Source organism: Tachypleus tridentatus, chromosome 13 (genome assembly GCF_004210375.1).
Source record: "Tachypleus tridentatus isolate NWPU-2018 chromosome 13, ASM421037v1, whole genome shotgun sequence".
In the NCBI taxonomy this organism is placed as follows: domain Eukaryota; kingdom Metazoa; phylum Arthropoda; class Merostomata; order Xiphosura; family Limulidae; genus Tachypleus; species Tachypleus tridentatus.
Window position 1 is genome coordinate 231,977,161 of NC_134837.1, and position 110,943 is coordinate 232,088,103.

Consider the following 110,943-nt stretch of genomic DNA (forward strand, 5'->3'; position numbering starts at 1 on the left):
GGAATACTAATGGTTTGAGTGCTCAAGAGACGGAATACGGACCATTCCACTCCAATTGAAACTTTGGTGTTTGGTCCTTAGATGAATGAGAGAAAGCAAAATACGTTTATGGTAGTGACATCACCTGCATGACTGTATGTGCCAGACCATGCAGAAATAAAGGCAAAGGAAGCTGACAGTGTTGTAAGAGAAGCCCTCCTTTATCGAATCCAACCCCACTTTACAGGCAGTATATAAACATCTGCATTACTGAGGAGAAAGTAGCAACCGTGAAAGATTTTCTTCAACATTCAGAAAAACTGAAGATTCTGGAAAACAAACAAAAACTATATAGTGTAGTAGAGAAAAGCAAAATATGGGAATCACTAGAACGGTAAAAAGCCGGAAAGGCATTAGCAACATCTGTAAAGAAAATCTTCTACTTTCTGCGAGGTAAGGGCCTCCATATGAAGGACCAGAGGCTGTCATCGCAACTCATCGTTAGGTAGTATATTTTGTTTGTTTGTTTTGAATTATGCACAAAACTACTCGAGGGCTATCTGTGCTAACCGTCCCTAATTTAGTAGTGTAAGACTAAAGGGAAGGCAGCTAGTCATCACCACCCACTGCCAACTCTTGGGTTACTCTTTTACCAACTCTTTGACCGTCACGTTATAACGCCCCTACGGCTGAAAGGGCGAGCATGTTTGGTGCGACAGGGATGCGAACCCGCGACCCTCAGATTACGAGTCGTACGCCTTAACACGCTTAGCCATGCCACGCCCAGGCATATTTATGATATTAATATTTATCATTGAGTGGGACCCTCATATCTTCCTTTTTTAAGTTTTAAAAATGTACTCAAAACATAATACTTTTTCTTTGTGGCGGCATTACTAGATTTAAATAAATATGCTTATGAAAATATTTATATTTATATAACGCATATTAAAAAATCTAAATGTGCAACAAAACTAATAGGAAATAAAATAATAATAAGTAGTAACACCAAAGGTGATTCACTGGGAAAGTACTGAATATGTTTCCACCCTATGTTTTTGTGAAATTAAGATAAGAATTTCCTTTACTATGCTGAATAACAGCATATTTGGCCTTGAGATTCCGCTTAATTTCTAAACAAAGCAACAGATGCCGCTTCAAGCGAAGACTGGCAAATCCAGTTGGTTAAGGTGAGAGAAAAGACATATTTTGATTCCGTGTATACGAAATAACCAATAGTGCTCAAATTGTTGTTGACGAATAAGAATGCGTCCGATTGAATTCAAGCACTATAAATATCTATATGAACTCAGTATAATGATATGTTTCTACAATATGTTTAAAGACATTTAACTGTGTTTATTAAAAAGTGTCATAGTCTGTGTCTGAATTTTTGGCCCAACGGAACCAATAGCTACAGTAAGTGTTTCTGTGTGACTTTTGTATGTAGAGTAACTTTTGTAAAGTAAGCTCGTGCTCAATACAGCTTTAGTATATTCCGTAAGTAAAGGTATTTATTCACCAATGTAATCTATCAGTAACGAACGTACGTACGTCTTCGAGTTGCTGTATTTGTCATTATTGCATCACACTCTGAAAATATGTGCGTATTTGTACCTCGTACAAAGCAACACAATAAGCTATCCGTGCTCTGTCCACCACGAGTATCGAAAGCTGGATTTTAACTTTGTAAATCCACATACATACCGCTGTGCCATTGGTGGCAATAATTACGAAACTAAGCTTATTTTATAACATAAAATGTTTAATCAGTATTTTATTATGTATGTTTTTATTCGTTGTATGCATAACACTATTAATAAAATTTCAATATATTATTCAGATTACAACGGGCTAATTATTTTAAAGTAATCAATGATTACTTCTATCACTATATAACTGAAAAATGCACTACTACACACAAACACGTTGTTGCCTAAAGGGAAATAATAAAAGTCACTGATTAGAGAATTCTATTAAATAAATGAATAAAATTATTAAAGTTTGTTTGTTTAGGAATTTCGTACAAATCTACGCTAGGGCTAACTGCGCTAGCCGTCCCTAATTTAGCAGTGTAAAACTAGAGGGAAGGCAGCTAGCCATCACTACCCACCGTCAGCTCTTGGGCTACTCTTTTACCAACGAATAGTGGGATTGACCGTAACATTATAACGGCCCCACGGCTGAAAGGACGAGCATGTTTGGTGCAATATGGATAAACTCACCGTATATAGTTATTTAAAGTCAGTTTTCTAACTCTTCTGTCTTTGATAACTTACCTGCCACCCATTTTTAAATTACAAAGTTTAATATATATTCATAATACTGTACTATGGATAGTCTCACAAGAAGCATAATTTTCCCAGGCTTGAATTTCTTTGTATTTGAACTATCAATCAGAAAGTGAGATGTGCATGTCACACACATTTCTAGCATACTCTGTTTCATAATTAGTCAGTCCATAACTTTGATGTTTTATCTTAATTAATTGATGTCCAATAGAAAGACAATGTTTTAATCTATGAGTTCAATGTATTCACGTTTGTTTTTCGTTATGACGTGAAAGACATAGTTGTTGAGATAGAGTATCTAATGTTATTTTTTAAAATACTTGTGCGATAATTGTAGGATATTGTTGGCCTGTTGCTTGTTATTGTTCTATTTTCATAGACTTACTTTTAAATAAATAAAAAATATTTAGTGTACTAGGAGAATGATTTTAAAAAATTAGAGCTTAAATATTGCCGAAAACTGACAATGAACGCATGCGAGTCCGCGAATTATGTAATGAAATACGTTGGGTTGGGCTAAAAACTCGCCGAATGTTTTATTTATATTCGGTTCAAAAGGGTTTGGTTTGATCGGAATATCACACAAAGCTACACGAGGGCTCTTTGATTTAGCTGTTCGTAATTTAGCCAAATTGTGGGCTAATCTTTTACCAAAATACGGTGGGATTGACGTTTCCACGGCTGAAAAAGCAAGCATGTTTAGTGAGATGTGTTTTCGAACCCACAAATCTCAGATTGCGAGTAAAGTTTCCTAAACACTGGACCAAGCTGGCCCTTTCAAAAGGACAATAGAACAATAAAATCAAGAAGAAAAAAATATATAAGATGTTATAAGTTCTAAACTCTTCAAAATAAATGCAGTTTTGCTCCACCCCCAGTGGCACAGCGGTTATATCAGAGGGCTCACACCGTTAGAAACCGGATTTCGATACCTGTGGAGGGCAGATCACATATAACCAATTGTGTAGCTATGTGCTTAATTCTCAACAAACAAAAACAAACAAAAAATGTAGTTTTGAGTTAGAATTTGCAGTCATTCTAGAAAGAAAAAAGGTAGTTTATTGTTATTTTGAACTTTTCATGATGGTTACAAGGTCGGTCAAATCTTAAAAGAACATTTTATGAGAAAGTCAAGTCACGTAAAACTCGAAAAAAAGTAATCCTATGCCTCTCTCACGACTTTTACAATGGCATAAATTGTAAGCTGGACAACTGTCACACTTATTTTGTAATATAATAATATATCATAATCTATTTCAATATAGATCAAAAGCAAGTTTGTATAGCTAGGAAAGTACGATGATGTGGGCTGAACTACTTTACTTGAAGCCGGAAAGGACAGAAGATATTGTGACCACCATATTAGAGGGTTATTCAAATATAAAACTAAACTAATCCTTTACTAGGTTACACAAAATAAATTATCGAAAGTGTAATAGAAAATCTCACAGTTTGGGGATACAATATCAAAATTCATCATGGTCAATTTTTGATAATTACACACGTAACTAATAAGTATTTCTTCGAGCTTGAGCGAGGTGGTATATTGGGTTAATTAAATGACATTAACTGGTTATAGTGTAGTGTGGTAGCCATTGTATTTTCTCATACCCTACACCTTTGTTTTTTGCTGATGCCGGTTATGATAGTGCATATTGTAACTGTCGGCAGCGAGTGATAATCTTTATATAATATATTTATTTATTACACATATTGTATCTGGTATTAATCAATTACTTTATTTTTATTTTTTCTTTTAAATTCCAAATATTCATACACATTCTCGGTGGGCCTGATTATTTGTCAGATTGAAGGGTGATATATTTGATCACCTTCTATAAGGTGGTCTTAGGAACAACAAAACTTCCTAGCGTAAGAACAAGTCTTACAATAATGTAGTTCATATACAGAGATTAACTTTTAATAACTTACTAAATCTATTCACAAGTAATATTTCTTTGACAATGTATCCAGACACATTATGGTTGCGAGACGAAACCTATTTTGTATTGTATTCTTTCAGCACCAGTACGACAAAACCATTTGATAACTGAATAAATTGTTTATAGCTTGTTACCATGGCTGATGAAGAATCATATTAGAATTCCTAAACAATCAGAAACAGCTTATGTGATTAGTTCTAGTTAGTTTAAATGCTCATGGAATAGGTTTAAGTATTAGTACGTTGTAAAAGCTATTCGGTTTATAAATTCTTATAACTCCTTATTGTGGCGGTTCGTGCTGACTTTCTTCCAACTGATGAATAGTTAAAAAATAAGGGAAAGCTGTACTCAAATCATAACGGTTATCTGACTTGGCTGTTTAGCCATACGCGCAATAGATGTTGTTCAGATTAAAATCCTAAATCAAAATCACGACAAGCCTAATGCCAGAAAATACATGTAGGACTGTTGGACGAATTAAATTTAAATCCATATAACCATGACGTAGGATCATCCTTTGTTGTGATTACTCACATCCTATTTTCCTCTATGTGAGTTCAAAAGAGAAAATGCTTTCGGTTTGTAATGATCACCAACGTACACAGGAAGCACAAAGTGAACACATGGCAAGATTTTCGAGGAACCTCAAACCGAAAATGGAGAAGGCGTTATCAGCACTAAAGATGTTTTTCACTACAATTTCTAAATACTTTGGTAAAGATTCTTTATACATTAACCATTTAGCTTATTTTGTTGTATTGCCTTCATATATACACCTGTTCATGAGTAGTGGGCTTGCTTCCATTTTTCTACAATAACCTTTTATTTATTTACTTATATTAAAAATTCCTTTCGGAACTGAAGATAGGCAGACTCATTGACCCATAAAGCAATGGAAATAATAGTCAAGATGATTTCCCGTTGTTTTCGTCAATGGATACATTTCGTTTTTCTAGACACCCAGCTTAACAAATAAAGCAATAGGACGTGTTCCACAATCCATTAGATTCACAGTTCAGTACGCTAAACAATAGACCACACACTATAATAATCCAGTATTTACTAACACATGTCAAACTAGGGAATATCTTCGTAAGACCCAATTTCATTTTTTAATTCGAGAGTGGCTATCTTGTTTAAATCTGTGACTCAGAGAATATCAAGTTTAGTTTTTTTTACTCCGGAAACACCAACCATTATATTTTTCACTTTTACAGCTTGCCCTTTGAGTACCAACTTCAATAGATCATTCTATATCTTTGAATACCAGCTTCAATAGATCATTCTATATCTTTGAATACCAGCTTCAATGGATCATTCTATATCTTTTTCTTCCATTCCACACATTACCTTTTCATGTCGTTTATATTTATATTTTTGAATAAGATATTTTATAAACTTTCTTCAGTTTAGTATAACTATAAGAACTATTAATTTGCTTCAGACCAATAAGACCAATAGAAAACGCCTAAACAGATATATTAATCCTTTTTAGACTAATAGTATTGATAACACTGGGGAACACTCATTTTGTTGCATTTAAAAAAAAGACCTTTCTATAGTCAATTTGAGTGTGTTGATTTCAAATCTGAAGTCGGTTTTTGTCTGCAAGCTACAGATTTTATGCAATTTGACATTTTTATTTGAAAGACCTAAATCCCGCACTAAATCATTCAGTTCAGCTTGGGGACGGGGAAAGGATCAGTGTCTGAAGAACAGTTCTCCGATTGTGTACACTTTTCTGACAATTCACTGTCACAATAGTCTTGTTCGCTTGTATCATGTCCAATGTCTTTATCGTCCAATGAAGGCAAGCCTTTGAAAACTGGAACAGGAACTTCTTCAGAGTGCGGAGCAGGCCGAATAGCTGAGGGAATGTTCGGATACGTAATCTTATGTCGGTTTTTCTTCCCAACACCCGTTGTGTTTACCATGCAGAAATAACAGTCAGTTACATGGTTGGTGGGTTCGCGCCAAATCATTGGAACACCAAAAGGCAGACCATTGCGTTTTCCTTTGGTCCAGTCTCGAAGCATTTCCTCACAATTGTGGCACACAACATGAGGAGCTCATTGCTTGTCTTGATCACCAAGAAGAACTTCAAAATATGCCTTGTAGGCACGCTTGACGAACGAGGATATGTTACGTCTCTGACGATTGAGTGTGTAGCATCCACATATGTAGCAGAAGGCATCAGGCTTGTTTCTGCAATGATATTTATTTTTGGAAGCCATGTTTGATCTGAAACAAAAGAAGAATGATCAAAATATTAGAAGCTATCTATATATATGGACGTGAAAATGCTTATACATGGTTTACGCAAGTTCACAGTTGTACAATTTCATTAACAACCTCAAATTGCATACAAACTAGAGCTTGTAGAGAAAAACTAATTTCAGATTTGAAATCAGCGCCTAAAACTCCTTCAGAATCAGTTAAAATATCCAATGCAACTCAAAGTTACTGAAAAAGTGTTCCCCAGTGTAATTGTAAGAATTACTCCTGACTAGTATGAATTACCCTGCATTCATTAGCTTCTGATGTATTCACATTTTGATTTTGGTATTGATTGTTTGTTTTGGTTTTTGAATTTCGCACAAAGCTACTCGAGGGCTATCTGTGCTAGCCGTCCCTAATTTAGCAGTGCAAGACTAGACTCACTAGAGGGAAGGCAGCTAGTCATCACCACCCACCGCCAACTCTTGGACTACTCTTTCACCAACGAATAGTGGAATTGACCGTCACATTATAACGCCTCCACGGCTGAAAGGGCGAGCATGTTTCGTGCGACCGGGATTCGAACCCGCAACCCTCAGATTACGAGTCAAACGTTTTAACCCACTTGGCCATGCCGGGCCGTATTTTGGTAATGATCAATAGTTGTAATTTAAGTAGTTTCAACCATTTAAATTTTGAAAAAGTGGGTGATTATACTGAAAACAAAATTGCTGATTTTGCTAGTTTGTCAACATGATATGGGAATGAACAACCCTGAGAAACAATACACACAAAAATTTACAGTAATTGTAAGGCATAAATTTTAATTTTATTTATTTGTTTTTTGTAAGGCTTGCTTGACTTACAGATGATGATCAAGTAACAAGAGTCATATTTGAGGTCTGAAAGATCATTTAAAGCTTTTCACTAGAAAATGAATTATTTCAAATAATTCACTATTTATTATATAGCTGAAATACCAATGTACATAGAAAAAGCATATTTTCTGTAATAAATATTCAATTTAATGAATGAATTTAATAATAATGTAAGAATCGCACCACAGAATGGTTCAGACAATAAGATAATCACAGAAAGCAACAATGTAGGAAATGGTGAAATTCTTCTTGTGAAATGTGGGACATTGTGACGTTGTTTATCGATTTTTTTTGTTCTTCATCTTGTGTTATGTAGTTTGCAAAGTCTATGATGAACTTCACCATTTTTTCAGAAAGATTATTTAATATTCTGGCACAGTGAACAAACCTGGCAACTTCATGAAAATCACCATCAGCGGCCCGCTGTGTTAATGCGAAATGTAACAAGTCAGTATCAATATCTAGAGAGTTTATTGGGAGCCACGACTTTCTGCTAATTAAAGACACCAATTTTGTTGATAAAGGTAACTGTGGAACAATTGGAACTCTTTTTCTTCCAGTGTATTTTTATCTTTCATTGTTAAGTTAACGAGTGATTTGCTTCTTCTCAGATTCGGAACACATTTGGAGAAGAGTGCAGTTTCTTTCATAAAGTACCATAGGTAGCTGTTGAGTGCAGTGACGGTTGTTTCTGCCTGTGAGTGGTTTGGCATGGCCACGCGGTGCGAGTGCTCGACTCGAAATATGAGGGTCGTGGATTCGAAACCATGCACACCAGAATGCTTGCTCTTTCAGCCGTAGAAGCGTTATAATGTTACAATCAATCCCACTATTCGTTGGCAAAAGAGTAGCCCAAGAGTTGGCGGTGGGTGGTGATGACTAGCTGCCTTCCCTCTAGTCTTACACTACTAAATTAGGGACGGCTAGCACAGATAGCCCTCGAGTAACTTTGTGCGAAATTCCAAAACAAACAAACAAAGCTAAATTAGGAACAGCTAGCGCATCTAGCCCTCTGTAACTTTGAGCGAAATTAAAAACAAACAAACAAACAAACAAATTCTGCTAGTGTTGGTCAGTTCTGCTGTATATATTCAGATCATTCCATAGCTGAAGATCACTGAAAGGTGCAGATGCAGCAAAAGCTGTGGATAACTAAGTTTTTATTTAGAAGGAAACATTAAACAAGCTGATTCAGTGTAACGTGTCCATTTTGACTGGTTATAACTCAGATGATCACGAAATGTATACATCTTAAAAATGTAATTCACAGTTGCAATCTAATGGTCATGGTAATATGCACCAGGCTGTAGCCAATGCAGTCCACAAGTTAGGGTTTCTCCTAAGAGAATAAATTCGGCACATTTTCGATAATCGTTGTCAGGCAGAAAGTCTTTTGAACCACCTTCAGATAAGATCAATCTTTCATGAAGAAAACTGGTAATCATTTCTCGCTTATCTGAGATATACAGCATTTTAAAAGTTGAACGTTTTTCAAGAGTTCCCCAGGAGTTTTCAAATTCTTTGACTTCATAATTGTCTGGACTGAATGTTGCACAAACCAACTCTTCTCAAACTGCACGCAGAATTCTTTCAAAGCAAAGTAATAAAAATGTAAACAAAAATGTTCTCTTTAATCAAAGCTTCTAATTACACACAAGCACCAATTTTGCTCCAAGAGTATGAAACGGTAGTATCGAACAGAAGAGTTTTCTACTTTGCACTGAAGTGCGAAAACACAACTTGCACTTGTCTGGATTGTAACAGTTTCATATAAAGTCATTGGAACAATAAGCAACTTTTCTTCTTTGTGGTCTGAAATTTCTGCTATGAGAACTTCTAGCTTTTCGTCATCGACTGGAACAATTTTTCTACCCCAGTGCAATGTTGCATACTTTGGTAGAATAAATGAGATTTTTCACAGTAATGGCATCCTTCATTAGATGTTTTGCTGCATACATTTTACTCGATTTAGAAAGAATCACAAAGGGAGCATGCCCTTGAGTATTTTTTTTTGTAATTGTTTTATGAACTCCCTCCTAGCTACATACGTCGTTTTATCAATGACCAAACTAACAACATCGGGTTATCTGGTGAAACGTCGTCCATACGTGGACACAAACGAACTGGGTATTGTATCCTTTTATTTTTCAAACATTAACAGTCAGACATACCAAGACAGGCTCGGCATGGCCAGGTGGTTAAGGCACTCGTCTCGTAATCCGAGGGTCGCGGGCTCGAATCCTCGTCACCCCACACATGCTCACCTTTTCAGTCGGAGGGGCGTTATAATGTGACCGTCAATCCCACTATTCGTTGGCAAAAAAGTAGCCCAAGAATTGGCGGTGGGTGGTGATGACTAGCTGCCTTCCATCTAGTCTTACACTGTTAAATTAGGGACGGCTAGCGCAGATAGCCTTTGTGTAGCTTTGCGCGAAATTCAAACACAAACTACACAAAAATTGACAGGTAATAAATAACTTCTATCTTGTTTCGCTGTTAGATAACTGAAATGCTTAGGTTCAATTAAGCATTGCTTTCCTGTATTCACCGGGTTACACAAACATGAGACTCAGTGTACGACCTTTTTTTCCCTCTTTAATAATTTTAGGCCCGGCATGGCCAAGCATGTTAAGGCGTGCGACTCGTAATCTGAGGGTCGCGGGTTCGAATCCCCGTTGCACCAAACATGCTCGCCCTTTTAGTCGTGGGGCGTTATAATGTTACGGTCAATCCCACTATTCGTTGGTAAATGAGTAGCCCAAGAGTTGGCGGTGGGTGGTGATAACTAGCTGCCTTCCCTCTAGTCTTACACTGCTAAATTAGGGATGGCTAGTGTAGATAACCCTAGTGTAACTTTGCGCGAAATTTAAAAACAAACAAAGAAACAAAACTTCTAATTCCAAACTTTTGGAAATTTTAAGCAATTCACTTTTCTTATAACTTTCGATTTGTTTAAGGAAGGGTGATTGAAGAAAATCTTTATAATCATACATTGATCAAATTTTGTTGGCACTGATAAATATAAATTGAATTTAGATTTGAATTTTAATTGAGAAAGAATTTTGTGTGTAATTCATATACCGGACAATTTATTATATTACACTTTATAATTTATCTCGGATGCGTCTCCAATTTATTATGTAATGTAATTCGGTATTACGATTTCAAATATACAGAAATTTTAATTTTAATTTAGAAGTTAGCTGAATGTCTATATGTATCAAATGTATGATATTTGCCAACAAGATTGATACACACAATTTTCTTTCTTAACGCAAATATATTTTAATATATCTACAAAAATATACGATTTATAACAACAGTTATTATAAATAATGGTTCATATACAAGAGTTTTACAAACTTAGGAACAACACTGAGCCTTCTATCTGGTGGGGAACTGAATCTTTTATTGACGGTTCACAGAAAGCGAATTAATTATATATTGATACAGAAGTACACTCGTCTTGACGGAAAAGCTAGCTAGCTCTATTCTTAGCTCGTTTCACACGGTTTACAAGCTCAATTTTAACCAAGGAAGATGTCTAACGTCCTCGCAAAAATACTTACGTCGAAGTTAATTCTCCGAAGCTGAATTGCAACTCAGAGAAAATCGCAATATTCAAATTAAATCACATCTGTGCCCTTGTATAAGTGGGGCTTAGTTTTCTACACAAATGAAATGAGGTATAAAAGAACTTTAATCCATGTAATTCTGACTGTATAGCACACTCTGGAACACCAAAAAGCATCAATGATTAGAAGCCATTTCTCTTCAATGAAGAAATGCAGATTCTATCTTGAGTATGCCGACAGGTGTACTATGGTCTGCAGGCAAGGTGGTAAATTCTTGCCACAGAATTTTGCGGAACGCAATACATATGGATCATATGTCATGGAGAACTCCACAAGACTAAATAACATCATATCAACAGATTATCGAAAACTAAATTCAATCTCAGTATTCGTAATAATGCTACGTATAACTACGACACAATTAGTTATGTTGGTGCTATCGAGTTAAAAGAAAAGATATATTACCTAACCTGTTGGATCGCATTGCTATTTTTTTAACACTCATAGTAACTGTAACTTCTGCAGTGAGGAGCTGTTCAAAGTTGATAAAAACATTTTCCCTCATCTGTGAATCAGGATAATTTGTATGGATTGACATACAGAAGTTTCAACCAAGAATTAGGCAGATAAGTGTCATACACTGACGAGATTGATAACTCCGTATCATAAAGTGTTGGAGACAATCTTTAAGTGTAAGTCTATGTCATTTATTATCATTTACTTCCTACATACTGATCTTATTTTACGATGATCCGTTTTAAAAAGCGAATTAGTATATGCTGTGTTGCTGTATTTTTGATTTTTCGAAAGAATGCAATTAGTATTTGTTTATAAAGGAAGAGGGCAACAGTACTTATGCTTAGGGTTCCCACTGAATTAGCATTACCATTCTTGAAGAACCAATGTTCAACACCTAGTATTACAGCACTTGAAGAACCAATGCTCAACACGTACTCTAAAAACCCTCGAAGAACCATTGTTCAACACATACTATTACAATACTTGAAGAAGCAATACTCAATACCTGCTATTATAATTCTTGAAGAACCAATTCAACACCTAGTATTACAACTCTTGAAGAACCATTACTCAACACCTACTGTTACAACTCTGGAAGAACAATGTTTAGCATATACTATTACAATCCTTAAAGTACTTCAAGACATAGTATTAAAAACCTTAACAAATCAGTCCAGTGATAGATAGTAATTAAAACCGCAAAGAATCAGCGTAGTAAGTCTAGTATTACAAATATCGGAAAAAATCTGATTAACACCTAGTACCACAAACCTTGGAAAATCAATGTAGTAACATCTAGAAATACGAATCTCGAAGAACATTGAACTGTTTGCTAAGTAACACCTAGCTGTTACAAACCATGAACAACTTTGTAAAGTGAGTTAATAACATAGAAGTACTACAAGTCTCTAAAAGTCAATTTAGTAACACCTAGTGTTATAAACCTAGAAGAACCTTGTAAAGCTAACTTAGTAACAAATAATACTGACGTCTAAAAGAAGCAGCTTGTCTAGTATTACTAAAAGAAGCAGCTTGTCTAGTATTACTAAAAGAAGCAGCTATTCTAGTATTACTAAAAGAAGCAGCTTCTCTAGTATTACTAAAAGAAGCAGCTTGTCTAGTATTACTAAAAAAGAAGCAGCTTGTCTAGTATTACTAAAAGAAGCAGCTTCTCTAGTATTACTAAAAGAAGCAGCTTGTCTAGTATTACTAAAAAAGCAGCTTGTCTAGTATTACGAAAACAAGCAGCTTGTCTAGTATTACTAAAAGTATTACTAAAAGAAGCTTGTCTAGTATTACTAAAAGAAGCAGCTTCTCTAGTATTACTAAAAGAAGCAGCTTGTCTAGTATTACTAAAGAAGCAGCTTGTCTGGTATTACTAAAGAAGCAGCTTTCTAGTATTACTAAAGAAGCAGCTTCTCTAGTATTACTAAAAAAGAAGCAGCTTGTCTAGTATTACTAAAAGAAGCAGCTTGTCTAGTATTACTAAAAGAAGCAGCTTGTCTAGTATTACTAAAAGAAGCAGCTTCTCTAGTATTACTAAAAGAAGCAACTATTCTAGTATTACTAAAAGAAGCAGCTTGTCTAGTATTACTAAAGAAGCAGCTTGTCTAGTATTACTAAAAGAAGCAGCTTGTCTAGTATTACTAAAAAAGAAGCAGCTTGTCTAGGTGTTACTAAAAGAAGCAGCTTGTCTAGTATTACTAAAAGAAGAAGCAGCTTGTCTGGTATTTAGTATTACTAAAAGAAGCAACTTGTCTGGTAGTATTACTAAAAAAAGCAACTTGTCTGGTATTACTATTAAAAGAAGCAACTTGTCTAGTATTACTAAAAGAAGCAGCTTCTCTAGTATTACTAAAAAAGCAAAGAAGCAGCTCTAGTATTACTAAAAGAAGCAACTATTCTGGTATTACTAAAAAGAAGCATTCTAGTATTCTAGTCTGGTATTACTAAAAGAAGCAGCTTGTCTAGTATTACTAAAAGAAGCAGCTTGTCTAGTATTACTAAAAGAAGCAGCTTGTCTAGTATTACTAAAAGAAGCAGCTTGTCTAGTATTACTAAAAGAAGCAGCTTGTCTAGTATTACTAAAAGAAGCAGCTTGTCTAGTATTACTAAAAGAAGCAACTATTCTAGTATTACTAAAAGAAGCAACTATTCTAGTATTACTAAAAGAAGCAGCTTGTCTAGTATTACTAAAAGAAGCAGCTTCTCTAGTATTACTAAAAGAAGCAGCTTGTCTAGTATTACTAAAAGAAGCAGCTTCTCTAGTATTACTAAAGAAGCAGCTTGTCTAGTATTACTAAAAAAAGCAGCTTCTCTAGTATTACTAAAAGAAGCAACTTGTCTAGTATTACTAAAAAAAAGAAGCAAGCTTGTCTAGTATTACTAAAGAAGAAGCTTGTCTAGTATTACTAAAAGAAAAAGAAGCAGCTTGTCTAGTATTACTAAAAGAAGCAGCTTCTCTAGTATTACTAAAAGAAGCAGCTTGTCTAGTATTACTAAAAGAAGCAGCTTCTCTAGTATTACTAAAAGAAGCAGCTTGTCTAGTATTACTAAAAGAAGCAGCTTGTCTAGTATTACTAAAAGAAGCAGCCTTTCTCTAGCAGCTGTCTAGTATTACTAAAAGAAAAGAAGCAGCTTGTCTAGTATTACTAAAAGAAGCAACTTGTCTAGTATTACTAAAAGAAGCAGCTTGTCTAGTATTACTAAAAGAAGCAGCTTCTCTAGTATTACTAAAAGAAGCAACTTGTCTAGTATTACTAAAAGAAGCAGCTTGTCTAGTATTACTAAAAGAAGCAGCTTGTCTAGTATTACTAAAAGAAGCAACTTGTCTAGTATTACTAAAAGAAGCAGCTTGTCTAGTATTACTAAAAGAAGCAGCTTGTCTGGTATTACTAAAAAAGAAGCAGCTTGTCTAGTATTACTAAAAGAAGCAGCTTGTCTAGTATTACTAAAAGAAGCAGCTTGTCTAGTATTACTAAAAGAAGCAGCTTGTCTAGTATTACTACAGAAACAATTTCGTTTCTTCCAAAATTTACTCCACACCAGTTAATTAATTTTGTTTCCTTGTAATCATATTTAATTAATTTTGTTTCCTTGTAATCGTATTTAATTAATTTTGTTTCCTTGTAATCGTATTTTGTGGTTAATTAATTTGATAAAAATGACTATATACAATGAAATGAATGATCATTGTAAGATTTGATAAAAATGGTGTAAACCAACGTCACACCAGATAAGCAAGTAATTTTTATTCATGAAACAATGTTGTTAAAGTTGTATAGCTATTGAATATTCGTTTCTCAAGTATAAGTATTAGAGTATTTGATTATATTTATAATTATCAGACTCATAAACATTTTATATTCTTTATCTGAATACCAACATGATTTGACGCATGGAATTCTGTTCCCTTTCTGTAGTGCACACGACAAGAAAGTTTGTTATCTGGTAATCACCAATTATTTTTATTTATTTTTAGAGAAAAGATAACTCGATAGGTTGTGAATTAAGTTTTTGTTTTCTTGTCCGCGAACCAAGATAATATGGTAGCGTGTAGTGCAGCTAAAACAACCTACAGGACACGCTGTGTGTAAGTAACAGCAGTGACAGTTTAGCAATACTCCATTTTCTCTACCTCGGACTGTGTTAATCCAGATTAACATATATTTTTCAGTCTTATAATGGACTTTTACTTTAGATACCAAAATTCAACGATATCCTTTACGAAATACACGAGATATAAAATTTCCAGTTTTGATTCAAATTTTTCTTATTTTCTTTTTCTTGTCAAAAGTTTTTTTTTTTTTTGAATTTCGCACAAAGCTACTCGAGGACTAGCCGTCCCTAATTTAGCAGTGTAAGACTAGAGGGAAGGCAACTAGTCATGACCACCCACCGCCAACTTTTGGACTACTCTTTTACCAACGAATAGTGGGATTGACCGTCACATTATAACGCCTCCACGGCTGAAAGGGCGAGCATGTGTTGTGCGATGGCGATTCAAACCCGCGATCCTCAGATTACGAGACGCACGCCTTAACCCACCTGGCCATGCCCGGTTTTGAATGTGAAACATGCCTCCTGTAGGAGTATTGTAGCTTTGGGCAGTAAGTAATGCCCCCTTTTGGGATTTTGCCTATTATCGTGTTCAAGTATGTCTTCTGCTGGACTTTGCCCTGGAGTGGAGCAGCGGTATTTATTCTTACTTACAACGCTAGAAACCGGATCTTGATTCCCATGATGGGCAGAGCACAGAAAGTCCATTGTGTAGCTTTTTGCTTAATTGCAAACAAACAAACTGCCGAACTTCACGTGATTTAGTATAACGGATCCTCCTGATGTGATTGCAAATGTTTTAACGTTTTGTGAGAAAGTTCAGCAAGGTTTTATATAGTTAAATGGTATAAAGACACGTTATAGATACAGCTGGCATGGGTAGTGTAAAAAATATTACATTTTGATCTGTTTAGGTCATCATTAGGTTAGGAAGGATATTTGAAAAACTGAATACTAAATCAATTACAAACTGGTAATAAGATTATACCAGTGAAATATTGTGTAATTTGGTAGTAAGTGTTTTTCTTAATGAAAGGTTAGACTATTTGTGAGTAAATTGCATTTCTCGATGGCGCTTTAAGAATTTTGAAAGAATGGGCTGACTCTTAGTACGGCATTTTATACTTTGACAGTGAAAGTTCAAATGCTTTGATTGTCAGGGTGTTTCCTAGTTGAACTTCATAAACTTTAATAATAAGGCAAACTTACTATTACTTGTTATTAATGCTTAAAGCCTCAAAGTTAATATGTCTTTTTGGTTTCTAAGTAAAAATGTGCACGCTTTTTACATAAAGGGTAATATTAGATGTGCTTTTCATGACAAATAAGCTTGTATGAGTTATTGGTTGTACATATTGATGGTAGGGAATATTTCCTATTCTGAACATGCTGTGATTTGGTGGTAATGTATGTATGTTATATATATATTACGAACTTCAAAATAAGTGTTATCTCGCAATGAAACTTTCAATACATTGTCAGTAAAGAGGAAATAGAAACTTTATAATCTTTACGCTTGCGAAAGGTGGACATTTTTTCTTCAGAGGCAAACTGGGCGTCAGTAAAGAGAAACTCTTGCTTCTTGGAGAAACTACCTACTAAATAAAGTAGAAACATTCTGTTGATCAAAAGTGTCTCCCAGTTGAATAGTCTGGAAAGGTCGCCTGGAATGGTCATCTGCTTTAACCGCTTGCACCATATACGGTAGTGTATTATCTGTCAATCAGCCAGTAGACACTAAAATGACGTCACATAAGGACGTCTAACGTTGCAGTTTGTGCTTTCATGATGTCAGTAAAACGAGCACATTCTGTGTCACAAGAAAAATTACGAACTCTGCACGCTATAACACAGCATGATATATCAATTTGAAAATAAAAATATATGTTACTATTAATTTTGGTTTTACTTACTTTTGAAACCAAACTCTGGGTACTTCGGATACTCTGAGCAAGTGCATCTAGTACATTTTTTACAGTAAACGGTGGACTCTTAATGGAATTTTAGACACTTTGACGGAAAATTGTGTTTCTAACTTAAACTTTGTAAACTTCGATGAGAAGTTGTTCTTTCAAAGGTATATGTGTAAATATAGATAATAAGAGACATCTTTTAGTAGAACGTTATAAATTGAAGGTAAGAGCAGAAACGAAGTGAAACATTTGTAAAAAACTGAAGGTAAGGATGATAAGACGTCAAAATATGTAGAGTGTATGAGACTATACCTTCCCAGTCTAGCAGTATTTTATTTTATCTTCATATAGTAAAACTATTAATTAAAATAATTTTATTGTAATTTGAACTGTGGACAGACAGTCTTATTATATTGTACTTTGAACTGGAGATATTGTTATTTTATTGTACTTTTAACTGGGAACAGTCTTATTTTTTGTCGTTGGTTGTGGGCTCTTAAACGTTGACTGCGTAATGTAAAATGCGTTTGAATTATTAAGCGTTAAAGTTGACGAAGCGTGAACCATTAGCTTGTACTAGAAGTGGATATGGTAGTACAGTAGGGTTAATAAAAAAATTAAACATTTCTTTTTATCTATCAGTATCTTCCTACAAAAGTATACGTTGTTCATCATGCGTTTATAGTGTTCACCATTAAAATGGACAATGTCCGTTTGATGCCTTCGTTGTCTACCTACAGCAACCTAATATGTTTCTTAATATCGTTATCAATTAAAATCAACGATGTCATTTGGAATGCATGTCTTTTTACAACATCCTATGACGTCTGTCACGAAAACATAATATGGTCATAATTAAAATGGACAATGTCCATTGAAGCCTTCTATGTACCAAAGTCTGCTACGAAAAGTTATTCACTATTAGAAGTCGATAATGTGTTTTGATGTATACGCTTTGACCCACAGCAGTCTAAATCGTTCACCTGGAAATGTTGACACACTTTGTCTGTAAATATGATTCACACATTCATTGTTTTGTGTCTTTGACAAATAAAATTGCTCCAGGAAACTATCTTCTTAAAGTATAGATTGAGTAAATGAAAGTTTATATTAACTTTAGTCAAACTGAGTCAATATATCATACTTCTTCACTATTTTATTTTGTATAGTATACCTGGCAATGCTCCATTTAAAAGGTAGTGTTTTAAAAGAGGGCGTTGGCTGCTCTCTTCTACTATTTCTAGTCTTAACACACAAGGCCCGGCATGGCCTAGCGCGTAAGGCGTGCGACTCGTAATTCGAGGGTCGCGGGTTCGTGCCCGCGTCGCGCTAAACATGCTCGCCCTCCCAGCCGTGGGGGTGTATAATGTGACAGTCAATCCCACTATTCGTTGGTAAAATAGTAGCCCAAGAGTTGGCGGTGGGTGGTGATGACTAGCTGCCTTCCCTCTAGTCTTACACTGCTAAATTAGGGACGGCTAGCACAGATAGCCCTGGAGTAGCTTTGTGAGAAATTCCCAAACAAACAAAACAAAAAACTTAACACACAAAACGTTCGTCTATTGAAATGTTATCTGTGCTATACAAGTTATTAAAAGTGACTTTTTTTTGGCTTCATGTATTTTGCTACCGATATTTTCGCTTATTTGAGCCTTTACTCAAAGCATTTAGGCGGTACTATCGAAATGCAAGTCAAAGTAGAACTAAGTCCGATTATCCATCCATTAAAACTCAATCCTTGGCAGATAATTTTGAGGTTTCTATTAAATTTTACGAAATTTGGTTTAGCCAGTTACTGATAACAACTTGTGACACACAGAAGGAAAATTCTGCTTCATATATGAATAGGTTACCCTAGTCTGCATCTGGAAACGTTTTTCCTGCTGATTTAGTTTTAGGACCTGATTATAGTTAATTCGATGGCCCTGAATTCGAAAATGGCCTCCTTTTTTTCTCTATCAGTTCTGAGTATTTCACAAATTACATTTAAAAAATTCACCAATATGGTAAATTTCCATCATACCAAAATGCATGATGACTGATTACCAGTTAGAATATATGATTAAAAGATGAAGAAATAAAGGTACATATTTGTAAATGAAACAATGTACAAAGAAAGATATCGACAGTATATACTATACTATATGACTATACCTGCACTTTCTACGATCCATTACATCCCTATACTTATTGTAGTTAACTTTCAAAATTCAATCTGAAAACAAACTAAAACAAACTAGTTATTACTAAAAGAATAATTAATATTAAAAATATAATTAATATATTGAAAGTATGAATATAGTATACGTAATTATAAAAAAGTAAATGAAATTTTTAATTTCGTTTTCCGGCTTTTGTGGGAAAACCTGACTTGACACTAGAAAACTAGAGTCATTTTCGGATTCAACGTACTTCTTTCCTATATAGACAACTGTTACTTTCAAGTTGGCAAAAACTATGCAGGGCAACGTTTATATTTGTAGAGTAAACAGTAAGTAGCAACAAACTCTACTATTGCATTGTTTTATTTTCGTGCATTTACATTAATTTGAAAATGATAAATCACCAGGAAAACTTAGAAACAAAATTATGAGGTATAGTTTTGTTACTTAAATTATAATGCATTATATACTTTAAGAAAGAGCTTCAGTCGGTTGGTTGTTGTTTGTCTGTTTAATTTCGAGGACTATCTGTACTATTCTTCCCTAATTTAGCAGTGTAAGACTAGAGGAAAGACAGCTAGTTATCATCATCAACCGCCAATTCTTGCTACTCTTTTATCAACGAATAGTGTGATTGACGTTAACTTTATAACGCCCTCGCAGCTGATAAGGCGAGCATGTCTATTGTTAGGGGGAATTCGATTCCGTGATCCTTAGGCTGTGAGTCGAGCCACCTAACCACCAATTTCATGAGGACAATAATGGTTGTACATTTAGTTTAAAGATCTCGTTATACTATACATGTTTTACTCCATTGTTTTAACAGGTTTGGTCGTAATGTTGGAAACTCAATAAACTTCAGCTCTTAAGTTAAAGTATTTTTTCATAAAAACTTCAACTCCCTTTTTATGTTATTTCCAAATTTATTTATTCATATGGTCCCAAAAATGTTATATGTTTCTGCTCGAATTAGAAAAAAAAATGTTTGAAATAAATTGCATTTTTGAACAAAATATTACTCTTTGTAGAAATGAGTAAATGTTTGTACATTTAGGTTACAACCTATACTGATGGATGACCATCTGATAAGTAATACAGAGCAACTATGCTTAGTCGATGAACCATGATTAGTTTCCGGATGACTGTAGTTCATACACAGATTTTCCCTCCCAAATGACTGACATTTTGTTACTTCTTATCATTTACTATTTTTATTCTTTCAATTTTTAGTTTTCTATGAAAGTAAGTTCATTTGTAACGGTTCATTGGGTGGGGTCCTCAGTCAGTGTTCCTAAAGCCAGGTAGGTCTTTGAGTAAAGAAAGTTTTAGAATTTCTGCCCAGGTAAAATACATAAATAATAACAATACTACTAGTAATTGTATCGATATTGTAAATTAACTATTAATAATTGTTTAAACTACAACAACTAAAGTTAAAGATGGAAGTTTAAAAGTAAAATGATGTTTTGTAAAAAACAAAAAAATGTATTCACGTAACTTGAAGATTAGTTCATATATGCAAAACGGGTGAAGGATTTTGTTTTTATATAACACAAATATAAAATCAACAAACTAAATTGGTTGTTGAATGTAAAGAGAACATAACTTTAAAAATATATTTGAGGAAAATGTGGAAAAAATTATAGGAAAACATTCATATCTCAACGTTTTGAATCATTTGTTGTTCCACTTATATCCTTGGCGTTGTTGACAAATGATGGCAACTTCCTGTAATGGAAATAAGTTGTACACATTGTTAATTTCAATCTAATATCAAATCAAAATAAAAACGCCTAAACTTTTTTTTTTCTATATAAAAGCAGCTGTATAAAACGTACAGATTGTATTATTACGTTAACATCTAATCTAACAATGCTGTAAACAGTAATCCATATACAAATATCATTTTTTATTTTAAAATCTATACGTTTTCTGCTCGGTCGGTGGTAAGTTTACGGACTTAAAAAGCTAAAATATGGGTTTGATCCTTTGCGGTAGACTGAACATAAATAGTTCACTTTTTAGCTTTGCGCTAAACAACTGCGAACACTCTTCTTCTGTTTACGACATTAATCCCATTCTAGTGTGAACTTGGCTGCTCGGGTCTTCCCTCACCATAGATTACTGTCCTTTGCACCACTTATACGGTGTTTGGGTTTCCATTTTCCATAAATTACTCCCATATGTATCACGTATATAGCTCTCGAGTTTATTTAGTGTTAACTTATAATGAATACTTGAAGAACCAATAATTACACTATGTAACACAAATTTTGTTCCTGGATAGTATTGTGTTATTTCTTAATTGCTGATGTTGTAAAAGTAGAGAAAATGACCATTATTCCCTTCAAACTTTGCTTCTGTGACCTGGATAACGAAATTTAGAAACTAACCTATTTTTTATGAAAAAGCGGGCAAATTTGCACATGTTCATTTACATAAGGTCTGAACAAAACAACATATGAATCAAGATTTACAAGTATTTATACTAAAGTTATACAAAAATGAACAAAATTGTTTAGAAATGAGTTTGTCGAGATTTGCGATTGTAATGTAAATCACTTTCCCGTATCAGCCCTGAAATATAGGCTCTCATCATTTGTTCGTTATACGCTCCTTGGTAGCGGCGTTCAAAGTCCAATATATTTTGGTAGAAGCACTCGTCTTGCTCCTCTGAGTATGCTCTCATGTTCTCCTTGAATTTATCAAGATGAGCGTCAAGGATATGGACTTTCAGGGGCGTCCTACAGCCCATTTTTTCGTAGTTCTTCATCAAAGCCTCAACCAGTTCCACGTAATGTTCGGCCTTGTGATTGCCCAAGAAGCCCCGAACCACTGTGGTAAGCTTTTTTCCCCTTTCTACTGAGCTTCTTGGGGAATTCTGTGCACTCCAGAATCTTCTTTATTTGTGATCCAACGAAGACACTAGCTTTGACCTTTGCCTGAGACAGCTTAGGGAAGAAATCTCGAAGATACTTGAAGGCTGCAGACTCCTTATTAAGAGCTGTGACAAATTGTTTCATAAAACCCAATTTTATGTGCAATGGTAGGAACAATACTTTCTGGAGGGCCACTAGTGATTCACTTTTGACATTATGCCTACCTACAGAGAACTCAATCCGCCGTGGCCAGTGCTTCCTGTTGTAATGCGCTGCAGTGTCCCTGTTTTCCCAAAGGCAAAGATGACAGGGAAACTTGGTAAAGCTCCCTTGGAGACCCAAATGCCACCATTTTTAAGTCTCCAATAACCTAGAGGCCATACTCATCATACTTCAAGGCTTCTAGCAAGGTCTTAATGATGTTGTATTCCTCGTTGAGGTGCACCGTAAGATATTTAAATTTTAAAAGGTCTAAAATTTGTATAGTATAAAATCTTACTATTCAAGCAAGCAAGCAAAGATTGTCCATCTTACCTTCCAGAGGTTTTTTGCGATGCTCGCAGGTGAAATGCCGAAATATGCCTTATAGACTTCACACATTTAAGCAGATGCCATCACAGAGTACTTTTAATTTATTGTCTTAATAAATTCGCCACATACATAGCAGAATGCGTCTGGAGAATGCTTGCAGCTTCTTGATGTCATCTCTGATAAAATGAGATAGGTCTATGTGTTCACTTAGGAGTTAGAATTAAACTCAAGTGGTGAGCCCCTTTATATATATTACTATGGAAAGTTCTAGAAAATTCTAAAAGATTTTTGAAAATTCTCGTAAGTTTTACAACATTCTATAAAGTTCCTGAAAATTCTTATCAGTTCAAGAGAATACTCTATCAGCTACTCAGCTGAATCTACCTGGAATGTTCCTTCATTATTAAGAAAAACAGTGCATAAAAGATTGCTCTTTAAATTCCAATCCTGTTTTTTTGCAAAACGTATGTTGTTGACACGTCTGTCATCTTGAACGAACGAATTTTATTAATGAACTTTAATAACAAGTGTACCAGATTTACTGGCTTCTATTTCCGATCTGATACTTTCAATCTACATTTGCTTAAAGTACATTTAATTAAGATATTATCTCATAGTAAGTATGCAGTTACTAACATGAATGAAGATTTTCATAGAGTTTGAATACATTACTAGAAGAGGCCCGGCATGGTAAGGTGGGTTAAAGCGTTCGATTCTCAACCTAAGGGGCGGGGGTTCGAATCCCCATCGCGCCAAACATGCTCGCCCTTTCAGGCGTAGGGATGTTATAATGTGACGGTTAATCCAACTATTTCTTGGTAAAAGCGTAGCCCAAGAGGTGGTGATATTTGTTTATTTTTTGAATTTCGCGCAAAGCTATTCGAGCGCTATCTGTGCTAGCCGTCCTTAATTTAGCAGTGTAAGACTAGAGGGAAGACAGCAAGTAATCACCCCCCACCCACACTCTTAGTTAATCCATATTGGTCATTTTTAAAATTTCTTAACAAGCTATTATGGCAAGATTTTAACTTAGTTAATCCACATTGTCCATTTTTATGATAGCATATTCCAGTGACTTGCTTTATAAACTTTCTTTCATCAGACTTTCTAGAATTTTTCACAGTGCGAAAACGAAATTAATTCGCTTTTAATTTTTAGGACAACTCTTATTATTCCCACTCAAAACAGCACTATTATTAGCAGCATTTTTTTCATTGTCTACTCACCTATGAAAAATCTAATAGAGAAGTTCGCATACATATAATATTTGCCCTCCTCTACAACTCGCCCTCTAGTGGCACAACGCTAGAAACCGGGTTTCGATACTCATGGTGAACAAAGCACAGATAGCCAATTATGTAGCTATTTGTACTTAATTAAAAAGACACCTTTACAAAATTTGGTTTGTCGAGTCTTGAGATTTTATCTAATTTTATTCTTTCATTATTTTGTTTACCACTAAGTGATTAATGGAAAACAGTCACAATAATCATTATAGAATGTTTAATAATAAAATCCAAAATAAATATTTAACAACTCAATTATCTCACAGCCTACAACAGAATATTACCTTCAGCATTTGTAAGTGTCCATTCCTCGATTTAACATTTTTGCTTTACTTTAATGTCAGTAAAGCAGTCTTGTGTCATTTTTACCGTTATTAACTCGCTGAATTCTTGTGTTATTTTTATCATTTATTAGTCAGCTTCATTATTGTGTCATTTTTACCAGTACTAGCCAGCCAGCTGTTTCTCATAGGCCCTTTTAGATTTCCTAATTTCTTTCCCAACGAGATACCCAGCTTTCTCGTTATTCTGCAGACTTCCCATTTCACTGTTAATTTATCTGATTAAACCTATAAGCTAATTAGGCCTTTTATCCTCTATTATCCTTTTTCTCTTTATGAGAACATGCCTATCTTGAAATAATAGTACCCATTTTAATTTATTATCTCAATTGAATAATAAAACATCTTGTCTCTTGTTTTCCAAATTGGTTTTTAATAAATGTAATCTGTTTTTTATTTATTTCAATACGCATAAAAACATCAAACCCAGCTATGCAACGATCATACTCGTTTGAAATGAAACAAAGACCAGTAATACTTAATATGGTAGAGAGAGATGTAGCAATGCTTACCTTAGTGTAGTATGGGATTACCATGGTCGTGGTATTCTTCACTGTGGTAAATTGTGGAAGGAAAGCATGATACATTTTGCTAGATATTTTATTGTCGCCCCTAATTTTAAATTGTTAGCCAGAAAAAAAGTACTACTCATCAGCACCCTAAAATCCACAATTCACGATAATGGGGCTTAAAGTGCAGAGAATATACTTTGGTAATGTGTAGATTCGAACTCGACTCGCTAGTTGTGAAATCAAGAAATATACCACAAGACCACTCCACGCTTTTACATTTCGCAGAAAGAGTGTGTGTGTGTGTGTGTTTTTTTTTTTTATAGTAGAACCACATTGGCTATTGAACCCTTGATTTTAATGTTGTAAATCCGAAGAAGAAAGATAACTGAAAATGAATTTCGTTTGTTTGCCCTGAAATATTTATTTTTTAATGGAAAATTACTTCTATGTTAGGTCTTTAAAACTAGTAGAACCTTTTCTGCTGGCATAAATTCCATGATTTACAACTTAAAACTTTATGTTACGTATTTGTACAACCTAGAGCAACGTTTCTACCGCCATCACTTCGATGATTTACGATTTAGGTTATTTAAGTCATAATAGGTATCAGAGATTAAGAATATGGCTTTTACTGACACAGTTTCTGTCATTTATTGTTTGACATGGCAAGGCTTGCTGCGTAATATATATTAATAACTGACAGCTAAAAGACTTCAAATGATTATTGCCAAACACTATTGTTCAGTCTTCAAAACCTTATTGCATTGAAAAATCACAGAAAAATTTGAAATCTCACTTACTTTCCAAAATTTTCTCCTTCTTCTAGTGTGTCAAGTATATGCATCCTATTAGTTTCTGGCAACAATAGAACAAGAAGCCCAGAAATTACAGATAATGATCCAAATATTATTTGAGGAACACGACGATTGGTAGCTTCACCCTGTAAACGAAATTAAAAATAATCTACATAATTTATTCAATATTGTTTCCTTTTACATATGTATATATATATATATATATATATATATATATATATAGTTTTGACTACATTCAAAGAAATATTAATAAACATTTGAAAAAGTACCTACTAAACATTATCTTAATTTTGCAAAAAATAATAAAATATATAAGATATACCATACAATAACGTGTTCTCCTGTGACATTACTCTAAAGAACCTGAAGAAGTTAAAACAAACGTCTGAGTGAATTTAAAAAAGAGTGTATATTAATATACCAAATACAGTCATACACCAAAGCTGTGATATTCAAGATGGACAAGGTCATACGTCTAACGCCAGGGATCTTCAGGTCAGCAAGGATAAAAAAGACATAGCAATGGTTGAAATCTTATTTATATTAGAAAAATGCTTGACAACAACTGTTATTATATGAATTGGATTAAATTTGTTAAATTTCATCACTTTTATTTATGCCACAACGCACGAGAATTATCAGACATGTACAACCGAATTAAGTCCTCATTCAGTTACATCTTCACATTACAGGCTGATTATATAGAAGGTTTGGTGGCCCATTGCGCCATATCTTACAAACGGTATGACATGAGAAAATGAAATTGTATAATGATACCAAGGGCATCATGCAAATGCAAATAACAAATGTTGCCACTTAATGACTAATCAATTATAGCAGTTGTTCAAAATGTGTTCCCAAAGAGTCCAAAATGTATTGCATTTGTATGATAACAAATATTACAACAACAATGCTCATTTTATTTGGCCTGTTTTCTAATAGTTCCACTCTTGAGGTATGGAACATTGTAAGACTTCTCACAGTACGCACATGGATTCAGGTTTCTCACCAACCAGAAAATAGCTGATGTTAGGTCTGGTGAATGACGTGGCTATTCACTAGAAAAAACGACGTACAATGATTTTGTTCCGAAAGTGTACCTGCAAGACGTGTTTCGCCTTGTTACCAATACCTGCAAGGATCATTCCATTTCATTGCTTTAACATAGAAATCACAACAATTTTGAGCATTGTATGGTACTGTGAGGCATTGAATATGTACATTTCCGGTCCATGTGCTTATGGTTCTTCAAAAAAGAACGGCCCAATAGCAAATCCAACTGCGAAAACACACTGCCACCTCAGCATCATGGAGGGGTGGAAGAAATATTGCAACTAGGTTGTAATCAAATAATGCGGTTGCATGTCTTGACACTTTCAGAAAGGATAAAATGTGTTCCGTCACTCCTTAGGATATTGCCAGGCCATTGGTCATCGTCTTACAGTCTTGTCCAGAATTTTAACTCAAAACCAAAGCATCGGATTAAATCATTTATTTCAATGTTTGTACATGATGTAGCTGCTACAGAAACGTTCACAAAGTTGATTCAAGAGTCTTGCGAACATTTGAAATTAGCAAATTGAGACTCCTGTCTGCATAATGTACACTGCTGCCCCCATGTGCACTTATACAGTAGTTGCTCAGCAACAAGACTGAACTAAGCGACAATTTCAGTTGGCGTCAAAAGTTTACCTACATGTGGCTTCTCACACGTGCAACCTGTCTCCTCATATACGTTTATGAGATTGTGCATATCCACACTAAAATGAGGCCATCTGAAAGCTATCTCTGTTTTCTGTTGGTTAAACGATCTGCACCGCGATTAAAAGGTGCAATTATATCCATACCATGAGAAAAAAACCACAATGGCGCCCTGATGGCAACATGTTGCAACTAAGGCATTTTCATCTGCATTATACCCTTAAAATTCATGTAAAATTTATTTCATTTATCTATGCCATACCGCTTATGAAAAATGTTTCGCTGAACAACGAACTTGCTTTATAATCATCCTGTACATCTGAAAAAATTATAATTATTTTCATTTTCTGTTACGATTACATTGCAATGTACCATTCTCCTAAAATCAAACTTTTCCTTCCCTTTCATTTGTCCTTCCACTAAGATTGAGCTCTCTTTTCACTAATTCTTCCTTCCAATATGATCGAACAATATTTTCCCTTGATATGAATACTTATGAAGTTCGAGTCACATCTAAGCTTTTTATATGGACATTTTTTGTTTCAGAAGTTTTTGGATTTTTCGTACAAAACGTCACACATCTGCGCATACGTCGTCACTTTTTTGTAATCAAGAGGAAATTCAGTTAGCCAATAGCTCCTACTGTTAATTGTTCTAATCTGATAGAATTTGATCGTCATGCTTAAAGTGTAACCACTGCCCAAAAGTCAAGGGCAAGATATTCTTTTTTTTTTTTAACAATGAGATACAGTTAATCCTTGGGCCATGTCCAACTTCTCATTCACAGTTTGTCCTGGATGAGAAAAAACGTTTTTGTTTTGAAACTATATGTTTTCATAACATAATGAAATTTATTTTGTTGTGGCTTCTGACGAGTTGTTTACTATTTGTTTTGTGTCTAAAAGTTATTTTCTTTTTGGACAAAAGGAACCAAACGAAGATAAATTATAATACGTAACAATACATATATTATTTTAAATAAATAATAATGATCAAAACTTGAAGTTTCAATTATATTTGAAAGTTTTTGAACAAATATCAATAGTAATAACAGATAAGTAAGGTTGTAACGTTACACTCCTAAAGCACGATAATAGATAATTTACTGGTGTCTGAAGAATGAAATAAATAATAAAAAAGATTGTTTGTTTGTCAAACCGAGCTATCTATATGTTCACCGTTGGAAATCGAGCTCTAAATTTTAGCATTGTAGGCTACATGCTTTACGTTGTTTCACCGAAGCTAAAAAAAAGTTCCTTCCAGTGGCTCAGCGGGAAGTCTGCGGACTTATAACGCTAAGAACCGGATTTCGATATCTGTGGTAGTAAAGCAGAGATAGCCCATTGTTTAGTTTTGTGCTTAACCTCAAACAAAGGAACGAAGGAATCGTTGAAGTGTGTATGTGTATATATATGCATATAAACTCCTTAAAGTTTTCTGACACCAAAATTCAAAATTATTCTGTCATTAACAGTCCTCGTTGTTATCCTAAAGTAATAGCAAAATATGTCTGTTGTCAAAGCAGCCAAACGCTTTGGGGATATTCCATCTATCAGACAAAATCTTGATGCTAAATTTTCCAACAACTAACTAGAATCAGTTAAGGATTGGAGTTGAATGCTTGTACTCACAAAGTCTTATCTTTAATATCTTTTACTGTCTGTAGCGAATTGTGGGAAGGTAGTTAATATTTAGAAATAACCTTAAAGTACTATTAAGCTGTCGTAAAACTCCCAACCTCACCTCTTTCATTTACTAACGTATTTGGATGCTGTGGCCACAAACATTATCCATTATGATTTAAGGATGATAATGAGGATTGGTATTGAAAGAATAATTTTAAATTTTGATCTCATTATAATCTTATTTTTATATATTAAGTTTATTATTGTTTCTAGTGCTTATTTTTAATTTCCTATGGACAATTAATGTATTTCATAGCAATACATGTATTGATTGATGTATTTGGTGGATAATTATGTTAAGGTGTTGATTTATCACACCTTTCTCCTTTTTCCTATTTAAGAATTATCTTATTCAGGAACCTTCTGTTACGTTGGTATACTAGTGCTTAACCTGGCTAGATATTTACCAGTAATTTAAATGCTACTTTAGTTTATGAAAAGGTTATTTGCAATAGTTCAAGAGTTTTATATCGGTGTTGGATACTGTCTGCTAGATGGAATATCCACAAGGTGTTGATGCTATGACAAAGATATGATCCGTTATAACGTGAGGATACAACGAGGACTGGTAATGGATGAATAATTTTGAATTTTTATCTCATTTTAATGTTGTTTTTGTTTTGTATATATATTTGTGGATATACAAGGAAAATATACATATGAGCTTATGCATAAGCTTGTATATATGTCCGCCTATTTTCATACGCACACTTACAAAGTTATAAAAAAAAAATATTTCATTTATTCCATTCGAGTGAATGATGCAAAGACAGCGTATAATCTCATTTTCGTCTTATTGTATCTTCCTCTTGACTGTAACTGAGTGATGAAGAACTAGGATTCCTCTTTGCGCGAAATTGAAAATAAACAATAAATTTTTCAAGAGTCTGAAATTTCAGTTGTAAACCAGTAAACAATGTATTAACTAAATATATTTTAGCTTATTCATTAACAAATTTTGTTCCTTTAAGAGTTTGCACTTTTTTTGAATTTCTGTCTTGGAAAACACTTTTGAATGACCTTGTTCTGGACATGGCATGACCTGATGGTTAAGGCACTCTACTCGCAAACTGAGGATAGCAGGTTCGAGTCATCGAAAATGCTCGCTCTTTGAGCCGTGAGGAAGTCATAATATGACGGCCAATCCCACTAGTAACCCCAAATTTCGAGGTGGACGGTTTAAACTTGCTATTTTTTATAAGCTTTGCGTGAAATTCATAACAAGCCAAACTGTTGTTTTTTTCTTCACCCACGATTATTTTGATTGAAAGAAGCCAGACAAATTAACTAAAAATATGTATATCTGTCTAAGTTATAACTGATAGTATAAGCTTCAAACTGATTCATATCATTTAAGTCTGCGTGCCATTCATTGCTAGTATGTGACATGATAACTTTTTTAAAATTTACATATAATTGGTTTGCGTTTCAAATACAATCATCTTGTTGATGTAAGAATTATGTTGTTTTTTAAATAATTGCTTTTTCTTTTTAATAATTACACACCTTAAAACATTTCTATCGCAAATAATATACGTCTTTCAATTTGTACCACAAACTTTACATATTCATTTGACTCCCCACGGCAGGTACAGCGATATAACGACGAAGTTACACGCTAGAAACCAGACTTCGATACCTGTGATGGTCAGAGAATAGAGACCTCATTTTAGCTTTGTGGTTAATTATAAACAGACAAACAAATACTTTTGGTTATAGGTCTTCCATTGTTTGGGGAAGCTTCTTTAGTATATTGTCTGTTTCAGCTTTTATTTTATACGTTAAAGTGAAAAATGAATGAAATGGCGAGGCCTAGTTTTAATAACTGGTTTAAGGCCCGGCATGGCCTAGCGCGTTAAGGCGTGAGTTCGTAATCTGAGGGTCGCGGGTTGTCGCGCCAAACATGCTCGTCCTCCCAGCCGTGGGGCGTTATAATGTTCAATCCCACTATTCGTTGGTAAAGTGAATGACTAGCTGCCTTCCCTCTAGTCTTACACTGCTAAATTAGGGACGGCTAGCACAGATAGCCCTCGAGTAGCTTTGTGCGAAATTCCAAAAACAAACAAACAAACAATAACTGGTTTTACAAGTTATCTGGAAATTCGTTAACTTAAAATTGAGCCTTGAAAGCCATTCGTATTTTGAACTGCAATATGTCAATCATCTTAGCTTTTGATTTACTATAAGCAATATCATGTTTCCTATATGCTTTCTCCATTAACACCATGATTACCTCTAGTTAGACGTTTTTGAAGTTGGTAAAGAGCCCACAATACTGAAATCCAGATAAACATATTTCGGAGGATTAAATTTATCTCATATCCAAGCAACAAGATAACCTTATCTTCTTATACGTATCTATTTAATTTTGTATGCTTAATGTATTTCTCTCTTGGAAAGTATGCAAATAATTATATGAAAACTTTCACTTTCAGTAATATTTTGACAATTAAATAAACTTAGCTCTTATTTCTAAATGTTATAAGAACGTTTCTATTATTCTTTTTTAATAAATATGTTAGATATTTATTAGTTATTTCAATGACATTGGCTAAATTCTCAATGCTGCTAAGAAGGCAATAACAATCAGAAACATGGAATAAAGTTTAAAACATGTAATAACTATAGTAACATTAGAATAGGACTTATAACCTCTCCGATATACAAATATATTTTTGAAAACATTACTTCATCATTTACAATGAACGTAAAATTCTTTTATATCTCATTTTAGAATATTTAAGATATACTAAAAGAATATTCTCCTTTAAAGTTTGTTTAAATATTTGCCCCCCGCTAGTACAGCGGTATGTCTCTGGATTTATAACGCTAAAATCAGAGGTTCGATTCCCTCGGTGAGCTGAGCAGATAGCCCTTTGTGGCTTTGCTATAAGAAAACTCACACAAACTCACTGTTTAAATATTTAATTAAATTATTTAACATTCTTAGATTTATCACTTTCTCTAACGATCTGTTTGCTCCTCCGTCTTGGAGTTTAAGAAAAAGGTGCAGTTATTACGTTTTGATACTAATTGGAGTAAAGTACTAATACTATGATAAATAAAGTATTAATACATTTTCTTTCTTCCTCTGATAAACAAGTCAATTTTTCTATTTTATTCCTTTTCAGTTATGTAATTATCAAAAACGACAATTTAACCTGGGCTGTCGACATATATTATATACGTTGTAAGTTAGTAGAGAATAATATTCATTTTCAGTTATGCAATAACAAAAAACAACGACATTTTTGTTCACTGAATACAAGCCATCAAAACCTTTTATGTATGCTCGACTAACCTCCTCCTCAATCCCAACTAACTTGGAATCAGTCGTTAGTTTTATAAGTCAAGAATTTTTAGCGGAGTAGCTTGCCCAGTCGGCAACCATATACGAGATGTTTGTCGTCAGGTTGTAGCAGAATCCCCGAATTAGCAGGACAAGTCAGACCAGTATATGTTTTAAGTTATTAGGGAAGAATGATTCTCTCTTGAATTTCTTATGTAATTCTATAAGTTTCTTTTCCTTATTTTTTTTCTGATATATTTTCAGATTTCCTGTAATTTTTAATATTTAGGATCCCCTAATTCTTTTGCATGTAAATAAGGCTTTCATATTTTAAGTCATCATAGTTTAGATTTAACAACAAATTTGCTTTTCCACGACCAGATGTGTCAACAGTTAAAGGTGTGAGTAGATGTCTACGTAATAAAATAATTTGATTAAGACATTCAAACGCTTCTTGTTCTATATAACCTTTAATTTCTGTCATTTATTTAAGTTAGATACCATTAAGTATAAATTCAACGTAAATAAATGAGCAGTGAAGAAGATAAAGCAACTATAAAAATTAAACAAAGAAGTAAGAATGAAGCATAATCATTAGTTGAAGCAAGATATGAAGACTTAATAACAAAGTGTTATAAACCAGTAATTTAAAAGTTACAATCTTAAGTCATTCTTCTAGTAAAAAAATTTAAAAACTTAGAAGAGATTCATAACATTACAATACCAAAATTCGAACCTCTGTTGGAATAAATATCTATCAAAGAATCTGAACATATAGTGTTGATTTAGATGAAGGATTAGATGTTTCGTTTTTCGAAAAAGAAAAATTTGTATTACTATCCGAATTAATTAATAAACCTGATTTAATTGATGAAATTATTAAAAAAACAGGAATAGTAAATAAAACATTGGGTGGTAAAACAGGTAAAATAAGTATTACAAGTAAACATTAAAATATCCGGAAAGAAGAGAATCATTCATTGTAGATATTAGAAGAAGATTAAAAAGTAAAATAAACTGACAATAAGTCATATAAAATTAAACTGCTAAAAGAATTAAAGGAACAAGTACGTTTTCTTATATAATTTATCTCAGTGTTCCAAATGTGACAATATTTTTATTTTTTAGGTAACGTGCCTCATTTCAGTTCCATCTGTATCCATTTTTTAATGTGTGATGAATGGTAAAAAATGGAGAAATAAATTTTTTAAAATGACCAATATTACCAAAACTGATATCCCATATGAAACATTACTTTAAACATGTCACTACATGCGTTTATTCAAGAAATATTTAAAACATTCAATATCTAGTGTGGCCTCAACGGGCTGTGACACACTCCTGACATTGAATTGGCACACTTCGAATCAGTCTATCGATGTTATCTTTGGATACGGCAGTGCACTCGTCTACCAGGGCTCGTTGGAGTTCCTATAAATTCTGAGGAGGGTGCTGGCATTCACTAACAATCCCAACAATTTTCAATCAGATTTAAATCTGAAGATCTGGCGAGCCACTCAAAAGTTTCTATTCTTTCCCTCGTCAAGGAAGTCCATACACAGTCTAGTGACACGGGCTAGTGCGTTAACTTGCATGAAAATGAACCCATCGCCGACACTGCCGGCAGAAGGCCTCACAATGGGTTCCAAAATTTCGTCTCTTTATCGTGTGTTCAGAGCACGCCTGTTGAGTATGAGTAAGTCTGAGCGGCCACCCAAGTATATGCCTGCCCAGACCATTACAGAACCTCTTCCATAAGCGTCGACTTGCACAATGTTACAAGCGGAAAATCACTCTCCTCGGCGTTTCCACACTCTCGCACGTCCATCATCACGAGACTCAGTGAACCTGCTCTCGTCTGTCTACAGCACTGTGGCCCATTAACGAAGTTTTCAGTCCAAGTGCTGATGAGCAAACTCCAGCCTGGCTGTATGGTGTTGCGCTATCAGAATAACGCATCTTGCCAGTCGTCTGATCCTAAGGCGTCCTTCATGCAGACTACTGCGAACTGTTTGGGTCGACACACGGGTTCCAGTGGAATGCTGAAGGTCATTTATTAGTGACCGAGCCGTAGCTAACTTGTCCCGCAGAGCGGTAGTCACGAGATAGCGGCCCTCTTTGGCTGTTGTGCAGCAATGATGGCCTTGACCTGGTCTCCTGCCATAAGAGTTCGTCTTCTGGTAGTGTCGCCAAAGACGATTGATGACGCTTGGTGACATGTCGACGCGCTGCGCCACCCTCATTTAGGTCTGGCCATCCCTCAGCATCTGGACCACCCTGGCCACCTCGTTCTCTGTCAGATGGCGCCTGACTGCTTGGATACACAAAATGAAGGTATACACTGACAAAACAAGCCACAAAAGATCCATGTTGGTGTTTGTTTCGAGAATTAATGAGGAATGCATAGTTTCACGTAACAGCATTATATAGGGTACCTTGAGTTGCATTCTCCTTGAGTGAAGTCAGTTTCGTTTGAGTTGCTTCAAACTTCACTCTTAAGCTTAAAAAATACATTTGCAAACGAGCGGATATAGTTTTCATACACAAATTTAGTTATGAGAAATATAAACTGAAATACTACTTGTTCCTTTAATTTTTTTGAGCAGTATGTATATCATAAAGTAAAAGTCTTGAGACGTATGTCTAAAGTTACAAAAATAAGTGGTGTTAAATTAGAGAAACTCATTGATAAGGTATACCTTATCAGAACAGATAGCTTTTTGTGTAGCATGTTGATTAATAAAAAACAAACAAAAGACTTATTTCCCTAGTGGAGCAGCGATATCTTTGCAAACTTATAGCTCTAAACACTGGGTTTTAGAATTCGTGGTGGTCAAACAACAGATAGTCTTTGTGTAGTTTTATGTTTAACTACAAACAAACAAAAAAATTAAAGGGAAAATTCTTGATTAAGGAAAGGTATACATTTACAGCTAAGAACAATTTTTTAAGAACTTGAAGAGGAAGAAAAATTTTAAAGAAGCTCTGGTTAAAACAGTTATTCCACTAAAATCAAGACAAAAGAAACAGAAATGGAGAACAGAGAAAGTCCTTGAGGCCATGGAAGATAGAAAGAGGATGAAAACCCTTAATACAAAAGAGTATAAGAAACTTAAAAGATAATTCGATCAGTGTGAAATGAAGAAAAGAAAATATAGTTTAATTTAAAACGTACAGAAGCAGAAAAACAACAGGATAAAGATGTTACATCAATGTACAAGAATATCAAATATGTCAGAGGTTAAGGAGGGCGTACTACTAGTAGATGTATAAAATCTAAGAATGGTGATGTGATTATGGAACGAGAACAAATATTGAAAATATGGACAGAGTACATTGAAGAGTTATTTCACGACATTCATGAAGAAAACCCAACTGTTTAAAAGAACGTGTATGGATTGGAAATTCTTAAGTCAGAAGTACGAACAGCTATCAATAGAATAAAATCGAATAAAATTAATGGACCAGAAGAAATTGAAGTAGAACAAAAATTCTTGGAAGAATTTGGTATATAAAAACTAAAAACTATTATCAATGAGATTTATGAAAGTTGTAAAATATCCAAGAATCTTAGTTAATCTATTTTTATTATGCTCTCCAAGAAAGACCAGGAGCCATTGAATGTGAACAGTATCGAACCATGAGCCATTTGTAAAAGATCCTATTGAAAGTGTTGATAAAGAGAGCTAGAAGTAGAAAAGGATCAGATGTTGTAAAAGGTTAATGTAGTTTTATTAAAGATAATGGTATTTTCATGGTATGAATGCTTTCAGAGAGGGCAAGAAAAATGAAGAAGGGCTTTTTCTTATGTAATATTGATTATACCTAAACTTTTGATAGATTCAAGCATGTGGAGTTAATGAACATGCTGAAAGAGCTTGAACTTGTAAAGAAACCTTTATGGGGACTAAATTATAGCAGTGAAGATAGGAAAAGAGGCGTTAGGCAAGGCTGTGAACTTGATTCATTTAATTTGTACAGCAAGAAAATTCTAGTGGAGGTTGAAAATTTATTAGGGTTCGTAAGTAACGAACCGATTTTCATGATATTGATGATATATTCAGTAGCTGATTCAGATGAGAATATGCAAAATTATTAGATAAAGAAGTTAGTGAAAATGAGAAAAATGATTTAAGTATTAACTGTAAGAAAACAGAATGAATTGTAATTACAAGGAAGAAGTTAAGGAAAGCTAAAAAATTCTTCTATTTGGAAAACTGGATAACATCAGTAATAAAAGTGATCAAGAAATAAAATAGAGAATATGGATGACAAAAAAGAAGCATCTCTTACAGTAAAAAATATTTAAAATATTAAAATTTCTATGGGGTTGAAGTTAAGTGTCTTGTATTGGCGTATTATACCAATTCTCATTTATGCATCAGAATGTTGGACAGTATCACCAAGTATGGAAAGAGAACGGAAGAAATCGATTTGTGGCTCTTAAGGCGGGTCTTAAAGGTATATTGGATAGTTACATTTCAAATGAAGATATTTCATCATGAGCAGGTTGCAGGAAGAAGTTGCTATCTAACATAAGGAAGAAACAGGTGGAGTTTCTAGAAAATGTTATGAGGAAAGAAGAAATTGAAAGTATAGTGGTAACTGAAAAGATTGAAGAAAGGAGAGATCATGGAAGACAGAGCTTGGCTTGGGTTAGGAGCCTATCTAAATGGATTAATATATTGACATTGGAAATTCATTGTGGCTCAAGGAGAAGAAATCACGATCACCAATGTCCTATTTGAATATAGAACGTAGAGAGAGAGAGAAGATCAGTGGAAGACCATGGTCACCAATGTTCTATTTGACTATGGTATAGAGAGAGGGAGAGAGAGAGTGATCCTATTGAATATTACAATATTTAGTTCAAAGATGGATAGTTAAATTATTTCAAATATTAATGACATTTTTAACAGCTAGGTTTAGTAAATTTAGTGGACTATGCTAATAATCACGAAAGATTATATCAAATAATTTATTTTGACGTTTCGAAGAATGGATTGTATAATAATGTGACGAATTTGGAGATTCAGATCTTTTTCATCTAAAACAAACTCCCACAAAACTATATAGACTTTATTTCTTATTAGATGAAAATAATAAAGAAGTAACGAATGTTTATAATAAAAGTTTTGAAACTATGACAACTCTTTAAGGATGGCAAATTAGCTATTATTTTCCCTATCGTAATCCCTATAAGGAAAACTTCAGGATCCTGTAGACCCGCTTGGAAACGATTTTAGATTACCCAATAATAGTAATAATTATATTGAAAATAAGGGATTAAAAGGTTAAAGAGGCAACTAATAACAATAATGCTATTGATATATCGTTAGTGGAAGCCTAATATTAACAACTGAAACCAAAATTGATGACAAATTTCTCATAAATAATCTTAATAGAAATAATAACGGCTGATGCACACCGTCATCACCCCTTCCAGTAGTACTGCGGTATGTCTGTGGACTTATACTACTAGAAAGCGAGTTTCAATACCTGTGGTTGGCACAGCACAGATAGCCTTTATGAAGCTTTATACTTTTTAACAAACAATAACAATATATAAAAAGTTTGTTATTAGTCAATGATATTTTGATGATGATTAAAAATTTATATAAAAATGTAAAGAACCGATAGAAACACTCGTGCAGTCAATAAATATTATCTTTCCCTCTAGTTTTTCATTGCTAAATTAGGGACGACTAGTGCAGATAGCCTGCGTATAGCTTTGCGCGAAATTAAAACAAACAAACAAAACAAAACATTTAATATGTAACTGCGAAAGAAATAGCATATTTGAAAAGTAATTCATTATATATTTCGATGATCTTTCTAGAGAAAACAATGACACCATTAAACCTTACGTGGGTACTGCAACTAGAAACTTTGCATTATACGATATTGCACATTTTGTGAATGCTGTTAGTACTAGTGAATACACGTTTAAACACAACAATACCATAAATGACAAACACCTTGAAATAGTTTAAATATAGACATGGCATCGTCATTAAACCTGCTGTAACAGAGTTAATATTATTTCAATATCTTTGTTTGTTTCAGTTTAATATATATTTAGGAATTATGTAACTTATTATTGTTAAATGTGTACTGCTCACGTTCAGCCTGTTCTCTAAATTTGTAGAAGATTCTCGAGTGTAAGAATCAATAATATATGCTTTACATTGTTGCCTACTGAACTTTAGAGAACTTCACCTGAAGCTTGTTAGTTTGCTGTAGTTCATATACTATAAACCTCGGAAGCTATAATTATGATAAACACTTATTAATCAGAAAACTACAGACATTTGACCAGGAACGTTTATAGACTTTGAACATTACAAACCGTTTAACTTCGGTAATTTAGTTTCGGACGTTAATATTTCTACGAGGATATTAAATATCTTCGTTGATAAAAAGTCAGCTTATAAGCGGCGTGAGGCCAGTCATGCTAACTAGCATAACCGAAGTGAATCAATATCAACTCAGAATTAATTGGCTTGTCGTGGACCTGAACCGTCTATAAAATATTTAGTTCTATACCTAATAGAAAACTGAACAATGTTTATGAGTTTGTAAAATTTTTTATATAAATAATTATTTGTAATAACCGTTATTATAAACTGTATTGTTGTTTGTGTATTAAAATATATTTGTGTTAAGAAAGAAAATTATGTGTATCAATCTTGTTACAAATATAATAAATTTAATACATATCGACATTTAATTAACTTCTAAATTCAAACTAAAATTTCTGGCTATTTGAAACCGTAATATGTAATGTCTATAACAAAAGATCGGAGGATCGTCAAAGATAAATTATAATACGTAATACTAGGGATAACGGTAGTAGCATAGTCGCATGGTGTAATAATTTGTATGTAGTTGAGATAACATAAGAACTCCCCGGGCATAACTACTACATTGAACTCCAAACTTCCATAAATTAGATTGTAAATAGATTAGTGGATGCAGATGAACTCCCAATATATGTGTGAGACTTACTCGAAGAACCGAGAATACCTTGTTTTACATCATATTTAAGATTCACTAGCCTGAAAACCCCAAGAGACCTATAGTTTCAACGTGTAATTGACCTACAGAACTAATTTCTAACTTGAAGAACACTTTCATCTTCTACGAATACTTGAAAATGAAATAAAAATGGCACTAAAACTTTTCAAGTGTTTAATAACACTTTTCTAACCCCTTCTTATCCACTACAATTTACGATTAATATCAAGTCCTCATATACTGACATATCACACAGTGAGAGTCTTGAAGCTTTGAGCTTCTAAATTAACTAACAACAAGTGCAAGAACCATCTTGACTGTCGATGAGTGTTTATAAGTTTTCAGTGTTGACTGAAAGCTGAAAACCATTTTCAAGGAGGATTTGTTTGTTTTTGAATTTCGCTCAAAGCTACACGAGGGCTGTCTGCGCTAGCCGTCTCTAACTTAGCAGTGTAAGACTAGAGGGAAGGCAACTAGTCATTACCACCCACCGCCAACTCTTGGGCTACTCTTTTACCAACGAATAGTAGGATTGACCGTCACATTTTAACGCCCCCATGGCTGAAAGGACGAGTATGTTTGGTGTGACGGGGATTCGAACTCGCGACCCTCGGATTACAAGTTGAGCGCCTTGATCACCTGGCCATGCTGAGCCTCCGACAGTTAAGTGGAACAGACAGAAAAACGATATGGAATCTATTTATCGGCTTAGCACAGTTCTCTCAAAGAGAATAAATGAAAGATATTTTCCCATAACTTTGTGTATGCGTGCGTGCATGCATATGAGAATATGTGGAGATATACAAATACTTATGAACAATGCCACTTGTATCATTTACTCATGTATGCACCCCCGATCACCTCTCATACATATATACATTTCTCAATAATTTGTAAACCATAAGCTATTTTTCGAAGCTAAGAACGTGAAATTGTTGTAAGCTAACAATGCACGACGTGCCCCTCAGCTGTTATTATTATTGAGATATTTTTTTAGTGTGATTGAAACTTTAATTTTTTTTTATTTTTGGTTTTATTTATAATGATATATGTACGTATGTAATTAATAACATTTTTCTTTTAAAGTATTATTTATTTGCTTGTGATTAGATCATTTGTATGATAATGGAATCGAACGTTCCTTGTTTGCTAATCCTTATGGTATCAAACCTTTTGTTTCATTAAAGGTTGTCCCTTTGGTGATACAGCAGTAAATCTATGGACTTGCAGCATTAAAATCCGGGATTCTGTTACCAGCGGTGGACACGGTAAATAGCTCAGTGTATTTTTGCTCTTTAAACAATTAAAGTTTAAAATGAACAAACAAGGGGCGTCCCGACCCACAACTTGGGGACATTAAAACCATAATTTAGTTCTTGTGGGATAACGTTGCCCTTCTTTTGTTTTTGATTTCATCCTACATTAGCGGTATTTGTTAAATTTTTTTAACCTACCCATTCTTAGAAACTTAGCTAATCTACTAACATATTTCCTGAAAAAGATCTACCTCATGTTCGCAGCTTTTATCATTGTAAGCGGTAGTAATAAAACAAATCACGTGGTAGTAATAAAGCTGTGCGCGCAGTAGTAGTACAACAATATACACTACAGTAATAAAACATTGTACACGATAGTCATAAAAGTATGTGAGCGGTAGTAATGTTCACGATAGGAATAAAATAACGCACACGGTAATAGTAAAACAGTGTACACGACTGTCATAAAAGAATGTGCGGGATACATAAAGAATGCACATGGTACTAATAAAACTATGTACAGTACAGTAATAAAATAATGTACACAGTAGTAGTAGAACAACGTATACAACAATAATAAAACAATGTGCACTATGACTATATGAATAACCTGTACAACTTATTTCTAATGTTAAAAAGCTATAGGGAAGAAATTGGAAACATTTTAGTTGTTTCAACATGATACAAAAGGTATATTTAAGCCAGCTCGCGTGAAAAGTGTTAGACACATACTGAAGAATATAAGGTCACAAGTTTTGTTGGTAAATTGCACAGACGAACGAAGCGTTAACAAAATATAAGTGCTAAATATATATGTAAAAACGGCTCGTTTGGGTTGAGAAAATTTTTTACGTAGTTTCTCAACCCAAACGAGCCGTTTTTACATGTATATTTTATCTACAAGTGGGTTTTCTCGACATCACTGATAAGTGTTAAATATATATATTCGGTTTTTCTCCAAGTTTTCTGAACTCTAAACTATGAATTCAAATTGCAAGGTATATAACGGTTTCATGAAATAACTGATGACTTACCAGTTCTTTAACAAAAGGAGCCACCATCGATCCAACACGGGCAAACATTGAGCTCGACCCAACCCCAACGTTTCGCACAACAGTTGGGAAGAGTTCAGCAGAGTATACATATATAATACTAAACGAAGCGGAGACGCAAAATTTTCCAAACATGGTCAGAACTATCAACAACCAGTGGAGATCTGTTAATGAAAAAGGAAAATAACTTAAAAGTTGCAATTACTTGTGTACTTAAGCACACTGTTCTAACATAATAGTGAATCGACAAAAGATGATTTACAAACATAAACGTATTTCGACAGAACCTTTTTTTTTATGTTATAGCAACCCTAAAATAAAACATAAAATAAAATAGACTGTTTACAAACAATAACTCATCAAATTAAAAGGTCTTTCACTAAATCGTTGGTTGTTTTGAATTTTGCTCAAAGCTACACTAGGACTGTCTGTGCTAGCCGTCCCTAATTTAGCACTGTAAAACTAGAGGGAAGGCAACTAGTCATCACCACCCACCGCCAACTCTTGCCCTACTCTTTTATCAACAAATAGCGGGATTTACTATCACATTATAACGCCTCCATAGCTGAAAAAGCAAACATGTTTAGTGTGACACTAAATCGTAACAATGGTTCTAACAATATCAGTGAAATGTGGCTGAATTTATTCACTTAACTTTCACTAACACTCTTGACCAGTTTTGACCTTTAGCTATTATCTTTTCACTAGATGGCAGCATCGTTAACATTAAGTCCTTGCATCTTTTGCCTTTGCATTTGGATATAAACGTTTTATTCACGAAGACAACGAACTCCCTTGAAATAAACACATAAATACAATAGAGTTGGCTGCTATGGACATTAGAAACCTTTATTTAAAAGCACAAAACAAGTAACAACGTTTTGACTTCATTAGTTTTTCATCAGATTAAGCCATCTCTACTGTACATACATAAACCATTTACGTTTAGGTTTAGATCATACCTTATGATGACATAACATTTTTTGTCGAAACATGTAGTATATTCTCCCAAAAATAAAACACTTTCTTATGCTTATAAATCGTTGTTTATCAAATTACTATTAGCTTGTAGTTAGTTTTTTTTGCAATATTTAGCAAAAGTAGAAAAATGCAACGTGAGCATAAATATACCGATTATTTAATGAAACTATTTTATTGAAAATTCGTTATAATTTTAGCCCAATAAAGAAATTTTAATCCATTTTTAACAACAAGTCTTTGCCTCTCTGGCACGCGCATATATATCTTTAAAAGTTATGAATTTTTTTCTCCTTCACGATTGTGTTTGTCTCTTGAATGTGTCAAAACGTTTCGCTAAACTCAACGAAACTTTAAAATCCCGTTAATGTAATACGATAAAAAATTAGTTTTTAGAGGTATGAAAAAAACACTTAATTCTTTCAAAATCTGATTTACAAGTACTAAGGAAGAAAAAATACACTTAATCATTCCAAAATTTGACTTACAAGTACACAGGAAGAAACATACACTTAATCATTTCAAGATTTGACTTACAAGTACACAGGAAGAAACATACATTTAATCATTTCAAGATTTGACTTACAAGTACACAGGAAGAAACATACACTTAATCATTCCAGGATTTGACTTTAAAGTACACAAGAAGAAAAAATCACTTAATCCTTCCAAGAGTTTATTTCAGGGCGATAAAGATTATCTAGTGCTAAAAAACGATGACTTGTGTATATTTAGTTTATAGGTTAATGGCCCGGCATGGCCAGATAGTTAAAGCGCTTGGCTCGTAATCTGTTCGCTCTTTCAGCAGTAGGGGCGTTATTTTGTGACGGCCAGTTTCACTATACGTTGGTAAAAAAGTAGCCTCAAGAGTTGGCTGTGAGTGATGATAATTAGCTGCCTTCTCTTTAGTCTTACACTGCTACATTAGGAATGGTTAGCGCAGATAGCCTTCGTGAAGCTTTGCCAGAAATGAAAAAAACAACATCAAACAAATCATAAGGTGACAACACAATGTAATCCTTAGAAGATCTGTCTTATTATTACTTAGGGTGACAGAGAACATTTAATCCTTCAAACTACTGGCCTACCAATATATAAGGTGACAAACAATACTTAAACCTTAAATTAAAGACCTTCAGAACAGTCCAATGTTTAAAAACATCGACAAAACGTGACTAAGAACAAGAAGATTTTGAAATTTCTGATTAATATACAAGATGGCAAGGAACATGTAATTCTTCATAGCACTGATTTAGTAGTTCACAGGATAACAGAAAGCAAACGCCTAATATTTAAAAGCGTTAACTTATCAGTACAGGCGTTGGGAAAACTGCCCATTTCCTATCAAAATCTCTTTGATAAAATATTGTTTATAATTATTATTTATTGTAAAAATAATTGAACAGCGTGGTATAATTTTGATTGAAAACTCGATTAACTAAAGTTATTAAATGCATTAAGTGTTTCCTGTGTTTATATATGCTTAACAAGATTAAAACATTTGAACAAAAAATAAGTAAAATATATACCCTTTCTAATCTTTGAACGAAAACGTACATATTGATATTTAAACAAAAACGTAGCAAAACATAAAATAGGTAGAAAATATGTAACTTACAAGCTGGAACTAGAATTGTTAACACACAGGCAAGTCCACCAGAGACCATCAGGACCATTAAAGGTTTACGACGACCAAGGTGCTTGATTGAAAACATTGCTGTAATGGCAGCTGGATACTCAATTACACCGGCGATGAAGAAATTGAGGTATGGGTTCCCTCCCAAATCATTTGTTCTCAATGAGAGCCCATAGAAGGCAAAGGAAACTATTAGCCTGTAAAAACCGTAAGAATTTCAATTTCTTATATTAATTTTCGCCATTGAAGAATGTACGGAAATATTTGTTTGTAATTCAAAATGAAGATGAAGTGCACACAGTTGGTATGGCTAGCTTTACGAACTTAAGCCTTCTTTTAAGTAAAAAAAACAAAAAAACTGTTGATCAGCTGTAAAGTGTTGCAATCACAATAATAATACAAAGACGAGTTTTACTTAGTTTTACGAAATTTTTTGAATCAAAGTTTTAAGGTAAAAAATCGTACAATTTTCCTTTACCTACCTTTAGTCACAGAAAATGTTCAGAGCAAAAAATAGTAAAATATCAAAATAATAAATACGTGAGAACTAATCATGTGATATGTGAGCTAAAAGTATTGACAAAACAAATAATATCTTCTGCATGCATATCTGGTAAAATATTATGGCCTTTATGTATTCAACACTGAAGTTAATAAGCTGAAATAGACACAAGGCCCATAAACAGAGAAGCTGCTTATTTATATCTCAACGAATACCACAAATCAAGCCCAATAAATGCAACTAATCAAACTAAACAGCCACAATAATTAAACTCAACAAATCAGACTGAATTTTGGAGTTAAAAATAAAATTTAAATAAAGTGACCGAATTTTATGCTAACGACGCATATATTTATCCAGTGTGAGCTAATGCTTACAACTTTAACTATAGCGTTAGTCCCTGTGTTTCATTTCTTTAAGCTTCTGGGTGTGTTGGTTTTAGCTCATTGTTCACCTAGCTTTAAGTTAATGATAAATATGAAAAATGCGATATTATGACTGTAATAAAATATAAAGGTAATTCTTAAGAACGAAATAAACTTGAGAAATCCGTTTGGCTTTTGTGAAGCACAAAGCTACACAATAAACTATCCACCATGGGTATCGAAACCCTAATTTCAGCATCGTAAGCCTAAAGACATATCACTGAGCCATTGCATAGCATTAAGAAATCGGAGACAAACACTGATAATGATAAATCATAATAGTCGCCCCGAGTAAAGGAAACAATGCCTCTGAAGAGAATATATTAGTTTAAAAACAGTAAAGACAGAATCTGATGGATGTGAAGCAAGGTAACGAAAGAGTCTATGGTGTAATAATACAACATAATACAATAATACAATAACAAACAATGATTTATAAGTAAGTATGAAATATAAGATAAATTTATTTATGCTTATAAATTGTTAGACCTGGTGATTAGGGTCATTGGCTTGCAATCTGCGGGTCTCGGATTTGAACTCTTATCACCAAATATGGTCACCCTTTCAGCGTTATAGTGTAACTGTCACTTCACTTATTTATTGGTAAAATAGTAGTTTTGGAGTGTTTGATGTTAACCAACTATTTGCCTTCTAGTCTTACACTGCTGAATTCGGGACGACTACCGCACATAGCTCTCGAGTAGCTTTGCAAGAAATAAAAAAAAAAACAAGAATTGTTTGCCAGCTTACTATTCTAATGACAAAATTTGCTTCCATACAAACGTATGGTTATGATAAAACACAGTGGTTGAAAAGTAATGTGATAAAGATGCTCAGATTCTAATGTAATAGTTGAAAGGTATGGTGATAATAGTAATCAGGATAAAATAATGGTTGAAAAGTACGATGTTAAAGATTGGCTGTTTTTAACATTTCATATAACTGGTACATTAACTGCTCTTGTTCACCTCAGAGAATCAAATCCCAGAGTATTATAAGTATATAAACTTACCACAGACACACTGGGAAATGACACCTCTTAAGTATGAACATACTGCATGTTTACATTACTGTTATTAGTTGTGTCATCTGTATTGAAATTACGAAATGTTTGTTTTCCACTTTCGCTTGTGTCCAATTATATCTTTCTAACGGTGATGTAATAGTAAAGCGAAAGATTATTTTTCGGAAATATTATTTATTATTCGATTCAAAAGTTACACATAAATATCCTTTATATTAATCTACAAAATGTATTCTTTTGCAGTTTAACTTGTGTCTCGACCATTACTGTTAAAATTAAATACTGGTTTTACGTTTAACTGTTAAACAATTTACACTTTGGTCGTTAAGCCTACCATCGCATCAATATCCCTGTCACAATGAATAATTGTAGTGTGTGCCATTTTAGAACTAAATCCTTAAAGGGCTATGTTCAGAACTAGAGAATGTTTAATTGTAATTTGGCATTGATGGATGTGGTAATGTTTTACAATGTATTCTACATTTAAATCACGTGTATATGGACAGCATCAGGGTTACAGACGGAGACTTAATAGTAATAAACGGGACATTGATGGACCACTTAGATCAAAGCACAGGAGGAAAACTTTTATGAAGATAATTTCAAGTATATTTGCCTGGTAGCTTACAAACTGGGGTACATTGTACTTAGGAATTTTTTTTTTTTTTAAATTTCGCACGAAGCTACTTGAGGGCTATCTGTGCTAGCCGTCCCTAATTTAGCAGTGTAAGACTAGAGGGAAGGCAGCTAGTCATCACCACCCACCGCCAACTCTTGGGCTACTCTTTTACCCACGAATAGTGGGATTGACCGCCACATTATAACGTCCCACGGCTGAAAGGGCGATGATGTTTGGCTCGTCGAGGATGCGAACCCGCGCCCCTCAGATTACGAGTCGCACGCTTGGCCATGCCGGGCCTCTATAGGGGCAACAAAATACGTGTGTTACCTCAGTGCAGTAGAACATATTCAGCTTTGCGATCCATGTAAATTTTTATTTCATAAAGGAAATATCAGTGACCATATTTGTCTCAATTCTTTTATAGACAGGTAAAGTCATCTGTATAATTAAAAGGATAGTGTGTGTGTGTGCGGAGGAAGCTTTTTAACTTCACTAAACTACGAGATAGTGAACTTAAAGATGAGAAGGGAAATACGGACGACGTTGCCATAAAAATAAAAGACAACAGAAAAACTGCTACTGAAGAGTTGTAATTAGAGAAAGTAACAAGAGAGAGTGAGAAAAGCAGAGAACTTATAGTTTTTCGATGTACTAAACTTAAGTTAAGTATTTTTGATTATTTTATCCCGTTAGGTAATATTATTTTGGTTGAATTTTTCTTTGTACAAGTATTTTACCCAGTGATGCATAAGTTGTTACGTTACACTCCAGTAATTGTTTTCCATAGAACAAATCTTTTTAGTTTTTTCATATTATTTTAAAAGTGTATTTTAGATGGTGTGAAATATTTTATTTTAATATAATGTTGAAATATGATAAACCTTTACAGTACGATTTACAAATCGAAATCCTTTATGAATGAAGTGTGAACATTATAAAGTATTCATACGTAAGTTTATAGTTAGATGAATTATGAAAAGTTAAATTTCTAGGAAACTAGTTGGTTGGTTTAAACACTATGATATTTGACAGATAGTATTAACAGTTCAGTGAATAAGTTAACATTTAGATATTTAATAGTTTCCTGTAACATAGTACTCACATCAACTGTACATTAACGTCCATTTATTGAATGTTCACCTGTAATATACCAGTTAAAGGTACTGCCAATATTTTAACCCTCACGATGAGTTTACTACATACGTCACGATAGAACTGTTGTTTGTAATTAAAGCACAAAGCTACATGGTGAGCTATCTGTGCTTTTCCCACAAGGGGTATCGAAATCCGGATGTTAGCGTTGCAAGTTAGCAGACATAACGCTATGCCACTGGGAGGCAACTGATAGAGGTGTTGAAGATATTGTAATGTATGAGAATTAAGATAGTAAGGATATGACAATACATACCAGGTGAAGAAGATATTCACACTTTTCCTTCTCATGTTAACAGTTTTTAGTAAATCAAGGAACGTTGGATGACTAATCTTCTTATTTTCTTCCCTCTGTGAAGACAAAATATGATTTGTTTTATCCCTAAACATCATAGCTTTACGTATTGTATTATAAGTGAAAATATACAATTTACATAACATGTACAGGCACCATTTTTCAGATTCAAGTTATTGCTAAGGTTTTCCTCCTTTCGTAGTCATAGTTCATAAAGAGGTTTTATTTTCAGTCTCATTCTGTTTACGCCAATTTAAGATTGTTCTGTGTCTGTGGAGTTACTTTTTCAACATTTAAAATTGAAACAAGGTTTTGTAGAGATCAAAATATCATTTTTTGTCAAACAAATATATGTTGAGATCTCACAAATATTAATATCACATCATAATTTAATTTGGCATATCTCTGGAATTAATAAGTTTTGTATCAGTGCTTTTAAACTCATGAATGATTTTTTTCAATAAATTGTCTATTACGTTTACCATTTGCATTACTTGATAACAAAACCTTATAAAGATAATGTCTGTCAGGTTTTTTTTTTCAGTTTATTACAGCTGTTATGAGCTATTTTTTTTTTACCCTGATATTTCTGATAATTTATTGTAAATCTATATTCATACCTTTACTTCTTTTCTCTTGAGGTTTTGTACAATTTCTTTTATGTTGGTTACATTTTTATGGTTAAGTCTCATAGCTGTTGCAATTTCTTTCTCAGCCTGTTCGATCTTCCCGTGAGTCAGTAACCAACGAGGGGATTCTGGGAGAAGCCTCATAAAAAAAAAACAAAAAAACAGAACGTTGTGAGTTCTGTACCCTCAAAAATAAAACATTTAAAATATTAAAAACACGTATGTAGATTTTTAGTGATATACATATTTTATTTCATTCGAATATGTGTTCTTATTTAAAAAAACAAGGTTTGTGTTACGTTAATGTTGAAAGAACTCCACAAGGAACATAAAAGTATAGTGTTATATATTTTAAGCTGCAATGCGCGAACTGGGGATAAGTTTTCCACCAGGTAGATCCCGAAAACCACAGTATGTACAATAATTTAATGGTACATTGTTTTAAAATAACTTATCATTTTTCTTCTCTTTCGTAAACATTCACAAACAAAAGTAATATTCTTTTATCTGTCACTCTTTCGAGGTTATTTTGTTGAAGTACATTTGAGAAGGATTTACATAGCTTTTCATGATTCTAACATTGTATAAAAGACAAAGTTAAAAACCAAATACAACTCACCACCAATGAATGGACAAAATTATCCATGGGACTGTTAGTGTAAGTTGTAAAGTAAACCAGTCTCTCACAAACCAAGCTATTCCTGGTAGTAAAATATAGCCAGTGGTCCAGCCTAACATGAAGGTAATTCCCATTATACTACGATACTCTGGTCCAATCACTTCCATAACTATACACAAAATAAATGGTCACTTTAAACGGGCTCTTTTGAAACAAAACTGTGACTCTTAAATATATAGGTGAGCTAGATTAAAAGTAGAATAGTCGTCGTACGTTTTATTAAGAATTGAATAATCCTAATTATTGAAGGATATTAACAGTTATCCACGTTTTTTTTAAATATCGAAATTCCGATGATTATAGCAAATATATGATTTAACTACATATTTATTTATCAGTTTGAAACTTACTTATTAGTACTTACGTAAAACAAATGTCGATATGATTACCGCATTGTAAGTGTATAATGAGCAATATTTTAACATAGAAAAATCGCTTATATATACTTTGAATACAAGACTAAGGGTTAAAACATACATAAAACAAAACCCGTTGTAATTGCTCCAGACGCTCCAAATGCAACAAAGTATCGAAATGCGGTAAACATGGCAAACGATGTAGAAAAGGTACACGCCAAAGCAGAGACAAGAAAGATAGCTATATTTATTAGAATAACAGGACGGCGTCCAATCCTGAAACATGAAAAAAACAAAACAACTGATTTATGTTAAGATGAGTAACAAATGAATACATCAGACGCTAAAAGACAGCAATAACCTATTACAACAGAAACAAAAAGTTCAAGCTGAATTAGTGAGTTGTTGTAAGTATATTAATAAGCTTTATCGAAACTCTATTTCGGGATAAAATATTAAACAGCGTTGGAATAATAAATCGATATAATAAGTTAGGTTTATCAGAAAACTGTGTTTTTAACATTTTATGAGCTCTTCACTTTGAAATATTAGTGTCAATATGAAAAGCTATTAAGCTAGAATCTTAAAATCATTTGAAACTAATTTCACTTTGATGGATTTATGAAAATTTAAAGTTATACTTGACATAAGTCTTTCAAAACTGTTCTTGTAATTTAGAAATATTTTCCGAGTTGTGGGAGCTGCTGTTCTTAGAGCAAATAAAATGTTTCCTATTTACCTTCTACAAAATACAAGAAACAACTTTAATTTATATCAGACCAAAAAAGAAAACTAAACATGGTTCCATGATTACTGTGTTTAGAGTGTGAATCTGAAAATTTATGGTCCGCGGCTCGTTATTGTAAAAATAACAAACACATCCGTACTTTCGACAGTGTGTGTTATAAAAATGGCAATAAGGCCCTACTTTTGATGAGACAGAAACTAACAGTGAGAAGAGAACTGTTGACTAACAGCCTTCCCTCTAGTATATCACTTAAATTTAAGGACGGCATAAGTAACTGTGTAGCTTTGCGCGAAATTATAAAAGGAAAAATGTTAAATTAGTACCAAAAGCAGAAACCACCGTCTGTACGTTTTACATTCTAGTACATTTTACGCTAATATATTAAATTGTCTTTCTCAAATTTTCGATGTAGTAAATTATTTATATTTTTGGACACCTCAAGTCTATTAATGATAATTAACAAAATATTCACTTTGTTTGAAATTATACCACTTACACCTGAATTAAATGATATAACAATTAACAGCAAGAAAACAAACTTAGTGATAATTCTTTTATTCACCATTGATAAGTTCACCATTTATCATATTGCCGACTACAAATAACATTATTGCTAAGCCGTGAGGATACCTAGCTTTTTCGATATATTTTTAAAACTAGTGAAGCTGTAGTTTCAAACTAATTTAGTTGTGCTACTAATTAGTTTCATCCCGAACTAATGTAGAAAAAAAACTTCTAAAAATTACTTTCCATGGAAAAAAAAAAGATTTTTGGAAAAATTTGAAAATGTAACCCGATGTTCGTTTTCATTTACCTAATGAAGACAGAAAATGTCTTCATAATGTGTGTTTCTAATGTGGCCAAGTAAAGTTGTCATAAATATCAAGCTGTATCTGCAGCTTCTTCAAAGTTATAAAACTGAACTAATGATATACAGACGTGCATTTGAAATTAAATTTTAAATAAGGGATGTTTTTCAACTTACTCTGTTGTTAAAATATTCGCTAATTATAGGTATGAGCAAGTAGTTTGTGACTGGCCTATAATTGCAAGTCCAGACTTCAGTTTTTGAGTTTACTTGAAAGGAATATTTCCTTAAAGCACTAAAAAACCTTAGTGTTAATCAACAAATATAAATAATATCGTTAGCAAATTATTCATTCAGGAATTGTTAAGTTGTAGAGAACCGAAAGTGAGCAATGTTTTTGTATATTTTCTTGCAAGAGTTCCGGTACATTTTTTATGCAATGTTTCATCATCAATAAATTAGGCTTAGCGTGAGAACTTACTTTTCCTGACGACGGTTTAAAATTTATATTCCAATTTAACACGTTACGAAATTTGTTGATGTTCAAAAGTTTGAACTTAATTTCAGATTTACATTACGTTTACAAATAAACGAGTAAACAAATATACAATGTTTATTCTTTTTTTCTTACACTAAATCACAAGTTTTATTTTTTCGAGAAATCTAGGAGCCATCTTTAAGTCCAAATACAAAAACGTTAAAAGTCGTCATATAACAGTTTATCTAAACAACATTTTTCTCGTGATACCTGTCAGCAAGTTGTCCAGAAATAAATACAGTACTCAAAAAACCACTCATGTACACAGACGTGCTCAATGAAACCAACCACTCATTGCTGCATACCAGATCCCACTGTTAAGAAAAGAACATAAAAAAAGAAGTTAATGCAAGCTATGATTATAGTTCGATAACAAGTCTTATAACAATAAATATTATTATAACACTGAACAAAGATTTACATTCACATTCTAAAATAGTAAAACCAATGTAAAATTTAAATGTAAGCTGCTATTTGCTAATCATCATTTATAATATAAAAAATATATGAAATGTACATACAAAATCACCATTTGTTCATTATTATTTATAACATTAAAACTGCATGAGATGTACATACAAAACCACCATTTGTTCATTATTATTTATAACATTAGAACTGCATGAGATGTACATACAAAACCACCATTTGTTCATTATTATTTATAACATTAGAACTGCATGAGATGTACATACAAAACCACCATTTGTTCATTATTATTTATAACATTAGAACTGCATGAGATGTACATACAAAACCACCATTTGTTCATTATTATTTATAACATTAGAACTGCATGAGATGTACATACAAAACCACCATTTGTTCATTATTATTTATAACATTAAAACTGCATGAGATATACATACAAAACCACCATTTGTTCATTATTATTTATAACATTAAAACTGCATGAGATGTACATACAAAACCACCATTTGTTCATTATTATTATAACATTAACATTAAAACTGCATTAGAACTGCATGAGATGTACATACAAAACCACCATTTGTTCATTATTATTTATAACATTAAAACTGCATGAGATGTACATACAAAACCACCATTTGTTCATTATTATTTATAACATTAAAACTGCATGAGATGTACATACAAAACCACCATTTGTTCATTATTATTTATAACATTAAAACTGCATGAGATGTACATACAAAACCACCATTTGTTCATTATTATTTATAACATTAAAACTGCATGAGATGTACATACAAAACCACCATTTGTTCATTATTATTTATAACATTAAAACTGCATGAGATGTACATACAAAACCACCATTTGTTCATTATTATTTATAACATTAAAACTGCATGAGATATACATACAAAACCACCATTTGTTCATTATTATTTATAACATTAAAACTGCATGAGATGTACATACAAAACCACCATTTGTTCATTATTATTTATAACATTAGAACTGCATGAGATGTACATACAAAACCACCATTTGTTCATTATTATTTATAACATTAAAACTGCATGAGATGTACATACAAAACCACCATTTGTTCATTATTATTTATAACATTAAAACTGCATGAGATGTACATACAAGACCACCATTTGTTCATTATTATTTATAACATTAAAACTGCATGAGATGTACATACAAAACCACCATTTGTTCATTATTATTTATAACATTAAAACTGCATGAGATGTACATACAAAACCACCATTTGTTCATTATTATTTATAACATTAAAACTGCATGAGATGTACATACAAAACCGCTATTCATTGATCATCATCTAGCAAAAATTTAAGTGTAAGCCACAAGTTATTCTTAGTCATTTACAATAGTAAATTTTATGAAAAATAGCCAGTTTGATGGTTAGGGAACCTGACTCGCAACCTGTGGAGGGTCGTGGATCGTGAGGACACCAAACATGCTCGCCTTTTCAGCCATAGAGGTAATATAAAGTTAAGATCTATCCTACTATTTACTGGTGAAAGACTAGTCCAAGAATTGGTGGTGGGTAGCGTTGACTAGCTTTGACCTTTCCTATACTCTATCATCGTTAAACTAAGGACGGCTAGCACAGTTCTTGAAAAACTCCGAGTAAATCTAAAAATAAAACCATTCTTTTACAACTCGTTAGTTTTGCTTCTTTGTTTAGTCACATTGGGCTATCTGTTGGGTTCATCGCAGGTAAATGAACTCGAAATTTTAGGGGACCTTTAGGTTTTTATCGTCACTTAAAGTAATACAATTTGTGCACCTAAAACGATGTAACGTTAAAGTGAAAATTACTTAATTATATAAATGCTATTATTAAGTAATCGTAAGCCATTAGCTTTGAATTTAGACAACTGATGTTATAAGTTTTCAATTATTGGATTAATAGTAATATCTGATTTCAAGCAGATCAAATAGAATATATTGTGAAGTCTTAAAATTAGTTTTCAACAACACCATCACAAGTTTGCCAAGACCATTGTAACAAACATATCACTCAATTCCGCTATTCGTCGGTAAAAGAATAGCCCAAACGTTGGCTGTGGGTGGAGATGATTAGTTGCCTTCCTTCTAGTTTAACGCTGCTAAATTAGAAACGGCTAGCGCAGATAGTTCTCGTGTAACTTTGCGCGAAATTCAAACCAAACCAAACTGGATCTGGTTATGACGACCCTCATACTGAGAATAGCTATGCTGCATAGCTCTATTGGAAAGCATTCTGTACCCAAGATTTTCATGTACAAAGGATAACTTTTTAACTTTACATAATTCATCTGGTGATGGTTTCTCAACCAACATATCAACACTCCACTCATACATCTGGACCACTATGTCTCTGTATGGATTCTACAGCTGTCTTAGGTATGTGACATTTTAACAGATGATATGACTGAAAGTCTTAACCCGGTAAACTTATACTCTGTTGATCTCATTTCCAAATGGAGATTCTTCTTTATTCACTAGAAGGAATATTCTATCTTGAAAATTCTAAATTACTGATTTCAACACAACTTTATGACCTGAGTATATGAATATTTTGTGTAAGAAAGGGCTGTTACATGCCCTTCGTACATATAATATTTTGGTGGCGTTACACTTTTCACGAATTCTAAACAATATGAAAACTTATAAGTTATATTGGTTGTGGATGTAATGTGGCTTGCTGTTGTGTATATTCAGAATCTTTTTTTAATATAACGTATATGCAATTACCGTGAAATAAAAATTGAGAAAACTTTATAACATTGTTACAAGTGTTTTGGATAGGCAAAACCGTAACTAGATGTTTGTTCACAAGAAAATCCAAGCTTACCTCATGTATGAAAAATTATCTATTGTAATCTTCATTAGTACACTTTTGAGACTGTAATAGTATATTAATACTGAAAATTTATACTGATATTGAATGAGTTATATTCTGGTTTATCACAAGTTAAATGAAAACTGTCGTCGAACCAACTGTTATTGATATGAGAGGAAAACCAAACCAGCTAGTCAAGTATAATATGGTTTGTTTGTTTGTTTTGAATTTCGCACGATATTACTCGAGGGAAATCTGCGCTAGCCGTCCATAATTTAGCAGTGTAAGACTAGAGGGAAGGCAACTAGTCATCACCACCCACAGCTCACTCTTGGACTACTCTTTTACTAACGAATAGTGGGATTAACCGTAACATTATAACGCCTCCACAGCTGAAAGAGCGAGCATGATTGGTGCGACCGGGATTCGAACCCGCGACTTTCAGATTACGAGTCGAAGGCCTTAACCCACCTGGCCATGCCAAGCCTATTGATAAAGAGAGAACAACGTTTCGACTTCCCTAGGTCATTTTCAGGTTAAAACGAGTTTGCAAGAGACCGTTGCTGGACACATGTCTTAGGGACGAGAGTATAAACGGATACACGATTGTAGGGGGCATTGCAGGTGGATGTTAGGTTATTAATTACTATAGGTATAAAGGTGTTCCTTTACATTGGTTTAATTATGGTTTTAGTTGCTGTATAAATAGGTTTATTTTGATTTTGCGTTTGTTTATATTTGTTTCCCTACGTAATATCTGGGTGTTTTCTGTGGTTATGTTGTGTTTATTTGGCTTGCAGTGTTCAAAAACGTGCGAAAGTGTTTACTTATGTTCTTTGAGCCTAGTTTCAATTTTTCTGCTTATTTCTCCAATATAGAAGCCGTGGCAGTTGTTGCATTGTATTTTATGAATTATGTTGGTGTTGTGTTTGTCAGTATAGTTTTTACATAGTATGGACTTCAGTTTTGTACCTGGTTTTTGAATAAATTTGGTGTTTACTGGAATATTGTGTTTTGTTATAAGTTTTTTTCCAAATGTTGGTTATTTTTTCGCTGATGTCGAAAACATACGGAATACAACATTATAAGGTTTTGTAGTTTGTTGTATCTTTGGATTTATTGTTGTTTGTTTGTTGTTGGTCTAGGTGTGTGAGTATAATTTTTCCACGGTTTTTTGAGAAAATTTGTTGATGTTGATCAAGTTGTGTTTTATTTTGTTGATTTCATCGTTAATTTTTATCGGGTGAACATAGTTTTGTGGTTGTGTTTATTTGGTTTCTTAATTGAAAATAAATAAAAACAAACGAAAAATCAAAGAAGCCCTACTTGTACCTGAACTAAAACCATAATTAAACCAATATAAAGGAAAACCTTTATACCTAAACTAATTAATAATCTAACATACAACTACAACGCCCCCTACAATCGTGTACCCGTTTATACTCTCGTCCCTAAGACGTGTGTCCAGCAACGGTCTCTTGTAAACTCTCTTTTTTTTAATCTGAAGATGACCTAGGAAGGCCGAAACGTTGTTCTCTTCTTATCAATAAAAGTTCTTGATGGTAGACTTATATATTGTTTACTAAAAACATCACCTCATCTATGATAGTAGATTTATATGTTGTTTACTAAAAACATCACCTCTTCTATGATAGTAGACTTATATATTGTTTACTAAAAACATCACCTCATCTATGATAGTAGATTTATATGTTGTTTACTAAAAACATTACCTCTTCTATGATAGTAGACTTATATATTGTTTACTAAAAACATCACCTCATCTATGATAGTAGATTTATATGTTGTTTACTAAAAACATCACCTCTTCTATGATAGTAGACTTATATATTGTTTACTAAAAACATCACCTCATCTATGATAGTAGATTTATATGTTGTTTACTAAAAACATCACCTTTTCTATGATAGTAGACTTATATATTGTTTACTAAAAACATCACCTCATCTATGATAGTAGATTTATATGTTGTTTACTAAAAACATCACCTCTTCTATGATGGTAGACTTATAAAGAGAACGATCATACTCCCAGGAACTGCACTTAAGAACAGAGTCATCTTTCTCCACGCTTGAGTTATTAAACTTTTTATACATAAAACAATGACTGTAGGTGGCGTTGTCAGTCGTTTTTGGATCTAATGGAATAGCTAAGGCCTTCCATTGATCGTTGGTAAAATTTGAATACTCAAAAGGACGTTTGCACCAATAGTCAATATTTGGAGCAAAAAACACAATTCCCATGACATGCCAAACATGCGGTATAAGTAAGCAAGTAGATAATAAAAGAATTCTAGTTTGCCATGGTCCGAAATGTCCTATTATGTCCACTAATTCTTTACTATCTTCAGGTTTCTTGTCGTTGAGATCGGCCATCTTTCTGGAAAAACATTAACAAGTGTCACTATTAGAAACAAAACGAAAATAAACATTTATAACAGTAAACATTAAACATGTAGGATAGATTAGTTGCGCAATCGTACAACCTTAACATTTCTCTAAAATCTCGAACCCTTGATATCATAATTACAGTAGTACTTACAGTAAGAATGAGGCGGATGCACAACACATGGAATAAAAACTATTTACTTCTATACACCCTTAACAACCAAATAATAAATCTTCAAAAGTATTTTAGAATACCTTTAGGTGATGAATAAACCACATAAAAAATCATAAGTCACAGAACCGCCTGAGGAAGTCAGGAAAGTAGATACAGAACCACAAATTTTTCACTGATTGACTGACCCTGTTCAATGCTTCCAGCTGTATACCAAACAAACTTACTATACTTGAAAATGCATCAAATAGAGCAATAGCACTGGGACTGCTAATGTTTAATTAATTAATTTAATTAATTAACTAATCTATCAACCCTTAGTATAAACACGTAACAATAATTCACACTACATTACTCAGCTAACACTGCACACTTCTGAGTGTGTGCCATTATATTTACGGTGGACATGCACACTGAAAATGTGTACAAAAACCATAAGTGAATAGAATGCGTACCACACACACATATACACCATTCTTTTGCACAGGTCATAATACAGTGATGATACACATACAGAATATAAATACAAATGAATGATTTATACATAAGATCATGCCACCTTATATGAAAAAAGTACATGAAAATAAAACGGAAAAATATTAAAAATAAAATTGAAAGTGTAGGAATGGATGAACTTAAAAGTGGTTTTGTTTGTTTTGTTTTGGAATTTCGCACAAAGCTACTCGAGGGCTAGTGTAGGAATGGATGAAGTCATCACCAAAAGTGAGGATTGAACAACGGCTGGGAGAATGGGCACGGCCATGCTAGGCCTAAACTGGACAAGGTGAGAATGGGCACGGTGGACAATCTCATAAGAGTTGAATCCAACATTTAGTTTATGTGTACTTCATCTTTTGATATTTATGATATTATGCGAGTTATGGGTACATACAAACGTGTGCCTATGATTCTTCTACTTTTTCATAGACAGTAACGAATCTATGACGTCGATAAACAGAAGATTCTTACAATTTTTTTTTTTTACTTTTGTATTTTAATACCCCTATATCAGTGGTTGTTAACTTGGGTTTAATCGAACTCCAGGGGTTCGGCGAGTCAGTCTTAAGGGTTCGGCGGAGGTCGAGACACACACATTGTGTGTGTGTCTGTTCCATTCGCACCACTCGTATCATTCGTGATGTCATGCTCCACGTGGCTGCGGCTGATCACGTCACATCACTTGGCCTTAATATCTTTGCTGCAGAGAAATTCGTGCGCTTAGCAGTCGACTTGTGACTGTAGTAATCGTGCGTCATTTGTGATTATTTTCCTAATCTTTCAATCCCTTCATACTAACTATGTCGAGCAAAAACAGAAAATGGTCGGACGAATATGTACAATATGGATTCACGTGTATAACGAAACATGATAGGAGTCAGCGTCTTCAATGCATGATTTTCAATGCCAACTTGAGCAATTCTAGTCTAGCACCAGCAAAACTAAGAGAACACTCCCTAAAGCTGCATGGAGATGGGAAATACAAGAACACAACGTTTGCTGAATTCAAGGTAAAGAGAGCCAGGTTCGATGAAAACGCTACTTTGCCTGTTCTCGGCTTTGTACCCATCGACAAACCGATCCTCACAGCATCGTATGAAGTTGCGTACTTGATCGCAAAGCAGGGCAAACCACACATCATTGGTGAAGCACTCGTAAAACCAGCTGCGTTGAAGATGGCGAATACCATGCTGGGAAAAGCTGCTGAAAACAAGTTATCCCAAATTCCTCTTTCAAATGACACCATCAGCAGTAGAATAGATGACATGAGCGATGACATCTTGGCTCAAGTAGTTGCAGATCTGATTTCAAGCCTAGCAACATTCAGCCTTCAACTCGACGAGACCACCGACATTTCCAATCTAAGCCAACTTGTTGTATTCGTGCACTATGTGAAGAACGACGAGATAAAAGAAGATTTTTTTTTATTTTGTAAGCCTCTTACAACAACAAATAAGGCAGCCAACGTGAAGAAACCTCTGGATGACTTCTTCAGAGACAACGACCTTTCGTAGGATAAGGTTTCTGCAGTTTGTTCGGACGGAGCTACAGTCATGCTGGGACGAAACTCTGGTTTTGGTGCGCTGGTGAAAGCCGATGCACCACACATCATTGTAACGCACTGTGTTCTGCACAGGCATGCGTTGGCAACAAAAATCTTGCCATCAAAACTTGCAGAAGTATTAAAAATTGTATTGGAATGTGTGAACTTTGTGCGAAATAGTGCCCTGAAGCACTGCATCGTCAAAGAGCTGTGTAATGAAATGGGCTCTGAATTCGAGGTACTTCTGTACCATTCTAACGTTTGGTGGTTATCCCGGGGAAAGGTGCTGAATCGTGTTTTTGCCATGCGTGTGGAATTAGTCCTGTTTTTGCGAGAGCACCAACATTGTCATGCAGATTGCTTCGAAAAATCTGAGTTCATTCTCATTTTGGCGTACATGGCCGATATCTTCAATGCTCTCAATCATCTCAATCAACAGATGCAAGGCGGTGGAGTCAACATCATCGAAGCGGAAAAAAACCTGAAAGCTTTTCCAAAAAAAGCTACCGTTATGGAAACGACGAACAGAAAATGATAACTTCGCAAACTTTTCCCTGCTGGACGACTGTGTAAGTAAGATCGAAGATGTGTCTAAAATCGGAGACATGTCTGTACCCGGTGAACTGAAGCAAGCAATTGCCATGCATTTAGATGAGCTCGCAAAGTCTCTGGACGGATACTTCCCAACCAGAGAGTTATATCCAGCATGGGTGAGACAGCTGTCCACGTTTAGTGTTGCGACAGCAGATGTCAATGATGAATACCTCGACGAAATCATTGAACTTCAACAGAGCCAGGTTCAACAGCTACTTTTCAGAACAACAACGCTCTCAACGTTTAGGTGTCACCAAATCGTAGAGTACTCTCTTATTGCCAAGAAAGCCCTTGAGATACTCATACCGTTTGTTACAACGTATCTTTGTCGACATTAGCAAAGAAAAGGAACAGACTTTGTTGCGAAAATGATATGAGAGTGGCACTTGCCAAGGTGAAGCCGCGCATTTCTGAACTTGTCTCTGAAAGGCAACAGCAAAAGTCACATTGATTTGCAGTAAATATTCATTGAGTTTTGTTTTTGTGTGAAATTCATGTTTTGTTGGTTTTGGTCTTTGAACACAGTGATATTGTGTGCAACTAAAGCATGGTTCATTTTGTGCACTAATAAAATATCTACTTATGTTTTGAATTTGAAAAAAAATCATATTTTATTTTTCCAATTTCGAAGGGTTCAGTAAATGCAAGTACGAAACTTCCAGGGTTCATTACCTCCAATGAGGTTAAGAACCACTGACCTATATAGATAATGTACGAAATCCTGTTATACATGTTATACATGTACGTTACATGTATTGGCTCCAATAATTCGAATCACAGAAACTTCTAGACATAATCAGGCTTTTTAAAGGTAAATAACAGATGAAACATCAACATTTTATTAATCTTCATATTTAGTACAATAGAAACTCAGTGTAAGCGTTTGTGTTCAACAAACAGTTAATATTTTATGTCCTCCTTTTGCTTTAATAACTGCAGGCAGTCTTTTAGGCATTGTTATAGCATACTTAATCAAAATGTCCTTTGATATTTTACAACAAATGTATTTAATACATTCTCATAAAGTTCCTTGGAAGTAACTTTTGATTTGTCAAGTTTGTGATCTATCAAATTTGAGATCAGCTCAATTTGTGTCATTTGAATAACTTCAACAGTTTCCTTCTTAGCTAAGTAATTTCCGCATTGGTTGAAAAATTGTTTTGGGTCATTATTTTCTGTGTAGTAGAATTATTTACTAATAATACGCAAACCACTCGGTATACATGGTACTTGCACTGGTCTATTATTCCATCTATTTTTCAAATATTTCCTCTCGCCTCAGCAAAAAAACCCCAAAACTATAACACTGCTTCTACCAAGTTTCATAGTAGGTAAATATCTTTCGTTTATCTTCCGCCGGACGTACAAACTACGCTTTGAACCAAGTATTTTAAATTTGAACTCATCCCTCTATAACACCCTTTTCCAATCATCAACAGTTCAGTTTCTGTACTTTTCAGTTTCTCGACAATCTTTGGATATTGCAATAAAGGTTTGTTAACTCCTACACAACCAGATATTCTATTATTGTTCAGTCTTCTTGGTACTGTAGATCTGGATACTTTTGTGTCAGTTAGTACATGGTTGTTCATCTTATGCTTGAGATAGTGGAAGTCTTCTCTCTGTCCCAAAGGCTGCATAAACAATGAAATACTTGACATCACTATAATTCAGTTTAAGTGTTTTGCCTCTTCCTTCCCTATTTTCACATTTACCTGTCTCTGTCTCTCGACTTAGTGTGTACTTGTAGTGCTTGGGAAGCATTTCAAGTATGCAGCAATTTGTTGGAGAGTCCAACCAGCATCACGTAAAGATTTTATGTGAACTTTCTGCTCTGCTGACAATTCTTTACACTTTTTGGGCAGTGACATAATAACAAAAATAATTTGTAGTGTTAAGCATTGTTTTTAACCCAGAATAACTTGTGGGGTGCTATTAAATTGATTTATTCTAAAGTATACCGATACCACATGCTAGCTTCTTTCTATATAGTTAAGATACTGCATAGGGTACCATGTCAGTTTTTTCAGGCCCTAATTTGATCCCTTTTATCATTCAAGCAGAACCATTATGAAATATCCCTGGTATAAGTACATGGAAATTCTAAAACAAATGATACGTACTCTCACCATGTCTCATTCAGTTGTCGACAGGGGTCAGTGAACAATTATCACAGTGTTGAAATTTACATTCTGTAAAGGCACGGGAGAATTAGCTCCACAAAATGAAAATAATAACAAAATATTCTCTTGTCCTATTACTTTTGCACAGTACTGTGCTTATCGGTAATGTTTAATACTTCTAGTCAATTTTAATATAGTATCTTCTTTATTAAATTGATCTTTATTATTATATTTAAATAAGAAATTAACTTATTAATCATTTTCATCAGAAGGGAAATTTCAAGCCTTGCAGTAGCTAGTGCATCAACTAATTATCTATTAGAGGCAAAAGCCCATAGACTGTTAAGTAATATCATAACTCAATCCGTAGACTGCTGCGACTTCTATTAATAAAAATGTCTGTGAATTTTCTTACAGCAAAGCCGCATCGGGCTATCTGCCAAACCCACGTAGAGAAATCGAACGCGTGGTTTTAGCGTTGTAAATCTGTAAACAAACCGCTGTACCAGCGTGGGGCGTTAATAAAAATAACATGTAGTTCATTAAATTTTGATAAAGGAAACATTCGAACATTAAAAAACCTCTATAAAAATCAAAATGTAATTGTAATAAAATCAGATAAAACAGTATTACGAAACCGGACAAAACAGATTATCTGTATTAAATAGGTGTTATTTTAAGTAATACAAATTTAAAGATATCTGGTAAAGCGTCAGGAATAATTTAATTATTAAAACAGAATAAGTAAGTAAAAGAACATTTAACGGTCACTTATAATTATTTTACGGTGTTCCCAAAACCCAAGGTTTCTGCAAATTGTTCTACATACTTTAAAGTGTAATAGTAATGGCTTTGAATTGAATTAGAATAAAGTTATTAAATTTCCTGTCAACAAAGTTCTTATAAATCTCTAATATTTTGATCGTATAATTTTCATTAATTATGTTATGTGTGTTGAAGCAATGTTTAGCGGCTGTTTCTTTGTTGTTAGGAAAGGCAGCTGTAACATTGTCACTATTTCATGAAAGGTTTATATCTATGTTTATATTTTACACCTAATTTTGTGGTCAGCGACTCTAATTTGTTTATAAAAACCAAAACCACATGGACTGAAATCTTTTGTTATCCTCCTTGAGGGTCGTGGGCTCGAATCCCTCTCACCAAACATGCTCGTCCTTCAGCCATGTAGGAATCATAATGTGACAGTCAATTCCACTATTCGTTGATAAAAGTGTAGCCCAAGAGTCGGCGGTGAGGGGTGTTGACTAGCTGCCTCTAGTCTTTCCTCTAGTCTTACATTACTTAGTTAGAGACGGCTAGCGCAGATAGCCCTCGTGTAGCTTTGCGCGAAATTCAAAACAAACAAATCTTCCTTGAAAATGGTTTCCATCTTTCAGTTAACACTGAAAACGTATAAAAATGCTGATTTGCTTCCCCTGTAGCCGAAGCACCTACAAATGCTCTCTTTCAAAAGCAGTGTACTTTAATATTTTCGTATGTTTTTTTTTTTTTTAATTTCACGCAAAGCTACTCGAGGGCTACTTGCGTTAGTCGTCCCTAATTTAGCAGTGTGAGACCAGAGGAAAGGCAGCTAGTCATCACCACTACTCTTTTACCAACGAATAGTGGGATTGACCGTCACATTATAACGCCCCCACGGCTGAAAGGGCGAGCATGTTTGGCGCGACGGGGATGCGAACCCGCGACCCTCAGATTACGAGTCACACGCCTTAACACGCTTGGCCAAGCCGGGCCATCAATGATTAGAATTGTAAAGTTTTCTTTCAACAATTGTAACTCAAATATACGAGTATCAATATGTATAGTTTCGTAATTCTTTATGCATTGTTATAACTGAACTGTTTCAATATATATATATATATCCACAATTTTCACTATATTGTTGTAATTCTACTATTTCAGTGTTATACCTTATCACTTTTCTCCAGGATTTTGTAACTCTTTTGTTTCATTGTTTATATTTTCCAAATTTTAACCACGTACACGTGATTCTGATATTTCGAAGGTTATTTATATCTTCTTATTATTAAAACTCTTCTCGATGATCCATAGTTTTCTATCTTTACAAACTTATTTTTTATTCCGTTGTTGTAATTACAAAATATTGTCTTTGTTTCTTCTGTACTTTTAAATATTTAGAGCACAAACTCTGATTGGTTTTCACGTTTCTTTGTTTGCTATAAATATCCTGTTTCAACTTCCAAGCGTCCACTGTATTATATACTAATGATGATCTGTCTAAAACGTTGGAACAACACAGTTTCACCACCTAAATCAACCTGAACTGATGCGATTCTTAAACTGTATATTTATAGTTTTCGATCTGTGCTTTTGCACAGATGCGAACTTGCGACCCTTAGATTACGAGTCGCATGCCTTAACCCACCTGGACATGCCGGGCCGTATGTTTTTAAAACGCTCATAATCATGATTGCTGAAATTACATTAATATTTTCTCTTGTAACGTTATTGAGCTTAATAGGTGGTCTTGCATAGAATATTTGTAGCATTTGTTTATGCAAGAGAACAACAAACTTCAGTTACACGTACAGTTGGATAATCAAAGTTTTCCTTGAACAGCTACAATTAAGGAACCTTCAGCCGAGAAAATATAAAATGCTAATTAGGCCAATATTGTTGTACAAAAGTTATCTAGTTTTAAAACGTATATAAATATTTGTAAACATCCTGTATTTCAGCAAGTGCAATTAGAAGAATAGTTTCCAAGATCGGTGAATATAGTCATTTACGTTTTATTTTTTTTACAGTTATGCTCTGTAATTTCAAATAAATGTTTTTTTTATATTCATTTGCCCATAATTTCATTTTATCTTTTAAGAAACTTATTAATGTTATTGTTTATTTGTTTGTTTTTGAATTTTGCACAAAGCTATACGAGGGCTATCTGCGCTAACCGTCCATAACTTAGCAGTGTAAGACTAGAGGGAAAGCAACTAGTCATCACCACCCACCGCCAAGTCTTGGGCTACTCTTTTACCAACGAATATTATAACGCCCCCACGGCTGAAAGGGCGAGCCTGTTTGGTGCGATGGGATTAATATTATTAAAATAATTTTTATTTTTCATGAAAAATACGAGATTAAATATTTGATAGTAAAATTTATTGTTAGTTCCTTTACGCTAAGATTTCTCTGGAAAAGATATAAGACCTCACAACTAAGTATAGCATGGCGCTGGAAATTGCATTTCTTTTCCTTAGTAAGTCTTGAATTTTTTATCAAGTGATTTTAACTAGATGATATCGCAATGGCTCCAACTGAGTGTGACTCAGTAGTTAGCGTGTATCCGAGAGTCTATGGTTCTTGTCCCGTTGCTGCAAGAAATAGTGGGTGCGTTATAAGAATGTCGTTGAACTACTGCTATTCGAGTAACTCACAAATTAGTATTAGCTGTTGTTGACTATTTATTTTCTTTCTGGTCTATCACAAAATTAGAAAGAACAGACAGTTCTTGTGTGCCCTTGAACGAAAATATGAAACAAACAAACCAAACTTATTTTTAAAAAGGTGATTCCAAAACTGATGCTACCAACAGAGAAGTGTCAAGGCTATAACTGAATCAAGTATATGAAGCTTGTGACAGGTAAGTACGTTTTTAAAAATGAATAATGACAGTTCTTCGTTAGTTAATTCTAATAAAAATAATATTTTTCAAGTAATAATCCTGTTTATAATGTGTGATAAAATTTTCAATAGGGTGCTTACGTGCTAGCATATACTTATAGATGCGGACTCAATCAACTCATAATCAGCAAGTATTATAAACATAATATGGTTGACCCATTCCAGTAACTAACTATATTTTATAAATATTCGAAAGAAGATACTGACCTGATTTTTACGACCCTAGACAAAAAGCAGTGCTATGACGTTCGTTGCTTTCGGATATTTGAATGATTTGAAGACGTACATAATCCAGCGGTAGCAAAATTTACGATAAGCTATCACGTGCTGCCACCTTCTGGCAGCCTTAAAAGTAAAGAATCAACCATCTATCACATTAAGCGTTCTACTGGATTTATACACTTTACAACCAAAATTTAGACGAATACCAATGATAGTTTATGATAAGACAATTTTATTGATTCACTGTTGCAAATTTTGACGAGATTATTCTAGTTGGGTTAAAGAGCTTTCGGAGTTACTAAAACCATCATTTCATGGAACCTCAGGTTAACCCGTTACTTTACGGGTAAGAAAATCGTATACAGTTTACAAATTTGATGCTACAGTGGTATGGCGTAATCCTCGTTTGTTTTTTTGAGAAAGTAAGAGAGCTAATTAAGTGTAGATTTTAATATTCACTAAGGGGCAACCATAAGGGAACCAATTCCAAGTGTTCAAAATTAAAATAATTTGAATATCTTTAATTATCTTATTAAATAAAAGAATTATCGTCTGACTATTTACATATGTATATTGTAAACTTTAAGAAACGTTACTGAAAGCCTTTATTATCCGTTTTCATTCTGAATTGAATTCTTATATCTTGCAAAACAATTCAGTGACAACGCATGGAGTTGTGAGACAAAATTTGCCTTGCAACTGGTACAATAATGTAAGTAAAGAAATTATGTTTCACATAGAAAATTTGAATAATTTCTCGATGAAAAATTGTAGAAAAATAAGCAAAATTTGTAACAATATCTAAGACTATCTTTCCCATTTCACCTTTCAACTAGGTTTCGTCCATCCACTGCATGATGTAGCTCTTCGTTAGATGTTATATCTTTCTATTATATCCTATCCTTGGCTTCTCTAGTGATGCCATTTCCTCATCACATCCTTTCTCTTCCTCTTCCCCTCTCTTGTTTATCATACCGCTGTTTGTATTGCCTACCGGTTTGTGTGTTAATCTTGTGGCGTGTTCTGCCCATTTCTACTTGTTCATTCCAATAAACCTGAAGATTTTTTCACCTCTGATTTCTTTCTGATTGACGTGTTTGATGTATTTCCTTTTAGTCTAATGTTAAGCATATTTCTTTCTATCGCAATTTGTGTGATTCTTAACTTGCTTAGTGGTCAACCCGATCTAAAAGCCATAAGTCATTACTAACAAAATGCACTGGTCAAATACTTTCAATTTAAGTTACATTGGTAATCTTTTACCTAACAATATTTTCCTGTAGATTTAAAAAATTCCACCTGTTTCTTATTCTTTTAAAACACTTCCTTCATTGTATCTTTCATTTTTGCGTTTCGACCAAAATGTTTGTAGTCTTGGCCAAAATCTTTGCATATTAGTAACAAATAAAATTATTGTTATTAAGATGAATGCAAATACACTTAGTGCTGTAAAAAAAATGTACGCTGTGTTAAACACCTACGTATGTAATTTGTATAACGAGACAAGTCCTATGGATATCATGAAAAATTTACTAAAATAGCAAACAGTTTTACCTGACATATGTAGAAAGATGTGTAATTCTGTATTTTATCTATCAAAACAAAACCTTACCAAAACATGCTGCAGATGAAGTTACTGATGTAATACACTGTCATTTCATCCCAACTTTTCACTAGAAGGCGCTGCAACTCAGCTACAGTACCTGGTTTAGGGTCATGGTTTGCAAATTTTCGTCCCAGTTCTGCTTAACAGTTTTCAATACGATTACAATCTGGAGACTTTGCTGGCCGTGTAACGTGTTTCTGGTCGCGATAACCTTATACAATACAAGCACTGTGGGCAGTGGCATTGTCTTCCTGGAACACAAAGTTATTGCCAAACATTTCATTAAGTATATGGCAGAAATGTGATGTCTGTAGGAGGCTCCTTTGAAGCTTGTTGAAATACATAAAAAGCAGTTTTCCACCGTGATAAATAGCTGCCAAAAAACATGTACTACATCACCTCCTGTGTTTCCTAGGAAAACACAATCTTACCTCACCTGTACTCTAAGTATATGACGAACATGAATTCTACAAGCAGCTTTAACAAGTAGGAAACAGGATTCATCTGAAAAGTTAATATACCACCACTTGTTAGTCTGGTCTGTGATTTTGCACTATGTCTTGCACAAATAACATGGTTATGTTGGTGAATTTTGGTTAATATCGATTTGAAGATAGTAATTCTTGTAAAATCACCTTATTTGGTCCGTCTCTTATTCACTGTTCTTCTGTATTCCCTGGAATGAATGTGTTCGTGCCATTCCTGTATAAAATTTGCAAGACTTCTTTCAACCTCGATGTGTTAAGCCAAACCATAACAAGGTCGTCTCAGGCAGTAGTTTTTCGACACGTACCAAAAGACTTTCCTGGAATGACGTTTCCTGTAGTCTGATTTTCGTTTGTTTAATAATTTTTGGATAGTTAAACATTTTAACTCACTATAACTTTTAGCACATGACGAGACATGAATCTACACGAAGTACAGAGAAATTGTCTGAAAAAAATCATTGTTATGTCTCGCAGAAGATTATACCAAAAGCGCAACGTTTTATACAACACTGGCGTCTATGTGATTTGACGAACAGATTCTTAAAACAACTTAAGACCAGAATAATAACTTGTACATGTTTCTCTAATCATACACTACCTTCTATGTTATTACTCGGACATCTAGTTAATAATTACTCGATACTTGCAGACAATATAATCAATATAGAACAGTAAGCAAATACTTTGACCAATAATTTATTGTTCCACTCCTTCAATAATTTCTTTATTTATAACGATGCCATTATCGGAGTAAACGTTTGTGTTTATATATATTTATATTACGTTTGCGCATTTTAGGTCCATTTTTCTTCCTTTCAAGAAATAATTTATTAAACTGACTTTCAATTTTTATACAGATTCCGTAAAAGAAGTGCAGCATCGCCCGCAAACCTCAGATTGTATAATTCTCTATATCTGTGCTAATTCTATTATTTTCCAATTCTATTTTTGGCTATTTCTTTTGAGGTAATAGTGAAGAACTTAATTGATGTTGGGTCTCCCTGTAGAATGCCTCGCATTATCTTGATTTTTGATGTTACTGTATTATCAATTTGTACTGAAGCTGTTAGTATACGTGCTTTCTAGTATTTTAATTGTTTATTCCGATATTTATTTGTGTAATGAACACTGATGAATGTAAAGTTAGAAGCTGTAATCACTTGTTTTTTTCTGTTATTCCATTTATTACTTGTAGATGGTCTATTGTTCTTTTCTCGGACCTATTTGTTTATTTTAATCAAACACTTTTCCCAATCTGTTAGATAGTATTCTCATGAAATCCTGGATCTTTTTCTTAGTTAGTTAGTTAGTTATCTCCATTAGATTCCATCAAGGAACATAGGGCCGCAATCGCTTGCGGATTATTCAACAAGTATTTAAGTGAGTAGGGCCCCCCGTTAGTACAGCGGTATGTCTCCGGATTTACAACGCTAAAATCAGGGGTTCGATTCCCCTCGGTGGGCTGAGCAGATAGCCTGATGTGGCTTTGCTATAAGAAAAAACACATTAAGTGAGTAGGTTGTTAGCCCACTGCACCGAGCCGTCCCTAATTTAACAGTGTAAGACTAGAGGAAAGGCAGCTAGTCATCACCACCCACCGCCAACTCTTGGGCTACTCTTTTACCAACGAATAGTAGGATTGATCGTAACATTACAACGCCCCCACGGCTGGGAGGGCGAGCATGTTTGGCGCGACGCGTGCGCGAACCCGCGACCCTGGATTACGAGTCGCACGCCTGGCCATGCCAGGCCTATCTTTTTTTTAGGTAAAGTGTAATGTTCCTGATTTTTTTGCATTCTTTTGGAGTTCTCTTTATTTTCAAAATTTCATTCAAAAGTATAGTTAATAGATTTAACGTTTCTTGACCTACCAATTTCAGTTTGTCCGTTGTTATTGAATCATTTCTAAGTGTCTTGTGCATACAATTCGTGGCATATTTCACTTCTTCGGTACATTGGTGTTATTTGAGCTTGTATTTCTATCCTGTTTTTTTTTTTGTTTATTGAATCGTTACGTTTTTTTTTAAAAAAAAGTTCTGCGCATGTTTTCCGTATTTCTAACCTGTCGTTTGTTATGTATTTATTATTTTTTCTTCACTCCGTTCAATTTTGGTCTGCTTTTGTTTTTTGTATATTCTTTATGCTCCTAATCTGTCTTTACTATAGCTTTGTTTTTTCTTTTATTTGTTTGTTTTAATCTTTTTTTCCTTCTAACCATCATGATTAATCCATACTCAGTTTTTTAATAATGTTTTACTTTCCTTTTACCTAGCTCTTCCCTTCTCTTGTCATCTATTTCTTTGTCTTCTTATGAAAGTGAAATGTTTACTGTGTCTTTATCCTGTTCATAAAACCTTATAAATAAATGGCGAATAATCTGACTATACAAGAGATGGCCTTGCATGCGATTTTTTTTGGAATCATAATGTTTGATATTTTTTTACAAAAGAGAATTTTAGAGCTGTTTATATGGTTATCCTATTCGAGTGATTCTAATGTAAATATCTATATTATTATGTCTGGCAAAACACAATTCGACTTCCTGCTGTGTGTCGACACAACCCAGATATGTTTCATCTAACGGCTCTGCATCTTAACAATAGTCATGCAACATAGTTTCTACTAAAAATGGCTCCATTGTAAGACTTTCAGGTCCGAACATTTCACTACCCCATGCTTTCTCTCTATAATACATTTGCTGTACAAAAATGGCGGTTTTCCAGTCCTCATTTTAAAAGTCTGAAAAAATCCACAAATACCGTGTATAGTGACTTGAATGATATATCTTTGTGTAGAATAACAGAAATACCTGCTTATTTTTTCAATTGTATGAGGTATGCAATATATGAACGGGAGTTGTGACTGTAAACCTTAGTTTGTTTGAACCCTTGTTGATCTCAAAAAGTGAACGATGGCATCATTGTGTAATTAAGGACTATAACCCACATCAGAATGGATTTAATAAAACCAACTGGCTTAAACAAGATTTTAGATACCAGTTTGAACTTGTTTGTGATGATCTTATCAAAGTAAAAAACTGGTTTTTGATAGTGGTAGTGTTGAATGACAAACAGACAGAAAGATCAAATTACACAGTACCAAGTGAAAATATAGTATATACGTTAGTGATTCTTGTATGCGTACTTGTTTGATTTGTTTCAAAGGATCTAGTTTAATTCTGCAACAAATAGATGTACAAACCGATGGATAAACAGATTATTTGATCCGTATGCCTTGTGTTGAACACATTATTGCACTGATTGTTTATTGTATTTGTATTAAATGGTAATATGTTTTGCAAAATAATTTATATAATTTAAAATACGCTCACTGACAAGAACCACGTGTGTTTCCGTAATTTTATAAAACCGCTTAGGAACTGCTGAGCTGCACATTATATATTTCATTTTTGTTTATTCAGGCACGTAAACAAAGTGGCACGTTTTGTTGACATGTTTACAGTAAGGTTCCATAAACAAATATACCAAACATCAATGTAACGTCATTAACAAAAAATTTGTTAATAAAATTATCGTTATGTTTATAATCAGTTCAAAAACCTTTAAAATGGACCGGTTTAAAAGGTGACCTTACAATATACTAATTTATGAAGCCAGAGCTTACGATCGAATCGTGAATGCAAAATGAGACGTTCGGTGCCTAAGCTTAGAGCAGAGTCATTTGTTTTCAGTGTATTAAAAGCTCTACAAGTCTAAGCCCAGAGAGTTTTTTTTTAGCAAAATTAATACATTCCTCAGGACCATTACAAAAATATCTGTAAAAAAGTGTAAAACTCTAATATATTTTGGTAAACCCCATTTAACTTGTTTAACGATACTCATCAAACTTATAGTAGATATTCATTAAGTTAGTTTTGTAAATTACCGTCATCGAAACGGTTTAGTCTGACGTTCATTTGACTAAAATAGTGACTTTTTTAAATTTTAAAATTAAACTGTATTTGTAATGATATCTGGCAGAATAAAATCATTGTAAAGAATTATTTGTTTAGGAACTCATTATTTTATAATGAGTGAGACTGAAAGAAGACGAAATCCAATTTACATTAGTTGTTTGAGTATATAAATTTAAAAGGAATGAAACGCTGAAATAATTACACAATGAACAATTTATTAAAACAGGGATCATCTCTGAAATGATCCTACGTTCTTCGGAGTTCTTACGTCATAATCTTTAGAAGTAACAATTGGAATTTGGTCAAGACATAATCATATGTATTCATAGAGCGCCACCTAGATGTAAAATAACCAGATTATATAAAACATATGTCCAATAATTTATTTCTTCTAAACATTGACCAATTCATTGTTAAACACAATATCTGTGTTATATTTTTTTCAATTTCTATTGAATATTTAATTCGAATTTCAAGTCTAGAAAAAATATAATAAACAAAGTTAAAATTGATCTCACGAGGGTGTGTTTGCCATGTATTTAATGTTATTAAGAAGAACAGGCAACATAATAAAAATATACAGAATGTAATGCTACATCTCTACTTATTGTAAACTAAATAATTTTATCACGAGTAGAAAAGTTGATAAATGTGGATTTAGAAACATTCCTTATGTCTGAGGCTGATTTCACATTGGCCAAACGTGCAGAAATTTGAAGTTTAAAATCAAGAAACAGAAAAATGCGATAGAAAAATATAAAGTAAATAAGCTGGTCTCAGCAGAACATGTGACAGTCAAATCTCATGTTATAGACTTGAGTAACGATACTTTGATAAATCAGATAGAGTTGAAATTTAAGTTGCATATCAAAGAAACAATAAAAATTAAAAACAAATAAACACATAAAGATATTGTGTTGAACAAAGAAGCTGATTCAGGTTTGGAAGATATAAAATACTAGATATATATTTTATACACTATGGTTATTTTAAGCCTAGATGACGCTAAAGGAATGCTTGTTTTTGTTTTTTAATTTCGCGCAAAGCTACACGAGGGCTATATGCGCTAACAGTCCCCAATTTAGCAGTGTAAGACTAGAGGGAAGGCAGCTAGTCATCACCACCCACCGCCAACTCGTGGGCTACTCTTTTACCTAAAGGAATGAAAATGATTGTAGTTATGAAAATCTAGACTAAGCTTCAAATTTTACTCCTGAAGATTGTAAGAACACTTGAACATGTAGGGTCTCTTTAGATGATGAAGTTACATGGTGTTTTATGACAGATATAAAAGTACTCGATTTAATATATCAACTTGAGAAACAGAAAATATTTCATACGGTGTATTTGTATAAGATTTTTTATGCTGTTATAAAAGTACTATATTTATTAATTCACCCTGAGAAGCAGAAAATAGTTTACGAAGTGAAGCTGTTTGGTATTTTTATGCTGATATAAAACTGATCTAATATCTTAGAATGAAAGACAAAAAAAGCTTAACAAAGATGAAGTTATATGAGGTTTTAATGCAGATAAAAAAACTAAATGTTTAATTCAGTATTTCAGATTTAGAAATAAAACGTTCTGACAAGGTTAAGTTATTATATGTTATTTTCAAGTATAAAGCTGGTTGTTTGATTTTATATATTAACTTCAGAAACAGAAAACATACAGTTGAGAAATCTGGTATTTTTGTGTGAATAAAAAGTGATTTAGATGAAATTATATATTTTATTTTTCTTTGATATAAAAGTCATTGATTTAATATCTTAACTTCAGAACCGACAAAAGGCTTGACGAAGATGAAGTCATATCAGATTTTTGTGCTGGTATAAAACTACTCTATTAAATAATTCACTTGTGAAACTCTGAAAACTTAGCGAAGATGGTGTTTTTGCTGGTGTTAAACGAATTTTGTATATCAACATGAGATATGGAGAAGACTTGACGAAGGTGCCGTTTTTTGCTTGTTTTAATATATCTTATATATAAACATAAGATACAAAGAAGATTTGACGAAGATAAAGTTATTCGATGCTTTTATGCTGATATAAAATTCGCTGTTTCGTTTAATATCTCAACTTGAGAAACAGATAAGAATTGATAAAAGGTAAAGTTATCTGGTGCTTTCCCTTCTGATATGAAACTGTTTGATTTAATGTACGAACTGGAGAAAGAATGAAGACATGATAAAAGGGTGTGTGTGTGTTCTTACAGCAAAGCCACATCAGGCTATTTGCTGAGTCCACCGAGGGGACTCGAACCCCTGATTTTAGCATTGTAAATCCGTAGACTTACCGCTGTACCTACGGGGGATCATGATAAAAGGTAAAGTTATCTTGTGCTTTACCTTCAGATATAAAACTGTTTGATTTAATATATTTAATATTACTGATGATATAAAATTGTTGACTTTAATCATACAATCTCAAAAACAGAGAAGACTTGGCGAAATCTAAGTTACTTAGTGTTTTGATGCTAATGTAAAGTTTCTAAATTATTATTACAGGTTGAAAAATAGAAAATATTTCACAAAGATTAAGTTATATGACAGTCATGGTATAAAATTGATTCATTTAAAATAACTCATCAATAGAAACAGAGAAAACTTGAAGAAAGTGGAGTAGTCCAGTATCCTTGTGATGATATATAACTTTTACACCAAAGATCTCAGATTGAAAGGCGCGAATGTGTTGACGAGGATTAACGTTTGTGATGGTATAAGCTTTAACATCTCAGTTTGAAGAAGAGTAAAAACTAGACCAAGTTGAAATATTTGTTTTGATACAAAATTGCTCGATTTGTCATCTCAACTTGTAAAAGATAAAGCTGTGCGATAAGATTTTGTTGATAAAACTAACTGATTTAACATCTGAGCTTGAAAAAAAGAAGAGACTCGGCATATGTGAAATCATATAATGTTTTTTGTGCTTCATTTGATATCTCATACTGAGAAACACAAAAGACTGGATGAAAATAAAGTTCTATGAAATCCTTCTATCGATATAAAAATTATCGTATTTAATAATTCATCTAGAAAATCACTTAAAACTTGACAAACATGAAGACAGTTGCTATTTTACTTCACCTATAAAAGTGATCTAACATCTCAACATGAGATGCAGAGAAAAATTGATGAAGTTATTTGGTATTTCTGTGATGACATTAAACCTATTTCATACCCTAGCTTCAGAAATAGAAATATTTAACAAAGTTATATGATTTTGTGTCGATATAAAACTTCTTGTTTAATGTCATATTGAAAAAGAGAGAAGGCTTAATGAAGATTAAATTATATGCTAATTTTTGTGCTCATATAAAACTCTTTAATTTAGTATTTCACCTTGAGAAACAGAAAATGCTTAAGGAAGATGAATTTATATGTTGTTATTGTATTGACATAAAACTACTGGGTTTAATGGTTCACCTTGATAAACAAAGATGAACTGGATAAGAAGAGATTATCTAGTATTTGTCTACTTATATAAAATTGTCCGGTGTTTTTGTGCCAATATAAAACTGACTGTTTAGTATATCGACTTGAGAAACTGAGAAAACTTGACGGACGTAAAGTTATTTCACTATTTTTATTTTCGGCTGATATAAAAAAATGCTTCATCTAATATCTCAACTTGAGAAGCAGAAGAGAATTTGCGAAACAGAAGCTATCTTTTTTTGTGCTGATATAAAAATGTTTGATTTAATAATTCATCCTGAGAAACAGAAAGGGCTTGTCGAAGGTAAAGGTATCCGATATTTTGTAGTGATATGAAACTGAATGAAATGTTTCATTTAATAAAAAAATGCCATTTTGTTGAAATTATTAATATTACATTAAGTGAAACACAAGTTACATTACAACTCACTATTTTCAGTCTTTTTATCCGATTAGTTTTACTTCTTTATTAAAGAACATAGGTTTTAAATTTCATTGCATCGTTAAAGAACACTTCAAACGATATCTCAACATTCATGAAGAGACTTGTACTTCCAATTTGAACATTGGTTCTCAGTCAGATTTTTGATTTCCATTACAATTAACATGCTCACTCTTTCAGCCATGAGGGTGTTATACTGTGACGGTCAATCTCACTATTCGTTGGTAAAAGAGCAGCCCATCGGGTGGCGGCGGGTCATGTTGACTAACTGCCTTTTCTCTAGTCTTACTGTTAAATTAGGGACGGTCAACGCAGATAGCTCTCGTGTAGCTTTGCAAGAAATTCAAACCAAACCCTCTTTTTCTAAAAATATAGTTCTAGTCTTGTTAATTTACTGCATTTTCTGGTTTTTCTCTTTTGTTATATTGTTGTTCTTTTATTTCGTGTAAGGTTACATAATAAACTATCCGCACTTTGTTCAACGTGAAGGAATCGAACCCAAGAATGTGATATTGTTAGTCCGAAGACTTATTGCTGACCCGTCAGGATTATTCTACATTCGATAAAATAATAGCAACCAAAAATATTGTGTTACACAACACAACTGTTAACTAAATGATCTAAATCTCAATTAATAGATCACTTAAACATTTCTAGGTTTATTTTAATGGTGCATTATGAAGGTGTATTTCGCCGTTTTTTGTCACGCGTATGATACAGTCGATAGTGAATGGATTGTTCCTTCAATTCAGGTGATCATGAATTAGATTAACAAATGTTATTTAATCTAAAGTATATATTCGTTTATTTACGTAACAATAACATTTCAGTACAAATAAATTTTAGTTTTAAAACCAAATTGAAACATTTTTTACTAATTTCAATATTTCTATAAAGTAGCATATTTCAATATTGATAAATTCTACTCTAAATTAAAAACATCTAATTAACAAGTACAAATAACTCCAAAATGAATAAAATTACAATTTACATATAAAAACCACGGAAATAAATTTTTCTCATAAAGTTCTCTTTTCACGTAATTTCATACTTGTGTTGAACAGTTTATAATGTACATTTTATATGGTTAATGACAAAAATTGACGATAGATGGTATAGATATAAAGATAAATGTATTCAGAATGAGAAACAAGTCTTAACAAAGGTGCAGCTGTCTGATCTGTGTTGATTTTAATATGAAACTAACTGATATTTTAGCTTGAGAAACCTTAAGCCTATCCGAACTATTCTATTGAGACTGCAAAAATACGGTGTTGCTGATATAGTTGGTGAGATTCCTGTTAGAGTATCGAGAGCGTACAAGAGAACTCTTCTTTGGATTCCTCTTTGTTTCCTCACGAAAGTTGGATACCTTGTCTTACCTTATCAGCTGTAGCAGGGTTTGGAAAATGTCTATAATTTTGTGCTCTCTAATTCCATTGGTTTCCTGTAACAAATTAAAAGATGTTACAAGTTACTATGACCGAGTAACAGAGTGAATTTATAATCACTGACCTATAATAGAAATATTCAACTCAAATACTAATGAGCTACAGATCCGATCAAATTGGGCACACTAAAGTCTCAATTTGGTGTTTGCTGGTTATAACCAAGTGAAACTTGAATATATATATTATATATTTATCAAATGGAAAATTGTTATATTTATCCTCATAATTGATAGAAAAGTAACAAAATATTACATTTATCTTTGAGAGAACGAAGATTTAGAACAAGTAGTTATTGAGAATTTCTTCATGTGGTCACTTTTGGAATTAAAATGGCGATTCAGTTAGTTGAATATAACTAATCCATTATTGTGTGTACTGACTGACTCACCATTAAGATGACTTTTGTTGCACATGTATATCATTCAATACATAATATTGTAGGAAATACTGAAACTAGTTATTAAAGAAACCACTCAAGACTAAATACATGTTTTCAAAGCAAACTGAGGAAAGAAAAATAGAAAGTTATCCTATTTTTGGAATATCCTCAGCCGTTGGATTTAAACGCAATTCTTTAAACTAAATACAGAAAAGGGACAGTTATAACCCCACAACATTGGTTGAATACCTAAAGTAAAGTCAAAATTGAAAAGTGTAGTTTTATCATAAGTCAAAAGATTAGTAAGGCAAGACTTTATCTAATGAAATAATATTGTCAAATAACTTTTTCAAAGTGTGTTTTATCATATTTTTAAAAGCTTTTATCCATATTGATGTAAGACAAAGATCTATAGTTACTGGGACAACTCTTGTACCTTCTGACGTCTTCCCATTATTCAGTAGACTTCGGAAAATTAGAAAGAGGCTCACATATCCAATTCTTAACTTCTTTGGGTAAATATTCTGGTCCGGCAGCTTTACCACCCTTTAAAAGTTTCAGTTTCTTTCTTAACAAGCACACAATTAATGCGATCATTTCGTGCCATCTTTTCCTATCTAGCAACTGTTAAGGATGAGGGATTAGTTAAATTTTCACAAGTGAACATTGAAGAAAAAGTATAATTTAATAACACATCCATCTCATAATTATCAGATACTAGCATTCCTGTATCATCTCTAAAAGGCCTTACTCTCATCCTAATATTGTGTTTAAAACCCGTATATTAATTTCTACATTTTCAGTCAACCTTTTATACACAGTTTTGATTTTTTAATTTCCCAATTGACAAATTTTCTTTATGTTATAATATTCTAAATATCATTAGTTAGAAAAATTTAAATTTCTTAAATTTCAAGTTTCTTTAAATTTATTATTTATACTCTTTGAGTCAACCTGCTTTTCCACCTTTTGCCGCCATTTCTTTTTTACTAAACAACATGCCTATCTTGAATACTTGTGAATTATTTTTAAATTTCCACATTTGCACAATATTTCCAATAAACTTAGCTGCCATTTTAAAGTAACTACTTACTGTCTCATCTCTTTAAATTCTTTTGTTGAAATTTTGAACCAAAATATTATTTCTTATGCAGAAAAACATCAAATCTAATTGAGAAGCAATCACTTGCACCCAGAAGTTCCCTAATCTCCACTCTAGGAACTATTTCCATAATGGAAATTAATTGAAATATACATGAATTTACTTTTTACCTCCAGACTGAAAATTGCTGGTTTGCTCTTACAAAATGATGTTTAAAATAACTAATTAGATATGCTAATATTTTAACAATTATTACAGTGATCACTAAGTCAACAATTATAATGTCATCTTAACTTACTTTCCAAACGCTTCACCTTCTTCTAGAGTGTCAGGTAAAGGTATGTTATTAGTTTCTGGTAAAAGTAAGACAAGTATTCCGGAGATTACAGATAATCCACCAAATATTCCCAAAGGAACTCCATTATTGGTAGCTTTACTCTGTAGACAAGAGGTAGTAAACAACATTTACACATTACTACTTAAAGAACACCATAAACGTTTTTTTATTTAAAAAAGAACATTTAATGAATGTAACTGTTTGTAAAGGTGCTCATAAACAATAAATGGAAGAAAACAATAAAAATTTAAACAAACATTTGTGATCAAAGATTTGTGATCAAAATCACAGCTATCAAACTCAAAATCTGAAACTAAGTTAGTTTTGTGATTACATTACACTTATTAAATATATGAAATAAACTGAATATGTAAACAGCGTTATATATCCAAATATGAAAGTGGAATAAAAATAATTCTGAAACGAAATTACCGTTATTATATTTCTAACTATTTACAATGTCAGTATGGAACATCATCGCACATATAAAGTTTATAATGTAGCCTTAAATCATTACAATAACAACATTATAGATCGTAAACCAATAACATATAGTAATGTTAGTCTACATTCAAACACACATCGCTGAAAAACATGTAATCTTAAACTATGAAATAATTATTCACACTGAATCATGTTAAAAAATTTATAAGGTTCAGGTTAAGTGGCAATGGTTCATATATCACAAATCTTATTTTTTCTACTACAAATAAGCCTTCTGTGAAACTTAATTTCATCAAATGCCACGTCATTTTATGACATATTTTATCGAATGATTAAAATATATTTCAAAAGTTAAATTTACAAAAAAACAGGAAACAACAATAAAATAGCAAATATTTTCATTGCACATTAGCAGTATCCAGAAAATCTTCTTCTTCCAAAAGTGATTATTTTCAATACATCAAACCGTTATAATGAGACTTGCCAATTCTTTAACAAAAGGAGCCACCATTGATCCAACACGGGCGCACATTGAGCTCGACCCAACTCCAACATTTCGCACAACAGTTGGGAATAACTCAGCAGAGTATACATATACAATACCAAACGACGCGGAGATGCAGAATTTCCCAAACATGGCCAAGGTAACTGTTAACCATTGGAGATCTGTTGATGAAAGGCAAGTTGAAAATTAATTTATAAATGTATGTGTGTATATATACATTCATACATATACACATATATAGCTTGTATATAGAGTAAATTGATTTACTGTATGACCTATAGATACACACGCGCACGCTCGCACACACCTTTGCGCTCTCTCATTTATAAAAAACAAACGTTTGAGGCGACTTAGTTTTTCCAGCTCACTTATCAGTGATGTCCTCTTCACCTCTACAGAATAATAACAACGAAATTACACATTGTTACATAACACAATACGATAGAAGACCAGAACCATTCAGTTCAATTCCACTCGGTGGGCTCAGCAGATAGCCCGATGTGGCTTTGCTGTAAGAAAAACAAACACACACACGCATAATTATACAGCCCAGTCCTAACTTCTGTTTTATATCAGTAGTATGTAAAATAATGTATTTTTATAAGTTTACACAATTAATTTTATATCATTTAATGAAAAACTTACAGTCTGGTATTGGAATAGTAAGAAGGCAGGCTAAACCTCCAAACACCATAGTTACCACCAACGGAATGCGTCGTCCCAAGTGTTTGATAACAAAGATTGAAATACCATAAGAAGGGAACTCAACTGCTCCAGAGATGAAGAAGTTAATGTATGGATCACCTCCTAAATCATTCGTGTTCAAAGACAGACCATAGTAAACGAATGCAATAACGAACCTGCATAGAGATGTAAAAATTGAATCAATTTATAAAGAACATAAATAAAAACGAATACAATTTCTTTAAAAATCAAAAATATTTGAAGCCATTCAGATGTAACAGTATCTACCTTGCTGCAGTTAGTTGTTATACTTCACGTATACTCCACCTTGTTTCCAAAAATAATTTTGGAAACAAGCAAACATTTAAAATAAGACAATTAATAACTGATTTACTATGATTGGATGGTTGATATGGTGTTTTATAGCACAAAGCAATTAGGCTACCTGCGCCAAACATCCGATTAAAAGTTAAAATGAAAGTAAAATTAGTAAAATTCATAAAACGCGATTAAGGTAAAACAAAACAAAGTTTCAAAAAATCCATAAACAGCATTAAAACCAACATTTACATCTAGTCTAAAGCGGTAAAAAACCTACGGTAATACAAGTTGTAAAGGACTTTCTGTAGCATAATTATAATTATCATAACTAATAGGATGACTAACAGGTAGTTCAAACAACAGTGTTAAACACCTGAAGTTGGCATTTCCAGTCCTGGATCCGACTTATGTGACGTTATGGCCATTTTCAGAAAGTAAAGTAATAAACGTTTTATAGCAAAAATTTAATAACTCGCCAGGATGTCTAACGGGTAATTCAAACAGCAGCATTAGTCACCTGAAGTTAACCATTCCAGTCCTGGCTTCGAGTTACTTGACGTTAAGGCCATTTTCTAATTTTAAATCGAACTATGTGGACTTTGATTCTTAAAAAGGAATTACATTATAAAGGTCTAATGTATAAATTAAAACTTGCATAGCATTAAAAAGATTAATAGCATTTAAAAAAACCTAAAAACATTACTAAGATGGACAGTATCATCATCACTAATAACACTGTCTAACGTTATGGATAAACTTTGAGACGTCAAAACGACGGCAAAAAAGTAAAATGTCGCTTATTGTGACCTGAGTGTTACACGGGACCATACACTGGTGCATCAGTTCCAGATAAGAGAAAACAATGAGTTAAAATATTGTGACCAATGCGTAGTCTAGTTAGAACAACTTCCTCTTTCCGATCCTTACGGAAGCAAGACGGCCAAAGTCCGATTTAGGGTTTTATTTGGAAAAGCTTGTTTTCACGTTGCTCACTCCAAGTCGACTGCCAACTGGCACGGAGACGAGCCTTCAATACAGGACCATAGTCCATGTATGGAGCAGGCAAAGTAGTGATAATTTCTGAGCAGATGGATTTAGCTGCGGTGTCGGCGAGCTCATTCTCGCAAATACTAACGTGGCCTGGTATCCAGAAAAACTGGATAGAAGTAGATGTTAAAGAGAAATGGGCCAGTCGGGTTTGAATATCGGTAAGAACTAGGTGGAGTTAACGTAAAGCGATTCCAGGCTCAGTAGATAACAAAGCAAGTTAGTATAAATATTGCAGTTTGAGTAATGCGGTCCAAGAAGAGAGAAATGGTGTACAGGTCAACAGTGAACACTGAAGCTGTAGAAAGGATTCTGCACGCAACCACCAAACCACAACAGAGTTCACACAGTCACCTGATTTCGATTCATCTGTATAAATAGGAATGGAAGGATGGTTCGAAAGATGTTCAGCAAATAGCAGACAGTATTTCCAAACGTGAGTGTCTGCTTTTCTCGATGGACTTAAAGACAGGTCATATTTGTGGATTGTAAAAAACCATGGTGGGATGGGATGACCAGTGGATACAGCAATCATATCCAAGGACAGATATCCAATGATATCCAACTCAAACTGTGCCAGGATATGAAGGCCAAAAGGAGCAATGGCAGATTATCTGTTCTGAAAAATATAGCTCACCAAAGAAGGAAAACACAACCCCAGGTGGAATGCTTTGGTAAGGAACGAAGTTTCGAAGCATACAGTAAAGACAGTTGCAAACAGCGGAGGTGCAGGGAAGGTTCACGAGACTATGTATAAGCTCTGAACTGTGGAAGTATGGAAAGCTCCAGTGCAGAGCCTAAGTTCTTGATGATTAATGGGGTCCAGCATCTTTAAGGCCGAAATCCTGGCAGAGCCATAGAGCAATAATCCATAGTCGAGTTTCAATCGATAAGAGCACAATATATCTTTAGCATATAACATCGACCCGCACCCCAAGTGGTGGAAGAGGGGAAATGGAGGATGTTCAGTGCTCTTGTACATTTTACCCATAGCTACTTGATGTACGGTATGATTGTAAGCTTTCAGTCAAAGATAATTCCCAAGAACTTTGTCTCAGGGACTAAAGGCAGCACAACTTCACCGATACGGATCAGTGTGAATACCCTGTTGGCAGAAAAAGTACATGCAATCGGTTTTAGAGAGAGAGATTAAAACCGTTTGCTGTGGTTCACTTCACTAAACGATTGAGGGCAGTCTGTAGCTGCTGCTCAATGTACCTCATGTTATCTCATGTCAGTCGTCGACGTAGACGCCGTTTGCAACAGTAAAAGGGAGTTGTTCAGTGACGGCATTAATCTTCATACTAAAAAGAGTGACACTCAAAACACAGCCTTGAGGGACTCCAAGTTCATATAGAAGAAAACGAAAAAGGGTCGAACCCACACGACTTGGAATCACCTGTCTATTGAATAATTTTTTTATAAAAATAGGCAAATGGCCATGTAACCCATATAAATGAAGGTCTCGCAAAATGTCATACCTCCATGTTGTATCACAAGCCTTCTCAATCTCAAAGAATATTGATACAAGAAGTTGTAATTTGAGAAAGGCTTCTCTGATTAACGTTTCAATTCGAATCAGATGTTCCATGGTGAAGTACTGTCGTCGGAACCCACACTGGGTGGGCGAAAGATGGTTGTTTGATTTGAGGAACCAAACAAGACAAGCATTAACCATTCTCTCTAAGGTCTTACAGAGAAAGCTCATCAAAATAATTGAACGATAGCTTGAAGGAATCTTGGGACCCTTCCCAGGCATAGAGAAAGGTAGGACAATAGTCTGAAGCTAGGCATCAGGAAAAACATTTTCCTACTAGATCAGATGATAAACAATCAAAAGAATAGCAAGAGAAGCAGGAGAAAGATGGCGCAGCATGCCATAGTGTACATCATCAAGTCCGATTGACGTACTGCCAGACTGATGACGGGCCTGTTTGAGTTCCATCAGTGTAGAGAGACGATTATAGTCATAGAGACAATCAGCTCGAAAGGAAAGAGATGATCGTTGTACCCGAGTCTTGAAGGCTAAGAAGGTGGAGGAAGAAGCAGAAGTACTACATACACGGCAAGAGATTTCACCTAGAGAATTGGTGATGCTCCGGGTATCAACTACTTCTTAGTCAGAGAGCAAGATTGAGAGGAGGACAGAATTATATTGCCTGCTGATCTTTCGAATCTTGTCCCATATGACTTCGGAACTAATGGTTGAACATATGCTGGTTGTGAACTCAATCCAAGAGACCTTCTGGCTTTGACGTCTTACCCACTGAGCCTGTGCACGGGCCTGCTGGAAAGCGATGCAGTGCAAGAGTGTGGGATACCTACGAAAAGCATCCCAGGCCAGTTATTGAGCCTTCCATGTCATGTCGCAGGCAGGATTCCACCACGAACGAGGATATCGTGGAAAACGTGTCGAGGTTTTAGGAATGCATTAAGCAGCTGCTTGTAAAAACGTTACTGTTGCTACACAGTCGTCTATTGATGGTTATAGACGATAGCAGGATCAAGTTCTGCGAGAGCAGTGAAAGAGAGCCAGTTTGTTTGATCCAGGTTTCACTGGAGCACACGGTTCGGGTGGCATCGACCACGGTCCGTCTCTCTCAAAATTATAGGAAAGTGACCACTGCATCGTGGATTATTGTCAACCCTCCATGAAAAATGGAAGAATAATGAAAGGGAGCAAATTGAGAGATCAATAGCAGTAAAGGACTAACTAGGTGCATGAAACTAAGTATAAGAACCAGTATTGAAAAGAGAAAGATTATGATCAGAGTATACACTCAACAGAACGACCCCTCCTATCAATATCAGCACTTCCTCAGAGGGGATAATGTCCATTAAAGTCCTCCAGGAATAAAACGGGAGACGGCAACTGTTGAATGAAAACATCAAGGTCTAATTCATCATATGTCTCTCCAGGCGACAGGTAGAGAAAACAGTGATGATATAACCCAAGGAAACACGGATGGCTATGGCCTTGAAGGGTGTGTCGAGTGGCAAATACAGGGTGGGCACATGCTGATCAACCAACAGTGCCACCCCTCCATGCACTCGCCCATCACACAGCCTGTCATTTCTGTACAAAGAACACCGCCGAAAGATTGCTGTATCAGCAGGTTTCAGAAGTGTTTCCTGTAAGGAAAGACATATAGGATGGCAAGAAGCAATCAGTGTTTTTGATGTCATCAGATTAGAACATAAACCTCGACAGTTCCATTGTATCAAGGTAGCTATTTTTATTTATGTGTAGGCGAATTGGGTGGAGAACCCTTTAGCTTACGACCACGTATTTTTTCTTTACTGTCTTTATTCGAGGGAGGTCTATCAAACTCCATGGATCCTGCCCTGGGTCGATTTTTCAGGTCTTTGGTGTTGGAAAAGAACACCAGCGACTGAGAACGCGAACGAATGAGCGTTTTGCATCTTGGAGTGGAAGAAGATGTACGTGAGGAAATGCCCATACTTGGGACCAAAAGAAGTGGACTTTAGATTTGCTGGAATGTACATTAGGAGCAGAGATGGGTGTTGAAGTTGATTCGTCAACTTTTTTTACCATGAAGGTAAAAAAACTTTTAAATTGGTTTGAGAATAATTCTTTTGGAGGCACAGAGAGATCTGTCTGCATAACCTCTGTAGTAGTGGAAAGAAGTGCAGCAGCACACCTTCGAGATGAAGTGGTGGACAGCAACTTTGGAGCCTCAAAGTATGTAATATTTTGAATCGTCTTTAGACTTTCAACCTCTTTTTCTTCCAACTATTTAGGGAAAGAACGAAAGTATGACGGGTTAGAACCATTACAATTGATGCAAAGAGGGTCAGTTTCACACTCACAGGCATCATGGTCCTAGCCATGGCACCGAGCACACGTCAAGAAATGACGACATGACGTATGAGTGCCGAAGAGCTGACACTAGAAACATCTAAAAGGGTTTGGAATGTATGTCCGTACCCAATTAAGATAACCTGCCTTGATTGTGGAAGGTAGACGTGGTGATGTAAATGGTAGAATGAGGACATTATTCGGCACCATAATTCCATACTTGCGAGTGAAGATACGCCTCACTGCCGAAACTCCTTGGGTGGAAAAACCAGCGAGAATCTGACTCGGGATTGTTCTTCAAATTCCTCTCAGCAATAACTCCTTCGTGGTGAATTCAAAGTAGCATGAGGCGTAACATGAATAGGTATATCCCCAATCGCCTTTGAATGCAAGAGGATTTCACTGCGTTGAGAAACGGATGTTTCCACCAATATGTCACCAGATCAAAGTTTCTTTACTGACTTTGGAGAGCCAGCAAGTCCCTCCAGTCCGTTCTGAATGAAAAAGGGAGACATCTGCTCCAAAGGTTTGTCTGAAAGAGAATGTAGTATAAGAAAATGAGGTATAACAGGTGTTACAGATGGGCTGTTTTTTCACTATTTTATTTAAGTTTTTATTTGGAGGATCCATAATATGAAGAGGAATATTTTGGTGCCCCCTATGGATCCCTACGAGGGGACGCACTACAATACCAAACAAGGAAACTGCAGCAACACTAGGGATTCGTGAGCATTATACCCTAACACCAGCATCAGATACAATGTCCACAACATCTGTTGAAAACATCCAATACTAGTATTTGGTTGATCCTAGCCCAAGCGGACCAGCCGATTGATCCAAGGAATTCAAGGCCAAAATGATGTGTTAGGGTTGGACCTCTCAACCCCCAGGATCCTCTTCTCCCCTTCACGGATCACCACGCACGGAAAACACGGGAGTGGATGTTTAGATGCAAGCGGAGGTAAAGTGTAAGAACAGAACTTTTCCTGGGAGGTCCCCTTAACACGTACTGGAATCCACACCGAGGGAAACTTACTATGAAAAGGAAATAATGATAACAAGAAACTTGTATTACAAAGCATTACCTTAATTAATTTTTCTTGTACTGTTAGTTCTCACGACATTTATTTATACTTAATACAACTACAACATCTGTTGGAACTTCTTTAACGTGTGAGGCAAAGATATTATGTTTGTATTGATTTTCAGTAAATAAAATGTTTGGATTTAAAAGCGACACGAAGAAAGATATCAAGAATTACTGAGATGGTGAAAAAGTAACACGAAAACGAGTTATTAGAAACATTTTGAGAGTCAAGAAACAAAATAAAGTAACCAAGAACGTAATTATGAAATTAAGGTTGAAATTAAAGAATAAAATAAAGCAAATGTCAATTACGCTTTCGACATCCAGTGTTCATCCAATAACATTAATACGATACTCAGTAGTTTTTAAAACGCTATTTTATGTTATGAATCTTCATGAACAACATGGTGAAACCTTGAGAAAGTTGGTAATCTTTAATAACTGTGTTCAAGTTAAGAGAACAACTCACCAAGCAAAGAAACTGTTCAGAGTTTTCTTCCTCATGTTAGGTGTCTTTAGTAAATCAAAGAAAGTGGCGTGGCGGGTCTTCTCTTCCTTGAAATAAGAAAAAAAAAACACCCATTCATTACAAGAAACATTACACATGATAGGAACTAAGTCTGAATAGTGCTTGACGTTTCTCTTATAGAGAAGCACAACGCTGTACAATCGACTATCTGCGCTCTGCCCATAACGGGTATCGAAACGCGAATTTTGGTGTTATTATTCCGTAGACATTACGCCGTGTTACTGGGGGGGCATAACATTTGTTAATTATGTTTCACTTCTGGTTTTGAGTTCAGCTCTACAAGTGAACTTAATTTTGATAATGAGCGATAGCTAATTAGATGAAGTGTGTAATTCTACACTGTCTCGACATTTTGCCATATTGGTATGGCACTGTTGCCTAACAATAGTTTACTAACTTGGCATAATCACCTAACAATGTTTCACTAAATACATCTGACATCGTTATGTAAAACAGTTTCTCGAAATTAATTTGGCATAATCACCTAATAATATTTATCAGATTTTTATTATTGCCGAACGTCTACCACGTTAACAGTTAATTACTTTACCTAGTAAAGTTTATTTGGTTAATAAAAAACCTCAGCAAATAGTCAAAACAAAATGTAGTAAAAGTCACAAATACGTCAAAACTAGTTTCTCCAGTATCAAGACTTCTTAATTTATTATGGTTTGTTTACTAACTTTCTACACACTGCATTCTTTTATTACTTTATCATAATAATATTGGATTCCTTGTATATACCGTTTCATTTTTGATTAAACAAATTTAAGTTAAGGGAAAATACCATTTCTTTTATTAATACAGTCAATTAGAATAATTGAAATATTAATGATGCATAACATTTGTGAAGAAAACTTCTGAAGCCATTAATAAAGTATTGACATTACTGAATAATTTAATAAACGATACATTCTCATCCAATATCAGGATGATGAAACGTCTCAGCTAAAGTAACTACATGTTCGTCACAATGCATGATTTTCGTGTTGCATTATTTCAGATACTCAGATTGTAAAAATATTAAGCATCTAATTCAGTAAATCAAGTAACAAACGAAATACAACCTGTAAACATATTTTATGGTACAACATACGTATCTTGTTATAGGAATATCCGCACGTGTCATGTCATGGTATAGCTGAACGTGGGGATGTTTTCGTGCAGCATAATTAAAATAACAATATACAAGTGATTGATTGATTTAGTGTTTTATGACACAAAGCAGCTAGGCTATAAGCTTAACGTCCGGTAAAAAGGTAAAAACAAATTAAATGTAGTAAAATACAGAAAAGGAAATGAAGGTAAAACGAAACATCATTGAAAAACAGAAAAAGCATAAAACCAATGTTAACACCTAGTTTACAATGTTAAGAGAGAAAGCAGAGTAAAAGAAGTTGTAAAGTACTTACTCTAGCAAAATGGTAATGATCATAACCTGCCAGGAAGACTAACAGGTAAGTTCAAGAACCTCTGACAGTCACCTGAAGTTGGCCTTTCCAGTCCTGGTTCCGGGTTGTGTCATAATAACCATTATCAAAATGTAAAGTAGAAGTTTTAAAAGACGTAGCAAAATCGTAATAATGAGTAGCCAAATGTCCAGTAAAAAGGTAAAAGTAAAGAAAATGGAGTAAAATTTGTAAAAGTAAACGAAGGTAAAAACAAAACAGCAATTAAAACAGAAAATGGCTTAAAATCAATGTTGACATCCAGTCTACAAAGTTGTAAAGGACTTCCTGTAGCAGAATGGTAATGATCATAACCCGCCAGAAAGACTAACAGGCAAGTACCAGAACCACTGTCAGTCACCTGAAGTTGGTCTTTCTAGTCCTGGTTCCGGGTTGTGTGTCATAATGGCCAGTACCAAAGGGTAAAGTAATAAAAGACATGCAGCGAAACTGGAATAACAACTCGCCAGGACAACTAACGGGTAGTTCAAATGGATAGTTCAAACAGCAGCGTTAGTCACCTGAAGTTGGCCTTTCCAGTCCCGGTGTCGAGTTATTTAATGTTTTGGCCATTTTCCAATTTCAAATTGAACTAGAGAGAATGAAACTGTGAAAAGGGAACCACAATTAAAAAGGAGTAATGAATAAATATCAAACACTTAAATGAGATTAAAAAGATTAATGGCCATTAAAAACCTAAAACTTTATCAAGGTGTACAGTGTCACCATCACCAATAACACTGTCCAATGTTACAGATAAACCCTGGGAAAACATGTTTAAAATAGTGCCGTCCTTGAGAGTCGTAACGATGGCAAGAAAGTAAAATGTGGCTTACAGTGATTTGAGTGTTACACAAACTACACACTGGTGCAACAGTTCCATATAAAAGAAAACGTTGAGTTAAAAAACTGTGACCAATGCGTAGTCTAGTTAGAACAACTTCCTGCTTCCAAACCTTACGGAAGCTGGATGGCCAAAGCCCAATATAGGGTTTTATTTGGAAAAGTTTGTTGTTGCGTCGCTCTCTCCAAGTGGACTGCCAGCTGGCACGGAGCCAAGCCTTGAATACAAGACCATAGTCCATGTACGGAATAGACACAGTGGTGATAGTGCCTGAGCAGATAGATTTAGCTGCCGTGTCTGCAAGCTTGTTCCCGCGAATACCAACATGGCCTGGTATCCAGAAAAACTGGATAGAAGTGGCAGTTAATGAGAAATGGGCCAGTCAGTTTTGAATATCAGTGAGAACAGGGTATGAGCCAACGTGTAGCGATTCCAGGGCCAGTATAGAACTAAGCGAGTCAGTATAAATAGTGCAGTCGGAGTACAGCTCAGCTTCAATATGATCCAGGGCAAGAGATATGACATACAGTTCAGCAGTGAACACAGAAGTTGTAGAGGGGATTCTGCGCGCAACCACCGAACCACAGCAAACCATAGCAGAGCCCACTGAATAACCTGAGTTGGAACCATCTGTATAAATTGGAACGGAATGATTCATTAAATAAAAGACGGCCAATCTGGAGTATTTGCCTTTTCAGACTGAAGGTCAACTGTAATAAGCCATGGTGGGATGACCTGTGTTGTTATCCAAGAACCATCTGTATAAATTGGAACGGAATGATTGTTTGAAAGATGTTCATTAAATAAAAGACGGTACTTCCAATCTGGAGTATTTGCCTTTTTCAGATGACTGAAAGAAAGGTCACATTTTGGGGCTGTAATAAGCCATGGTGGGATGAGCTCACCTGTGATTTCTGCAATGTTATCCAAGAACACACCCAATTCATCGAATTGCGCCTGGATGCGAAGGCCAAAAGGAGCAATGGCAGATCGTCTGTTTTGAAAAAGTGCGGCCCACTGAGGAATGAAAACACATCCCCAGGTGGGATGCTTTGGTAAGGAACGAAGTTTCAAAGAATATAGTAAAGATAGTTGCAAACGGCGAAGGTGCAAAGAAGGTTCACGAGATTCAACGTATAAGCTTTGAACTGGAGAGGTGCGGAAAGCCCCAGTGCAGAGTCGAAGTCCTTGGTGATGAATGGGGTCCAGCATCTTTAAGGCCGAGGGTCTGGCAGAGCCATAGACCATTGATCCATAGTCGAGTTCTGATCGAATAAAAGCACGATATACCTTTAACATAGAACATCGATCTGCTCCCCAACTGGCAGTAGAGAGGACACGGAGGATGTTCAGTGCTCTTGTGCATTTGACCCGTAGCTGCTTTAAGTGTGGTATAAAGGTCAGCTTACAGTCAAAGATAAGCCCCAAGATCTTGGTCTCAGATTTGAAGTTCAGGATAAGGGTGAATACCTCGTTAGCGGCAAAAGTGCATGCAAACGGATTTAGAGAGAGAAAAATCAAAACCGTTCGCCATAGTCCACTTCAGTACACGATTGAGAGCAGTTTGTAGTTGCCGCTCAGTATATCTCATGTTCGACGACTGACACGAGATGTGAAAGTCGTCGACATACAGCCCATTCGCAACATTGAGAGGGAGTTGGTCAGTGATGGCATTTATCTTTATACTGAAAAGTGTGACACTCAAACACAACTCTTAGGGACTCCAAGTTCCTGTACAAAAGAACGGGAAAGTGCGGAACCCACACGAATTTGGAATCTTCTGTCCATTAAAATTTTTTTAACAAACATGGGTAAATGGTCACGTAACCCATATGTGTGGAGATCTCACAAAATGCCATACCTCCATGTTGTGTCATAAGCCTTTTCAATGTAAAAGAATATTGATACAAGATGTTAGCGTTTGAGAAAGGCTTCTCTGATTGATGTTTCAAGTCGAATTAGGTGGTCTGTGGTGGAGTGCTGCGTCGGAACCCACACTGGGTGGGCGAGAGGAGGTTTGATTTGAGGAACCAAACAAGACTAGCATTAACCATCCTTTCTTAGGTCTTACAGAGACAGCTCGTCAAAGCAATTGGACGGTAGTTTGAAGGAACCTTGGGATCTTTCTCTGCCTTAGAGAAAGGTAAAATAATAGCCTGGCGCCAGGCATCAGGAAAAACATTCTCCTGCCAGATCCGGTTAAAGACAATTAGAAAGACATCAAGAGAAACAGGAGATAGATGGTGCAGCATGTCATAGTGTACATAATCAGGTCCAACAAATGTACTGCCAGATCGATCGGCCATTTTCAGTTCTACCAGTGTAAAGGGACAATTATAGTTAAAGAGACAATCAGTTCGAAAGAAAAGAGGTGAACGCTCTACCCGAGTCTTGATGGCCAAGAAGGTGAAAAAACAAGCAAAAGTGCTAGATACCCGGCAAACGCTTTCACATAGAGTATCAGCGATGCTCCGGACATCAGCCACTTCCTGACCATCAGAGAGTAAGATCAAGAGGGAAACAGAATTGCAGTGCTCACTGATCTTTCGAATCTTGAACCTTGGAACTGGTGGTGGGAGATATGCTAGTTGTGAACTTAATCCAAGATTCCTTCTGGCTTTGACGTCTTACCCACCTAGCATGTGCACGGGCCCGTTGGATAGCGACGCGGTTCGAAAGCGTGGGATATCTACGAAAAGTATCTCAGGCCCGTTTTTGAGCCTTCCGTGCTAAGTGGCAAGCAGGATTCCACCACGGACGAGGGTATTGTGGGAAACGTGTCGAGGTTTTAAGAAAACACTGAGCAACTGCTTGTATAATACAGCCAGTTACCGCTGCCACACAGTCGTCTATTAATGGTTGATTCACGATGGCAGGATAAAGTTCTACGAGAGCAGTGAAAGTGGACCAGTCTGCCTGATTCAGCTTCCACCGGGGCACTCGATGCCACCCTCTCTCAAAAGCATAGGAAAATAATCACTGCCTAGCGGATTATTGTCAACCCTTCATGAAAAATGGGAGAATAATGGAGGGGAGCAAACTAAGAGATCAATAGCGGTATAGGATTGACTACGTGCATGAAAATAAGTGAAAGAACCAGTACTGAAAAGAGAAAGGTTGTGATCAGAGTATACACTCTACAGAGCGACCTCTCCCATCAATAATAGCACTTCCCCAGAGGGGATGATGTCCATTAAAGTCCTCCAGGATTAAAACGGGAGACGGCAATTGATGAATGAAAACATCAAGGTCTGATTCATCATATGTCTCTCCAGGCGACAGATAGAGAAAACAGTGATGGTATAACCCAAGGAAGCACGGATGGCTACGACCTCCAAGGGTGTGTTGAGTGACAAAGACAGGGTGGGCACACGCTAATCAACCAGTAGTGCCACCCCACCATGTACTCGTCTATCACACAGCCTGTCATTTCTGTACAGAGAAAACTGCCGAATGGTGACTGTATCAGCAGGTTTTAGAAATTTTTCTTGTAAGGAAAGACATACAGGATGGTGGGAAGCAATCAGTGTTTTGATATCATCCAGATTAGAACGTAAACCTCGACAGTTCCATTGTACCAAGGTGGCCATTTTTAATGACGGGTAGGCGAAGTGGCTGGAGAACCCTTCTGTTTACGACCACGCCTTTTTTACCTTACTATCCTTAGTCGGAGGAGGTCTATCAACCTCCATGGATCCTGCCCTGAGACGATTGGGCAGGTCTTTGTTATTGGAAGGGGATTCCAGTGATTGAGGACGCGAACGAATGATTGTTTTGCATCTTGGGGTGGGAGAAAAAGATGTATCAGAAGAAATGCTTGTATTTGAAACTGAAGGATGTGGATCTTGAGGTTTGTTGGAATGTATGAGAGGAACAGAGATGGGTGTGGAAGTCGATTCATCAACCTTTTTTAACCATGGAGGTCAAAAGGCTTTTCATTTGTTTTGAAAATGATTTTCTTGGAGGCACAGAGAGATCTGTCTGCACTCCCACTGTAGTTGTGGAACGAAGTGCAGCAGCATATGTCCGAGATGGAGTGGTGGGCAGCAATGTCCGAGCCTCAGGATAACTAATGTTATGAGTCGTTTTCAAACGTTGCACCTCTTTTTCCTCCAACCATTTTGGGCAAGAACGAAAGTTGGAAGGGTGAGAACCATTGCAGTTGACGCAATGTGGGGCCATGTCACATTCATAGGCATCGTGGTCCTTGCCTCCACAACGAGCACATGTCAGGGAACCACGACAAGATGTCTTTGAGTGGCCGAATCTCCGACATTGGAAACATCGGAGAGGGTTTGGAATGTATGGCCGTACCCTGCAAATTAGATAACCTGCCTTGATGGTGGCAGGTGCACGTGATGATGTAAATGTCAAAATGAGGGTATTTGTTGGCAGTGTAACTCCATCTTTGCGAGTGGAGATGCGCCTCACTGCAGAAACTCCTTGAGTGGAGAGACCAGCGAGAATCTCTGACTCGGGGACGTTTTTCAAATCCCTTTCAACAATAACTTCTCGTGATGAATTCAAGGTAGCATGAGGGGTAACCTCAATAGGTTTATCTCCAATTGCCGTTGAATTCAAGAGGAGTTCACTGTGTTGGGTTGTGGATGTTTCAACTAATATGTCTCCAGATCGAAGCTTCTTTACTGACTTTGGAGAGTCAACAAGACCCTCTAGTCCCTTTTGAATAAAAAAGGGGGCATTTGCTCTAAAGGTTTTTCTGAAAGAGAATGTAATATAAGAAAATGAGGTACGTGTGTTACAGATGTCGAAGATTGCTGCTCAGAGTCTTCAAGACGTGGTCGTTTACCTTTTGACTGTGTTTTCGCTATTTTATTTAAATTTTTTGAAGGAGGATCCATAGGAAAAAAAGAAAAATTTCGGTACCCACTGACCTTATCCACCATGGAGCCCTACTAGGGGACGCACTACAATGTCATGCAAGGACAATATAGCAACGCCAGGGTTTTGTAAGCACTATACCCAAACACCAGCATCAGGCACAATGTCCACAACACCCGTTGAGTACTTCCAACACTGGTATTTGGTTGACTCTAGCACAAGTGGACCAGCCGATTGACCCAAGGGGGGCCGCCCGTCTACAGGAATTCAAGGCCAAAGTGGTGTGTTAGGGTTGGACCCCTCAACCACCAGGATCCTCTCCTCCCTTTCACGGGTCGCCACGCACGGCAAACACGTGGGTGGATGTTTAGATCCCAGAGTAGGTGACCAGACAGAACAGAACCTTCCCTGGGAGGTCCCCTCACCATGTACAGAAATCCACACCGAGGGGCAATATACAAGTATCTTTATACATGATATAAGATAGAAATATATTCACAGTATAGCTTTGATTTTATGTCACTGGTTCATTATCTGGCTGTTTTTCCATCTGTCCTATTGCATTGTTTATTTCCTTGTCGTTTTAACTCTCTTGCTGCTGAACTCATGTAAGTTGACTTACACATAACTTACACATTTCTCTCTAGACATCAACTCTTTCACTATTCTTCCTACATTTCTGACATCCTTACGATTGATTCTCAGAGCCGTTTCGATCTCTTTCTCAGCCCGTTCGACTTTCCCATGCGTTATTAACCAGCGAGGGGATTCTGGGAGAAGCCTGAGGGTAAAAAAAAGTGTTAAGAACAAACGAACACGGAAATAAATAATTCATGAGTATACATAGAAATCTATTATCAATCTTTTGTTTTAATGACATTTCTTAGGTAGAGACCCGTAAAATTCACGTTGATTTTAAGTTTCTTCAATATTAGACACGTTTTCGCTAGACAACGTGATTATGAATGGTTTTTAGTTAATTTTTTATAGATCATGCGTGTTACCATGACTAAGTTAAGTGTCGAGTTCTCATAGCTGTTTTAATCTAAGCATACCTTTCATTTTGTGTAATATATTATACATATGATCATATTTTTTCTTACAGCAATTGATTTTAACTCACTATAAAATATATTACTGAAATGAAAGTTAATATGTACCACCAGAAAGTACACAGCAATATCCATGGTACAGTCAATGTGAGCTGCAAGCTTGACCAGTCTCGCACAAACCAAGCTAAAGCAGGCAGAAGTACGTATCCCACAGCCCAGCCAAACTGAAACGAGACTCCAAGCACTGTACGGTACTGTGCACCGATCACTTCCATAACTGTAAAACACAGACACGATAGTAAGAACACACATAAGAAGAAAAAAATCCTAGAAGAGAAACCACAGCTAAAGAACTTTAAGGTGAACTGAAAATTATCTTAGACTTGCAAATATCTCATTCACACTTTTAAACCACTAAATAAAGTAGTCGACTGCTAAATAATTCGAATGATTAAACCAATCTAATAGAAAAAAGGTTATTTATAAAGTTGAATGTGAATATTGTGTTTAAATTTTAAATTTCCTATAGTTTGTTTAATATAGAGTAGACGAACAAGAGATGTTAAAAGCAAATGTGAAAACTCTAGATTAGCTGAACATGCAACTTATACAGGCCATGTTATACAGTATGAAAACAAAAACTGTTGTTTTGGCTCATCCGAATAATAAAACGGCTATAGAAATATTAGAAAAACCACAAAAATAATGTAGCACGGTAATGTAGCACGGTATGAATAATTTCATCAAGGGCTATCTGCGCTAGCCGTCCCTAACTTAGCAGTGCAAGACTAGAGGAAAGGCAGCTAGTCATCACCACCCACTGCATCTTGGGCTACTCTTACCAACAAGTAGTGGGATTGACCGTAAAATTATAACCCCAACGCGGCTGAAAGGGCGAGTATGTTTGGTGTGACGGGGATTCAAACCTGCAACCCTCGTATTAGTAGTCGAATGCCCTAACCACCTATCCTAACCGGTCCTCATCTTAAATAAGGATGGAAGTTAGAAAACTAGAAAGTAAATTGATGGCGTGATTTTTATTTTTTTTAATATGTAATCTGGTAGTCATGTTACTATAGCTTTTGTGTGCTGCGAAACAGTTGTTTTTCACATTAAAACTTCTCCGTTCTTCTGCAGTGAAGAAAGAGTTCAGTTAAGGTCTTTACTCACTTCCACATCTCACACCAAGCACATTCACAATCCAGAACAATATCACTTTCCACTCAATATAATCTAAAATACATAAAATCGAACACCATTTAAATAATAAATCACATAGTAGAATGAAGAGAAATAAAAATTTCTAACCGCCTATGGTTATATTTTATTCCCACGAGTGAAATTAGATAATATATTTTAGCCTAAATTCTCACCAGTTTTTGGATTGCACTGTTTTACACATTTCTGAGGATGACTTAACCGAAGTCCAAACATGTGGTGTCTTTTTTACGATTGCTGATTAATTATTTTAAATAAAATTTTAATTGTATATTATACAACATTAATCGCTGAGTATCTTTTTCACTTTAAATATTTATGCAAGTTTTGTTGAATTTGATGCACAGCACTGATAGCCCTTGAATAACTTTGTGCTTAACTACTAACACAAAACAAAATCCTTGTTTTTGTAATAAGGTAAATAATGTTAAGTTACATACTTCTTATGCCTTGAATAGAAATATATTTATATAAACAAATTTATTATTTTCAGTACTAAAACATACGTAAAACAAAAGCTGTTGTGACTGCTCCAGAAGCCCCAAATGCAACAAAGTATCGAAGTGTGGTAAACATGGCAAACGATGTAGAAAAAGCACACGCCAAAGCTGAGAAGAAGAATAAAGCTATTCCCAGAAGAATAATAGGTCGCCGACCAAACCTGAAAAAATAATAAAATATTGATTAGAAAAGTAACAGAAAAACTTGCACAACTAGGACTAGTTGTGTTATTAAATCTCCACACATGGATATCATATACGTAAGTTATTTAAAATCAAATATACTAATTTTACTTAAGCATTGTATATAATGTACCTAATTAAACATTAATTGTATCAGTAAAGAAAAAGTTATGAGTTATATTACGGTAAAAATACTTTACTGTAAACACCAAGTTTTACACGAGAATATCTAGAGTGTGTACATTGATAAATACTCAACAATCTCATATCTGAAATTTTTTATCGTTACTTAAATCAACTTGAGTTACCTTATTCTTTCAATTACACTTGCAATAATAAAAACTAGAAACAAAGTTGTAAAAAAAGAATACAAATAATCCAGGAACTTTAATTTTAAAACATTTTGTAGAGATTTATCTATCGTAGAGATCTCATCTACACGTGAATTACCTCACTTTCTTTCAGCAGTCTGTACATGCATACTTTAATGGCGTGCTACAGAAAGTGTGGAATGTGCAGCCATATTTAACACTTCTGCATTTTTTTTTTTTTGATTAACAACCAAAGTGTCCAACTTGTTCAGCGAAATATAGCGGAATACCATTAGATCAAGCTTGGTGCAATTCTAAAGAGAATAGTTTTGAACGTTTTCCGTAGAAACGCAAAAATTTACATAACAAAGTTTAGAAGAGTAACAAACTACTACTTAAGCCAATCCGCAGCAGCGCCCTCATCAGTATACGAAGTTTATGGTTAAGAAAGAATGTCCTCTGACCCAAAATGAAACAAGGATTTCTGGTTAAAAACTAATTACAAGCTTTAAGCTACAATTCCAACAAATAGCTGTTTTTATGATACAAATAGCCAAAGAAATGGAACTTTATAATTATATTCCGGTGCGAGTACCACTAAACTTTTTTGTCTTTATACATTATTGTAGAATGTTATTCACAATATGTAGTTTAATATTGACCCTTTTATCATTCGAAATTATTACATAGTATGATAACAGTAAGTTTATGGAGTTACAACGCTAAAGTCTGGGATTTGATTATCCAAAGTAGACAAAGCAGATAAATAGACTTGACTTTGCTCTAAAACAAGCAAACATTCGAAGCTTGTTAAATCAGACGTTGCGGTTGTGAGCATATATATATATATTCATAATCATAAGACCGAATACATTTATACAATGAAACAGACATTTCAAGATCAGCAAATGAGATAGAAATAACCAATTACTGGCTGTTTATCCTTATATAGTATATTTCCATTGCACACAATCGATTGTTATTGAAAACAACAAAGCTGGCCAAACATTTAAACAATATCTATCTTGCAGTTGTGTTGCACAACAGCATACAATAACTGTTGTGCTTGATAGTCATAAAAAAAAAAATAAAACATTTCACAGTACCTGTCAGATAATTGGCCTGAAATGAAAACAGAACTCAGAAATCCAGCCATATACACAGATGTGCTCAAGGACACCAGCCAACCATTATAGCAAACGAGGTTCCACTAACAGAAAAAATGCACACGCATTAAAAAAGAAGCTAACATAAAACGTCAGCCAAATTCAAAAACCAAAACAACTGTAAAATAGACTCACGACTTTATTCTACCTTTATCAGCTGTTAAAACTTAATTTACAAAGCTGTAAAGCATTGTTGCAACAAAATTTTAACTTCAAGATATCCAGGAAAAAAATAAGAATTTCTTTTGTTCTACCAAACAAATACTTTAACAAGAAAATGTATTTTTAAAGTTCCAGTCAATTAGGTAAAAAGCGATAGAAAAATTAAAATAATTAAAGGGAAACAACATCTACATAGTTACCAAGGCACATACTCATAAGCCTTAGCAACATTTTTGTTTTTAATATTTCTGTATTCCCATTCATATCAAATAATCTTGTATTTCTACCTTAATATAATTAGTCAATAGATGCCACAATAAAACGGGGAACGTCTAAGTTTTTGGTCGCATTTTATATCACGGTAAAAATATTAAAATGTCCCAGTTTTTCTGTACCATAATGTACGTTTGAAATGTACGGCTTCTTCTTATTGTTTTTGTTGTTTGTTTTTGGAATTTCGCTTAAAACTACACTCGGGCTATCTGCGTTATCCGTCCCTAATTTAGCAGCTTAAGACTAGAAAGAAGAGAGCTATTCATCACCACCCACCGCCAACTCTTGGGCTACTCGTTTACTAACGAATAGTGGTATTGACAATCACATTACAACGCCCCCACGGCTGAAATGGTTAGCATGTTTGGTGTGGCGGGGATCTGGTACCCTCATATTGTGAGTCGAATGCCTTAACCACCTAGACATGATGAGCTTTGTTTGTTTTTATACATAGATCCTTTAAAATAGACTTGGAGAATACCACGTTATGCAGTATTTCGTCCTTCTGCTACGTTTTCTTAACCTAAAGTATCATTAGTCAGTCGCAGAAGTTTAGATTTTAGGCCTGCCCAACTGCGAAAAACAAAACAAAGAAGCAACAAATTTATTTTGAATAGGCTCAAAATAACGTTTTTTGATTCATTGGCATATACATAAATTTTTAACACATGATGTTTGTCTGTTATTTTAAAATGTGTTCCATTAAAAATCACATTATTCAGTAAATGTTACAGTGTATCATTATAATTTAAACTATTTCAGCACTATTACACTGCGACTCAGTAGGGTGAAAAAGTCCCAGTTGATCACTCTGGAAATTCGGTTAATATTTTTTGTTGTAGAAAAGAATAAGTTACAACTGATTAAACTTGTATGTAAACTACTGGTAAAGTAAATAAAAAACAGCCACCTGATCAATAATCGTCGATTTATAGAATGAGAGATCATACTCCCATGAGGAGCAACCAATTTCTGAACGAGAGGTATTGAAGTTTTCATACACTTTACACTTCTTATACACGAGACTATCGTTCTTGTTTGAATTTAATGGAATAGCTAAAGTTTTCCATTGATCATTGGTAAGATTTGAATATTTTTCAGGATGTTTGCACCAATAGTCAATATTTGGAGCAAAAAATAACATTGCCAGAACATGCCAGACATGAGGCATAAAGAGAACACTTGCAATCAAGAAAATTCTTCTTTGCCATGGCCCATAAGGTCCTATTGCATCCCCTAATTCTTTATTTGTTTCAGGTTTCTGGTCTTTGGAACGTGTTATTTCCCTGAAAGAAAGCAAAAACAGTAAGAGAAAACTTAAAACAAAATCTATAAACTTGCTTACAATTTAAAACCTTTCTGTATACCCATCTTTGTTGTAGATAAACAAAAACTGTACATTTTCGGATCTCAAATTTTACACTAATGTGCCAAGACACAACTAGAACTAGTTTAAGAAGTTCATAGAGGTATTTGTCTAGGGTATAGTTTTCATTGAGTTGACATCAATTCAAGCGCCCTATAAACTGGTTGCCAAAGAATGTATTATTCATACCATTACCGTTTTTTAACTCGTTTGTTGTAAAGCAAAGTGCAACTCTATATAAAACGTAAGTTAATTATTTTTATTTCAAAATAATGTTGTTGTTGTTTTATTAATGCAAAGCTACTCAATGTGTAGATAACACGTTTACAAGTAATTAGCTGACATTGTTTAAGTTTTATACTTTGTCATGCTTAAATGTGCCATTTTGTGACACGCTAATTTTGTGACCAGTCTAAATTTATTTATAGTTTGATATTAACTTCAAATTTTCTTCTTTTATGATTTAGTTTAAACAAATTTTGTTATATTTGCTGTTATATTTATAGTGTTTATAATTTTTAAATTTTGTTTTACGTAAACAATTTAAGGTTCTGTTTCATTTAGGCTCTTTGGAGTTTTGTGTTTATTTTCCATTTGTTGTCTTAGTTTAGCTGTCACTGTGCTGTGCCTAATAAAATACTAGCTATTAAGAACATAAGAGTTTGCTGATTAACTTCAAATTTAAACATTTTAATATTGAAATTTTAAGGTTCAATGATTTGTTGTTTGTTAGTAAGCACAAAAGTACACTAAGGGCTAATATTATCATATTAGTTTCATTTGCCAATATTCTGGACAAGAGTGACATATGGTTTAAGTATGAGTATACGTGTTCTAGTTTGTGTTATAGTAATACCTTGTAAAGTTAGATTGCATACTCATGAAAAAGGTATAATAATATATTGTGAATAATTATGGTATGGCCTAGCGCGTAAGGCGCGCGACTCGTAATCCAAGGATCGCGGGTTCGCGCCCGCGTCGCGCCAAACATGCTCGCCCTCCTAGCCGTGGGGGCGTATAATGTGACGGTCAATCCCACTATTCGTTGGTAAAAGAGTAGCCCACAAGTTGGCGGTGGGTAGTGATGACTAGCTTCCTTCCCTCTAATCTTACACTACTAAATTAGGGACGGCTCGGTGCAGTGGACTAACAACCTACTCACTTAAATACCTGTTGAAGAATCCGCAAGCTATTGCGGCCCCTATGTTTCTTGGTGATAGCTGACTAATTACGGTATATGCTCAAGGCAGAGATAACAGAACCTTTATGTTGTTAATATGTAATGTGTGGGGAATTATAGTGTCCTGTATTTGATTTATTACGATATAATAATTAGTATACGCTAATATAATGCATCTTCACTCCAAAATTAAAAGGTCTGTCTTACGATATACAGAGACTTCAATGCAGCAATCAAGCGCCACCATTACCTCTAATTATTTCCATAATTAGCTCGAAGTGGATAGGGTTCAGTACTCAAAAAATAAAGTCACTAAGAACAACCATCCATTGTACCCGGGTACGTGTGGCACATTTGGTCCTGCTAACTCTTGAGTTGACGTGAGAGCGAGAAGATTAGACACAGCTTCAACCAAGGTGCACTTTAACCTACATGACGAACAGGGGTGAAAATGTTAAAACATCTACCTGTGATACCTGACCATATATGTCAAGTTTGGTAACGATAGCTTTCGAGTTGGGTAGGAATACAGTTTCAAACATAACATCCAGGCTCTGAAGGGTGTCAGGAAGTCAACCACTCTAGTCCCAATTATGTTTAGGCAACCCGCTGAGCACGTTCTAGTCTACTTAATAGGGTGATTTAAAGTGGCTACGCCATATAGGTAAGTACATTCTTCGAGGTCATTTGACCTAAGAAGGTCGATTAAAGTGGCAACGCCATATACGTAAGTACGTTCTTCGAGGACATTTGACCTAAGAAGGTCGAAGCGTTGTTTTGTATTTTAATTAACGTCTTAATACTCATGCCAGCCGTGTTTAGAATACATCCTTACTTCAAGTGAGTTTCCTATCACGGAGTTACAAGCTTTTATTTATAAAGCTAAATGTTTAATTTGGTTACGAAGGCCTTCAGGTTCACCAGTATTTCTACACTACTTCTACTAATAACATCATCACATTGGAAGATTTTATGCTGATACAAATATGTACAAGTTCAATAGGTCCTTTATTTGAGTGAGGAAAATAGGAGTTACATATATCTCTTGTTTTTGAATCGAAGTATGTTATTTAGAATGTATCTTAGATTCATATTTGTCGGTAAAATTATTAATTCATCTAAATAATAAATGAGCCACATGAATCAAGTGTTGTCCAAATACGCTCTAGATTATGGGGTTGTGCTACTTCTAAGTTAAAACCGTCTACAACGTTAACACTTTGATGATGTTAACTAATCGATAAATGACATGTTTACTAACATCCTGACTAACTAGGTTACAGATGCATTAGCTTTATAACTCACTAACTGGATACTGGTGGTGGGCACAGCACGAGTATTCAGTTAGTTTTGTGCTTTACTTTAAACAAACAAAGAAGAAAAACACTAACTTGCACTGAATCGATTCATTCATTGATTACTCATTAGCTCAAATTAACTCAGTAAATTGTACATTGTACTAGGAAGCTTTTAAATATTTGCGTGACACACAAGTATCTTTATTTTTCTTAATTCACTATAATTTAAGATAATCTAAACATCCTAGGGTTTTGTGAAATGTAGTTGGGTATAGGACAAAAATATCGATATCCACCTTCTTAAACAACTAATTCCAATATTTATAAATAAGAACAAGAAAACTATGCTTAGGTTGTCTTGCTTATTACCAGGTTTATTTTTAGGTAGTAAACGAGCTATCTGCTATGATTATTAGTTTAAAAAATTAGAATGACTTTATTTATTATTCCTTTCTTAAATAATTTTAATAAAGATTTACGATAATATATTAAGCATATATATCGCCATCTTCTGGCCTATTAATTGTTCACTAAAACTAAGTTCTTGATGACGAGAAGCCACTTGAAATAAAAATGTATCTCAGAACGACTGGTAAGGGTATTAACACTTTTATGCATAACCTTAAAAAGACCTAGGAAGTTCTAAACGTCGTTCTTTGCTTATCAGTAATAAGTAATACCCATATCAACCGTTCTGAGGTATATTACAATTAAGTTAGCGAGCAGGAACAGTAAAATATTCAGGTTATTTGAATAAATAACTGTTTGGTTGTTCTAATTTACATATGCAATTTATAAGACAAATCATTTCAACTTACCGGTAATCTTCCTGAGAAGACATCTGGTAATTTTGGTTCTCCCTTGTCTGAAACTAACAACCGCTACGATTGACAATGACAAATTTCCGTAAAATGTCAAGATACAAATGCAGTTTCTTTCCTATCGACTTAGTTACGATTCAAAGTTGTTGTAAAACTGCTAAAAAAACGAAGAAATGAACCATTGGGAAACATGATGACTTTCTCATCCTGTTGTTGAAAGACTTTGAAATAACGTAGCATTAACTTACTCAGAAAAAATTGTTAGAGCTTCACATAAAACAAACATATTTTCAGAAAATAACAGTTTCGAGAACTATTTTCGAAGCTCTAAATTTGGCATTATAGAGACTGTGTTGAAAACTTTGTTGGGTTCAGTACTAATTTTACTAGCTCTCAAGAGCGTTTTTAAACATCTCCAAACACCCTACTTAATGTACTGACAATCGTAGTACGTTAAAACTGGTTTTACGAGTTATCATTGACTCCAGCGATTAGTGTGTCGAGAAAAAGGTAGTTCCTATATTTTCCGCTAGGTGAATTATGTTAAATAGTTACAAATGCACGGTGTAAATCGGTACCCAGTGTTTTGCTTATATGTCTTTAAAACAATTTGTAGTTGAAATATGAATGTATTGTTATTAGTTTTTCCGTTTCGCTTAGTTTAACTAATTTAAAACACATTATATGCTGTTAAACAGATAGCTATTTGTGGTGTGTACTCCGCACGGACGAAGCGACGATAGTTTACATTATAAATTTTGAAGCTTACCGCAGAATCATCGGAGGACCGAAGATTAAAAAAAATCTTTCCATTTGTCAAAATATGAATGTATGTGAATTGGAAATTACTTCTGTAAGAAGTATCTAATTAATACTTTATGAGCAACTGTAAAATAGCGATTTACATTGTAATTAAATCAATATATTAAGTTATTTCATTGTGCATGTGATTTAATTTAATTCGCTGTTATCTGCATTGTAATTATGCAAGTCCATTTTATAAAATTTCAACTGCATTTATGGTCAATTTCTAAAGGTTTTTCAACTAGAAATAATAATATCTTATAGCTACTGTTGTATTCTTTTATCGTTTCTTTAGTGCATATGTTTCTTGTCACGCCTGCCCCCTTCCCCTCGATGGTTCAGTGGTAAGTAAATTAAAAGCGTTATATTTGTAATGGAATCATAATATAAAATGTCCATATGTAGTTATTTAAAATGATATTCCACCGCAACTTTATATCGGTTGTAATTGTCACGTGATTTGCTTACTTGCGTATCAAAAGTCGTTGTAATTATAATACACTCTTTATTATCAGATGTATCTGTAAGTCTCAAGATGTTATCAATTATATTTGTTAACACCTCAGATATAAGCGATTATATGCTATAAATTTTAATATACGCGTTTGATATTTAAATCAATTTTAACTTTAAAGTTAAAGTTTGTTTGAAGTTAAGCACAAAGCTACACAATGGGCACTTTGTGCTTTGCTCACCACAGGTTTTGAAATCCGGTTTCTACAGTTGTAAGTCCGCAAACATACCGCTGTGCCACTGGGGGACCATTTCCAATGGTAACTTTCGATCACTAAGTGATTGAGTCTTCAAAACACGTAGGTCAGATAAGAAAAACAACTTAAGTACCATCCGTTTTATAAATATCTGCTTATACGTACTTTCATCATTAACATTTAGTAACATAAGATTTTTCAATTGCGCTGAAAGATAATTTTCTCTGGTGTCTAATTTCTATTCCTTAGGTCAGCAGTATTCTATCAGTTTGAGCAGTGTTTAGGAATACACACGCGTAGAGTGGTTGGAAATGTAAGTTTCAAACCAAACCAAACCGTTTCGGTTATTAATAAAAGTCTAGACATAAAATACAAACAGCATCTTTTTAAGATACGAACCTAAGTAACATCGGATAAAGATGTCGCTAAATTTCAAGAAAGTAAGAATTTATACTTATGTGTACTACACTTCAGTCCAGCATTTGTTTTCAACAAACACGCCGATCAAAGTGAAGAAAGTGTTAATTCACAAATGTCGATTCCTTCAATCATATGGAATAGCCTGGTCAGTTCAGTTTAATTATACGAAGGAAAAGCGTTGTTCTTTTTCAAACTAAAATAAGTAAAATGAGACAACTTTACGGGCTTTACAACTTTATGACAGGTACTTAAACATTATGTAAACAAGAAAGTAATCAAGTCGACGACTAGTTGGCGCTGGTATTAATAAGTAAACACACTGTTTTTAAAGTTTGCACAGGTTAAAAATAAATCAATCAGGTATTTGTATGAACACAGTTTCCTTGTCAATTCATTGCCACTTGTATTTTTTGAGGCCAGAGTATTATAAAAGGAACAATTTGTTAAATTAAAGCCCAAGTGAGTACATCCTCAACGTAAATAAATCTACAAAATATTTGGTGTACTGTGGTGCATCATGGAAAATATACTTCTGTTATAAACTTTGCTTTTTTGTGTGTGATGACGAGAGAACCCACTTGATGACTGAAGAAGATCGAAACGTTGTTGGTTCCATTACATAAAAAATTTTCTCAACCCCTACAAGCTGTTTTTTTTTAATATTTATTTTGGTTTTGTTGTTGTTGTCACATGAGTTATCAAATTTCCTTTAAATGACTCATTATAGTCTTGTCTGACAACAGGGGCGAATACATTTAATAATTTGAATGCAAAAATAGAGTACAAAATGATTATAAACAGATAGTATGAAACATATTAAGGGTGCAATTTACCAAAAAAATAACTTATAACTTCCAGTATTTCCGTTCCAGCTTCATGACTAAGAAATAAAGAAAACGGAAAATAATTAACAAGAAATAAATCAGTATGAAAGCATATAAAGAAATAATTGTACATTCTCATTATCGCTATAAACATTCTGCAAAATATTTAAGTGACATTGTGGATGTATGTTAGATATTAATAAAGGTACTGAAGAATATAGCCTTGAATAAATGCAATTATATCTTCAAAGATTAGAGCCCCAAAACCTCATTCTATGTGTGTGTGTGTGACTAACTAGTTTCCCATTAAAGAATTATTCCCTATAAATGGACCTCTGGATCACCTGGTATATGTAGTACACGCGCAAGTTAAGTATTTATTTTATTTTAATTACGTTTAGTCAATCTGAAAACATAAATTATTGATGAATTATGTTTCTATCCTCAATGAATTGGTTCAAAAAGGTAATAACTTTCAAATCTGTCTTTGCATTTTATAGTAAGCAGAATAGAACTGATATTAATCTTCTGTTTTTCTTATCCCTTGTCTGGTTTGGATTAATCCAAACACTGAAGTCATTTTGTTTGTTTATTTAAAATTTCGTACAAAGCTATACTCGCTCATACTTACACTAGTCATCTCTAATTTAGGAGTGAAAAACTAGAGGGAAGACAGCTAATTATCAACAACCACCGCTAACTGTTGGACTATTCTTTTACCAATGAACAATGGGATAGATCGTACAATTATAGTGTCCTCACGGCTGAAACGGCGAACATATTTAGTGGGACGGGGATTCGAAGTCAATTGATCCATCCAGCTGACCATGCTGGGGCCCTAAAGTCGGACAATATGCTCTACACATAAAAAATATTGGAAATTCTGTGAACAACTCCAGAAACAAGAGTAATTATTCATACATTCCAATATTCTTAAATAGCAGGTTATTTATATTCCACACAATATAACAAAGTATATCCCACAGGCTCTTAACCTGAAATATTATATGGTCTGCCAAAATATAAATTACTATATCACACAGGCTCCTGACTTGGAATATTATAACGTTAACAAACCAGACATCCCCCTCCGACCTATACTTCTCGCCTTAGGAGCTCACAGTTATAAGTAGCCAAAGTCCTTGTATCCATCTTAAAACCTTTTACTCTGAACAAATTTACAATACTGGACTCTTTCCAATTTTCTCAAGAAACCAGTCAACTCCCTCCTAAAAGATCATGTGATGGCTAGCTTCAATAATATATTTTTTTTTACAAATATTCCCCTGGACTAAACCATTAATATAGCACTTTATAATATCTTTGCTAAAGACATTCTTGTTAATGGATTTTCTAAGTCTGATTTCAAATCAATGCTTGAACCCTCAACCAAATATTCTCTTCTTCTCTATATGAGTAAATAGATGATGTTGTTAAAGGCTCCTCATTGAGTCCTACGCTGACCAATACTTTTCTCTGTCACCATGAAGAGAACTAGATTAGCAAGTGTCCTTTAAACTTAAAGCCTCTATAGAAGGTACGTTGAAGATATTTAACTTATTTTCCACCATATTAATCATACCCAGCGCTTTATTGACTATCTTAGGCCACAGCATGCCTCTTTGCACTTCATTCATGAAATCGAGACAAACAATTCTATTTCCTTTCTGGACGTTCTTGTTAACCATGACGCTAACAGCTTCTCAACTTCTATCTACCGTAAAAAAAAACATTTACTGGTCTTTTCACTCGGTTTAACAGTTTTACATCCTTCTCTTTCAAATGCAGTCTTATTCTCTGTCTACCACATAAGGTCTACAAACTTACCTCGTCCTGTCTAGTCCTTCACAAAACAATTACTTCCATACAAAACATTTTCTTTCCAAACGTCCACCTCATGTATTCCTTGGAGAAGATAATTACCTCATTCCTAACTAATTTGTATGTCAACCCACCTAAGATACCTACTGTACCCAAACTTCCCTTATACATCTGCTTACCATATCTCAGGTTACATAGATCTCCTATCACGAAACAGTTAAAAAATTATATAACAGTTACCACACTGACCTGAAAGTTATTATTTATCAAAGACACAGTATTCAGTTTGTCTATTTGTGTTAGACACTAGCCAGTCAATTTGTACTGGACACAATAATTCAACAAACGTTCTTCTTACCAACCAATTCACTTGAAGTCATGTGTAATGTCTTATAAATCTAACAGTTCTTACTTATTGGGAAATGTAGAACTTCTCCCTAGCATTTAGTGTTAACCGCATGACTAGCTATTATCATTATGCATTGGTGGTTATATATCCTGAAAATACCATCTTACCTACTACTAAAGGACATTACTGGTAACGCTCTTGCATAACATCTGTAGTTCCCATAAACATATCAAGTGTTATCTCCAAAGGGCGATAAAGGAACAGAAGCAGCTAGAATGAGAAAGACTTACTGACTTTCTAAACCACATTTTATGTGAAACATGCACACATACAGAATAAATTATATATAAAGGGGTGTGGTGAACACGGCGCATTTTCTACTGTGGTTTTCCTCTAAAACAAATAAATCTTACAGTAACGTGCTGACATCTAGGAGCTTTAAAACTCAACACATTTTTCATATCAGGGATCTCTAGATAAAAAAATATTCAACAGAATACAGCCAAAGTTCTCATAAGCCATGATTAATATTCATGCTGTTACTACAATAAAAAACAAAATATTTGCAAAAATTAAGTAAATGTAGATATGACATTTGCATAATTCCTGCACAGTATCATAGGTACACCGTGTAGTATAGTGTTAGTAGTCAAAAATAGGGCACATTAACTCAAACATAATTGAATAGTTATATATGTTTCTGTATGTTCATTCTTGCCTCTGCTGATATGTTGGGGCGATGCAAATGCCATCCCTACTATCTTGTTTGCATTATTTTTGAAGGATTTATATTAGCCATCCCAATATTTACTTCATTTAAAAAAAATTACTTTGTTGTTTGTTTTTTGTTTTTATAAAACAGTGTTTTAATAGACGTAGGAAGGTTGTACTTATAATCAAGTTATAAATACAATGAAGTAGCAATTGCAAAGGCCAGAAGGTAATCCGAGGGTCGCGGGTTCGAATACCTGTCATACCAAACATGCTCGCTCATAATTCGTTGGTAAAAGAATAGCCCAAGACTTGGCAGTGAGTGGTGATGAGCAGCTTCCTTCTAATCTTACCCTACTAAATTAGGGACAGCTGGCGCAGATAGCTCTCGTGTAGCTTTGTGCGAAATTAAATAAAGCAAACAAACCATAACTTGTGACTCAGTCATTACACAGATTTTGTTATAAAATGTAACAGTGTATAGTATTGTAAAGCTCTGATTATATATTGAAGAGATATTTAAAATACCATTTCGTTGAACAACCCGCGAAATACAAAGCGCTACAGTCTACCTAATAAAAATATACACTCAGTAGAAACACAGTCCCGTTATTACATATGGAGAAACCATAGAATCTTCAAGTATACCAAGAAAATGAGCATTGTCCAAGAATTACTAGTCTGTTTTTTTTGGAATTTCGCGCAAACCTACAAGAAGGCTATCTGCGCTAGCCGTCCCT

At 34.4% G+C, this 110,943-nt stretch overlaps 2 protein-coding genes and 2 long non-coding RNA genes across 10 annotated transcripts; 2 read left to right on the forward strand and 2 right to left on the reverse strand.

Annotated features, from left to right (window-relative positions):
- The first annotated feature begins 664 nt into the window (after positions 1 to 664).
- On the forward strand, positions 665 to 48,052 carry LOC143239255 (uncharacterized). Of its 2 annotated transcripts, XR_013021082.1 has the most exons (3): positions 665 to 1,398; positions 40,279 to 40,359; positions 47,011 to 48,052. It is a non-coding gene; the product is annotated as an uncharacterized LOC143239255 (long non-coding RNA). The 2 variants fall into 2 exon arrangements; XR_013021081.1 differs by lacking the exon at positions 47,011 to 48,052 and having other exon boundaries at positions 40,279 to 41,099.
- On the reverse strand, positions 20,564 to 66,352 carry LOC143239253 (organic cation transporter protein-like). Of its 4 annotated transcripts, none has more exons than XM_076480165.1 (11): positions 66,292 to 66,352; positions 57,090 to 57,480; positions 52,002 to 52,105; positions 49,819 to 49,973; positions 49,282 to 49,393; positions 48,654 to 48,801; positions 47,995 to 48,089; positions 43,996 to 44,210; positions 41,382 to 41,563; positions 25,385 to 25,524; positions 20,564 to 20,763 (listed from the first exon to the last, which is right to left on the reverse strand). In XM_076480165.1, exons 2-11 carry the CDS (start codon positions 57,474 to 57,476, stop codon positions 20,697 to 20,699), a joined length of 1,605 nt encoding a protein of 534 aa, XP_076336280.1. In that variant the 5' UTR covers positions 57,477 to 57,480; positions 66,292 to 66,352; the 3' UTR covers positions 20,564 to 20,696. The 4 variants fall into 4 exon arrangements, with proteins under 4 accessions (XP_076336280.1, XP_076336276.1, XP_076336277.1 ...); XM_076480161.1 differs by having other exon boundaries at positions 49,282 to 49,450; XM_076480162.1 differs by having other exon boundaries at positions 49,282 to 49,450; positions 57,090 to 57,476; positions 66,292 to 66,350.
- On the forward strand, positions 64,955 to 75,215 carry LOC143239256 (uncharacterized). Its single transcript, XR_013021083.1, has 3 exons — positions 64,955 to 66,043; positions 74,096 to 74,644; positions 74,913 to 75,215. It is a non-coding gene; the product is annotated as an uncharacterized LOC143239256 (long non-coding RNA).
- A 1,765-nt stretch (positions 75,216 to 76,980) lies between these two features.
- Positions 76,981 to 109,380, reverse strand: LOC143239254 (organic cation transporter protein-like). Of its 3 annotated transcripts, none has more exons than XR_013021080.1 (12): positions 104,562 to 105,031; positions 100,810 to 101,185; positions 99,405 to 99,508; positions 97,811 to 97,965; positions 96,195 to 96,363; positions 95,668 to 95,815; positions 87,841 to 87,926; positions 81,058 to 81,272; positions 80,392 to 80,573; positions 79,425 to 79,564; positions 78,461 to 78,648; positions 76,981 to 77,641 (listed from the first exon to the last, which is right to left on the reverse strand). XR_013021080.1 is itself a non-coding variant. In XM_076480167.1 (12 exons), the coding sequence occupies exons 2-12, from the start codon at positions 104,582 to 104,584 to the stop codon at positions 77,608 to 77,610; spliced, it is 1,632 nt and encodes a 543-aa protein (XP_076336282.1). In that variant the 5' UTR covers positions 104,585 to 104,721; positions 109,150 to 109,380; the 3' UTR covers positions 76,981 to 77,607. The 3 variants fall into 3 exon arrangements, 2 of the variants coding, with proteins under 2 accessions (XP_076336282.1, XP_076336281.1); XM_076480167.1 differs by lacking the exon at positions 78,461 to 78,648 and adding an exon at positions 109,150 to 109,380 and having other exon boundaries at positions 104,562 to 104,721; XM_076480166.1 differs by lacking the exon at positions 78,461 to 78,648 and having other exon boundaries at positions 104,562 to 105,030.
- Between the last annotated feature and the right edge of the window lie 1,563 nt (positions 109,381 to 110,943).

Coding starts and splice junctions, on each gene's coding strand:
- LOC143239253 (XM_076480161.1), bottom strand. CDS start 57,476: ATGGCCGATCTCAACGACAAGAAACCTGAAGATAGTAAAGAATTAGTG. Junction 48,090..48,653: donor TCAAGAGAAAAGAAGTAAAG/GTATGAATATAG, acceptor TTGTCTTCACAG/AGGGAAGAAAATAAGAAGAT. Junction 44,211..47,994: donor GTGAATATCTTCTTCACCTG/GTATGTATTGTC, acceptor CGGTTTTTACAG/GCTAATAGTTTCCTTTGCCT.
- LOC143239254 (XM_076480167.1), bottom strand. CDS start 104,584: ATGTCTTCTCAGGAAGATTACCG. Junction 80,574..81,057: donor TACTATTCCAATACCAGACT/GTAAGTTTTTCA, acceptor TTTCATCAACAG/ATCTCCAATGGTTAACAGTT. Junction 79,565..80,391: donor CTCCTTTTGTTAAAGAATTG/GCAAGTCTCATT, acceptor TCTTGTCTACAG/AGTAAAGCTACCAATAATGG.